This window comes from Pezoporus occidentalis, unplaced genomic scaffold (assembly GCF_034315485.1).
Source record: "Pezoporus occidentalis ecotype Australia unplaced genomic scaffold, CSIRO_AGI_Poc_V1 ctg119, whole genome shotgun sequence".
In the NCBI taxonomy this organism is placed as follows: Eukaryota; Metazoa; Chordata; class Aves; order Psittaciformes; family Psittacidae; genus Pezoporus; species Pezoporus occidentalis.
In genome coordinates this window covers 936,896-1,039,060 of record NW_026912983.1, presented here as the reverse complement: position 1 = coordinate 1,039,060, position 102,165 = coordinate 936,896, and the positions used below count along the sequence as shown (strand labels likewise).

Genomic DNA, 102,165 nt, shown 5'->3' with positions numbered 1-102,165 from the left:
TTGCCTCCTAAAGGACTGTGGCAGAGCTGACAGCAAAAAAAGGCTGCAGGGCACAGGAACCAGCAGAAACCAGCAGCGCAGTAAGAACAATTTCTGGAGGTTTGAGAATCTTCAGTTGTATTCAGTCTCAACAAAAGAAAGAGCCCATAGTGAGTAAGCATCTCTTCCCCACTGTTATTCATCAGTATCAGAGTGTTCCAAAGCTTAATTGTTAATAAAGAGCTTTTAAGAAGCTTTGTTAAAGCTGCAGAGTAGTTGGTTTAGGTGTAACAGGAGCACTGAAGTGCTGCTGCCTGGTGGGATATTTGCTGGGCACAGTCAGTTTTTAGCTCTCCTGACAGCAATCTTGTATACATGTAGCCTCAGCATCGACCTGTTCAACACTGGAATGAAACCGGACCTCTTGGTTACTCAGTGCTGCAGCCAGAGGTGTGTGTTGTAAGCAGGGCAAATCCTTCCCTGTTCACAGCATCAATGGCAAATACAATTGATTGTTTAATTTCTTTTAGGTGGAATGTTTCCATTTGTTTTATTTCACCTGCAGCCAAAGAGTAGCATTAAGAATCCTGTCAGTTGGGCCCAGATGAGTTATTTCAGTAGGCTTAGGCAATATGAATGGTCTTGCACAAAAATAGCTTTTAAAGGTGTTAAAATGTGTCAGATTTTACCATGATCAGCTTGCTCTAGTGCATCCTGCAGGTTTTGTATCTGCGACTTTGTCCTGGGTTTAGCTGCAGTAAATAGGTCACTGGATTACTGTGGTGCTTCCAGGTCTGCCTTAGACCTGCTGTGCAAATACATCAGGTCTATACAGACCCTTTGCACTACAGCTTCCCTTAAACCTCCTTGTTGCTGATACTTTTCACAGTTTGACAAATCTAGAAGTGCTGTGTAACAGGGAGGAGTATTGTTATTGTTATTACAAGGTAAGAGAGGAGCTTGGATCCATTCCTTTTCAGGCTGTAGAAAGTTCCCCTATAACAAACAGAAATCACCTACCGTCTTCTGCGCTCTGCTTTCATTTTCTCTGCAGCTGGTTTGCCCTAAGCAGAATTCCTGCAGTTTGTTATCAACAACCTGGCTAGTTTCCTTTGTAGCCTGAAGCACTTCAATTTGGGGGATTGTTTATTCTGGAAAACAGGGAAAAAAGAAATTATTTAAAGCTTTATAACCTGGCCCGCTTACAAGCTGCCTCGTGTATCAGCATGAAGTAGTTATGTGCACAGAGCTTTTTGCTGTCTTGATGTGTTCCAGGTTAACTCTCCTTGCTGCTAAATGCTGATCTGTGAGCAGAGGCCTGTAAAACTCAGAAAATAGACTTTCAGCCTTTGTTTAACAATCCCAATACCAACTCCAGCCCAGGTGTGGACTGAGGCATCTGTAGTTTTCTTTAGTTTTCAACTGAGATGATTACTGCTGCTCTTTTCTGATGCAGTTTCAATTCAGCAATCCCTACAGGGTCAGAACATGATCCTGTCTGTACCTGTGATGGGAGCAGGTGGAGACATGACACTCAATGCATGGCAAGAAGCTTTCTCCCTGTGTTGTGCTTGTCATGGCTACACATGAGCTCTTTGGACCCCCCCAAAGTAAAAGGCCTTTTACCCACTGTAAGTAAATGCAGCTGGCTAATAACTCATTTTTTACTTAAAGTAACCTTATCGCTTTTAAGTTGGTTGAGCTGAATCCTAAGGTCTCTGACAATATTTAGGGACCCATTTAGCTAGATTTATGTCTGAATAGGTATTCAGTAGTGTTCTTGGCTTAGCTGTGGGTTGTAGCCCCAAGCAAAGAGTTAATTCCGTGCATTTTACTTGCACTCAACACCACTTTTGTATAGCTAATTTCAAATTTGGAAGACAGGAATCATAATGAAGTTATGCAAGCATGCAGGGTTTGCTGCTGACGCTGTAGCCCACATGTTGTCACATAAAACGCATTCCCATTTTGCAGTGGGGTGAAAGTAATTTTACTGCTCTTCTTGGATTTGGCATAACTCAGTGCTCTCCTGATGCATGCAGAGTTCCAATTAATGGAAGAAACAAGGGTGATTGTTCTAAAAATATCTTTCCCCAAATGGGGGAAATTTTGTGACATGAATGTGGATAATGTAAGTTTACAGCAAGGCTTGATTTAGAAATACACCAGAACAAGAATGTGGCTCCAAAACCTTGCTCTCTAGCTGTCCTATGAGTTTTGTTTTAAACTGCACAAGTTGCTTTTTTCCTCTGCCCCTTAATCTGTTCCTTAGAGAAGCTAAACACATAATTGTAGTTCAGAACTGCAGAGCAGCTTGAGGCTGCAACTGGAACAGCTTAATCTTGTCCAGTTTGCCAACAGGAGCAAGGGAGGATGGCACTGGAACTTGTTGCCATCATTATAGTGTAGGGTAAGATGGTGATGGTCTCCTTACTTGGTTACTGGTGGTTTTTAACTGTGTGAAGGGATGGAGAGTTTCCATCATTTCAGAGGAAGGATGCTGCTTCAGGGGAGAGCAGCTTTGGATGTTATTTATTATTAACATACATTTGTCCCATGAAGTAGGAGAATGCAGGAGGTTACTTGATCGTGGAATGATGTAGAAGCCCGTGTTGCTGCTGAGGATGCACTGTAATCCTTTTTCAGCTTTACTTGTGACCTCCTAACCCGAGGGCACAGTGTAAATTGCATTGAATGTGATTGGAATGGACAGTGGTAGCCAAGTTTTTTCCTTCAGTCTTTTGTCATGTACTTCAAGTGCCAGGAGCAGACAGACATTAACTGTGTGTTGCCTGATCGATGTCTGCAGTTAATGCCTCAAGTGTGTGCCTGACACTGCTCACAGCTAGGCATGGAGTTCTCCTGTGCAGGTACAAACAGTCCGCAGCACAGTCTGTACTCTATTGTGTTGTTTAATTTCTTTAATGGATAGATGCTGCTGAATCTCTGGGGGGTGTGTGAGGAGGAAGATAGGGGCAGGTCAGGAAGGGATGAATTCCTGTAGGTGGAAGCAGAAGAGGCAGATTCGGCCTCACTGTTGTATTCTCATAAGCTTCTTTGAGCCTGGAGGAAGATGATAATTAAACTAGACAGAATCTTAAGCTTTTGACTTGCCTCGCCACCAGCACCAGACTTCAGAGCCTCCCTCTAAAAGGAACTGTGCTGCATGCTGGCTCTGTAGCATGCTTAGCTGCTCGTACCATATGGGCGTTCAGTAGAGCCTTTTGTTTTAGCCTGACCTTGACCTTCAGGTCACAGTCTTCTGAAACTAAATGGGCATTTGGATTGAAGTGTAGCTACATGATCATTTTGACTTGATTTTTTTTCTTCCTCTCTCTAAATGTAGCAAGGTCTGAATGTCAGAGGATTGGAGCAGGGAATTGGATGCAGTCTTTTCACTTTCAGTGCTGCTGACAAAAGGAGAAGGCAGAACTCTGGTAGCTGAGAAGTGTTCAGGTTAACTACATACCAGTAACAAACGGGAACAGGTTTCTAAGGGTTTTGCAGACACCAAAACCAGCAGAGCTTAGATAGGAACCTGCTCTAGTAAACAGTTGACTAGCATGGTACCAGTGCTACATGTGCAAAGATCTACAGCTCCTATCCTTCTACAGGGCCTTAGAGGTTTAAATAGAGAATTTGTCAGGAAAAGCACCATGTGAGATGGATCACAGAGAATTAGGTTTTCGACATAATAAGATCCTAGACCTGGCAGTAGCTTAAAGTCACCACCTTGAATGCAGCTCTGTCAGAAGGAACTGTGTCAGGTTGCCACAAAAGCCACAAAAATACCTCTGAAACACAAGTACTATGAGATATGACTTAGGGATCATCAGCATTGTTCAGTCTGCAGGACTGGGTACCGACTTATACTAGTTGAGCTTCAGCCAGAATTACATTAGTTCTGTAACTGCTGTTGCAGTCTTATGGATAGTGTGTTCTGCCACCTGGGTAGAAAGAAGAGGCCATGTGTGTTCTTTCTTCAGTCTCCTGTCTTGACAGAGTGAACAGAGTTGATTCCTGTCTGGACCTGAATAAATCTTTATGAAGGTTGTTAGCACCATTCTTGCTTAGAGCTGCTAAACAGAGAGGGGGAGCAGTAAGGGCGGAAAGAGAGAAATTAAAGGGGAAAACCCAGTAGGTTATAAATGCATTTTCCTCTGTGCTGGAGGTTAAATAATATTTTATGCATTTGACAGAGATACTGTGATTGAGGAGCTGTCAGGCAGAATGAGAGCTGGGCAGCAAAGGGAGCTGAGATGCTTGAGGGAAAAGGGTATAAAGGCATTCTAACGCCAAACTCTTTGTTGCATATCTAGTGTATGATGTGTGGCTTTGTATGCCTTTCACTGAAGAAAATGGCTATTCTACACATACTTAGGGTTTTTTTCCCCTTCACTGGTCAAATATCTTCTCTGTCTGAGATGTCACACTGGTTACCAGTGACATTACTTCAGAAAATGGTCAAAACCTCTAATCTGTGCTGTTACTTCAGGGGCTAGGGTTAGGACTGTAGAATGACATATAATAATCTTGTACATAAATCACGGCTTTAACAAATGGAGAAGGTGTCACGCTGTTCCATTTATCCTGTTTACTCTGTGGCAGCAAGTCCAGCTCCTGTGCATCTTGCTCAGTTTGAGGAGGACTCAGTCACTGCAGATCCTCTGGAATTTTAGCTGTCAGCATATACCTCCTATTCACCTTGGTGAAAACTGGGCCCTTGGATTCATTTTTAGATCAGGTGAATAAATACTTGACCTGTCACGGGCTGTATTTTAATGTAACATTACACAGACACCAGCATTCCCACAGGCTCTTCCTCGTGCTGCACGAAGCTGCCAGTGTAAGCTGGGCTTCAGACAGGATGATATGCCTGTCTCGTCTCATAATCTTTTTACTTACACTCGGTGGGCAATGTGTCGTTGAAGCAGCAGTAAACATGGAGAAATGGGTGCTGTTAGAATGCAGTGCAAGCACTGTGCTTAAGTCATTTAACACAACATGGGATTTAAAGCCCCCCCTGCTTCCTTTACAGAAGACACTGTGTCCTTCCACTTATTCAGCTTGTCCACTTTTGACACAGAAGAATAGTGGATAGACCAGAAGGAGGAAAGATAAGAAGTCTGACATCAGAAGTTCATTATAAACAAGGGAAAAGCTGAGATGTTAAAGGTACAGGTGGAGTGGAAATTCAAGGCTGCTGAATGGCGAGGTGCTAGGATGGTCCTTGAGATCATGTTGGGTCCAACAGAAGTTGATCTCATGGAAGAAGTGGGCACATAACCTCTAGAAAAAGAAATGCTTTATCTTCCTTCACCAAGTAGAGGAAAAGATGGAGTTAACAATCTAATAAATACATTGAAGCAGTACGTTTTGGGATGGGGTAATTATTCTAAATCACTCAGATTCACTTACATATACTGGGTTGGTTGGGCGTGAGGGGGACATCCTTTGTGCTCAGTACAAACTGAGGTGAGGTTGGTTCTGCTGAGTAGGTGAGCCTGAGCTCTGAGTGTGTATTTGTGTCCTGCTTTAAGACAATACAGCTCTTCACTAGCCCCCTTTTAAGGTTTCTATGTTCGTAATAACACCTATTCAGCCTGTACAAAAGCCTTTGAATAGGATTCTGCTGTTTTCCTACTGGTGGCAGGTCAGTGATAGAAACAAACTTCTCTTTATCTTCAGCTTGTCCCCAGAACAGAATTCCACTTCCTTAACACAACTATCCCACCCCAGGACAGCCTGCTCTCAGCATTTAACCTCCTTTCTATTGCAGAGTAGCAATGGAAGGCAGCATCTAGCTTTAAAAGCACAAGACAGACGTGTCCTTGTAGGGAGACTGTCTGCCTTGGAGCTCCCCACGGGGAGGCAACCGGCCCCTGCTGTTGGCAAGGAGCTCTCGCTCAGCAGCATTAATCAGGGCTGACTGTTCCTCTTAATCCTCTGATCCCTTCCATACGGAGGAGAACACAAGCGTCCTATTTGTGTGTTATGCTGCTCTTCACTGGAAACAGGGCCGGCTCTGTGGCTTGCAGTGATGAGATGGGTGGGTAGTCAAAACGTGATTAGCAGATCCGCAGTTAGAGTGAAGGGCAGGAGGGCAGGGGCTTGCCGCAAAGGAGGGTCACAAGCACTGTCTCTCACAATAGGAATAAATACTTGACATGACAAAGGCTTTCACTGCACTCTTGTCTGGTGAGACTAACTTCAATAGCCAAGGCAGTGCTGGGAAGAAGCTAGGAGCACTGGAATTCTAGAGAAAGGATAAACCAAACCAACCGACCCCAAATCCACAACCGAAATGTAAAAGGGAGGTTTCCTCCTGGACCAGGTAATTTTGAAAAGGGCTTTTTAAAGCACTACACATGGTTTCTGTAGCTAAAACACGGCCTCAGAACCTGGGACTCTAAATTTAGTCTCAGACCCTTTCTGTGACTGATGCACAGGAACTTCACCATTCTCTTCAGCAGGCAGTGAAGGTATTGACCGTGCATTGCAGAGGCTTGTGAAGCTTTTGACACATCCACATGTGAAATGCTTTGAGGATATGTGGGAAATACCTAGCAAAGCTGCAGACTGTTGCCAGATGTGATGAATTTGAGTAGGCCAGGAGTGGGGTTCATATCGAATATTACACATAGAGGAAGAACAGTAGTTTGCTTGAAGTCAATTGCAAGACAAACAAGGGCATGGATTTTTAGCTTATTTTTGTTGTCTTTAAAAAACCCGTTGTGATGTGGAAAACAAGGCAACTAGAACTCTGTCTTGGAGGAACTGTTTAGTAAAATTGATCCCATTTTTCCACATATAAATAGTAGTGTTCACATTAGCTTCAGAGACTGCACAGTTGGGCCCACTTACAGCACCAAGCAGCACAGTGCTTTCTCAGGAGTAGGAGGCACTTGGATGTAATGATATGAAATCTAATATTGCATGATGAAAATTCCAATTATACCCTCCAGATCCAAGGGGATAAGAGAAACTTATAATCCCTGGTCCAGATCCTGGAAATCAATTCACTGATACCAACTAATTTAACAGGCTGTGCAGACAGGGAGACTTGTTCCATGGACTCTGGCTGCAGCATTGGCACCTATTGTTCACTCTCACTGAGCATCCATTGAGCACACTGCACAATTATGGGAGAGAAGTTGTTTTCAGAGTCTAATCACAACCAGAAGGACTTCAATAGTTAAAGCATATACAAGCTGAGCAACCTATGAATTAACTGGGGTTAAACCACAACACTGGTAGTCTCATAGTTGTACATTAGAGAAGGATAAACAAGAAAGAATTTAGAACTGTTTCCAATGGGTTGGGAAATTGAACCTAGATCCTTATGCCTTTATATCAGTCCCTCTGCCTGGAACTCTGACTCAGCAAGCCAACCTCAGAGAGGCAGAACGTGATGCTTTTTACAGACCTACTGTATGGCATGCATTGCACAGCAGGATAATAGTGTCAATCTGGTTAATAGAATTGCATTGGCAATAAAGAGCCTTTACTCTAAAAGCCTTCTGTATAGACAGTTAATGAACATGGTGACATTTATTTAAGGCTGTTGTTGAAAGAGAGAGGTGGGCAAATGTTTAAAAGTGCCTTGTTTTAAAAAGGCTGAGGCCTAGAGTATATTGGGGAACGCGGGTGAAGAATATGAGTTCTGACCCTCTGTCTTTTGAGCCATTTGGCTCCGAGTCTCTCAGTTGCTGGAGGATAGTTCTATTTCATTAACCTATGAACAGCCTACAATTAACCCAAACAGGCTTCTCTCCCGTGTCTTTCATAATGTATCTTCTGTGCTGACCTTTCTTCCAGTGTCCTTCATGAGAATGTCAGTAGAATGAGTTTTGACAGTGGGAACACCAGTACTGGTGGTGTCGTGTCTGCCTGACTTAGGCATGATTAGATTCGGTCTGCTATTAGCACTCAAAGGAAAAGACTTCAGCTTCCTAGACTGGTTACAAGGACTGAAAGGAGTAGTACTGAAGAAGGAATCAGATATTGAATGATCTGCTTTTCTGGCATTCCACTGTTCAGAGTTCTTCATATCCTACATAGGTTCTCAAGGTACTCTAGCACAAGTCTGAAGGCTAAACATTCCATGCAGATGAGTGATTGCTCTGACAAGTGTTGCACACTTCCAGGAAAAAAAATAGGCAGGAAAGACAAGCTTCAGGCACAGCTTCAGGTTGGGCAGAGAAGAGATTCAGAGTAGCCCTGTGGAGAAGGACTTGGGGGTGTTGTTTGATAAGAAAATGAACATGAGCCGGCTTCAGTGTGCGCTTGCAGCCCAGAAAGCAACCGTATCCTGGGCTGCATCAAAAGGAGCATGACCAGCAGGTCGAAGGAGGTGATCCTGCCCCTCTACTCTGCTCTTGTGAGACCTCACCTGGAGCATTGTGTGCAGTTCTGGTGTCCTCAACATAAAAAGGACATGGAACTGTTGGAACAAGTCCAGAGGAGGCCACGAGGATGATCGGGGATGGAGCACCTCCCTTATGAAGACAGGCTGAGAAAGTTGGGGCTGTTCAGCCTGGAGAAGAGAAGGCTGCGTGGAGACCTCATAGCAGCCTTCCAGTATCTGAAGGGGGCCTATAGGGATGCTGGGGAGGGACTCTTCATTAGGGACTGTAGTGACAGGACAAGGCATGATGGGTTCAAACTGAAACAGGGGAAGTTTAGATTGGATCTAAGGAGGAAATTCTTTCCTGTGAGGGTGGTGAGGCACTGGAATGGGTTGCCCAGGGAGGTTGTGAATGCTCCATCCCTGGTGGTGTTCAAGACCAGGTTGGACGAGTCCTTGGGTGATATGGTTTAGCGTAAGGTGTCCCTGCCCATGGCAGGGGGGTTGGAACTGGATGATCTCAAGGTCCTTTCCAACTCTAACTATTCTATGATTCTATGACAATAGCAACTTTGCTGCATCTTTATAATGTTTATAATACAGTTTAATAATGAGGCCATAAATGCCAAGAAGTTCACCACAATAGCTTCCTTCTAGGCTGCAGTGTGAAGAGTTTACAATCTTCACTTAAAATGCGTTCTCTAGAAAATACAGACAAAATAGGATATTAACTGCAAGTCAAATAGGGATCATGATAATGTGTTTGTGCTCTTGCATAATACTCTTGGTTCTGAATATTTCTTACTGCATAGTGGATTTCAAATCGTATCAGACTTTCTGCTTCTTAAGATTTGTTTGGAAATTTGGGCCTGCCTGGTTATGATACAGATGATCATTTAACAACAGGGAATTTATAAACGCTGCCTTTTAATTGAAACTAATACTCTGCATTTCTAGAGAGGCTTTCATCCCAGGATCTTAAAGTACTTTAGAAACAGTTAATGAAATCTTACTACATCCTTGTGGAACAGGCAAGTTGCATTTAATTGAGAGGATAAATGAGGCATAGAGAGATTAAGGGACTTGTCTGTGAGTAGAATGTCAGTGGTGTCATCAGGAAGGGAACACAGCAGCCTTGTCCTGACTCAACATCTTACCTTTGCAAATACTTAGGGCAAGAGCTCTGGGCTCTCTCAACAGGGACAGTGCAATTGGGCTCCAGGATCTTTTTGGGGGGTCATTGTGGTTTTTGGACTCTATGGGAAAGAATAATGATGTAAGAAAAACCCAGTCTTCAGAGAGCCATTAGGTAATTTTAATCTACTAGTCAACCATTCAAAATTGTATTGTGCAGTACATCTATACCTGCTTAATTTTAGTCAGATCCATCCACCTTACTGTACTTGTTTTGTTCTGTCTTGCTGCTGAATACTGGCAAGTGTTCGTTTGAGGATGATCTGTGCAATTGCAAGCCATCTTGCTTGACCCTTTGTAACTTATTTGGGTTAAATGCCATTGAGTCTCACAGATGTCAGCAGGAGAGGAAAGATCTTGTTAACAGTGAGCCTCTGAACAGCAGCAATGACATTGCTGGAAGAGCTGTGTGCGGCAGTACTAGTATAGTCCTTATGGCCCTGCTGCTTCAGCCAGTGATTGTAATGCTGGATACACAACTGGAGCCTTGTAATTTGGTTTCCTGTTGGAAGTCTCTGAGATACGCTGCAGTCCAACAGGAGAGCATCTGCTTTTTTTATTGCTGAAGAGCACTGCTGGAATTTCTCTGTCGAAGCTTACTTAAAACCCCATTGCTTGGTTTTATTAATATGTAAAAATTTGGCTCCTTTTACCTCAGGAAAATGACTTATCTGAATAAAATGTAAGAATTTGTCTAACGAAAGGGGAAAATAAAGACTATAATTGTGTTAATTACCAGAATACCAGACATGTAATTAATATGCCACAGGAACAAAGAGCAAATGTACTAATAGCACATAATTGGACTTAAACTACACCCTTGGTAGAAGTCTCTGCAATGGAACTGTTGTGTGTGTGCTCCTTTTCAAATTAGCAATAAGGAATAAATTAACATCCATTTTCTTGCCCATACAAAGAGGGAATCATATTGTGGGGCAGGGTAATGAATTCAGAGAATGCCTTTACATTCCCATATGGCTCTTAGGGAGGGGAATACTCATGCATGTGATTCTTCTCTTCTCCCTTGTAGGAAGGCAGGCAGAGAGAAGAGGAAAACCTCATTGTATGACCAGATGTTCACTGGATATTTGAGTTGGTTTATCCATTCTTTTATACATGGTATGTTACGGTCTTATGCTGTTGGACAGGGAAATAGGTAGGGTAGGGGCTCGTCACTGACCCAAAGGAACGTCTGTGACAGAAGTGGAAAGAATAATCTATAATTCTTCACCTTTCTTTTTCTCCCCTTTCTCATCCCCAGCATAAATCACTAGTTCACTTTTCTGTATTGATTAGGGAGTTAAAGCAATTCTTAATGTGTGAGCATGGCCCACTATGCTGGCTCTTGAGAAAGTTAGTACAAAGCATGAAGAAACAAGGTAGAACCACTGGAGGTCTTGGTTTTGGGTTTTGTGGACACACATTGTAGAAAGGCCCATGCAGAGCACCTGACTGTAATTCCCATTTTATTGAGATTAGAGAAGGAACACCTGATGCTGTTTCACTTTCTGTACTCTCCCCCTCTTTGTCTTTAGTGGTCTCTTACCATGCTTTCCAAGTAATGTATTAAATGCTTTTCAGAGGCTCAGTGGTTTCAAGGAGACCTCAGTACTCCTTCAAATAAGGAAATAATTTTTTAAGGAACAGGTCCAGGTTCATTCACACTCCACTTCTATTTATAAAACACATCTTAAAAGAAGCCATTGTGGTATTAGATGCAAACACTTGCATTAATAAAGCCTAGCTTTTACTGAGGTCCTTAAGTCAAGTATTACTTGTTAACTAAGCACTTGAAAGCCTGTCTCTTGATGGCATTTCAAAGCATTACAGTATTTTTTAATTCAAGGTATTTCAAGGTATTGCAGTACTTGATTTTTCCAACCTTTTGTGCCCTGCTTTCCTAAACATGCAAATGAAAAGCCTAGAAATTCTGCCTTATTCAATTGTCGTGTACCTGTCATCACAGTATCGAGACACCTGCCTATCTCCTTTACAGAACTATTGTGAGGGTGCATTCATTAAAGCTTGTGACATTCTTGGAGATCCTCGGATGGAAGGTGCTAATGAGTTGTAAAATATTATAATGATGCTGCAGAATATTCAGGCTCTTTGTAAGGCAAACCTTGCATCTTTCCTTCTTTGCTTTCCTGTTTCTAGATGCGTATTTTGCAATAGAAGGTAAGTCTAAAAAGGGGGGGGGGGGAGTGATTAAACAAGGTAGATTCCTAATGCTGCTAGTTTTCTTCTGAGATACCTAGTTGTTTTTATGCACTACTTTGCTTATTTCTCTTTTCTTATTGTCTCTCCGATGAAGCCGTACTTCAATAGCTTGTTCAGAATTCTCTGAACACTCAGAAATGTCAAGGGAGAAGATTTTCTTCTCCAGATTGCCAAGGCCTTCATTTGCATCCCCTAAATCAATTCTCACACATGATCAAAGCAGTTCTGGAAATTTTCAAGTGTGGGGAAAACCAGGCCTCTAATTCCTTCTCCTCTTAATATATGCAGTCAGGTTCCAAAGCATTAAAAACAAAAATCTTCATCCACTGAATCTAAAAACACATGAATTTTATGCCTCCTTGCATTCAAAGGATTGCAACTGTGTATATTAAGGACAGCAAGGCTAGAAAAGATGTAACAGGTCATCTATGTATGTTTTCTCTTCAAGCTCTCGCGTTGCCGTAGCGTTTTGCTGTGGAGTTTTCTTTTGAATGACCCAAAAGATGCCAATTCTGCCTGTTGCCTTACAAGTAGACCTCATTGTGTAGGATTAACTTTTTATCTTCGCCTTGCATTATTAGTGTCATTATAGTTCATTCTTCCTGCTTGGCTTAGACAGATAAAGCCGTATCAGAAGCAAAAAATACTCCAAATTCCCCAAATACTTGGGGATTCTCCTATTGCTTTCTTGAGTGGGAAGGGGAGGAGGATCTGGAGTGGGACTGTAATACTGCTCCTGAGAAACTGCCCTGTTGTTGCATTCATCTAATATTTTGCTTGGCTGTGCATGCAGCTCTCTCATGAGTTTAATTACTGTGTAGTCTCTATGGCAATTGGTTTCCTTTCAGAAGTGGTTTCAGGGCAGCTGTGATAAACCAAATGCTCAGTGGAGGAGATAAAGCTAGGTTCTGAGTTCTCTCTTCCCACTAAAAGCAGTCATAATCTGGGAGCAAACTAGTATGCAGCCATTAATTGTACTGAGATGAAAATAAGCCCTCGACCAGTTCTAGCCTCTTTATTTAAAGACTGGGCCATTTTCTCAACCTAATTCTAGACTGAGTTCTAGACCCTTTCCCCATGCTTCCCCTTTTGAACAAGGGGAAACCAAAATCTAATATCTAGAAGGAACGGTGCATATTCCACATATATCCAGAATCTCTTATGATCCTGAGCTGTAATGATCAGGTCCAGATCTGCTGTGACTGAACTGAGCACGTCTTGCTTCTCTCTGCGTTTATGGTATGCACTGGCTTCCTTTAAGTAGCAAGCAAAGGCATTCATTTTTACCTATCACCTTATCTTTTAATTTCTGGCTGCTCAGCTCCATTCTGACAAGTGCAATAAATGTGTTCTCCTGGGTCCTTGCAAGCTGGGCATTAGTCACACTGTGCATTTCAAGGACATCAGTCCAATAGGTTTTCAGCTGTAACGGAAAACATGTTCTGCCAGGAGCCATTTGTTCCAGTTTTGTTGCTTACCAATAAACTACAAATCAATGGTGGGTTTTTTTTTTTTGTTGGGATTTTTTTGTGCTTGAGAAGCAGGTCAGAGAGTAGGAGGGAGATAAGTGGGAAAAATGAAGGTGCTGAAGTTGGTTCTCTGGGTTTCTCTGCAATAATGGCATGTGGCATTTCATATAAAGCGAGTATCTCTGTCAACCTGTGAAATACAGTTACCTTTGGCAAACAGGATAGCTGTTGTTTAACAGCAAACAGCACTGGTGCATAGCAGGTCTCACACTGGGCTGTTTAAATTAGATTTAGCTTTGTGAAACAAACGGTACATGAGAGAATGTTGTATTTGCCATACTTTTAGAGTAAATGCCAATGGAGCATCAGTGTGATACGGATCAGAACTGCATTTTGGTATCTCCACCACAGGTGGAGTACCCATAATATCTGTATCCTCAACTACGAAACTGCCCGTTCAAACCACTTAGTCATCTAACTAAACAAAATCATGCAACTGATCTTAAAATACAGGCTAATTCTTGGCTTTACTGAATCAGTGCCTTAGTCACAACTGAGTCGGAGGAGTTTTGCTTAGAAGGTGAAATGCAATCAGTGCTTTTTCCTTCCTTGGAAATTTCTCGGTTTCATCATGACTGATTCAGCTGATTAGTTCATCTGAGCTGGTAGTGTGGTTGTGCAATAAATAAGGTTTACCTGGACCTAGCACTTCTTCATTTAAGAATGTCTCTCCTTCCTAATTCTTCAGATTCAGACTCATTTAAAGGAGTTGTGATGGTATCACTGAAGACTCCTTCTTAATGAGTCGATGGTAGCGTGCTTTCCCCTGCTGCAATGCATGACACAGCCCAAGTGGACTGCAGAGCAGATTTTGCTCTTTAAACTGTCTTTTCAGCAACACTTCATGAACCCAGATTATTCTTCAGTTTAAAGGTAATAATTTATTTTGCAGATAGTGTTTTAGAGTATGCATGAATATATTCGCATGTGAGCTGGCCACTGACTTACAAGCCCTCTTCAGATACTTTTATATTACGTTCAAGCTCTGTACATAGTTATATTCGTAATCAAAATCCAGTATTTGGGCAAATAAATTTGTATTGCATCATGTATTCATCAATGGGCAATCTTATTTCAACTGATGATATATTGCCTTGCAAATCTTTATTAACGGGCTGGTTCTTACTCATGTATTAAGTTAGTTTGAGAGTCATCATGAGCTGGACAGCCCTACTACTCTCCATACAAAAGAAAAATACCTAATGTAGCATACTGTCAGCTGAAGCTAAGTTGGCAGAATGTAAAGACTCAGCTAGCTGGCAACAGATGGGCTACAGGCTTCTTCTGACATGATCTGCCATCCAGCATATGTTAGACAGCCTGAAAAATCAAGGGGGTTTAGGCTGAGGCTTTGTTTAAAAAAAGAAATACGTCTTAGCTTTTGATAGAGGTGGCCTACAGCACAGTCAGAGGAGTAAATGTGGAGTAACTTGGTTAGGGTTATCCACAGCACAGGATAACAACTGTGGTGTTGTTCATTGCGTTGGTTCTCTTCAAATTCCTTCTTTTATTTGCTCTGCAAACACTCATATTAACAAATGTGCTTAAGAAACAGCAAGTAAAGCTGGTTGGGCTTGAGGATGGGTGGGCAGAACAGCTTGCCTTTGGATATCCAAATGCCATAGACCAGTTTCTGCCAACTGAGACCTCAGTGCCTCATCAAGAGCAGTGAATGGACTGGTTTCTTGCCTTGGGTAGGGGCAAACAGGTAGTGAGCAGGCAAAGTCAGGTAACAGCACTGGGCTTGCCTTGGTCAGGAGGGAGGAGGAGGCTTTGCCAGAACAGATCCATCTTAGCATTTAAATTGCATAGTGTTTTAAAATAAAGAAATAACACAGCTCCGGGATCTTGAACATTCTGGACTTTATTTTTGTTTCCCTGTGGGAGGGGAATGGCTAATAGGTACAAAGCATGAGTAGTCATATCTAATTATAAAACCAGTTGGTTGCATTTTAGTTGTCAAAACTCCGATCATCTTCTATCGAAGCATTTTCTAATGGAAGTTTTTGACCAAAGAGCAAGTTAAGTTTTTGTTATAGGATAGGTTCTGTACAACTTAATTATTCATATGAAACTTATTGATTTAGGTTGGACTTGTGAGATTTTTCCAAGCAGAACTAATAGACTTTTGCCTTGATAAAAGTCAGTAAAACTACACTAAAAAAGGTTTCTCACTGCAGAGTATTTGCCTGAACTGTGAGCACTGCTATTCCTCCTTTTGGGCAGGGTTAATGCTGCATCCCAGGACTTCCTCTGCAGCAGGGAAACCCTTTGGGTCTACAGGCACCAGCTGGGAGAGCCATGAAGGCGCTCTAAGGTGCGTGCATCTTCGAAGCAGACACATCTGCAGAGCGTTACCGTTTTAGAGCTTTGAAAACACTGCAAGAAAGCACTGATGTGTTTCATAGTGTGCTGCACGCAGGTGTTGGCAGTTTGACCTGTCCTGGAGGGGGTCAGAGCCCAGCAGATGACCCGGGGCTGTGCACCCCACTATGGTGGACTTGGCATCAGTGTTGGATGGGGTTAAAACCAGCTTTTTGCCGAAGAGATCTGTGAATGTTGAGGTGAAAGCACTGAAATAGCTCTGTGAGATCTGAACTTTCTGAAACGTCGGGGGTTCAATCAACCTCTCATTAACCAGCTGGGTCCGGTTCCAGCGGGCAGCACCTCAGCCCTGCTTCCCAAGTGCCCGCAGCTGCAGCGGGAGGTTCAGCTGCTGCAAATAAACCCAGAAACCCATGAAATCACCCCAAAACCGCCGGCCGGAGGCGCCGGCGGCGGGGCCGGACCACGGCCGCCAGTAGGCGGCGCTCCCCGCCGCCCCTCCCCGCCGCGCACATGGGCTCTCCCGCATCCCCCGCGCGCGTTGGTTCGCTCCCTCCCCCGCCTGGGAACGGGCGCGGGGGGACCGGCCGCGCTCGCCGCCGCCATTTTAGGTGCCGCTGGCGGGGGAGGGAGGGAGGGGAGGACCGGTGAGCGGAGCGGGGCAGCGCTTCTCCTCCCTCCTCTTCCTCCTCCTCCTCCTCGGGGCCGAGCCGTGCCCTCCGCCCGGCGCAGAGCGGAGCGCGGACCAGCGGGGGCGCCACAGCCGCCCCGGCAGCCGGGGGTGCGCGCTGCCCTGCACCGCTCCGCGCTGCCATGCCGCCGCGCCGCCCGGGCATGCCGCGCTCGCTGCTGCCGGCCCCTGCCGCCTGCCTGCTGCTCGCCGGGCTGCTCTGCGGGGGAGCGGCGGCCGCTCGAGGTAAACAGCGCCGGGGGGCGGGTGTGGGAGGATGCTCGGTACCGGCAGGGGGGAATGGGGCGGGGGGGGTGGCAGGTCGGGTTCACCCTCGCCGCCTTGCGCCTCCGCTCCCCGGACGCCCTGTGGGGCTGTGCCGCAGGCGGACCCGGCGGGCGGGGGGCCGGTGCCCTTGGCTCTGTTCGCCCTTTGAGGCTGGGGGGGAGCGCGGAGGAGGACATCGCGGCGGTGCGGTCGGGAAGGAGGGCGCTGGCCGCACCTCCCCGGGGCTCGCTGGGGACCCGCGGCTGTTGCACCTGCGGCGCCGCGGGGAGGGCAGGTGGGATGCGGGCGGTGCTCACCTCCGCCCCCCCTCTCCCAAAGCCCCTTCCGACCGCGAAGGTCAGGCCTCGGCCGCGGGGCCCGGCCCGGCCGGGATGCGCGGCGGCGCTGGGTGCCGGCCGCCTGTTACATAACGGCTCCCTCAGGCGGGGTCCGCACTTGTTGAGGCCGGGGGGGGGGGGGGCTCCGCTGGGGAAGGGCACCGGGAGCCGCCGCTGCCCGGTACGGAGCGGCCCGGGCGCTGCAATCCGGGAGGCAGCGCTTGGAAAGGCGCCACAGCAGAGCCGTGACGGGCTTGGGCTTGGGGGAGAGCCGCGGTGGCCGGCGGGGTGGGAAAGGGGAATCAAACCCCCTCGGGGAGCCGAGCCTTGGGGCTGAGGTGCAGAGCACCCGGCTGCGGTGAGCGAGAGGAGGGAGCACGGAGCGGTACGGCGGTGCTAAACGTTGGCCTGGTGGCTATTGATTGATCTTGTGGAGTAAAAGTATACGCATTGCAGGTCTCCTCCTGAGCAGATTTCCATGAGAGGCTTGCAAACGTTTCCTTACCTGAAGGTTACCCCTCGAACTGAGAGCGCCGTTTCTGCAAGATTTACTTGATCGTACGGTGGGATTTGAGATCCTGTGTTTAATTTGAATGGAGATTGGAAGTGCGGCTGTAAAATGGCTTGCAGATACGTTGAAGGGATGCTGTTGAGCAGAAACAAGTCATTAAGGGCACATCTTGCTGCAGTTTCCCTACATAGGGCCAAGAAGCTGCTGCTGTAAGTCAGCAGCCTGCTGTTTAGATAGGAGCTGTGATTTACCTATGTGAGATCTCTTTAAGTTCAATCTATTCACTAGCATACTTGCAACCGTGACATTTAGTGCTCAACCCACCAATACAGCAGGATGGCTTTTCCATCATTCCAAGTCATGAATAAATCCAAGACCAAAACCCGTTTTCAAAGTAGCTAACGTGTACTTGGAAACAAATGGCAAATTTAGGCAGCTCTGTCGGCTCTTGTGCAGTTTGTGAAAGGCTGTGCTTGTCTCCGATCTAACCTGCAGAGCTGTTGGACTGCAGGTCCTGTTCTGTTAAACTTCATCACACATAACTGAGTTACAGATCTGATTTGGCTCAGTATGTGCATTGGTCCTCAAGGCGCTTTGGCTACTCCAGGTACGCCTGTTAATAGTGTTACATGAGGATGCATTTAACAAGTAAACTCTGGAGAGCACCTGGAAAGCTGCTCAGGTAACTCATTTCCCTGTTGTTAGGAGAAACAATTGTTTGGAGGCATTTATGGTAAACTTCCAGGTTTGGGCTGTGTTTTCAGTGCCGTTCTTCTTTCAAGTTCACCTGAGATATTTTTCACCTGTGACTTTGAGGCTGGTTGGGTTCAGGTTCTAAAGAGGTGAATTCCTGTTCAGCTGATGTACAGCTCTCAATTTCACTGGATTTATCGTGTGATTGGTCAAGTTGACCTCAATATTTCTAAGCTTGCTGGACTAACATTGCAGAGGAAAAGCAGTAGCTAGTGGTGCATTCACATAGAGCTTGTCAGAGTGAAGCAATTGGATGTTTATCGACAGAGCTGAATGGGGAGTGGAAGGGAATGACTTTTCTGACGAGAAGACAGTGCAGTTAATGGCTGCTGCTTCTGTGGTTAGTGACCAGGTAGAGGGATATACCTCTGTTGCCTTGAGTCCCTTCCAAATTATGGTCATTTAGGGAAGGGTATTGATTAAAATAATGCTATCTTGATGAAGCTTTGCTGATCTGTGATTATTTCAGGAAGTTATCTGGTGCTATGAATGTTTTAAATCTAAACCACAAACCACTTTCTCACTACCATGGTCTTACTGCAGATGTTTCTTTGACACAGGAGCAACCTTCATTATATGGGGCTGGTGGTTAGTTTCCATCTCCTTTCTAGAGGCAAGGCAATTTGAGACTATCTAAAAGATAATTTGGCTATTTCTGGTGGGTTTTTTCCCTTTAAGGATTTATAAAAGTAAGAGAGCACTGAGAAGAGACAGAATTAACCAGTGCTAGACCTTTCTATGATGCATAATGCATGGAAAAGCATAATATACAGCCATCTGTTTAGGGAAACTATTTTAATCTCTTTTCCTGTACATATTATATAAAATAATACACTGCTGAGGAAATGGAGGGCAAGCATGGTTTACTTTGTGTGTTTGGAATACTCGTGTGCCTGTTGACTTCTCTCATGTTATTAGACTGCAGGTTGAGCTGCCTGTGCCAAGTTATCAGGGAAATGTATCAACAGAAGCATTTCTAGACTTGCAGATAGATAACGTTTCTGCATATTTGAAATCACCAGTTTCAAATTGCAAAGACAATTGGGGTTTTTTTTTAGGAGCAAGCAGGACAGAAGCTGGGCTCATGGCTTTCTGTTTCTCATGGCTTGGAGTTAAACCCAGACCAAGCCATAGGACGGCATAATGTCAACACCTTATCTCAAACAGATTAAATTAGAATTCTGGTAAAGCAGCATTTTCTGCTGTGAAAATCTATGATAGCTTTGTGGCTATGAAACTGTTCTTCAGAGGAGAAAAAGCTTGTGTAGTCACTGATGTTCTCTGAACAAAAGCGCTTTACCATTTTCCTGAGCCATATCTCATTGTCTGTAGCAGCATTCAGAGAATGTCTCTCAAGTTTTGTGATATTAAGGGGAATAGCCATACCTCAAAACATAGGAGCATTCAGGAAGCCAGAAGCCTTGGTCTTAAATCTTATTTTGCCCTCTTTTTCATTTGGTTCGTACTGATTGACTCACGGTGGCTTCAGCAGGGACTAAACCTCCTTAGGAGCCTTTAGAAAGGATTATTAGAAACCCGAGCGCCTTTGAAGAACTGTCTGTCTGTCTTTTGTTTATAGTGTTAGGTCTCATCTCACTTGCTTTGTGTTCAGGCTGAAAACAAGTTGCTGCTGCAGCTCCCAGTTGGTTTCCTTGTTTTTAAATGGGATCAACAAATAGAGGCAGAAGTGCCGACTAGACTGAGATGATGGTTGCTGTATTCGTAAATAAGATTCCCTTTCAAGGAGTGAAGTTTATAAATATGAGAGCAGTTAGAAAGTGATTTCATTCTTGCACTACAGTTAGCCACATTTAAAAGGGAATTTATTAAATGTTCAGTTTTCTATTTCAGTGTTCTGGTTTAGCTTAAAATATGTTAAATTTCCCTTAAAAAAAAAATAGGGCTTTGATGGCCTAATCCTGCTTAGGCTGTTCTGTGCTGGAATATTTCTGGTTTGCTGTTTTTCCTGCCAGACTTTTATCCCAGTAGAAATTTGGTCAGTAGGTCCTCTATGTGTGGTCTGTGGTGCTCTGAGCATTTCTTCTGCTGCAGTGGTGGGTGCTAAAAGCTGTGACTAGTTTGTGCGTGGTTTGCATGTAGCTTAGTTTCAGGCTCATTGCAAAACTTCCATGTATCTCTGTAGAAATAAACTCAGATTTAGGCCACTGGTTCAGTGTACAACGTGAAGCTCTGTAAGTGGTGATAAACCAGAGAGTGTTCCTTAGGCAAACTATAATTTAATAAAACCCGTTAAATTTCTACAGCCATTAGTTTGAATATGGTGGATGGAGAACTACTATTAACTGTGCCGGCTGACCCTGACAATTTATAAGCATTACCTTGTGCTCCCAGTGTATGACAGTTGAACTTCCAGAGCAGACATTGCAAGTGCTCCTTACCTGTGTCAAAGAATCCAAGACAGAGATCTGAAATTGTGGGATGAATTTCAACCACCTGATTTTCCTTCAACTAGGAACTGTAGAGGTTAATGTGGATGCCTATGCCCTTACCTAATCCCTTTCCTCGTGCAGATTCATCTCTGTGTAATCTATTACTGCCTACCACTTTCGTGTCCCAGTAATGGGAATTACAGTTTGTCTTGGAAGGCCATACTGGAGAAAAGTGCCATGCTATCAAGAAACTCTGCCTTTGAGCAAAACTTGTGTTCAGTTTTAGCCCATGGTTTGTACCTGGTTGCAAGACAATGGGTTTTGGTAAAATTTGAGGTATGAGAAGAGCCCATTTAATAAACAAATACAATAGATCTTTTCAGAACCACTGAGATAGTTCAAGTTGGTTATATACAAAGTTAATCCTCACCCTTTTCTCACAAGAGGCACAGTTCTGCATTGCAGATTGGCTGAGCCTAGGGCAGGAACAGAACACACATTATAATCAGGCTGTGCTACACCCTTTCTTATTAAACTGTACTTTCAGGGTGGAGGAGGAGGCATTATTTTGTTGTGTAGAACTTTACACCTTGGCTGAGCTATATTTTTCTGTGGTTCTGTATTATACAAACTTGTTGCTTTAATGATATTGCATGGGATTTCATCAGAACAGAACTAAACTATGAATAGTCAGGGTAAGACATACTTTAGAGTTTTTATTGTCTCTCTGAAAGGCACGCTTGCCTCTTTTACATCAAGAGAAACACAATCAAAAGGATGTACAGTGATCAGTTATTGTCAGACCTTCAGGACAGGAGTAAAGAACTGCTCCACATAGTTTATTGAGCGCAGTTCATTTGGATTGACAGAGAATATAATCTTGGTATGCAATCTCTGGGTTTTTCGTGAAGTCTCAAAGGTGGATTTTACAAATGAGTGTCTTGTCACTGGGTTGAACACCTAGCTTTCAAACTCTAGTACTTGTTACATCATCTTCATCTGTTTCTAAAGATAGCGTGGCTAAACAATGCTGTACATTAAAGTAGTTACCCAGAAGAAGAAGTGTATTCCGTTACAGCCCTTTCTGGTTGAGGTGTGTCCAGATCTTCACTTATGTAGGTGCCAGATCCCATTTAAGTCAAATTAGTGTTCTGACCACTTGTAAGAAGACAAAGGAAGTCCTTGGAAAGGACTCTGATAAGTACATTTAACTTTTATATATTCACATTCAAATAATAGAACAGGATTAATTCTGATTTAAGATCATAGCTTTTGATTAACATTTCCATACTATCCCTAACCCCCCCCTGCTCTGCCTATATATTCATTTACATTCATTCATTGTTTTAAGCAGCAAGGGAAAGTTGCTGCTGGTTGATCTGATGTGTATTCTTGCATTACTTTTGGTGAAGCATCCTTTCCTTGAGGTACTTTCCTTTTTCTGCAGTTCCAGTCATTGTGAGTAAAAGCTGGTCTGTTCATTCATGGGAAACTGAACGCATTTACCTAAAGTAAAGAGTACTTTAAAAAGCTGTGTTCAAGGCGCACATCACATCAGGTACCAGTTTCCTTTCTTCCTATATAGTTTAGCAGCAGTTACCTTTAGATAACCCTGCTTAGGTGGCTTGTGCTCACCTTGCAGATGTGTTCAGCCATTGCTTGGCAGCAGTAAAGGCTCTAGCATGAGCTGTTACAATTCAGTTGGCAACCTGGAAAAAGAGGGCTGCTCAGCTGGCTTTAAAGTATTTTTTGGCCACTGAAAGCTAAGTAGAAGTCAGTTGGCTGTGTTGAGCCAGGGTAGCTTCCCTCACTTGACTAGATTAAATGCTAGTTGGGATTTACAACAGATGCCAGTTGAGGCGCTTACAAATAGTGTGAATATTGTGTTTCAAGGAAACCAGTGTAGTTTATCCCAGTTAAATGGCAAGAGATTAACAGCTCAGGGCACTTTGTTAGTGTCAAGCTTGGAATGGGCGGACTTTTGGTTTGAAATTAACAGTGTGAACAGTTTATTTGAACAACTTCCTCTAGATTTCAGGAGTTTTGGGACAATGAAAGGGGTAAAAAATGTGAAAAGATGGTTTTCAATCCAACGTTCAGCAATATTTAAGCCAACTGGTTCACTTTCGTGGTAGGTTCAGGGGCAGTGGTAATGTATCACTCATAAGCTGTGCCTCATATTTCAAATGCTAGCTGGAGAATTTCTTACAGTGTGTAGTTACGCTGGAGTCAGGAGATCCCAATATGGATAACGGGCCTTTCCTGGATATTCAGCAGTAAGTTTGGTGTTCTCAAATCCGGTGATGTTTAGCCTTCATAAACACAAAGGGATTTAAGCTTTATGTTTTAAAATCTGGTGATGTTTTAGCCTTCCTAAACACAAAGGGGTTTAAGCTTTATGATTTTATTGTCTGCAGCACAATAAAAGGACATGACTTTGCTTTTAACTGAGCCTGTTGTTTGAAGGTTCACTAGACTCTGCAGATGCTTAACATACTCATAATTCTGTTCATATGTGGTTGCAGTGCTTCAAGCTTTTATACAACTTCCTTACCCTTCAGTAGTGGGATTTACTGTGGGTTGCTAAATCAGGAGAAGGTTTCTCAATGCTTAAAACCAATTAATTTGTCATCTGCCTTGAGAAGCATTAGAATGGAGATGGGTTTGGCAGAGATCTTTTTTAGGATTTTATACTAGGTCCTTGCAAAGAAGATGAATGGGTGAAGGGGGTCTGAGCTGTTTGATTGAGGTGTAACCACCGCAGATGCACTGACAAAAAAGTACACAACTGTATCCTCCTTATGCTCCTAACAACTGTAGCTGTATTAGTGAAACGCTTGTGTTTAGACCAGATTTGAATTGAGAGATGTTGTTTCCATTAGCGACTCAAATGTTAACAGTTATCGGTGCCTTCCTTCCGAGGGAGGAACGCTGTGTTAGACCCTCTGAGCATGACAGAGTTCCTTTTAAAGCACCACGTTCCTTGGAGGGTGCTGCAGCCCTGTACTTCTCTGGGTAAATAGAACCATGTGGTTGACATTGAGCTGGCTGTTTGGTATGCTGAATATTGAAAGCATGCCCATGTGAGGCTATTGAGGCAATAAAGATAGTGTTGCCATACTGAGTAAAACCACACGGTGGTAATTAAGCACTATTTGCATTAAAATAGTTTGTTGTGAGTTCTCTCTTGCTGCATTATTATGTATGAAGATATTATATCCTGTCTAGCAGTTTGTTGCTAGTAACAAGTAAAAGATTGCAGATGAAAGCGTATTGGGGAATATTATGGTTTCCTGTGAGAGTTCTATGATTTTTTAATCATTTGCTTAAGTGTCCTTTTGTCACCGTTTAGTTTAACTCCCTGAAGAACAGTCCACCAGCTGCATCCCAGGTTTTCCTTGCTGGAGAGCAGTGAACAAGTCCTTGTGTTTCATGTTGGCCAGTCATTTTTCATCTGGTGCTGAGTATAGGTTTTCCTGGTGTTGCACTTGGCACTGATGGCTGTGGCTCCCCATCACTGTTAGAAGGTTTTTGAGTTGCATTTCAGGGACAACTTAAATCCCAGCATAGTTAAGGGACTAATTTAGAATCTCTGAGTTACTTTAGGGAAGCCTGCAGGACACTGAACTCTTCTGAACGTACTTGGCCAGGATTTTGTCTCAAAGTTTTTAATTTAGTAAGATGCAAATTCAGATTTAGAAAAATGAAAGAGGAAAATACTGAAATCAGCATTATAAAACATCTTCTAAAGAAGTTTTCGGACGTTTTGACTTTGTACTTTGTTTTCCTTTCAGTTAACAAGCATAAGCCATGGATTGAAACAACCTATCATGGTATAGTTACAGAAAATGACAACACAGTGCTCCTGGACCCCCCTTTGATAGCCCTGGACAAAGATGCACCTCTGCGTTTTGCAGGTAAAGAATTCATCTGCATTTCTTTCCTAAGAACTGGAAATGCTTTCTTGAGGACAAATGCTGTGTGTTACTTCTGTGTTTTCCCTAACAGCAGCATAATGCCTCAGAGCTTTTAAACCCTAGGAAATGTTTGTGCATGGACCAGAGTTTTGTTTCATATTTACAGCTGTAGCTAAATATCCAAACCAGAGAGCATTCTATATTGCAGGTGTTCCATGTTTCTTTCAATGTCATGTGCTTGTGTGACTTCTGCTTTTGGGGGAGTTACATTGTTTTGGGGTTTTGGTTTTCAGGGTTTTTTTGCATTAGTGTCTTTTCCTCCATCGCCTGGATTCCACATTTCACAGCATTCAGTCTAGGAGTTCTGAAACAATTCTTTTCTTACCATTCTGAAGAGAGTTTTTGCTTTTCTTAGTGGTTTTGATTTGTGTCTTAATAGATTGAAGACAATAATGAATAGAATTAAGGTTGCGTTTCTATGGTCAGTTGGCTTAGCAGTTTGGAGTACCTTTACATGTGGGACAGCCCCTTCTACTGAAGAAAAGGTTTTTTTTTTTCTCCTCTAGCAAAGAATATAGAGAATGATACATGAGAGATTTGCAAAATGTAGGGCGATTCTTGCGTTTCAACATATGACTGACAAATGAGAGTTTTCTTACAGACTTATGCAGTAGTTTTGTCTTGTGGAAATGCAGTCTTATGGAAGACACTCTTTTGGTTGACAAAGTATTAGAAAACTCTAAAGAATACCATTGGGCATCTGCAGGTATTAGCGGTACTGGACAACACAAGCCTAAGTTAGATACTTGCAGAAGCTTAGTTGTTAAGTAGAGTTTGAGAGTTGAGAATCCCAGTAAAATACTTAGAGGATGTGACAGTAGCTGTTTTGGGGAACATTGCTTAGCCTGGCTTCAAGGAGGAAGTGACAGAACAAGAGGATGATTGAACAGCCATTTAACATGTTCAGCATGCTGACTGCATGGTGTGCTACACTATTATGGCAGCTCAGTCACAAGTTGTTGAAGTGGTACTTAAAGTAACAGTTTTGAGGCTGTAATTATCTCCAAGGCTGCTTTGCAAATTCAGAAAGCTAATGGTAAAGCTCTGAAAATCAGACTTTCTCAGGTGTTGGGTACACATAGCAGAGGTTAAGTAATTCTAACTAGAAATAAAACTGCTCTCTAGGAAATGTGAAGTTTCAAAATGAAGACGCTTGTGCTGGGAAATGCGTTTGTAAAAAGAGGTCCAAGAAGGTTGACTTGCGTCCTTGGAGATTAGGGGAATGTGAATCATCGCTCACAGTTCCCAAGTGCTTTAAATGTAGGCACTGGGAATTTGGCAGCATGGATCAGATTTTGAAAATGGCTGGTTTATACCTCTTGGTGGATAGCAAAGACTTATTGAGTGCTGGATATTGTGAAGCTTTGAGGAAGTACTGGCAGACTATCCCCGAATATACTGAGGAAGTTGGGGCTGTTTAGCCTGGAGAAGAGAAGGCTGCGTGGAGACCTCATAGCAGCCTTCCAGTATCTGAAGGGGGCCTATAGGGATGCTGGGGAAGGACTCTTCATTAGGGACTGTAGTGATAGGACAAGGGGTAACGGGTTAAAACTTAAACAGGGGAAGTTTAGATTGGATATAAGGAGGAAATTCTTTGCTGTGAGGGCGCTGAGGCACTGGAATGGGTTGCCCAGGGAGGTTGTGAATGCTCCATCCCTGGTGGTGTTCAAGGCCAGGTTGGACAAGGCCTTGGGTGATATGGTTTAGTGTGAGGTGTCCCTGCCCATGGCAGGGGGGTTGGAACTGGATGATCTTAAGGTCCTTTCCAATCCTAACTATTCTATGATTCTATGATACTATCAAATTTGCAGAGGAAAATCCAATATCAAAACATCCCTTCAAATGAGAGATGCTTTTCCATCATGTTGATGTAAATTATATCAGCCTGCTTTATTTAATGATGGACACGTATTTAATGATGAACATAAAAATGAGCACTTTTACCAACTGGAAGTTGGTTTTGTTAAACGTTTGTATGAAGATTATGTGGTTTGGCTTTCAGAAAGTAACAATTCTGAGGCAGCAGCAGCAGAACAATGGCTTTAAAATAGTGAAGTTCTAAGTCCAGAACTGTGACTTTGTGAAGAAGTTTTCTCAATATGACTGTTGGATTTGAACTGCGTCAGTTTTGAATGACTGTGCTGTGGGAATCTATAAAAGTGTTTGTCTCCCATTAAATGGAACAATACTTGAATCTGTCTTTAAGGAGACCAGATGTGGGAGAAGTGTTGAATCAGCGTTATCAGTTCTGGCTGGTGGTGCTGTAGTCATGGCCTGGAGTGGAGAATAGCATTGTTCTTGTCCAGCAGCATCTATGTGGGTGTGGAAGTGTGAGAAGCCCATTAGATCAGTGACATGTTTTCACAGCAAAACAAAGCAGTTTGGAGATTAAGTGGCTGTTTCAGCCCTAACTGGTATATTCCTGCTTATAAATCAAATTTATTCAGGCTTCAAAAGGTTGGTATTTAATTAACTGTACCCCCCAGCTGAGCTGTGAAGCTTCTGAGCTGTCTGGAGGTTTCAGATACTTTAAATAGAGCTTTTTGCTTTATTTCAGTTTTGAGATGTTGAAACATCCTGAAACTAGTCCATTTAAATGCTTTGTAGTAGATGAACTGTGGGGCAAGCAAAAGTAGTATTTTATTGCTTTGCTCACTGTTCTGTGGGTAGGATCCTAAAATTCAGGCATACAAAAATAAGCAGGGTTATAAAGACATTTCTAGGGTAATACGGATGGGTTTAAATGTGGAATGACACTTCTGAAAAGGGAGTTTGAATATAGTCATGGCAGGATGCCTCACCATACTGCCCAACGTGTAGAGACCCTATGGAGCCAGTCTTTTGTACCATCAGTGTTACAGATCTGCTTGAGAAGACAATGACTGTTCTCATTCCTCAGTGAAACTTTTCTGCATTACAAATTGAGTCATGTTCGAATTTGATCCTAAATGGTTTTGCTGAAAACATAAAGGACAGCTACATTTCCTATTGTATATTAGAGTAGTTTATATCTAAAATCAGTTCGATGTCTGAAGCTCTCAGTATGGATTTCCCCTTTACTATGCAAAAAGGAACTGAATTTGTATTGCATTCTGGATGCCTTCACATAAAAGAATGTTACAAGAGCGTAACACAGGGTCTCACTAGCAAGGTGTTCGAAATGTTTCCCTGGTGGTTTGATGTGCCTGTAATAGGGTTTGAATTCCTCTTCCCTCAGCTCACCCCTAGAGAAAACCACTTCTCAGCCACAGTACTTCATTTTCCACTTACGAATCTGGGATGCAAGAAGTATTTTTGTGGGGGTTAGGAATTTTTTGACTTAGGGCATGAATATGCATAGAGCTTTGCAAGTGATCTTGCAGACTCTCTATTCATTCTTTAAAATGAACCCCCAAAATCCACCCAGAGGCATGTGGGGTTCACATGTGTAGTGGGCAAGCACTGATGCTGTGTCTCTGCTGTACCCCCAGCCCCTGTTTGCTCAGGGCAGGTACTGTGCTGATGTCCTGTCTGCAGTCAGCCTCTGTGTAACGCAGCGCTCAGCTGGGTGGTGGCTATGAAGAAATGATACGTAGAGAGATGAATGAGACCGTGTCATCAAACAGATACAGATTTTGATCTCATCCCATCCAGCGAGGGATCCAGTTGCGCAGCTGGTTGGCAAAGCTCAGAGGAAATTTGTTGCAATGGTATTTCAGCCGGTTTTGCACCAAATTGAAGGCATGCGTGAAGTGGCATTTTGTTCTGTAGCTCTCGTGGTACACAGACTGAAATGGAGTTACCCCTGACTGTTACCACTGAAATTGCTTTGCTTTTTAACAGTTTGGTATGGTACTAAGAAAAGTAGTTTTTTAGGAGACATTCTACACATAGTGCAATAGGAGGCTTTCCTGAAGGCTCTCCATGACCCTCATGCAGACTGCTGCTTGGTTAGGGCTGGCAGAATACCCTTCCTCTCCTTCTGTGGTGCGGAGATGCAGCGATGTAGCTGACTCCAGAGTTTAAAGAGTATCTAGTCAAACACTGTACATCCAGTTTAATAGCTTATGTACCTTCTTTATATAATACAATTCAGGATTTTACATCATTATATTGTAACAGCACAGAGAAAGATAAAACAGTAAAAGTGATTGAAACCTTAAAATTCTACCAAATCTTCACGGTCATTTGACTGTGCTACACTAGAAAGGAGAAATACCGAATATCTTTAGGACAGAGGATTACTGTATGTTTTCTGGCTAATGTAAGTTCCACAAACCTGTGTTACCTATAAAATGAAATGTGTTTTTCAACTGCAGTTACAGGTGAGCGAAGCACTGTGAAGTGCTCTCCTAGTCACAGTATATTCAGCTGAACGGTTCCCAATATATCAAGCATAAAATAATTTATAGATTGATCATTATCCTGCTCTAAGATCAGGACAGATAAAAATTTATTTCAGTAATATATCTCAAGTTCAGAATGAAATGAGGAAAAGCATTAAGCACATATGACGTAGCGTGAAACCTTAGGGAGCATGGTATGGGACTAAGCTTACTTAATGGCAGCAAAAGTTCAGTGCCAAGAATTCTGTAGTCACAGAAGAGCCTTACCTGTACTATATCAAAATCTGCATTTCATAAGAGAGATGAAAATGAATACCCATGTATGGGAATATTAGTCTGTAGATTGTCATCTTTGTCTTGAAGGAGCTCTCTAACAGTCTGTAATGTATTTTTGAGAAAGGAAGGGAGCTTTAATTCTGGAATTATTTTGTACTTCAGAGAATTATTCCTTTTTGCTTCTTTTCACTGCAGAGAAGCTTTGAAGAAGGGAGCTCAAAAAGCCTGTTAGTTTGGGAGCTCTGCATTTGCTTATTTAGAGCACTTGCAAGTAACACCAAAGTTTTCATGCATGCTAACTTTTCCAGTCACTAGAACCTTGTCAGTGTAGTCGTAAAAGGACTTTTTGTTAATCTTGCTTGTGTATGAAGTAGAAAATACGATTGTGTTGGGTCAGTTATTATTCTGAGAAACATCTGGCAGGAGTTGAGCTGTACAGTACAGGGCAAGCCAAAGCTTTACCCCTTATAAAGCATCTGGAGACAGATCCTTACCAGAGAGCTTTTTTATGTCTTATGCTTGGAAGCCAAAACTGTAATGCCTGAACTTCCTAGCAGCCACATTGGGGTTGATGCCAGAGTTAAAGGTCACTTCAGATGATAAAGAACTGACCAGTTTTTAACAGCCTTCCCTTCTTCAAAGAGGTAATTGCTGCATTCATCTACTTCTCCCTCTTCCCCCCATTATCAGGCTTTCTGCTTTAATGTTCCCTTACATTATTTTTCTTCTTGCAGTCTTCAAGTTCACACACAGTGCTTGACTCCCAGAGTTACTGGAAGGGAGCAGGGAGGTGGGTGTAGAGGAGTCAGAGATGTGCAGTATTTAAAAGCCTGCAGTTGGAATGTCAGTTCTGGCTGATCACTGGTGTCAGCCGTGAATTTAAACAGTGTAAAACTTACTTGGGTGATCCTGTTGCCAAAACACATTAAAATCTGGGATTATATTTATATCCTGTGTAAGAATAGACTGAAATAAATTATATGGTTGCCACAAGAGTGCATTAAAATCAAGGGCTGATTATAAATCTAGGGATTACCTGAAGGGACTTTCAGGGAGAACCTTCTGAGAGCTATTTAGACACTGGCTCCTTTTAAAATGAAGGCCATCGTGCATTGTAAGGTGACTTGCCTTAATTATGTTTCTGCTTCACTTTTAAGCTGTAAATCTGTCTAAGAAAAATGCTTCTCTGTGACTATAGTGCCTTGTCTCTTTCCTAAGGCCACTCTAGAATGGAGACTTGATTTAATTGTGTTACTGCAAGCTGAAAGGTGAAAGAATTACCAGGAGATCTGGGAGAAGAGATTTTAAGGGTACAGGTCTGCTCTCTTGTACTGGAATTCAGGTCAAAGATGTTGATGATACTTGATATGCTAAGTGATACATAAAAGGTGGTAGTTTGGGGGTTTAACATGATTTCCAGGGGAGTGAAGAGCAGGGACAACTGATCATTAAGTCTGTGAAACCATTCCAGGTGCCTGTCAGTCATCTAATACTGTTGTAAAACTCAGTTATATCTGAGATCTCCTCATAAGTGTGGAAGATCCAGGACGCTGCAAGGCTGTACTTTCCTGGAATGGCTGGAAGGGCAAAGCCAGACTACTTTGGGGCATCCTCAGTACTAATAGTTGCGTACCTGAATCTCTTCTGTCCTGCATTAAACAGTTTCAGCAGTAGACTAAAACTATAAAAGCTTGGGTTGCTTGTTTAACCTGGAAAAGTGATGTGCTGCTAGGAAAATATATAGCTTCCCCCTCTAACTCCCCGTTTCTTACATTAAAGCTTTTATGTTCAGCAGGCTGACAATTTAGTGTGTATATTTTTAAATCATGAATTATGTCAATACTGTCAAGTTTGGTGTTGAATTTACATTTGGCAAATGTGAAGCGTTATACAACCTAAACTGCTAAAAATGTATGTGGAAACACAAAAATCTCATGACTGCTTAATTTATTAGTGTTTTTCCTGGAGCTCAAAAGGGGGATATGAAGGTTTTATTTGTAGAAACGTGGTGGTTTCAGTAGAATAGATAAAAGCTTGTGTAAGTTATTTAGTGTGTCGTCTTTACGTAGAATAGTGTAATACATTCTGATAACTTCTGCTTTCTAGTTCTTCATCAACATGGAATTTGGAAAGCATCTTTAGCAGTTGGTATTTTTTAAAAAAGGGAAAAAGAAAAAAGCCTTTTGATAAACTTAAATCCTTCAAAATTGCACAAATGGCAACCTGGAGTTAAAAGATTGAATCTTGTTTAACAAAACTAAAACTCTAAAATTGTAACAGTTACAGCAAATCTCCACTGGAATTTGAAAGGACAATTTTTCCAAAGCTTTTCTGTGTAATGTGTGCATCTTTGCCTTTTCCTTATTTGCTCCCTTTCAACTTTTCCTGTGACTGACTTGGGTTTATCTTTTCTCCCTTTAGAGAGTTTTGAGGTGACAGTCACCAAAGAAGGTGATGAAGGGTTCTTTCTATGCCTTTTATGAATATTAACCTACTAACTTTGGTTATGAAATGGGGAATCAGCACTTAAACAGAAGATCCTGTCATGTTCTTTTGTCCCATTTATTCTCCCAGTTTTTTTCTATTTTCAAATATATTGATAAAATCTGTATGTAACCGAACCCTTGGTTAGAAATATCTGTAAATCAGACATCCATTTGAACCACTTGGGATTATTGAACACTATATGGACGCTGAAGAAGTTGTTTTGGGGCTAAATAGTGTTTTCTGATATTTCCACTGATAGCTTCTTTGGGACATCTTTTTTCATATGCTTTGGAAAGTAATATATAACTGCTGAAGCGTTGTAACACCTTCCCTGCAGTGTACTTCAGCAGCTTAAAATATGAAATCAAATACATTTTACTGAATACCTCTAGCCATGTTTGCAGCAGGAGTGCATCCTTGGTACTGAGATACCACTGCAACTAGAATAGCAAAATAGTGGTTTATGCTGGTGTAAGAAAATCACCTTCAAGACAGAAGTTACACAGGTGATCAAAATGTTTGTTGAGTGCCTTTTGTCAGCACAGCTAGGTGTGCTAAACTCGCTCCCCATAACGGGCTGACAGATGGACCTAGTGGTGCAAGCAAGAGGTTTTGTAGTATATTAGGTTTAGATAGGGTTTAAAATGATGTATTAGGGACTTCTCTTGCAAGTTTGTTAGGATGAAGAGTCTGAATAGAAGGGAAAGCCTACTAAATCATCCCATGTGAGCGCTTCCTTGACTAACAGATTTTGTCTGTGTTAGCAGATAGCTGTTGAAATGGATGCCTGAGAAGTTGGTATTTCTACCTTTCTCATTCAGTAGTTTATTTTGATTCCCTAATTTTAGCCAGGTACATTGCACAGGAAGACTTTGTTCCTTGATCTGTTGACAGAATTTCTGTAATTATGGTGCTGAACCTGTACTTGAAGCTTTTTCATCCCTTGACTTGTAACTGTGCATTTTAACCTTTTGCTCTGGTCAAAATGAACAAGCTGCCCAGCTATTCCCAGTAGCTTGGCATGGAAGATATTACCAGTGGCCTTGGCTGTATGCTCTCGTAAGATCTCTTACCCTAGAGCTATATCAAGTACTCCTGTGAAATGCCTGTCTACATTTCTCTTTTTCTCTTTTGTATTCCTGCATGAATGGATGCAAAGTAAACCAGTTGCTTGGAAGGCAGACGTATGCTTCTTTTTACTAAAGTTCCCAGATATCACCCATTTTAAAGCACAGTGCTCTTGCTTTGTCCACAGACCCTCACAAACCCTTGGCTGCAAAATATTTGGTCATTTATTTAAGAAACAAAATGAAAGTGTAATGGTTTTGACCAGTTGTAACCTCTCTTACTTTGAATCTGTAGGTGAGATTTGTGGATTTAAAATTCACGGGCAAAATGTTCCCTTTGAAGCAGTGGTAGTGGATAAATCCACTGGGGAGGGAATAATACGCTCTAAGGAAAAGCTTGACTGTGAGCTACAGAAGGACTACACGTTCACCATACAGGCCTATGACTGTGGCAAGGGACCAGATGGAGCAAATGCAAAGAAATCCCACAAGTAAGTAAATCTGTTGGTAGGCTGAGGGGAAGTTTGGTTTCAAGTGGTCTCCTGCTCATGGTGATTTATGGTCTGTGTATTTAGAGTAAATGTAAACCAAGTGTTACTACTGGAAGGCTTTAAGGGTAATACAAATAGCAGCAAAATGAGCATGAGCTGTTTTGACACCTCTTTAGCTGTGTTCTCAATGATCATACAGAATGGTTAGGGTTGGACCATAAAGCTCATTTGGCTCCTGGTAACTGCTTTATCCTTTGATGTCTCCGAATTTGCATTAGAAAGTAGTGTGGGGATAGAAGCAGGAAAACTCCTGATACAGTTAAAATCCATCTAGAGTTGATACAGAGAGTTTGCATGGGATTCCAAGCCATTCATTGTTCCAGAGTTCAGTTTGTAAAACAAAAGACTGGTTTGAGAGGTCAATCTCTATTAAACTTAACCAAAATGGAAATGAAAACATGTTGCTGTCATTTCCAGACAGCCTTGCTGAAAAAAGCCGGATCAATAGCATAAGTTTCTCTCTGCCTAGATTAAAGAACGAGAACAAAGCAATCTTCAGCTAGTCTTTATCTAAAGAAAAAACCACAATCTAAAATGCTCTTTAGAAAATCCCCTTGACAATAACAGTTTTAACACCCTGGTGTAAACATCTGCAGAGCATGTGGAAGATTACCATCTGTGTGAAGAAAAGGGCATAAATAAGATGAGGAATAGACAGCAGCAGTCATCTTGGTGACAAATATGACCTTGTTACTCTATAGCTGTATGCTTCAAATAGCAGAAAGTTATCTCCTTAAGAATTACACTTACAGAAAACTATGTGATATTCAATTTGACTTTTGAAGAAAGATTTCAAAGAGAAATAAAGCACCGTGTGTTTTGTTGGGTTGGCTGGAATTATATCCTTTGGTTTGAGAGTGTACAGTTCCTTCTCTGCACTGTAGAACTTAACCTGTATTTTTCTGCCTGTGCTGGTTGAGATGGTTATCCAAATTCATGGCTGCGTAATGAAGCAGTGCAGATCTGGCAGCATGCTCTGCAACTCTTCTTTACCCACAGCAGGAATGCTGGGTTTCTGAGACCTCCACCTACAAACCACTGTGGAAATTTCCCTTGCCCAGTGCTGTCTGTGTGGGCTTTTTGTGGCTTTTAACCATCTTGGGGTTCATAGGGTCACAGGCTGGTTGGAGTTGGAAGGGACCTTAAAGCTCATCCAGTTCCAAGCCTGGCCTTGAAAGTTCAGCTTGAATTTAGCTTTTAAGTCAGGAGTTTAAAGCTGTTTTGTACAGAAGGCTGTTTTTTTTTTTTTTTGTGACATTTATTGAGCACACAGGATAAAAGAAAACCTTAAAGACTTTTGCTTTAATGGAAGGGCTGTAGCAATCAAATTCTGTATTAGTTTACATTCCATCATTCACCTTTTCTTCTTGGGCATTGGCAGAAACTGCATTATTTTCCTGTTCTATATATACCAGCAATCAATGACAAGTGTGAAATGATGTAATTCAAGCTGCTATGTGTTTAGGATAATCTGGCTTGGCTATATGATGTGTTAAAGTGTTTCTTCCACTTACGTGATTCTTCCATTTAAATTTCATTCCTACATCCAAGAAATAAGCCAGTTTTCACTGTCTTAGCCAGCTCAGTGCTTCATTAGCCAAAGCAAGCTAATTAAATGCACTTGACTGAGCTCTGAGTCTAAGATCAGTCTTAACTGTCATTCTTGTTCACATGAAATAAGAACTGGGTGTTTATATCAAGTACTCTGACAGCAGGAAAGAACTAGAAAGATGTTTTAACAGAAGTAAGAGTCTGTTTTGTCACAGCTGGGGTTTGTTGTATTTCTGTAAGACTGTGACAACTTAATGGTTGCAATACAAAGATTTGGATTGTATCTGCAAATAAACAACAGTAAGCAATAACCTGGAACTACACTGAATTCTGTAGCAGCACACTAGGAAAACATCCACTGCTTTCCTAGTTGGAGTGGTGGAGACTGGTAGTTTTATTAGTCATTGGTCAGTTTGTTCTGGGAACTGAAATCGTGAAGGACAGCTTCATCTGTACAAGAGGGAGCTTGTGCAGGTTGTGAAGGTCTGTCAGATTCCTTGCATGAATAGGGGCTGATGCTATATAGGAACTGACCTTTCTGTTTTATTTCCAGAGCAACAGTACACATTCAGGTGAACGATGTTAATGAGTACGCCCCTGTGTTCAAGGAGAAGTCATACAAGGCAACGGTTATTGAAGGGAAGAGGTATGACAACATCCTCAGAGTGGAAGCAGTGGATGCAGACTGCTCCCCCCAGTTCAGCCAGATTTGCAGTTATGAAATTGTAACTCCGGATGTACCTTTTGCTATTGACAAAGACGGTAAGAAAATCGTGTGAAATGGAGTGGAAATTACTATAATTTGCCACTCTAAGAATAGGACTTCAGACAGTTTGGCTTAAAACTACAGCAGGCCTGGTTTAACCCTTTCCTACAACATAGTTAAATGGAGGTGTTCAGCAGTTTGATAATGAGAAATGAGATGTCTTTCAGTGCCAACACCCTGTGCTGCTGTGTGCTGCTGTCAGGAGCAGATGGTGTGTTGCATGTTTGTTGTTTCTTGGAAAATGCTTTTCAAAATAAAGGTAGCTGTATTATGTTTCAAACCAGCTCCTAATAGGCATTTTTTCCCCCCAGCCCTATAGTTTTCTATTCCATTTTAGTATAGCTTTTAAAAACAGGATTCCCTGTGTGTGCTTTTAACGTTTGAGATGCTCATGATGTGGCTCTGGAGATTACAGTTACTGGTTTTGAAGTGCAGTGATTTGTTTAGGTTGTTCCTTTCCACTGGTAATCTGTGGACCCTTCAAGATCTATAGAACTACTTCTAGGTGTTCAAGCAAGCTGATTAATCACAGCAAACCAGTTTTTAGTGGGCTTTAGTTTGAGGTTTTGGGGATCCAATGGATAATTTTGGGGAATGGCCAATGGGTAATTGTCACAGGTGTGCAGATTGGTAATTTATGTATCAGTTACCACCTCTGAACAGTTTCATTTTGGGTAATATGCTATTCAGAGTCTGATAAGTATCTACCTGCTGTTCTATGTATGTGTGCTTATCTCTGGATTTATGTAGTTTTTAAGGATCTGCACCTGATGTCAGGCATTGAAAACTCAAATAGTGAAGGGCTAATTCACTCCAGTTGTGTCTGTTAAAGTCTTGGGACCTGTGTGAAGTACAGAAGTGGTATCTGGGTGTATTTAATGTGGCAGTGACCTTGAGAAATGAATAGAAATTGATGTCTTGATTATTGCTCTTTTTTTTTCTTTTATCAGGTTATATAAAAAACACAGAAAAGTTAAACTATGGTAAAGAACATCAGTATAAACTGACAGTAACAGCATATGACTGTGGGAAGAAGAGAGCTGCTGAGGATGTGTTGGTTAAAATTAGCATTAAGCCTACATGCAAGCCTGGCTGGCAAGGTTAGTTTCATCTTCTCCCTGTCTGCTTTTAGCATTTGCTGGTACATTCAGTTAAACATGAGAGACTGTTAATATTGTTCTTTGTGTAAATATGCAGGCTGGAGCAAAAGAATAGAATACGAGCCTGGTACTGGTGCATTAGCTCTATTCCCTGGTATGCATTTGGAGACATGTGATGAGCCAGTAACCTCAATTCAAGCAACGGTTGAACTAGAAACCAACCATATTGGTAAAGGCTGTGACAGAGACACCTACTCTGAGAAATCCATTCACAGACTTTGTGGTAAGAATGCTTTTGTTCAGATCAAGTCACCTCTCTGTCTTAGTAGTTTTTCTTTGACTATTCAGTTTGACCACAAATCGGTTGAGTAGATATGGTCTTCATTGGCATGTAGTTTTCTAGCATGCAGTGAAAAGCATCAAATTGGCTGGAGGTGACAAAGTAATTCTCAAATGCAGTAAAGAATCACTTTCTTCTGCCTCTCCACTAGCTTATATAGACTACTAATTTCTTTCACTTGAGATTCATGTTCCAAGAGCTGAAATACTTGTAAGTATAAGGAAGGGTTTATCCATTAAAACCTCTCTGTTTTTCCTGGGGCATGATGATGGAATCTTACAAGGGTTTGAGTCAGAAGGGACCTTAAAGGTTATCTAGTTCCAGCCCCCCCTGGCCTGGGCAGGGACAATGATGGATGTGAAGGATGCAGTTAAAAAATACATGGTGAAAAAGCAGATGGAAAACCAGGGAAGTGTGCTTTGGAAAGAAGGGTTTACTTGCAGGTACATCCATACTGTGCTCATCCTGGGAATTAAGGGCACCTTGGTATCCACATACCCTGCAGTGTGGATCCTGTGAAAAGTTTATGAATTCTTTGTAGCCAATATGGAAGAATGAAGATAAGATGAATTGTCATTAATGATTTGCATCTTCAAATTCAGTTGAAGTTAGTTGAAGGTATGAATATGATCTAACCCTAGAGACCCAGGCTATTCCCTAATGATGTCACTGTGACATTAATGATTTAGGCTTGAAAAAACAGCAGTCTGAGTACCTGCTGGGTATCATTGCTCCTGCCTGTGATATTATTGGACAGTGATCTGGGATGGGATGCTTATACAGCCTTCTTCAACTGGATGGATACTAGTCTTGCCACTGGTGCACTGTTAAGAGAAAGGCATCATGTTCATGGGCCTGAGGGACAAGTGGTATTCATGTAATGGCTCTTGTGAGAGAGTCAAAATAAGGCTCTACAGCTGCAGAGATAGTAAGCAAAACAATTCTAATGAGATGAGTTGTCTACCCAGGAGTTAAATTTATAGAAGTCATTGTGATTATTACATGTTTCTTATAAATGCCACCTTATTTAAAGGGAGAATTGCCTGGTGGTAGTGCATAATCCTGACGGTGCTGAACAATTAGTGCTCAGCAAACCAGTTTGGTTTGAAAGTAGCAGTGACTACTTTAGTTTCTACCTTTTTTTCATTTGAGTGTTTTTGTTGTAGGTGCTGCTTCTGGCACAGCTGAGCTACTTCCACCTCCAAGTAGTGCTGCTAACTGGACGATAGGACTTCCTACAGATAATGGTCATGACAGTGACCAAGTCTTTGAATTCAATGGCACTCAAGCTGTGAAGATTCCAGATGGTGTTGTCACAATCAATCTAAAAGAGCCCTTCATGATTTCAGTATGGATGAGGCATGGGCCCGGAACCAAAGAGAAAGAAACAATTCTGTGCAATTCAGACAAGACAGGTTTGTCAATACTTCAACTGTAAATGATCTCACTGTTGGGTTTGCTTGGATTTATATGCTGGGGCAGCATCTGTGAGATCCTTTATTTTTTTTCTCTAGTTTAGATTTTTCTTGGAAGTGAAATGAATTGTGAAAGTCACTTTTTCTTGTGCTTACCTGTAGTCATGGCCTTAGATTGTCTAGCTTCAGATTAGGCAGACTTGTTTTTCTAGTTCTATTTCAGTTTACATCATGCATTTCTTTGCTGTGGTAGATGACTTATCCTTGCAGTGCAGTCTTGATTTGCATCTCCAAAAATAGCCTTTTTCTTGATACTGCCTAAAATCATTCAAATACATATTTCAGGTTTAGTGACAGCATTTGTTGCTGTATCTTTCTTTATAAGAGGAGATAATTTCTCTCCCTCCAGTGATGAAATTTTTCACCCAGTGCATAATCTCAGTCTCTGTGAATGCTGCAGACACAATCATTTTAGAGATGCTATTAGTAAGAAGCAAATCTGATAACCCTGTTTCCCTAATTGCTGTCTAATGGGGGTAAAAGAACTCTTGGTTTTGTTAGCTGGCACAGTGGATTTGTTCAGTGTATTAGAAAGATACTTCATTTAAAATGCTGCTGGGTTTTTCAAAGGAAACTACATTGAATAGATTTTAAGTTTTATTTGAAAATAAGAAAGATCTAACAGTATTTGTAATATCCTAAAAGCATTTCTTTGAACAGGAGAAAAGTGACTGTCATGCAGAAGTAGGTACAGATATTCTCCTCTTCTGCCTGCCTTCACCTATTCTTGTTAACCAAAACCCATACTTTTGAATTCATGGAAGTGAATGAACGGGAGAAAAAAGGCAAATGTAAATACAGCTTTTCCTGTTTCAAAGTACACAGGAAGCAGACCTTCAAAACAAGTTTTCCTTTCCTATTCCTTGGTTTGCCCTTACCATATAATTTTGGTCACAGGTAGTTTCTGGTAGGACAGATATTTGCCTTCGTTTCAATGGTATATGATGCCATATTGAAAGACTAGAACTAGGCTTGTTACAGGGAGGCAATTTTGACTAAATTGCACTGAACAGCACAGCCAGATTTAATGCGGTCAGGGTGAAAGATTGACATGATTTTGGTGGTTTTTTTCATTCCCTCCTGTTTTGACTCCCCCATGCCATGGAATGGATGGTGTAGCCAAAATGTTTCTTTTCCTTTTTCTTACCTGTTTCTCTAGCATTTCACCTTTGTATTCATTTGAAATGATCAGTCCTTCCCAGCTACAACTACAGTTTTCTCTTAGGAAAGCACGTCTACCTGCCATCATGTGTACATGTTTCAAAACAGTAACTAGATATGATAGAAGCTACTCACTTGGAACAAAAAAGCTCTTCTGTTTGCAAACAGAGCTGTTTCTCTTTTCCTCCTGCTGACAGGCTCATCTGTGACGCGTCTGTTTGTTGTACAGTGGATTACTCATAGGCTCTTTAAAGGTGCTCACCCTAACTACCGTTACAGATGTTTTGTGTTCCTTTTAAAAGGTCTGATTTACTTCCACGTTTGTTTCTTCCAATCAGCTACATGGGAATTTACGTATGAACTTGCAGAACAGGTGAATTTTGTGGGGTCCTGAAGCTTTACAGAAAATAATGATGTTTACTTGAACCCCTCATGCAGATATGAACCGGCACCATTACACGCTCTATGTGCACAACTGCCGACTTGTTTTCCTTTTCCGCCAAGATCCTTCAGAGGAAAAAACATACAAACCTGCCGAGTTTCACTGGAAACTGAACCAAGTAAGTTTGGAAGAAGACTTGGTAGGGTGTTAGAATGCAGTGAAAGCCATTGGAGACCAAACTGACAGTACAATTATTAATAAGTGCTTTTAGCAGCTCCAGACTCCTGGTGTCATGTTTTATAGGACACAACAATACTTATTTTATTGGTGATCGGGTGTCAGAGATTCAGCTTCACCTTTTCATCTTGAACATAAAACGCTACTGTAGTGGTTTTGCTAAACCCAGTGAAACTCATGAATCAAAGTACAAGTCATTGTCTTGAAAGGTAGGGAAATGTGGGTTTATATGTGAAAATACAATGTTAGTCTCTTAGCTGTGATGGCAGTTATCTTCGCCAAATACACCATAAGGTAGTGTGCATGAGAAGGCAGGAAGTATTCCAGTTTATAGCATTAAAATAGGATAACAGAAGAACTTCTTAATCCCTTTACACACTGAAATAAAATTTGTGACTCTTTACACATTGTGAGCAGTAGCTACAAATCAGGCTTCTTAATTAGGTTTTACTCCACAAAGAGTTAATAGGCCTCTAGGGATGCAGGTACTTTCTGCTTCCTGTTTACAAAGAGGTTGTCTGTTTTCTTTCAGTCATATATATACTTAATCATTTTAGATGAGAGCATGAAGGGTTTAATAACTAATCTTCACTTTGGTCCTGTTAAATGCTGCAGAACTTAGTTTTATGAACTCATTATGTTTATGATCATGAAGAGTGAGACAGAAGGAGCTGTGTGCTTTTCTAGTCCTCTGGATCTGAGTGATAAAATAACACTGTATATCTGTAAATTGATAAAGGCTCTTGTAATTGCTGTAGGTTACTGTTACAGGTCCGTTTTGCAAGTTACCTAAGTGATGAGTTACTTTCTAATGTCTAAGGCTCTTCTATTTTCTGTGCAGGGCAATGTTTCCTGTTTCAGTGGTAAAATGCCCATATATGCCCTTATGGGAAGATTGTTACTTTCCAAAACTAGTCGGCTCTCACTGTAATTCTATTATGGAAGGCTTTTTTTCAATTCAAAACAGTCACATTTTTCTCTCAACAGTCCCTCATAGCCAACACAGATCCTTTATCAAATAAAGTTGTATTATAACTATTTCAGAAGGTTCTTGCTTGTAGATACATATTTTTACATTGAAATATGCTGTTATTAAAGGAACAGAACTACACACAGCTTCCAACATTGGCAATAGAAGAAAAGAAATAATTTGTAGATACTTGACGGCTGGTTTGCTTGTCAGATGCATGCCATGTGTGTGAGACAATGTGTGTCTGTACAGGCTTAGAGGTCATTGGTGCGTATGCAAAATGAGTACCAGATCAGTTCCTCAGGTGTGATTAAAACCCCAAATTAAAGTAGAATGTTTAAAATTGTCTTCACTCAGGTGTGTGACAAGGAGTGGCATCATTATGTTGTCAGCGTGGAATTCCCAGTGGTAACTCTCTACGTGGATGGGGTTTCCTATGATCCTTTCCCAGTGACTGAGGATTACCCACTTCATCCCTCAAAGATAGAGACGCAGCTAGTAGTTGGAGCGTGTTGGCAAGGTAACTCTTTACAACAGTTAATACTTTTAGCTTTGTGAACATGCAGGCTTTGTGGTCAGCCTGGGAGTACTTGTTTCATCTTCTGCAGATTATTTTTCTGACTAGTTATTGTGACATATTTCCTCTTTTAGTCATTTTTTTCCTTGAGTGGGTTCTTGCTCGTTGGCCACAGGTGCATGTGAAATAGGAAGCTATTCACCAAGCACATCCCATCAAAGTGATTTTTGTGGTAACCATGGGAATAGAGATGGCTTATTTTTAATAACAGTTGTAAAAGTATATCACAATACTTCAGATTACTAAGCAGAACACTTGATTTCAAGTAGGTTGAAAAACATACGGTGGAAAGTGTTCTTGTAAATGGAGGCATGACCTGCAGACAATTCAGCCAAGCAGCACAGTGATGCTGTCTCTTGGATATTTTGCCATTTCTGCTTATAAAAACAAACATAGAAAGCATCTGCTTTATTGTATGCAGACTATAGCTTAAAACACAATATTCTGCAGACTGTAGAATGCCGATTCATGTGCCCTGATCCTTGTGAAACCTACTCTTCAAAGCTTGAAAAAAAGGAGGAGAATGCATCTGAACTTGGATGCTGATTATCAGAGATCTTTGTAACAAAGGTCTTGTGTCACAGTCCTGAAGTGAAGTGTTTGCTTACTGATTAAATTACACCCTAGCTGGTATAAAGCTGATCTTTTTGGTCAGAGATAAAGCAGTGTTAAATCATTCATGATTTACTGTAGTTCAGAATACAGGCTGTAGTTGCAGTCTGCAGTAATTCATAGAAGTAGCTTGTGAATGAATGAGAAATGGAAAGCTTTTGAGATACTTTAATTAAGTCTTCAGTATTATGTCTGTTTTCTCTTTTAAGACTTTTAAGCCTTTCAAGAGTGAATGAAGGTTAAATTACCAAAATAAGCTCTCCATCAAATTTACTGTTTTGTGACGAGTTCACTGTCTTCCAGTATTAATGTTATCTTGGTGCTAAACTCGTTCTGTTGTCCCTTCCTCTGAGTCAGTTATTTTCCCCATCATTCATCTCATTCTGTTTGTGACTTTCCAACTCTCTCTTCTAACTCAAAGGGAAGCTATAGTGGCTGGTTTTCAAGAAACTGGAGCTTGGAATCTCTGTTCCAGCTAAGTGTGTGGATTGTGTAATGGCTTCCATGTATGTTCTGCGCCCTAACAAAGGCATATACATTTACTTTAAACCCTGTGCTTTCATATTGGCACAATTGTATGATTCTTTAATTTCTGCTGACATGAATTTTCTCTTTAATGACAGCAGACTGAAGTAGGAGCATTAAAATTCTGGAATACAAGAACTTGAGGTGCTATCTTTTAAAAATTCCACTAAAAACCTGATTTTTAGGGGTTAGAACGCAAAGGGGTAGGGAAAAGAAGGCCAAAGGAGTGAAGTTACTGCTTAAGGCCATTGTCTTTGTCTTACCAAGATCTGAAAATAGCTCGGGCTGCTCTAAGTTACAAACACAGCTCACCTCTAAGGAGAGAGATTTTATGCTTTTGAAAAAGTTCTTTTGACATTTCTTTTAAAAGATTAAAAGCTGTTTTCCACTTTGTGTTTCTCCCCTGAGACGCTTCCATCTGACAAATTGACTGCTTAATACCGGTAGTACTATTATTATGATAAAAATTCTGTGTTGGTAATGGCTGGTTTTGATCAGCATTTAATACCTTGTGGTGATTTGCTGATTACAGGCAGGATTTCACCTTACATTCCCCTTTAGTAGCTGGGAGAGAAGGAAATCAATTGAGCCAGTTGATCGGCCTCTGTCTCATCACTGATAGTGGCTTGTGTGAGATTGGGCATCTGTGGGTAAAGTGTTCTCCAATGGGACTGCTTCCCTGCAGCTTGTGTATGGGGCTCTTCAGGTTGTCTTGTCATGAATGTTATGGTCTTGTAACGACATAGCTGCAACGCAGGGAAGATGCATTACTATTCGTGTTGCAAACAGCTTGTAATCCTTGAGAAGCTGGGTCAAGTATGAGCAGGCTTTGGGGAGGGAAGTGCTGCTTTGTATTTGTGTGATAAGAGAGTTTGCCGAATTGTAACTACTTGGACTTTTCCCTGTTGTCCTATTCTTTGTCTTGCTTTTCTACAGAATATACAGGAAATGAAAATGACAATGAAACTGTGCCTGAGACCTCTGCAGGTTGCTGGAGTTTTTTCCCTACTGTTTTGTTTCATTTTTAAGCTTCATCTCGCACACAGCATGAAATGCAGGCATTGCATTTGGGCCATTGACCTTCACATAATCCTCTCCTAGGCTTGTTTCTTCATCGTGCTTCTATTTCCAGAGCTTCATCAGCTGATTTTATTTTTTTTTTGCTTTCTTTTTATTGTTTTGGTTGTTTTTTTGGTTGCACCCAAATGCACATCCATGTACAAATCTGCGACCACTGTGATTGCAGTGAAGTGGTGTAAAAAGAAGTCAGTGATGTAAAATAGCAGCTATAATGTCTTTCAGGCAGTTCTGTTAAAACATATCTGCACCTCATCCTGTTATAGATATAGATACAGATACGTGTAGGTATGTGTGATCATAGAATTATTCAGTAGGTTGGGAAAACCCTGTGGAAGTCAGGTAACTGCTCCCCACTTAGAGCAATACCAATTTCATATTTAGATCAGGTTGCTCTTGTATAACTCAAAGACCTAGAATTTAAAGTGGATACTCATTTGATAATAAATTGATACAAAGTTCTAATGACAGTGAATGGGCATAAAAGCTTTGGCTCCCAGGTGTTTCAGGTTGGCTGCAGAACTGTGTTTTCTTGGAAGGTTTTACTGATAGCTCAGTGGATTTTGTGCCTTGTGTTCAGACACTTAAAATGAGTGTGTGTTTCTCAAAGTGTATTTGAAATCCTACTTGTTCTGTGAAGTTGAATGGTCCAGATGTAGCTGAGAACAGGTTTCTGGCTGTGCATCACGTTTTAATTTGACAAGGAGGCAACAGAAGCTGGAGCTCTGTAAATCTAAACTGGAAAAAACATCATTTGTAACAGCACAGTTCACTGCTGAAAATTGTATTGAATTGTGCCAGGGATCTTCTATCACTTAGAATCTTAAAAGGAGCTCAGACATCTTTCTGAAACTCTGGTAGCTTAGCAAGTGATGACCTTGAAATCCAGTTCCTGGGTGGTGTTCCGTGGCCCCCGTTGTTTAGCAGGATGGACTCAGTGGCCATTGGGATGTCATCCTCAAAAAGTCTAAGCAGTGAGGAGCTTATTGAGTTGTAGCTCATTTAGACTTAAATACCTAAAAATGAGTTGCCTGAGCTTAGACTGCTTGCTTTAGTCCATAGAGAGAAGGTGGCACCTTTACTGGGGAGCAGTGAACTCTTAGACACCTTTTTGAGAATGAGCTGAATCACTTTGTGAAGTGTATTTCTATCCTTCGAGTCTAAAGAGTCTGTGTTGGTCAGTTTAGATGTAGATAACATCTAGAGGAAGGATGCTCTTGTTTTTTATCCCGATGGGATTGCCCTTCTTGTAGAGAACCAAGTAGCAGGAAGCATTACCTCAACGTGAAGATCCAGGTTTCGTGGTCCATCTCATTGGTTGTCTGTCCTTTCTGAAGAACACCACCTCGCTGTACGGGCGATGTCGTTTGAAGTGTTTGTTACAGAAATACGAGCCTGAGTTTCACAGTTCGAGATGGCCCCACGTGTTTTGAAGGCCATATGCATGGGGAACTGTTGAATTCTTTCTTTATGCTTGAACATAATCACAAGGTTAACACCCAGTATGGATAAAAACTAACCTGCATGTGTATAATGCTTCTGTGGTGCCAGAAGGCGTTTTTGTTGTATTGCAAAAGAAGAAACTGAAAGAATCAAACCATGTAAGGATTTTTCCTCCCTTCCTCCCTCTCTGAAGGTGGTGAACTCCGCATGGCTCAGTTTTTCCGAGGCAACCTGGCAGGTCTGATGATCCGTTCTGGTAAACTGGAGAACAAGAAGGTGATTGATTGCCTGTACACGTGCAAGGAGGGACTGGATTTGCAGATGGCTGATGGTGTTGGCAAAGGCGTGAAGGTAAAATTGCATGTGAATAAGGGAGTGTGTGTGTTGCTTTGCTGGTAATAGTTAGGAGTTTTGCTGGCAGAGCTGGTAGGGGTGTCCCAAAGAAAACAAGTTAATCCATTGTGACATTCTGCAGTAAAATCACATGAAAACTAGGAAATCTTTCTTGTATAGACATGGTCTTAGTGGAGTTTAAAGACGGAAGTTACTGTGTTCTCTTCAAATCTTGGAGAGAAAATCCATATTTGTAAGCCTCTCTGTTTCAGCAGCTATACCAGTTTGACTAATAAAAGATATTCTACTAAGCTGCTTGTTAAGAATGAGACTTACCTTGCATGCCTTTTTTGGTAGCAAGGATGTGCGAACAGAGCTGAATTTCTCCTTTATATTAGCTGTCTCTCTACATATTACTATAATCTCCACGTCAGAACTCTGCTAAGTGTCTAGATATTAAAGAATGAAGCACTAAATATATTCCACTGAAATAAGGAAGTGAATAGGGAGGTTAAACTCTAGTGCAGGGCCAGTAAGTAATGGCCTTACTGCTTTGAATATAGGTGTAATTATCCTAGTGTTTGCCAGGCTAAGCAGTGCTGAACTTTCCACTTTTAATTGTTAGATTGTGCTGCTGTTGGGGCATTCTCTTTGATGCTTTCTCTGTTACTTCAGATCCACATGAACCCGAGTCAGTCAACGCTGACTGTGGAAGGGGAAGACATTGACAGAGTTGACAAGGCCATGCAGCACATTTCCTACCTGAATTCCCGACAGTTCCCAACACCTGGGATTCGGAGGCTTAAAATCACCAGTGTTGTCAAGTATGTCCTAGTGCTGAAATAACGTGTCACTGTACAGTGATAACTGAAGCCTGAACGATGGTGGTGTATCTCCGTTGAGATAAGTAAGGGAGTCTTGTGTGTAACTATCACACATTTGGATACAACAAATGTTTTCTGCACCAGCACCCTTGTTTTCTTCCTGAGAATGTAGTAAGGAGTGTGTAAGAGAAGGAGGAACTTAAGCAATGGTATGCTGTGAGTATGCCTCCAGTATCAGAGTCTTCATCAAAGGTATTATCTGTGGCTCTTAGTCACAGCATTAGAAAATGGGCCAAACATTAACTGTAAGTAAAAGGTAATTGAAAGATTGCTCCCTTGGTGGGGAATTCCTGCTTTCCAACACAGTTGATGAATTTATCTCAGACTCTTGGGTCTGAGACAGAGCTCTTCAAAAATTCATAAAGCAATTACCCTGCATAATTGTGCCTCCCTCTGAAATAGCCTCCTTAACTGTGCGAAACTGCTGCTCTGTCTCATAGATGTTTCAATGAAGATGCCTGTGTCTCCATTCCTTCTGTGGAGGGATATGTAATGGTCTTGCAACCAGAGGAACCGAAAATCAGCCTTAGTGGCATCAACCATTTTGCCCGCTCTGCTTCAGAGTTTGAGAGCTCCGAAGGTGTTGCCCTCTTTCCTGAGCTTCGCATAATAAGCACCATTACACGGGAGGTGGAGCCAGAGGGAGATGGAGATGAAGATCCTACAGGTAACATCCTTTTCTGCTTAGGACTGTTGCCTGCTCTCACTCCATTCAGTGATCATGTTGGGGGATCTTCCACTTGCAAAGAGGCATGGGTTTCTCTTTTAATACAGAGTCTAGTAGGGGAAAAGAAGCTCTAGGTCTCTTGTGAGAAGGTTTAGGTGCTCTGCTCTGGGCTGACAAAAGTCTTCCTGGAAATAGTAGTAAGCCCAGGCCACTATCTTCATGTAAATATCTTGTATTTATATATGTATCTTTGTATTTGGTATCATTTTTTAAATCACTATTTAATAAATACGTGCTCTCCTAACTTGAGGCTCAGATCTTAATATTTGTTCTGGAAGGAGGATTGAGTTTTGATAGCCCCTGGGCTCTTCTCTACTTCACCTTTTGTTTCTCTTACCTCTGTCCTTTTCTCTGCTTTTCAGTACAAGAGTCGTTGGTATCTGAAGAGATCATGCATAACCTGGATACGTGTGAGGTGACAGTGCTAGGAGAAGAGCTGAATCAGGAACAGGAAAGCCTGGAGATTGATATGACACGGTTACAGCAGAAGGGCATCGAGATGAGTAGTTCCAACCTGGGCATGATAATCACAGGTAAGGGTTACTGCTTCTGGTCTGTTTCTCTGAAGGGTCTGAAGACAGTGATAATGGGAACAATGTGCTAGAGATGATTTATAACACCTTACTCAAAATACTTTGGTTTTGACCACTTTCAAGCTCAGATGTGTTATAACTATTTTGTGGAAAGCTAGATTCTAGAAAATATGTAATTCTAGACCCTCCATTGTGTTCTTCTCTCATGTCCCAAACTGCAGGTTATCTCTGGACTGTAGAAATGATGTGCATTTGGCCCCAGAAAATGCCTTTTCCTTGCACAAATAGTCCAGTGCTTAGGAGCATGCATTATTCCTTTCTATTTTATATTCAGAATATGCTGATGTACTCAAAAGAAAGGCTCCCAAAATCCCTTCGAAGTCTAAGTAGGTCTAGGATTTTATCCCAGAATCAATCCATAGGATTCCAGTGGAGCTGACATACATGCCAGCCAAGAAAACTTACTTAAAGAAAGGGAGTAATGTTTGTGGAGTGTATGATGTTGTGCTCGTCCTTTGCAAAGTAACTTGTACTTGTTCATGTCTCTCCACAGGGGTTGATACTATGGCTAGTTATGAAGAAGTTTTGCACTTGATACACTACAGGAACTGGCACACTGCTTCCCTCTTCGACAGAAAGTTCAAGTTAGTGTGTTCTGAGCTTAATGGTCGCTACGTCAGCAACGAGTTTAAAGTGGAGGTACGTGAGCTAAGTGATCACTGAGAAGTTGTAGAGTGTGGATGGCTACGAGGGAAGTTGCTGCCTCAACTGGTGGATAATTGATCAGTCATTGACTTGGATTATTGCCCTGTAAATAAATATTAACCAATGATTGCATTTCAGGCTGCATCTTAAATATAACCATGTTCTTAATCCTACATTTCAGCCTTAAATAAGGCTGCCTAAACAGGGGTTTGGCTGGTATGGCTAATGGAAGTGTGAAGGTGAAAAGGAAACACAGGGTATTAATTTAGCAAAGAACTAGCAAGCAGAGTAAGAGTGGTGCTATCAGAGACTTGTGTGGCCTTCATGTGTAACTTCTGGGATTCTGCAAATGGAATTGCTAGGCCCTTCACTGTTTAGCCTGTGGGATGCTTAAATTACTGATAGTAAGGGTTTATGTAAGGACACAGGCTAATATTGCATTTCCTGTGCGGTAAAGTACAGGCTAATTGTTACTTAATATGCTTATATGAAATGTATTGAAGTCCAGCGGAAGATAACATAAAGGGCACCAAAATGTCAGGTGCTGGAACATAAAGTTACTTATATGGAGAGGAACTGTCACAGATCTCTGCATCTTTCAGCTCTGACCTTGAATTTCTACACCTTAAGGCTGACCGAAGGGATGGCAGTGAAGCTAATAGTATTTACTGCTGGCTGGGTGGTTGTGGTGTGCTGGGGAGCCTCCTGTGCTGCAGAATGGAAATCTTTGTGTTAAGTAACGTGGGTCTGTTTCCTGAGGAAATTCTGCAAGCTCAAGTTGGGATCTTAGCAAACTGTTGAGCTGCAAATGCTTTCCTTGTCCTGTAGTAAATGCTCTCTTCCTGTTGTGCAGCTGGTCAGGTACCCGGTATCACAGCGTTCCACTGCAGGAGGGTATATTTAGCTCTGCTTGTTTGGAAAGGAAATGTGAAATGTGTGGTGCATAGGATGAGCTTGCAGTTGTTCCTAAAAGCCAGTGTGGGTTAAACTGGAAAGAATGGTTTTATTCTTCTCAACCCTTTGACTCTAGTAAGGGTATTTTCTTTGATGTTAGTGGAAGATACACAGCAAATAAGATGGGAGTGAAGAAAATGTAATCAGCATGTTACAGATCTTTCTAGATGCTCGTAGTTCAGGATAAAAATGGCTGGCTATCAAGTTTGATTATAAAATGGCTTTATGTGTTTTATGCTGAAGTACTGGTGTCTGTGCATAAAACAGATTTGAGAGCTGTGAAACTGGAGGGGTTTGTGACAAGGAATTGTAACATGAGGAGCTGCTGCTAGGGATGGTTGTCCCCTGAGACAAGGCGTTGTTGTGTTGAAGGAGAATTGGATGCCTGCTCTGGGAAAGAGATATTTATTTATATTAAATATATTCTATATATTTGTTCTCTCTTCAGAAGTAACTGCTGCATTTCTGGAGCTTGATGTTTTCTTCCTGTTCCTAGGTGAACGTCATCCACACCGCTAACCCGGTTGAGCACGCCAATCACATAGCTGCACAGCCGCAGTTCGTGCACCCGGTGCACCACACGTTTGTTGATCTCTCTGGTCACAACCTGGCTAATCCTCACCCATTTTCAGGTAAGAATTCTCAGTCTCTGCAGTTCAGCTGTGGTTTTCTGGTGTTAAAATGGTACAGAGGCTTCTGGCTGCAGAGAGGTGTTTACCCAGAGTTTAACCCACTGTGCTGCAGTAATAGTCTAAGCAGCTACTCAGTCGTGTTCTGCCCTTGCCCAGGTAGGGAAGGGATTAGTAGAGGTCTGTGAAATACAGTCTCTTCCTTGGCAGATGGGAGGTGTACCAGTCTCGAGGGCACTGTAAGACCTGCAGCAGTATTTGTTCTGCATAGCATGAGCAAAGACATGCAGTGCTATTCCCTTGATGGTATCTGTCCTTTCTGGCTTAATTATGTTAATTTGGCATGGGTATGGGATATGAGAGGAAGAAAACCAGGCACTTTAGAGAGGAGTCTGTGTGTGTGTGGTGGCATCTGCTTTCCATGTGTTGTCAGTCCTTCAGATTGATGTCATTATACTTAAGGAACTAGGTTTTAGTTCTTAAGGCTCCAGCTGCCTTTTTAAGAGGCCTCAGCCAAACTGCCTCTGTGCAGCTACATCTGTCTGTATAATGCCATTTCCCTCTTGCAGGAGCAGAGGACTAGTTACTAGCATTGTGTAAGAGTTACTTATCGACATCAGCTAAGAAACTCCTTTTATTTTCTTGTTGCAGTCGTTCCAAGCACAGCCACTGTTGTGATTGTAGTTTGTGTCAGCTTCCTGGTTTTCATGATTATTCTGGGAGTGTTCCGAATCCGAGCTGCACATCAGAGAACGATGCGTGACCAGGACACTGGAAAGGAGAACGAGATGGACTGGGATGACTCTGCTTTGACCATCACTGTGAACCCCATGGAGGTAACACTGGTGCCTCAGCCCCTAACAAAAAAATGGTCTTTTGCAGCTGTATTGGGTGTGATGGACACAGTGGAGCGAAACCAAGCGCTGAACCCAGAGTAGAGACACGAGCTGTGAGTTTTTAATGAAGTGATAAATGCCAGGAGCAGTGTTTGGGATCTTGCAGGGGTTACAGCTTCATGATGCCTAAATTGGGTTTACAGGCCAGTGTCCAACTCTGGTGTTCATTGTGCTGCATTAACCACACTCTGCTTTTCTTCAGCTGCAAGGCTTTATTGTTGAAACATCCGTGTTTATGATGTTTTGGTGTGGTTGGTATCTGAATTGAGACGATCAGGAACAAGATGTGCAGCCTCTGCTCAGTGTGTGACCCTACTGGAAGATCTTTTCCATTAGCGTTTGAACGACTGGCTTGCACTTCAGAATTAGTTTGTTCAGTGTGACAGGGTTGATAGCAGTGTTACAAAGCTGTTGTAAAGAGCTCTACTTCCTTTTTCTTTCCTGATTGCCTCTAATTGCTGCTGAACTCTAAACCCAGTAATGAATCTGTAGCAGCTCTTTTCTAATATGGTGCCTTGTGCCTGAGTTCAGAAGAATAAAAAGAATTCTAGCCATGAAATCAACAAGTAATTTCTGTCTTAACAGACTTATGAGGATCAACACAGCAGTGAAGAGGAGGAGGAGGAAGAGGAAGAAGAAAGTGAAGATGGAGAAGAAGATGACATCACTAGTGCAGAGTCTGAAAGCAGCGAGGAGGAAGAGGGAGAGCAGGAGGAGGACCAACAGAATGTTAATAGACAGCAACAGCTGGAATGGGATGACTCTACCCTCAGTTACTGATTCTAGCTGTTCCCTTTGTCTTTATGTTTCTGCTCTAGAAGACTCCACTGTAACACACTCCATTGTTACCAAGGATTCATGGTGTTTAAACAAAACAGAATTCATTCTGGCCAGTAGATTCGAGCCCCACACATCCCCGTGTTTGTGTTCTGTCAGCTAGTTCCTGATGCTGTTCCTAGAGCTGTAGTTAGCCCCTCTCCTCCTTCAGCCATGCCTCAGTGACTGGATTTGTTTTTCCGCTATGTGAGGAACCACCTTGCACTTTTCTCTTCATGTCATCTCAGCTGGCTGACTCGACAGGTCTGTAGCCATTGCACATGAATTTCTGAACTGTTTTTTTTGCTCAGTGAAACGAACTTGGCTTTGTTTCCTTATTTTCTCTTTCTGAACGATGCAAAGATTGCTTGTCGACAAAGGGTAAAGCTGCTCCGTTCAGCCTGTTGATTTGTTTTCTTTCCCCCCAAATTAGTGCATGTGTAAAGTGGCAGAATGAGGATAATATGAAGAAGATTAACAGACTTTTTAATATTTTGTAAATATCTTGGAATTATGTAATTATGTCATTTGTGGTAGTGAAAACAGGGATTTGGGGTTTCAAACATGCTCAAGTAAAGCAATCATGCAGCATGAAATATTACAAGTCTTGTACTACTGCAGCAGGAGCACGGGCACCGTGACCTAGTGTAGATGTTTCAGTAACACAGTGTCATTGGCCTTGACTGCCATGTTCGCTCATGCCCCGCTCTGGTCTTTCTTTAGTTCTTCTTTCCTTTTCTTTAATCTCCTTTATTTTTGCAGAGGGAACAGAAGCTGGTGAGGAACTGTAAAGGCTTCGGCATCCTCTGCAGAGGTTCAGCTGCCCTGTGCAATACACTTTGGTTTTTCTTTTCTTCTCCAGTTAACTCTTGGCACGAGGGTGTTTAAGTTATTGGGGTAAAAACACTACTTGGATGGTGGGCAAAGCAGCGTGTGGTTGCTGTGGTTACAGTGAGGCTGCCTGCAGTACCGAGATGGTCTGCTTGTACTGTGGGCAGGGAGGTTAGTTGTTTAGTTGTGGATATGTTGGCACCTGAAGGTGGGAAGCGTGAGACCTGTGCACCGTGGCTGTGTCTGCACAGCTCGGCGTGCTGGCTGGCTGCCTGCTCAGCTGCCTGCTTTGGGGCATAGCTGATACCAGTTGATGAAACACACTCCTGCTCATTCCCTGTAGGCCCTTGTACAGTAACTGGGACTGTTGGTGTGTTAAGCCTTTGTTTACACTTAGTAATTGTGTTTTCCTGCTGGTGAAAAACTATAGCATAAATTATCCAACCAGAAAACCTTGGGAATCATGGTAATACTATTCCAAGTGCAGATGATTTTGGTTATTTCCGATCAAAGTTCGAACTTGGAATTGCAAAGGACTTTTCTGAATAGCTGAAAGGTACGAAAAGGAGGTTGTGGCCCCATGGTGGAGAGTGCTGGTGGTTTTTGCAAGGCAGGGCTTGTTTCTTTAACTTGATTAGGTCTTACGCAGAGCCTTGAATAACAAATATCTGCTTATGTGAGTTTTACATTTGGAGGTGGATTAAAAAGAGTAACTTGTTTTGCTTGTGACAGGGGACTAGGACTCCACTCGCTCCTCAGCACGGTAAGCAACATTCCAGTTCTTGCTCTTGTCTGTAGTCTGCCTTTGTCCGTGGTGCACAGCCCGTGTGTGTCTCAGCAGGCCAGGCAGGGCCTTTCATTGTGCTGGAGGAGCAGCAAGAAGCCAAGGGGTGGGGTACAGAGGGTTGTAATAACGGATCCAGATCCACAGTTTGGATGTTCAGAGCAGACCTACTCTCACCTGGCGCTGTGCGATGGGATCTGCCGGCAGGTTTTAGCTGGGGTAACGCTTGACTGCGGAGTGCCTTTTCCGATAGTAGGTGGACCTGGAAGCAGGGAGGATGAACCCACACCAGGAGCTTACTGGGTTTAGGGGTTGGTTTTGTTTTGTTTGGGTTTTTTTAATGTAAAATTTTAGATTTCTAAAATGGGGAAACGGTTTTGACTCCTTCCGTGGTAAATAACTGCTAGTTTGAAGTAACCTGGGAAACTTTTAACTTATGTCTGACAGTTGTCCTGTGTTAATGTGTAGAAGACTTATCCTTCCATATACTGTTGCTGTAGCTGCTGTATTTTAGACCAAAACTGATCACGACTTAATGGTAATGCTGAAAGGTTGTAAACGTCCTGATGCAGTTTGTAGCCACTGTGGGTATAACTTTTCAGATGTGTATATTGGTAACAGGTCAGTTTGGAAAGTCTATAAGCTACAATAAATTTCTGGTTCTGAAGGTTGTTTGCAGTTATTTCTCGTTGAATGGCACAAAGCTGTATCAAGTCACATCAAATGTGTGGTAATTTGCTTCCCTGGTGGCAGTAAAAGAGTTTCGTGTTGAGCTCTCAAGCATAGAAAGACTTTGGCCACGTGTGTACAATTTATCAATCATCTCTTTTATTTCTTGTCTTACAAAACATGTACCTAAAGCAACTGAAGGCTGAACGTGTAAACTTTCTCTTTGACAGAACCACAGGTTGGCTTAAAAAAATACTTCTTTTTGTCAAAGGCAACAGAATGAGCACAATCATTTCTTACAGAGTTAACAAAAATAACACGGAACCATCTCTAAATAAATAGAACTGGAAAGGGGGTCCTCGGGAGCAGGTTTATAAAACCAGAAGCTACTTATTTATAGTGAAATGTCCCAGTTTGGAAAGTGAGTGAAGTTTTTAATCCTCAGTACAATTCAACTATCAGGGGAGCTGCTGCTTTGTACCTTTGGAGTCAGAGGCTCTCTGCTGACCCAGCGTAGCCATCAGCGCGTCGGGCAGGAGCTGCTCCAGTGGAGGATGAGGAAGGGCCTCCTGACAGCTCACCCTGTGGTCACTTCTTGCAGGTAAGTCCCTTTTCTAGACTGAGTACCCTCTGTAAAACTGTGCTGGATTGAGAAACACCTTTGGAATTGCTCAGGTTTTGCCATTTACACTGCTAGAACGTTGGTTTATTGCACTTCTAAACTGGAAGGACGGATGCCAAGAGCCACTGCTGCTTTGTACCGCTGTAGAACTATGCAAGGGCCTGAGGTGGCTGGAAACAGGACCAAAACAGCAGCTGTACCAAGCATAACCAAGGAGCCTGCTGGCTGGGACTGCCTTGCTGCACTGCCACAGGCAGGAGCCTTGTACTCATTCGTAGAAGCAATTCTCTTAGGTTGCTACATTCATGCAATTGTGTCTTCCCTTCCACAAGCATCTACCAACCACGGATGAGGTGGTTGTGGTTTCAGTGCATCCCAGCTTGCATGCTACTTGCTCTGTAAATCAGGTTAGTAAGGAAGGAAATGGCAATACTTACTTACATATTCTCTAAGACGGAGCAAAGTTGTGTGGTGACAGAAGTCTGCAAGCAGAGAGTCTGGGCACACCCCCCCACGGGGGAACACGAGGAGGTCACCTCCCTGCTGAGGCAGCAGTGATTCAGGCAGGTGCTGTGCTGTTCTCTCGCTGCTCAGGATGGCAACAGCTCTAAACACTGCAGTATTTTCTAGTATCCAAACCCCTGTTAGGGCTGAGTGTTTGGGCTTGTTTTTTCCTTTTTCCATTTCCTATTTAGTATTTCAGGAGGGTCCCACAAACCTGCCTTTATTCCATAATTGTGGCAAATTGTAATTTTCTATCTATTCCGTTAAGTTTGGGTCTCCACAAACCTGGCTTTTAAAAAGCCCAGTGTGCACAACAGCACCAGCCTCTGTTGGATGGATGGAAACTTCTGCATTTGATAATGGATTGTCTTTAAGAGGTAGAAGCATCTTCCTACTCCTAATTCAATTTCTATCACCTAGCACCCTCTGAGCCTGTATAATCTGGCACAGGTAAAGAAAATGATACTACTTGAAAACAGCTACAAACAAATAGTAGATCTGATAGTTTCCTCTCACAATTTGTTGCCAGTTCAGTTTCGTACTATGTACTTGTATGTAAATGCTGTGTTTCCTGCCAGACAGTTGGTACACATTTACCCACTGCTGTTTCCCTAGTGTTAGGCTCAAATGTATAGTCACAGGGCGATGTGAAGCTACCTCAGTTCTAGCTAACAAAGTGGGGTCTGAAACACAAGTGCAGCAAACCCAATTACTTACTGCAGCCATACCTCAGTACTTACTGTTAAACAGTATGCTAAGAACTGTTACAGAATGTGGCTGTAAGTAACTTGGATCACTTGGAAGGGTTTGTGATGTCCTGGCCACATCCCTGTGACAAATGGCATCATTTGAAAGGTGTAGAAAAACAGGAGCTCCAAGGGTTAGAGAGTTAAAATGAGCTGTGTGTAAGGGGTGCTTTGAGGTGCAGCCTGGTTTATACTACTATATACAAACCAGTACAGAATGCACTGCGTAGCAGTAGTTTGTTATGGAAAGAAACTGTAAGCAATTGAAATCAGGATTTAAATAGCACTGTGGGAATCTGCTGGTACCTGTACATAAAGGTAATGAGGGCAGGGTTTGTTAAAGGTGTTTCATATTCCATTCACTGACCAAATCTAGCATTACTACTATTTGTTTCTACTTAAGGTAGAAGTTACTTTAAGGCAGTGTTCACTTGCTCTTCATCAGCTGCACAGCTCAGGTACTTGACCTTGTATTTTACAGTACAGGGGTACCTAATTTGAAGTATTATAAAGAGCTGAAAGTCAGGAATGAGATACAGCTGTGTGCTGGATGCAGAAACACCATCAAATCAGATTTCTTCCAGAGCAGGGAACAGACCTGTTCAGTCTCTGTCCTAAACCTGCTGGTATTATGGGACTTTTAAGCCAGACATGAAGCTAGATTTACAGGAGGGAGTAGTCAGTCCATCATTAGACAGTACGTGCACCTCTTGGCACTTGAGAAACAGGCTCTGAGGTGCCTGGTGGTTTTTTTCCCTATATAAGAGTTAAACAGTTGTGTGAGTAATAGGAAATTGCTCAGCCTGGTTAAGGGAGTACAAATACAACAGAGGCTTCAGCTTTCCCTGAAAATGAGACTGTTCCTTAAAAGAGAGCAATGGAGCACCTCCATTGGAACCTGATGTTGGGGAAATTGGGGAAGGGAAGGAAGGAAGCCCCCCAGGTGCTGCTGAAGGAAGCAGGTACTAACCAGCTACTCCACCTGTCTTCCACCATGACCTGTAGGCTGCAGACTGCTTGATGCCCCTTGCTGTACCCATGTGAGGCAGCAGTGGCTCCTTTCATCTGTCCCTGCGTGACACCAGCGCTCAGAACTGCTCAGGTGAGGACAGTAGCTGGAGACAAACATGACACACGAGTAGAAATGCATGATTGATTACAGCACCTTGTGGGAGATGGGACAGACTGCTTGGGAAGGAGGCAGAGGCAGTGGTGAGAACAGGAGGAGGCTGGTGTAGGTGGCCTGTCCTGATTTAGGTACCAGCACAGGATGGTCTCTGGATGAACCCAGAGCCAGTCTAATAAAAGGAGTTGTGAACTGTGGTTGAAAGGAGGAAGAGTGTGGAAAGAATAGGGAATACATTTGTGAGAAGATGAGAACATTTGTTGCAATGGAACTTTCTGTAAGTGTTCAGTGTTAAACCCACTCATCTGGCACCCTCTGTCCTGACACACGAGGGCAGACTGGCCAAGTAACTTGGGAAGAGAGTGGTAGCATCTGGTCCAGCTGACACTGGAATGACAGCATTACATCCCAGGGATCCTAGAGGTGTAGGTCAGTGCCTGCATGCCTGTATTACTGGGAAACCAGATGGCAAACTGGCTCTAGCGTACCCCAACAGGAGGTGCATGTGGCAACCAATACTGCATTCCAATTTGATAATTCAATCTTAACCAGAATCAGTGCAGAAACCCTGGAACTGAGGCTCAACATAGGAAAGCAAACAAAAATACCTAACCCCTGGGCCAGCACAAGCCTATGCTGGTGGCATCAGCTTTTTGACAGCAATAGGTGAGTTCCAGTTCAGTTTCAGAACACTTTGGCCTCTGTAGCAGAGAGAAGGTAATACAACAAGGTGGACATTTTTACGCTGTCACAGCTCAGAATAAATCAATTGCTCCCAGTCAGCATTAGAGATGAGTTAAGCTGACCTACCTTGGTGTACACTGAAAGTTAATGCCTCTGAGAAGAGGGGCTATAGAATAAGAGCCACAGGGATAGTAGATTCTCAGTGCTTGGCTAATTTTTTTAGGAAACAAATATACACATTAACACAGTGGAAGGATGTTACAAGTGCCTGAACTCTCCATTAGAAGATGTATTTGAAGCTTAATGAGTTCTGAAGTGTACAGTACCTCTACCTACCTTTCACTGTATGCAGTGATTTTATTGCCTCATGTTTCTCCCTTCTCCCCAAAGACCTACAGCAGACACGATGATGTGGCTGGTGAAAGTCCAACACGTTTTCAGTCATGCAGCAATGGCTGATGTTGGGGAGCACAGGTCTGGGATCTTCAACATCCATCAGTCTTTAAGAAACCTGCCTGCAGTTGCTGGCCTCAGTGCAGGGATTACATTCTCTTGGAGCAGGGGTGCAGGCTGACACTGCTGCTCTACTGTCTGTTGTTTTTGGACACGTTGTGTGCCAGCCAGTTCACTTTGGTTTTCCAGCTCTCCCGTAGGGCTTCGTTAAACTTTAGTCTGAAGTGCTTCAGTGCCTCCTCGTCTGTTTTCCCAAGAGCTAGGGAATCCTGAAGGGAAGAGGCAGAAATCAGCGTGGCCTCGCTGGAAGCGCAGCTGAACAGTTAACTACTAAAACGCTTACTCACTAAGAAATTACTCCATTGAAAGGAGCACTGTGTAGGAAATGAGTAGCTGTTAATTGTTTTTAATAGTTGCTGTAGTAACATGGTAAATAAATACATGCATCCTACACTTAGCACATTGTACAGAGCTCCTGTCTCAGCTGGCCAGAGCTAGGATGTTATCATTTTAAGAGGCAAGCTGGGAACAGAAAATGGTACACAACCAACCAAAGAGCTCTGCCTCCTTCCCTGCAAGCTGGTTCTACAAGGTACCCGCTGCCTTTGTGCTGTAGGATCTGAGGTTATGTCCTCAGCGCCAGTATCTGGCATTTCTGATGTGCTGCACAGGGATGGTGGATGTCTACTCACCATTTTTGGAGCTCATTTGCTTCTCAGAGTGTTTCCTTTCACACTGAGCTCCTCACTGAGCTACAGCATCAGGTATTCAGTTTTAACTGAACCGGGGCTCTGCTTCTCTTACCTTTAGATACTGAATGTCTTTAGAGCAGCTGAGTTCTGGCAGGCCAGCAGCTTTCATCAGTGCAAACAAGTGCAGGAAGAGAAGCCCATGGCGCCTCAGAATCATGTAGGCTTTTTCACAATAACCCCTGAACCTGTTCAGAAAGGAAGGTGAGGGAAAGGGATGAACACTGCAAGCTCTCCATTTCATAAAGCAAAGACTGTGTTAGAATGAGCCCTGCTGTCTGCACTGATGGCTGCCAAGCCCTTCCACCCTCTCTAATGGGTAAATAATTTATGTCCTTTCATGTGTACAGACAGCTATGGGGTACACAGAATGGGTGGAAGTAAATTCCTGAAAACTGAGGGCTTTAAAAGCTGAAGTTTAACTGCTACCACTTACCTCTCAAACTTCTCATTGTTGTTAGTTTTGCCTTGCTGGATGACATGCACGAAGTCGTAGGTTAAGATGAAAGGAACTCGTTCTCTGTTAATACCAAATTTAGTCTTGAAGTTCCCCAAAAAGTGACCAAAATCAATGTGGAACAGCTATAAGTAGGGAAGAAAAGAACTGGTTTCAGAATAGCGTCTGGTTTAGCTGATCAGTGTTGAGATCTCTTCAGTTACTGTATTCAAGAGATACCATGGGATTTGAGGAGGCAGAAAAACGACCTCTCCCATGGCACTCCTTTGGGAAAAGACGCAGTATTTACTTGCCAAGCTGTTTTCTAGTGTAATTAGATGTTGGCTAGGACAGGAAAGCTACTCATTTCTTCAATACTTTGGTATATGTGAAGAGATGGCTGGGTTTTCTAAAGCCTTAGCATGGCACGAGTAGAAGCAAAATAAGAACTGAAATGGGCAGCACAGCATGCTGGGAAAGATGTCTAGTTTCAAACTTACTACAGAATAGCACTTGCTCACCTAAGGCTTCTTCCCCTCTTTTCATCCTTTAAATACTAAGCACAGTGAAGCCATTGCAGCACCAGTGCAGTGATGGGAAGGAGGATCCTCTGCAGAACGCTGCACATTAAGGCAATTTGGGGGAGCAGCTGTATGCTCCAGGTAACAAAACCCAAAGCTGAGCACTGCAGGGCATCAGCTCCCCCAAGTGGATAATAAGTGAGTCTGAACTGCCCTGCCGAGCACGTTTGAATGGGGAGAAGAGGCAGTCCTTTAGGCTTTGTGTAATTCCCAGTTAAGCAAGAAAGATGGCTTACACTTCCCCCTTTACCAAGCTCTCAGTGATGCAGTTTAGTACATGTCCCTTTAACAATAGGCGTTCTCCTTTTCTTTTTCCTGGTTTTGCCCTTTGTCTTCCAAACTACAAGAAGATCCAAGCTGGTGGCTCTTCTTGTGGAACAGAGAAGGACTCAGTGCAGGGGTCAGTGGGAAATTGAAACCATGCTGATCACTTGCATTCATTTAAAAAACAAAGTAGTATTTTCCTAGGAGGAAGACTACTATATCAGCTCAGGTAAGTAACTGAGGATCTTACCTAGCAGCTACAAGCAATTTGTGACTCAGCTGAAGCCGAGTCTTCAGACTGGAAAGTGCAGTGCTTGAGGCTGCATCTGCACACAGGTCTCAGTGTAGTTTCAGAGTGGGTGTTCACAGCAGCAGGTGATGGCAGCAGTGCTTACAGAACTGGAATCCAAACTATAAAGCTGTATTTACCCTCTACTGGGAACATTTGTCCAGTCTGCCTCTCGGCTGGGAGGTGAGGTATTCCCTTAGCATTAGGATTGCACTGGGATCTATCTGTCCATTACTAAGTAGCATCCCTGCCCCTCTTCCAGTACTTCCACAGCAGCATCCAGCCCCCATACCTGTCCCGTCTCCCGGATCATGATGTTGTCGCTGTGCCGATCACCGATCCCCAGCACGTAGGTTGCCACGCAGTACCCAGCGCAGGACAGAGTGAACTCCTCTATGGCTTGTTCCAGTGCATCGCTAAAGAGGACAGAAAGGCTGAATAGGAGCTGTACTTTGAACCCCAGTGCTTCAGCCCTGGGAACGCTGTTTTTACAGCTTCCCCCATGCAAACCTGCCCTGGGAATCATGTTTGAATTTCCAGAGGGCTCTCAGAGGCGGAGCTCCCATCCCTGCTTTACAAAAGCTGCAGTAGCAATGTCTAATTGGAGGGGTCCAGATAAGGTTGTATCCAAATCCTCAACAGAAAATGGTTTTGTTTCAACCCAGTTAACTCACTTCTAGATCTCTACAGATCCAAAAGACAAAGTGGGCTCCCAGAATGATTCCTGTTGGTGCCTTCTTACCTGGGAATAGCACTGAGGTATTGCTACTGCCTACTTCTGTGTGTAGTAAACCCCCAAGCTACACAGCTCTTGTGCTGCTTGTTTTTTTCACCTCCCAGTTTTGGCATTATTCCTGCCCCTTTTCCAGCTGCCACCACATTGATCCTGTGACTTTATCCAGAAATAGTCAATGCCATGCTCAACATTTGGATTTGGATCAGCCTCTGGACAGTTCTACCTTAAGTTAGCAAAGACCAAAACAGCTTGCAAACAGTAACCCAATTGCCTCCATATCTGCTCATACATAATGCCTTCTGATGTGCCAGGCAGTGCAGCAGCTGGATAGTGTAGGGCAGCTTGGAAATATGCATAACTGAAGGAGAAAACTGAGCAAAGCAGGAAGTGTCTCAAGCTGGAAGGAAGCAGTGCAAGGTAAGCCCACCTACCCCGGGTTCTTGGATTTCAGCCAGTTCAGCAGTGCATCCTTGTTGAAGGCTGCCGTGGCCACCATATTGCTCTTGTTCAGCTGGATGTTGGCGATGGTGTCTGACTGCATGACTACTTCTATCAGCCCAGTCTTGTCTCCTGTGGAGAGGCAGCCATAAGGGGTCATCCTGCAGAGATGAAAGAAACCCTTCCACTGAAATCTTGCCCAGAAGGGGGTTGTGCTGTCTTGTATAAGCTTTCCCTTGTCTGCCCTACACCTCTACCCCTCACACAAAACCTGACTAGCTACTCCCAGAACACTAAACGGGCTCATCAGGGACAAAAGAGTTTGCAGACCAAATGGCCTTACCACTATGACATATAATTGCAGTAGGACAACTGCGTGCACATCACTCACCTCAGATCCAGGCCCTCCTGCTTCCACAGGATGTCCATCAACTGGATCATCTGCAGAGTCAGCATGTCCTGTCGAAGATCTGTGCAGCATTACAAGGGATAAAAGGGTCATGAGCACCTCCTGTTATCCCCTCCTCTTGTGCTCTTGCAAGGGGCACTTGTTCTGCCCCTGAAGCAGGCTGCTGGAGGTGTGATTGCTGCATGTGCCACTTGCTAGGTCTGGCTATGAAAGAACAGCAGCAGCCAGCAATGTCTACTACTGCAGTAATAGCATAAAGGCACCATTCTAGATGTCGTAACTCAGACATGATTCTACTAATGCAGATAAACACTACTTCACTTTGCCAAAGCTCTTCCCATAGTCAGCGTACCACTTCAGAAAACATCTGTCTGGACACAACAGTGAGCAGCAGATGCTCCAGCCCTACGCAGCTTGCAATGCAGCAGCTCTTTCAGGTCCCACATCAGGTTTCCTTTTACTGTGCAAAGGTATCCAGCTACAGCTGGGCTAAAATCTCCAAGAGAAGGGCAGCAAATGAACTGTACGGGGGAGTTTTTATCTCCCCAGCTTACTGCCGACATTCAACCACGTTGGTGGTCCTCATTTACACAACATCGGAATGGCCCACAGCTAGGCCCACTCACCCCAATAAATAGTTGGGACTATGAGGAACACAGACTCACCATCTCCATTTTTGAAAATAATTCCCACTCCACCTCCACCTGTCTCTTCATTATTAAACACAATCCATAAAGGCTTCATTTTGGAGTCCATAAAGGTGCACTGATCCACACTAGAGCAAACAGAAACATCGCCACTGGAGCTGCCGTCTATTAAACAAGCAGCCATCTAAGCTGCAAATGCAACAGCAAATGCTCACAGACTGGGGCCTTCCATGACAGAAGGGGACCTTGGGGTGACAAGAAGCCCAGCCCTGGTACTGAACAAAGCCTGCAGCGCAAGCGGAGGGATGCAGTAACTTCCTTACCACACTTCAGCGAGGATAATGTTGGGGTTCAGGGGGGACTGGAGGTGGGAAAGTGCTTCAAGGTAAGTTTCCTGCTTCATGCACACGTGCATCATCTCCTTGGTTTGAGGCTTGGTGGCCTTCAGAGAACTCGCTTTAACAAAGTCATTCAGAGCTTTCATCTTGTTGAGGGCTTCTCCCTGAAACAGGGGAGGGAAGGAACAGGGGTAACAAAGAGCTTAAAACCTATTGAAGTCTATTGTGAAATCCAAGCCTTGGGTCTATCTCTTGCCTCCTCTTCAACTTGGGGCAATTTCACACATTGCAACAAAACAGATTTAGTAGTATCTGCTTGATAGTCCATAATCAATAATGGATTGATTAGTACTCTGCTGGGCATAAATGCATTGCAAGGCAATGACTGCACCAGGGAAAACGGACATTATCAAGCACCAAAGGACTAGCACTGGCTAGAAAAGGGAGGATGAGTCCCTGCCCTTCAGTGCTTTGGGGTAGTTCCGGTTATGCAAAAGTGCCTTTTCAAACCATTCTAGACACATAGTGTAGCTTGGGACACATGCAGCCAAGAGCTGAGTAAAGTTACATGTGATGGGGAGCACCAGGCTCTTAATAGGATGTGGCCAACCCAATATAGCAGGTGTAAGGCTTTCTTTGTATTGCTGATACCATTAAACTGGAAAAGGGAAGTCAGCCTCGTGGCTAAAAGCAGGTTTTACCTGTTTCATCAGGATTTTCATGTGGTGGGTGCTGCCTCTGCAGTATGCTTCCAGGATCAGGCCAAACCTCAAGGCAACTGCAGGAACGTGCATTTCTGACCTAGAGAAAGAAAGGAGAGTAGAGCAGTTCTGACTCACTGCAGTGAGTGACTAATTCTTCCATTCATGTCAGCACAAAGAGCAGGGGGAGAGAAGGGTGCAGAGCATTGGCTGCTGTTTAGATTCTGTGTACTGCGGAGAGAAAATAATGCACCCACCCCAGTAGAAAAACCATTGCCCGAAGTGATGAGACATCGTTCTGGATGGCTCCATTGCTAACCCCTCCTTTGAGGGCATTACTCAAGGACAGTTCAGAGCATATGGCTCAGAACTGGCAGGTGGCCACAGATGTCCACAGTAGATTTCCCCACACAGGTGCCTGTATGCACATATATATGTATGTGTGTATATATATATACACACACACATAAATACATATACACACACATATATACATACATATTTTGGTAATGACAGTAAGGAGCTCCCACTAATGCTTTGGTGAAAGACCACAGCTGAAGGATAGCCAACAGCCTTTAAACAATTATGTTTTCATCTATACATCCAGCCCTGCTTGCTGTCCCGCTTCCCAGAGCCATGAGCAAACCAGTAAATGCTGGTTTCACTTGATTGATTCCCGAGGAAAAGCCTTTACCTCAGATGCCAGAAGAGGAAGTGGCCGATCTTGCGGTTGGATAACGCCCTGTCCAGCAGGAACTTGGTTAATTCACAGTCTAGGTAGGATTCATACTTGAGCACCTGGACAAGCTGTAGCAGGTATTGGAACACGTCGTGATCTCTGGGGAGAGAAAGGAAAAAGAGAACCTTATCAACACGTGTACTGCAGGAACTGTAAAGACAAGGCTGTCAGCCTTGTTCACAGTCCCCCTCAGCAGCCCTGCACAGAAATAGAAAGGGCTCTGCATATCCCTTGTGGATAACGCTTACGTCAGCTTCTTTAATGAGTTGACAGCAAAGGAGCCAACATAACGGTCAGGAAAGCTGAAATCCAGCAGCTCCAAGGCATTCAGGACAGGCAGCTCTGGCCAGGTCTGAAGCAGGGATATCATCTGCAAGGGGAAAAACAGCGAAAAAGGATCAAGGGTTTTATGGCAATAGACAGAAATCTAGAATTCTACTGCTGAAGAGCAGCGCCTTTGCAGGGTTGGGCACTATTTATAGATGCCTCAGAGCAAGTTTGCAGACATCAGGTCAAAACCCTCCAAACTTCCTAGCAAGGCAGACAGGAAGAGCCATCAAAGTCCACAGCAGGGTTACATTTGCTGTAGCAGTTGGTGGAATAAGCTCTTTGGGAAAAGGCACTGCTCTGCAGCCTAATAATGTAGACTAGAAAGGGATCTTTAGACGGCCCTGTGAAAGCAAGGAGGGATGAGCAGCAGACACCATCCCCAGCTGATGTCTGATGTTCTCAGTGGTAGAGTTTCACAGACCCCCTGAGGTAGCCAGTGCTGATCTCTCATGATCAGTTAAGAATGTCTCATCCAGATCCAATTTCTGCTCTGAATTAAGCAGATCTTTTCTTGCCTCCAGTTTCTAGAGGGGATGGCACAGAGCCAAGCAGAGCCAACCCTCAACTCAGCCGGGTACCACAGCATGCGTTCACAGTGGTTGAGAACAGAAAATCTTCCTCATCCTCAGTGATGCCAAACCTACCCGCACAGGGCACTGCAAAACATCCCCTGCTAAGGTGGCCTCCCAAACACAACAGAGCACTGCAGACACTGAAAGATGGACCAAAAAGGCTGCCAAGCCCAGCATCCTCACCTGGGCAACATCTTCATGCTTGTTCCACTTGGTGATGATGAGCAGCTTTGCCAAAGCTTGGGGGTACTGGTCGCGGATATCGTACCTCATCTTCCACACCAGGTCTTTCTCATGCTCATATAGCTCAGTGTGGCTTCTCCGCTCCAGGATCTCCTTCAGCTGCAGCTTCTGTTCATGAGAATCATAGGAAAGAGCTTACATGAGGCTCAGTCTCAACCCAGAGGGCTTGCTCAGCCTAGAGACCCCTATAGGGCTGGGGCATGACCCAGTTTGGTGAAAAAAGCCCTGGTTGGGGGTAAGGTGGAAAGGTATAACTTGATCTGTGAAACCAGACTTGCACATAACCTGCACATGGCTGAAAAACTGGTGCCAGAAGACTCACCTCCTCGGGATCTTCTGCTGCAGCACCACGGGGTTGTTCTCCATTCTTCCCCAACTCCAGCAGCTGGGACACAAACAAAGAGTCTGAGAAAGGCTCCTCATTTCCTCTGTACTTTTAGCTCACCATCACGTCAAGCATTTATGGTGTATTAGAGGTCAGCCACTTGCCACCTCTGGAGAAGGGGATTGCACCTCACAGCCCAAGTGCAGGTGATGTACTCAGCAGGACCCCGCTGCTCTGATGTGTAACCTAGCTGCCCACAGACCCCCCTTCCCTGGTAGTAAGGAGGAGGAAGGGATGAGTCCTCTTCCCAAAGGGGACAGACCTGCACACCCATAGAGTTTGTGCACAGGGGCTCTGGGTCACTGAGCTCCTAGCTAACAGGAGTTGTTCCACATTCCTAGAACAGGCATGTGTTTGCCAAGCAGCCAGCACAGCCCAAGCCACCCTGCACATGGGCACAATCTATTAAAGCATCTGAGCCAGAACTTGCATCACAGGGGAGCATCAACGTCCTTGGCACAGCAAATCTCCTTCCTTTCCTGTAACAAGCAAATTTCTTCTTCCACTTTAAGTGTCTGGCCAGAGGCAGTGACAGATGGAAAATCCCCATAGCCAAACAGCATGTTATCACCCTGTGCTGAAAGGGAGGGAGCTCTCTACTTTCACTCATTTTCCCTTTATTCCTCTTCCTTCCTGCAGAGCCTAGTGCTGTCTGCAGTGTAAAGGCAGCTCAGTTGAGGGCATTTTATGAAGAAATCCTCATCTGTGATGAGGAATTCACAGCAAAGCTGGTGAATTTCTGTGCCTCCCAAAAAACCATGTCCCTTACCTGCTCAAACGATGGGTAATACACAGGATGCGACGCAACGCTGGGGAAGCAGATGACCAAGGCTGCTGCGCTTTCCGTGTTGGGGTTGCATTGTACCGTGCCCATGGGGTTTAGAAGTTCTCCTTTCTCATCTGAAAAGCAAAGTGTATAAACACATGAACCCAAATCTTCTGAAGCTCTGGTGCAGAAAGTAGAGCACAGACTGCTCCTCCCAGCTCTGTCATGGGCACTGCCCGGCCCTGAGCAGCTCACTTGACCTCTCACAAGTGAGGTGTATGCGACATCTTTAGGACAGGAGCAACCTCTTATACATGCAATACCAGGCAAACAAGGCCTTCAACTTGGTGGGGTTCTAGATGTCATCACAATATAGAGCAGCAATTGTACTGGGTCTGGTAGTGCAAACTGTTACGGGCCCTCCTACAACTGGACAGCAATACAGGATACAGGGCATCTGATCTTGTGATGGAGGCTAAAGGCATAAAACAACAGTAGCTCTAGCTCTTGACATACCTGGAAAAGAGGACCACATGTGCAAGCAGCACTCCCCTGTTTTCAGCTGGTCCTTATAGTCAAAGAGCATGACATTCACCCAGGCGATAGGGCAGTCCTGCACAGCAAAGAAAGCAGCTCATTTGGGTGCTGTAGTTGCAAAAGCTGCATGAAGGGAATAGTTTTTAACAACAAAGTGATATATCCCCATGTAAAGCAAAGCCAGGGATAAGAAGTTATATATTCTTGATCTTTTCCAAGTCTGCAGGCTGCTACACAGAATGCTACAAGCAGGTAACTTCCCACTCTAAAGGTACCCCTTCACAAAAGACCTCCTGCAACAAATAGACCACCCCAGGTAGCCATGCCTGTCTGCTTTCCTTTTAAGTTCTCCTAAAATCAGAGTACGAGAGGTCATCAGATTCAGATATTTGTCTTTTGTGTAGTGCTAAATGGCACCAAACACTCCTCTCAAATATGTCTAAAACGTCTTCATTTTCCAAGGCTGAAGAGTATCTAAGCTGCCTGTAAGGCATTGCAGCTCTACACTCCATATTCGAAGGAGCTATGGCATATACTTCATATATTTCACAGTCTGAAAGGAGAACAACCTTAACTTTGAAGCAGGGAACACAGTGTTAGCATGACTTCAGAACACTAGGCAAGGAACACCAGATACATCTGATAATGGGAAGAACAGCCTTGGCTACTCTGTACAGTAATAAACACCATCTATACAACCCAAAGACTCCAGCAAGTGACTAGGACATGGCTGAGAAGAGCCTGTCTCCCTGCCATCAGGGAAGACAGATGTGTTCCACAAATGACCTAAGGTTTCCTGCAGCCAGGCTCCCCAAATGGAACAGTTTACTTCATATAAGGGTTTACTTCAAGGAGGTTTCAACAACACCAGCAATTCACTCAGTTGCTCAGAAAACACCAAGGCTTAAGCAGACCTCAGCACAGAAACTGGCTTGCAAAGAGCTTGTGAGGCAAAACAGTAGCGAGAGGCACCCCCAAAGAGGGGAATATTTGACAGGACCCCCAGTGACACATCCTTTTGTTCCACTGAGACATTCCACATCGTGCTCGCCCCAAGGGACGTGGTGGAGGTAGCAAAGTCAGCATTTCCCTCTAATGCAACAGAATTAATCCCTTTCCCAGCAGCCTCTCACAAACCTCTGAGCTGATGCGATAGTGAAATCCCATTTGACATATCAGCCTCTAGATCATAGGGAAAAGCCAAACAAAACACCACCAGCAATAACCTTTTCTCACAGAGCAAGTGACATCAAACCACAGCACAGAGCCTGCCAAAACACAAGGCAAGATTTCTGGTGGATAAAGTCCAGCAAAGCAACGCTTCAGCACTGTAAGGACAGAAATATCTCCTGCATGACTTACAGAAACACTGAGCCAACCCTCTGGGTGACATTAACCCTCTGACTCATCCCAGTCAGCCGGCAAGAGGGCCTGTTGTTGTGGTAGTGAATGATTTAATCCCACCTATCTGCTCCACACACACACACACAAACAACGGGCACATAACGAACCCTGGGTTCTGTAAGCAAAGCAAGCAAACAGATTATTCATCAAACACAAAAATCAGGGTGTGCTCCGGCTGCAACCTCCTCTCACCACCCATTTCAAAGGGGATCTGGCACCTCACTCATTGCTGCAGCTGCCCATGTGGAAAAATCACAGCAAACACTGTGAGTTTATATGAAGAGCTCACCAGAATTCATCCATCTCTCCCCAGTACCAGACCCCACGTGAACAAAACCCTCGTCACAACCCCGCTAACCAGGCTGTGTTTTGTCAATCAGAACAGCAAGATTTCCTTCTGGCTGCTTCAAGCCTGGAAATGGTTCCAGTGTGACCACAGAAATGCAGGCTCTGGATGAATCAGATATTCTGCTCAACAAAAGCCGCCAGCAGGAGCCGGGGCTCTGCTATTCTGAAGGGAGAAAACAACAGTAAAAGGGTTGATCCTGGTGCTGGCCTCAGAATGTTTCCCAGTCTGAAGTCTCCAACCCAGCAATCGGTTCACTCAAGCAGGACCCGTGGGTTGCCTGTTGCTCCCCAGACATTAATGCACCGTAACCCTGAGAACCCTATTGATGTGAGCACAACAAAGCTCAGTGAACCCTTCAGCAGAGAAAAGGAGCTAGCAGAACTGAGACTTGAAAAGCTGTGTTTGCATTTGTCAGCGCCTCCTTTCTCTGCGCTCTAGTAAGGATGGCATGACTAACCCCCTCTTTAAAGCATGGAAACAGCGGTTTTGTGGCTGCAAAACCAATAATATTCAGAGGGACAAATGGATTTATTGCTCTTGGAGAAAACTCTTCAAGGCATCATGCTTAACACTGGGAAACCAGTGATTCAGTTACAGGCTATGCTTAGATCTACTTTTTGTTACTGAATTATTAATGAACTACAAGTTTTGGAAGAGAGATGAGGAAAGTGAGAAATATCGCTACATCTCTGATTCAGAAGCTCAAAACAAGAGCTTCCAAAGAGATTTAACACTTTCTGGCCTCAGTTTGCAGCATCTTGCTGCTGTAACCTTGAAAATTCAAGGTTAGATGCACTTCCACTCTACCTCTCCTAAAAGCTGTGCTGTAACCAGTTTCTACATTCCTCATTTTCTTCCCCTTTCTTAACTGTTAACTTACCCCATGGGGGATGTGGATGAAAGACCTTCCTAGAAAGAAGATGCAACACAGATGATGGTTTAAGCTAGCTACAAAACAAGGAAGTTGCGGAACAGCAACAGAGACGCTGACACAAACGATTCCTCTTTATGTGCATTCAGATGCTGGGTATGTTTCTTAATGGTCTTTCTGGACAAGAAACTACATTTAAACAACCCTTCCTACAAGCAGCCACTCCTCAGTTTCCTGCTCCTGTTGAAGAAGTTACTCTCAATCACTGCATAAGGCCTTTTATTAATGAAGTCTTATTCTGAAAGCAGAAGGCATCTGGTTCAGAATGGTGCCCTCCAGCACCGGCAAACCTGGCTCAGCCCCACGCTGGCTTCTACTTACAGCTTTCTTGGACTTCTTCTTGGTGGAACGTGCCTTCTTTGCCTTCTCAATGACAGCATAGAGTGCAAAGCAGAGCCGCGCCATGCGGGGAAGGTCACAGATGTTGATGTCAAAATCCAGCCTCTGCTGCCACACGGGCTCCGAGCACACGTTCACTTCCGAGCTTGACACCGTCTTGCACAGCATCTCATTGCCATGAAAGAGCCCTGCTTGCACCACCAGCTGAGGGAAGGAGAAAGAGGAGAACGCCATGAACCCGCAGGGACTTGATTTGTTTGCTGAAGATACATGATCAGAAGAGCTGCAAAACGATGGGGCACCGGGCAGAAGAGGTGACTGTTTGATTGCCTGTTTCGTTATAAAGCCTTGCCCTGCATGTGAGATATTCTTGCCCCGTTTCCTTCCTTTCCCTATGGGCAGCCATTCCCTTCCCCTTCTCCTCATTCACCTGCTTCCTCTTCATGGCAGACATCCTGCAAATCCCAGGGCTTTACTGCCTCTTGCCTTCTGCCTTAATGTCCCCTGTCAGAACCTCTCCCATCACTCTCTCAGAGCTCAACTTCCCCTCCCCTGCTCTTTGCAGACCTCCCTGCCCCTCCATGCCACTGTCAAGCAACGCTCCCACAGGGCAGCAGCTCTGTTTGCTACTCCCCTTTTGGCAGGGGAGTGTTCCTAAGAACACACTGCTGGGCTGCTGGCTCCCAACTTCCCTTCCCCTTCCTGTTGTGCTGCAGTTCAGAAACTGCCCAAAGGCTGAAGGAAGCATAAGGGAGGATCACATGAGACCAAGCTGTGGGCCCCTGCTTTCCTCACCACACAAACAAGGGATGCGGCTGGGAAAGCCAGGACACAAAACCAAAACTCCAAGGTGAGCAGGTACCTACCTTCATCCCCTCATCTGCATTGACCTTGCTGCCTTGCACCAGCTGGATGTAGAACGACTGCTCCAAGGACCACAGAGAACCATAGTTTGGCTGGGAAGAGAGAAGGGTTCCTCCAATCAGGAATAAGTGCAATAAAGGCTTCTCAAGCCAGCACCAGACCTCATCTCCCATCCCATGCTCTTTGCTCCGACAGAAAAGAGCACTGCATTGCAGGCTGGCAGCATGAGGTCTGTGGCACCCAGGGAAGCTGCAGAGGGAGGTGGAAGGGTGATTGGGAATCACTGGCTCTTAGGCCCTAGTCAGGAACCTGTCCTGAGGAGGGCAGGGAGAACCAGCTGCTGTTCCCACACAAGATCAGCATCTCCATCAGGGGATGAGTTGAGGATGCCCCCTGTTACCTTCTTCTTGGGGAGCGGGGGGGGCTTGGCAGCAGTCTTGGGGGGGCTGGTGATACAGTTGGTTTGCTCATCTCTCATGGCAATGATAGTGGAGGAGTGTACCATGGTCAGATGGGGTGTCAGGCCTCGGTGCAGGCAGCTGCGAATGTACTGCAAAGAGAGGACAGAGTCAGCAGGGATGAAACGGAGCCAGGCGAGAGCAGGCAGCAAATCAGAACTGGCTGGAGCACAAAGCAGGTGGAAGGAGCAAGGAAAGGACACAGCAATAACCAAAAATCAGTTTTAATTTATCCCCTCTTGGCTTCATAAACCTGCAACTCACTGGACTCATGTTGCCAGAACTGAGAATATGAAGTGCCTTTTATAGCTGGCATTTCATCAACTGACTCAAATGGCTGCATTAAGGGAAAACACTGAGGAGGATCCAGCACTCCCAACAGCAGTTTGCCTTGCCAGGGGAACACAGCATACAGCATTACTTGCCCAGCTTTCAGAAAGAGAACCCCAGCCCACCAAGCAAGCAAGCAGACATTTCTAGAACCACAGTCTGTAAATGCATTTACACAGCACTTGGTACCCAGGGACAGGATTAGATCATTAGCCCCCAAAAGCATAAGGGTCTGTTAGGCTGTTAGAAGCATCCCTTGCCTTAAGTAGCATCCAAGTCCTGCCATTGTTGTGCTGCATTCCTGTAAACAGCACTGCCTCCTTGGGTTGGAGGATACCCTCCCAGCAATAGGAACAGGCTCCTTGACAAAGCAAGACACGAGGCTCACCTGGAACTGGTACAGGGGGTAGTTCCCATAGAGGTATTCACATTTCCCATTCACCTGCAGGGTGTAGTCCTCTGGCTTCTCCACTGTCTCATGGCGGAAGACAGTAGCCTGCTTCTTGATAGCATAGCTCATTAACGTGATGGGGAACTCATTTGGGGAGATCTGGAAAGTGAAGCTCTCCTGCAATACCAACAGCACAGCACACACTGTCAAACACCAGCAAAGGGCTGAAACCAGCTCAAGGAGCAGCAGTAGCTCGGCAGGTAGGTAACAACATTCCTGTTACCGACAATAAAGAGAAGGGTAGGAAGGCAGAACCACACACACACAATCTGCAAACAAGTAGGGATATTTGTCTAACTGGGCAGGAGCATCTTTCAGCAGCACAACCACAAGACTGGAAATCAGGAGCTTTGAGTCCAGTTTAAGCAGCATCACTGGTTCATGTGGTTGCCAGTCATAAAAATCATCCCACTGCCACTCCACCAGCAAAGGCAGAGGGTGGCTGAGGTCACCATGCTCAAACACACTGCTCTGGAAAGCCCTTCTCCCATAGGGGTGACTCCTGCTTCACACCCAGGCACAACATGCAGGAACAACGCTAACCCAAGGGTAGCAGGCAAGAACAGAGACTGATGCCTGCAAGCAGTATATGCTGATCATGAGCTGAGCAGACTCTTGGGTTCAAAAGGAAAGGCATCTATTGGGTTCTATGCTCCCTTCCTACCCTAAAAGCTTTCCACCACATGGACATGCAGCAACCTCAGCTACCAGCTCACCAGTACACCCAATGAAGGGGAACAGCTGTTTCATCTGTAGGCTCAGAGTCTCCCTCCCAGCCATCTCCACAGGAGAATGAAGATGAACACTGACCACATGGAAGCAATGTCCATGCACACATTATTCTACCTCCAAATGCTCAAAAGGAAGGCACAACCCAGTTAAACATGGCCATGGAAAAGACCGTGCTTTACCCCTCCAGACTGGAACTTGACATTGACAAAAATGTTCTTGGTGGGGATATGGAGAGGGCCAGTGCCAGGGCCTTTGGCCATGGGCTCCAGCTGCAAGGGGAAGTTGTACTCCATCCAAGCTGCCCAGCTGAGCTGCTGCCGCTTCGCTGCTCTCTCCTCGCAGAACTGGCACATTTTGGCACGGAAATCATTCACCTCTGGATCCTGCACCGAGTCAAACTCATGCAAACCTACGTGGAGAGTAGAGAGAAAGGCAAAATAAGCATCTGCACCCAACGGTGATCAAGTGTCTGTGACAGTCTTCCTGAGCACATGCTCAAAGTCTGGCCAAAAGAAGTCAGCCAAGCTATGAGCAATTGCTTATTTACTGTGTGCAAATGTACCCAATTGCTATAGCCCTCTGCCAGCAGGACACACCACAGAATCACTATGGCTGGAAGGGACCTCTGGAGATCATCCAGGCCAACCCCCTGCCAAGGCAGGATCACCCAGAGCAGGTTACACAGGAACGTGTCCAGGTGGGTTTGGGATGTCTCCAGAGAGGGAGACTACAGCCTCCCTGGGCAGCCTGTGCCAGGGCTCTGCACACACACACTGTTCTCCTCCATCAGTATTCCACACGTAGCAAGGGTGTCTGGGGTAGAACCGTGTTCCAACACCCCCGCCATGCTCCTGGTGATGGGGAACTGACCTTTCCCAATGAGCAGGCTGATCTGGGAGTTAATAACCTTCTTGACTCTGTCTCCTTCCCGAGCCACGAGCCGCAGCACCGGCAGGAAGGGTTGGATGTCACAAAGCCGCCGCTGCTCGTCCTCCAGCTCCTGCTGCTCTGCTGTCTGGTTGATGCACGTGAAGACATAGGCCTCAGGATCACTGAGCATATGGTACAGCGGCTCATACTGAGCATGCTTCCACACCACCTGGGCCAGAGCAACAGCAGGGTGAAACTACCGCTGCACTGCCAGGACATCACCCTCCTCCTCCTCATCCTAAGGGTCTTTTCCAACCTCAATGACTCTGATCGCTCCACAACCTCATTCCCTTGAGGTACACCCTTTGGTGAAGGCAATGAACAGCCAAACCTTCCCACAGCATTCCTGGAGCTGCAATCACAGGCTGCTTTTCAGCCAAGTCTGGTGGCTTCAACTCATGCTGAAGTGCTGGGTAGATTTATCTGCAAGTGCCTTTAACTGACTTCTTTTCATGCTTGCCATTTGTTTCAGGCAAAGTAAATCCTTCAACCCCAGGATTTCAGTATCCCCCACCTGAATATCTCACTGTAAGTACTGGCTGACTGCTGGCCTTGTGAACTAGAAGTACTGCTCCCACTGGAAGCAAAACTCAGTTAAATAACTTGCCCCCAGTAACATGAAATCAATGACAAGACCCAAGAACCCTTCACCCTTCACTCCCAGGGGATGGCACTTCTACACCACACACACTCTTTCTTCACTCTCATCCTAAATGCTTGCCATAGGAGACAGAACTCCTGAGTAGACGGCCTCTGTTCTGGCCCAGTGCCTATTCTGGCTGTGGAACACAGACCCGTAACTTAACAGCTGGAACCAGTCAGCTCCAGTTATGGGGTTTTAGGCTGGTTTGGGTTTGTTGTTTTTTTTTTTTACCTGAAAACTGCAGCACAAGAAAACCTGGAATAATCTGGCACTGTGCTTCTGTCCCTTGTGATCTGTGACTCATCCAGGCCAGCCTGCTGCTGCTGCTGCAGAGAAAACCTTTCCCACTGTTTCCCTTCACTCTCCCCTAACACAGCCCATGGAAACAAGGAGGCAGCTACGTTTCATTTACACATGCTTTCACTACGGCTTTTTATTCCTCAAAGAACACTAAGTAAAATCCCCCCTATGATTCCCATTCCCAATTTTCAGTATTCATTTTCTGTGAGCTGGCATCCTGAATACTTTGAGTCAGTCCAGCATCTGTATTTGACTACTTGGAGACTACCGCAGATAAGACTGTGAAACAAGGCTGTTACCTGCTTGATGGTGCCCAAGCTGGCATTGCAGGACACAGAGAGGTTTAAATATATGCCTGTGGGCAGCAGAAAATCCACCTGGATGTTTTGGTTCTCCCCCTTGGACCAGAATTCCATAGGGCAGTAAATGCCTGGGGGCATCCTGCTCACTTCTTAGCTACCACCTGCAAGAAAAGGGAACAAGGTCTGTAGCTGTTGACTACATAATAACTCTGGGATTAACACCTACATCTGACAGAGAAATTAAAGAAGTATTTTCAGTTGAGAACAAAGCACTTGTCCCAATAAACTCATCTACAACCCATCAGCCAACACAAACAGTAAGTCCCTACCCCTGGCTTGGTAGGGCAGTCCTCAGGCCACATGCTCCAAGCTCCACTTTGTTTTTCCAGAGCTCAGTTCCAGTCTGCAAGAGGGAGAAAGAGAGGTTGCTGGTTCTGAGTGTGCATTTTTATACACACAAATAATATTCCACTGTACATCCTCCCTTCTACAAGTACAGGAAAAATACGTGAGGCTGAGGCAATCAAAATAGGTTTGTTAATTCCTTTTGCACCCTTTCACTTGCCAGAGCTCTACAATTTAACCTTAGACCATCCAAAGAACTCACAGAAGAGAAAAAGAACCTGAATGCTATCAGGTATAGACTTGGTTTCAAAGACAGGATAAGTGCAATGTGTGCACAGCTGAAACAAAAGGCACTGAACAGAAACCCATCGTACATTTGCTTTCTTAAAGACATGTAGCACCACAGTCAAAGAAACCCTCACGCTTCATCCATCTGCCCACTACAGCTGTATAAAACTCCTCTAACTGATAACAAGCAGCACTGTGGTGTCCCCATACGCAGGAAGAGCTTGGACCTGTTAGCATTAGCCCCTAGCAAGAGACAGGTAAATGCTGTAACTAATCCCCTTCAACCACCCCAGCGGAGGAGGCAGCTCACCCAAATTCCCTCTCACTTACCGGCTTTTCCCCCAGGGCAGCAGAGAAACACAGCCTGGAGGGTTCTCACAGAGCCATGGTGGTAGCTGCTGTGGAAAGCAAGGCTTCAGCCTCCTGCCAGCCTGACTCTGCTGGGTCTAAATGCAGCCCTGCACGTGCCCCGAGCAATTCCGTGTCACTGCTCCTCACCCTGTGAAACCAGGACCGAATTTGCCCATTCCCAATTCAAAACACGGCTTTGCAGCTGCCCGTGTACAAACAGACAGCAATAAAGCAAGATGCTGCTGAAGGTTTGGGTCTCCCAAATCATGAAGCCCTGCTGGCAGCCCCTTGTGAGCCAGCCCCGATGCTTCGGTACGACAAGAAGCCCAGCATCTTATCTGCTAGCCCCTGGGAGCACAGCACTTCCCCATCAGCACTGAGGTGAGGATTCCCAGAACTCTGAGCTGGGTTTTATCTGTCCCTCTTCCTCAGCGCACACGCTGTATCACACAGAGACCGGATACAGGGACCACAAAACCACCCATGTGCCTTAAGAAGGAGGGAAGTAAAAGGGGGAGGAGACAGGGTTTACAAGTTTGAATAAAGCAAAACAAGCTGCTTCTGCTCAATAACAAACCCAGCAAGTTTCTAGAGATAGAATCATAGAATTATAGAATAGTTAGGGGTGGAAAGGACCTTAAGATCATCCAGGGCAGGGACACCTCACACTAAACCATCTCACCCAAGACTCTGTCCAACCTGGCCTTGAGCACTGCCAGGGATGGAGCATTCACAACCTCCCTGGGCAACCCATTCCAGTGCCTCACCACCCTCACAGGAGAGAATTTCCTCCTTAGATCCAACCTAAACTTCCCCTGTTTCAGTTTGAACCCATCATGCCTTGTCCTGTCACTACAGTCCCTAATGAAGAGTCCCTCCCCAGCATCCCTATAGCCCCCCTTCAGATACTGGAAGGCTGCTCTGAGGTCTCCACACAGCTTCTCTTCTCCAGGCTGAAGAGCCCCAACTTTCTCAGCCTGTCTTCATACAGGAGGTGCTCCAGCCCCTGATCATCTGCTCCCTCTGCCTTGCCCAATAGCATAAAAGCAGCAAACTACCATGACTCTGCTGAGCAGCAGAGATGGACACATGACAGTGACTGAACTGCTTCCTTCTGCTGAGGATTTCTACCTGGTGTCACACCCCATCAGATATAAAGTACCTATCTAAGCTATTAGCACTACAATGTTGAGGTCAGGTTGTCCAATACCTTATTTTTCCAAACTCATTGATTATCTCTTGAGGGATTTTTCCAACAGAACCTGGAGGGAATATGCCACAGGAAGGACAACTCGGCACTTTTATGCTTTGTTTACCATGCTTTCCCCCTTCCCATTACTAAATTCAGGATGCTGCCAATTTTTAAAGGCCCCAGCATCCTCTCAGCCTTTCATCCTGGTGAGTAGATAGATTAACACTGAAAGTCCCACATTGTGGTAGGTACCTGTAGGGCTGGCAGCCTGAGGTCCAAGTTAATCAATCCCAAATTAACAGAAATCAGTTTACTGCACAACCTGCAGATCCCTCAGAGCAAGGGAGAGACAGAAGCTTTGGTTTCAGCGGGATGCAAACCCACAGAGCCAGCCTCAAGCAGGTACACAGGCTACCAAAGGCCCCTGCTTATCAACACCAGGCCACCCATTCTCTACAAGCCCCCCCCAGTCCTCACTCATCTGCAATATACTACAAAGTATTCTTGCTGGAATACTTCCACATCCCCCCACCTATGACTTCCTATAATACTTCTTCCTCGCCCACAAGCCTCAGCTACTCATTCCCAGTGCTAGGCAGGAATACTGCTGAGGTCCAGTTCCAAGGACACCAGGCAGGGTAGCAGGGGCTGAGCATCAGAACAAACAACGAGAACACACAAAGTTCTTGCTCTACAGCACATCCATACACTCCATACAAGAGAGATGGACCTCAAGACTGGGTGGCCCAAGTCATAACAATGAATACAGCCAAGCTAAAGACCTGGCCCTTGTGAAGGCCAAGTATGTTGTGAACTTCATTTAGCCCTAAACTGGAGGCATGCACAGCACATTTGGGGAAACCACAGGGCCTCAAACAGCTTCTTATTCATCTCATGCAGCAGTTTTCCTCTGCGTCTGCTTGTATACAAGCCTGACCCCAAAACTGCCCCGTGGTACATGCTTGCTTGGGCAGGACACTCAAGATCATGTGCTGTAAGGGCTGTCTACAAGGCATGCAATCGTGCTGACTCCAGGACAGGGAATTAGCAGGCAGGAGTTGCAGGGGCAGTGTCTTGTGGGCAGTGCTGCTGCCATAGCTGAGCACTTGAACACAAGGTGCAGATTCCTCTATCTCTCTGGATAGGCAGGGCCCCAGCTGCCCTAAAGAGAGAACCCACTCTTCCCATCCCAGAGGGAGGCAGTAATGGAAGCTCTGTTCCCAAAAGCAGCGAGCACACGTGATGGGAACCTCAGATCCTGCTAAGGAAATGTGAGGAGTGACCAGCCCCAACCCAGTGGGAGAGCCCAGCAGCGGGACAAGCAGCGTGTGGACTGGCTGATGCACAGCATGGGCTGTGACTGAGGTCCGTGTGGGGCCACTACAGCTGCTGCTTTCAGCCTGCAGATAAACAAGCCCTCCAACTGCAGAGCACAGTGTTGCTTTGGACTTCTCTAAGCACATGAGGAAGAGAAATCATGCTGTCACATCACACAGGTCCCAAAGCACCAAGCACGCACCCAACAACAGATTTCCATGGGTCCAGACACAAAGCTGTTCCCCACAATTCCCAGAGAATCCAAGCGTACTCTCCTTTCCACATGTATTTCTGTTCTGTGGGGTGTTTTTGGGAGGGGAAAGTAAAAATCTGGGTACTACAGACTTTCTCAGGGAACTAGGAATAAAATGCACACGGACCCATTCCACACTGACCCTGCCTCTGCTACAGCAGCAGAACCTCATGGTAGCGGGTGACTGTTCCCTCAGTAATTTTGGGATATGGAGTCATATCCTAGAGGGACCATCAGGAAGGACGAGTCTGTTGGTACTAATCACTTCCTTACTGAGAGCTGTATGGACAATGAACCCACCTTACAATGCCCAGACCTGTTCATCACAGGGCAGCAAAAGAGGTGGAAGAAAATGACCATGAGGCAAAATTCCAGCTTTCAGATGAAGGCAAATCATCAACTTCCTCTCCCTCCTTTGCCTCAATACATTATTCTGCAGGAAAGCTACAGACTGCTTTGCTCTCCCCTAAGGTTTCCCCTGGCATTAATTAATGTGAAGTTATTAAATGTGCATCTTTAGTAAAGGGAAGAGATGGCCAAGGCAGAGTTGATATACACATGGGACTAGTCCCTGCACCAGCCTGCCAGGAGAGCACGCAAACTGTTCCTGGATGCCATATAACAAATACAGGCACACCACCAGTAATAGGATGTACCATATGCTTTGAGTTCACACACCCCGAGGAATAAATAATTGCACAGAAAGGCAAATTTATGCAGAGTGTAAGAGACACGTTTGAAATTACCCAGTCAGTATTTATCAAGCCAGCAGTTGACATAAACCACACTAACACAATTCTCCCCTTACAGAGTTATCAACCACAGCTCTGGTGTTTACAACACGCAACTTCTTGAGGGGAACAAGGACAGAGCTAAGCAGCAAGGTAGCACGATCACACACGGAGCTCTGCGAGGCTGCAGCATCAGGCAGACACGGAAGCTCCAACACCCACAAGCACATTACACAATTACTAAACCCAGCACTACAAAAACACCTTTCAAGCCGATAAGAAAGGAGTGATGTGTGCTGTGTGGGAGACAGCAGGAAGTCACCTTCATTCCAGGCATCAACTTAGCTGGAGGAGGAGACCACAGGAATTCTGCTGCACACGTGCCTGACTTGTCTGAAGCATACAGCTGATACACATTTAGATCCGGATCAACCCTCAGCTTTTGTAGGTGCAGTCCTACCTCAGTGAGTGTTCTAAAAGGGTTTTAAACTTGCTCACAGCACAAAAGAGGTCCGCTGTATGCTAGGGCATTGGAGCACTCACAGGCTGTAAAACTGACCTCCAAGAACAGACTGGAAAGCCTTCTGTAAAATACAGACCAGTGTCTCAGGTGTGCTGCTGGGCCATCACTGTTGTCGTCCAGTTCCTGTGACAGCGCTGCACCTCCAGCATAGGCCGAGTTGCAGCAGAGCTCTGATTGTCTCTGGTTCCTCCTTCAACGCATACACGACAAGCATAAGAGTTGGTAGGAAAAGAGGAAGACCTCTTGAAAAGGTGTGGAGAAGCACTCAAGTACTGAACAACCCCCAAAATCAATATGTTGGGTGACATGGTTTAGTGTGAGGTGTCCCTGCCCATGGCAGGGGGGTTGGAACAGGATGAACTTAAGGTCCCTTCCAAACCAAACCATTCTATGATTCTATAGCTTGTATCTTCAGGCTTCATTTCCTCAAGCCCTAGTTTAGAATACCCTAATCTCCTTTGCTTGGTTTAGCATAATAAGACTTCTACCAAATACAACAACCAAATAAAGGCTTTTGCATATTAACAGCTTCTATTCTGTATGTTGATCTCTCATATCCTGCTGCACTGCTTCATTCAGTCACTCACAGCAGTTTGATGTTTATCCAACTCTACATAATAGACACAGTCACATTGCTTTGATAATACCTTTTAGTAGAGATTTCTAAGCCCTCCATTAGTCACCTTTACTCCCTACTTTGCTTACACAAACCATTAGACTGAAGTAGACGTATAATGGAATGTGCCCAGGATAACTGGGCAAGGGATGAAAACACACACAGCCAACTGCAGGCCTCTAAAGCACTAGAGAGCATCCTCTGCCCTACCAGAGGCGCTGATACAAACCAGCATTTACACACCAAAATGAGCATCTTCCCTGCATCAAGATATCAGTGGGGAACCATGGATTTTTCCACCTCCTAAGGAATTGCTCTAGCTATATGGAGACTACAAGGATCAGGCTTTGAAGAACCACTGGATCCAAATAATCCCTTGGCTTGTGCTTTTCCCTTTATGAAATAAAGGTTCCTTTACTTTCAGCATTTATGCTGCTCAATGCCTGCCTTACACATGCAGGCCCCATAAAACAGGCTCACAGAAAAGTAATGGGAAGCAGAAGTACGCTAATGTAATCTGAACTGGAGCTAACCTTGTTTGTGTGCAGTGCTGATGATGAAAGGGGTTGTCAGCAAGGGAAGAGATAGGAAAGCAGGACATAGACATTGTGATAAAACCAGGCTGTGGGGCTCCTGGCTCCAGAACGACTAGAGAAAGAGCATCAGAGTGATACAACATCATCCAAGCTCAGCAGGAACCACAAGTAACAGCCAGAGAGAGGGAAAGAGGAGCTCAGGCAAAAGCAGCTCAAGAGAAATGGAAATGCAAAGCCATACCTCATTCTGGAAGCACAACAGTATCACTAGAGAGGGGCGGAGGAACCTCAGGGAGTAACAAAAGCATCCGACGGGAGGGAGGCATAAAGAACCTTGCTTGGTGGAAACTTTCAAGCAGGCTTTTAGGCGAGTTTAACAATCAATCAACTGCTTTCAGTATTGGCTGAGGAAGCATCTAGTGGAAAACAGCGTACTTAGTGGTTAAAGCAAGAGCTTGAAACTGACAACTTGCAAGGTTCCATTGCTAACACTGACAACTGTTGGATGCACGACTTCAAGCAACAACTGCGGTTCTGTTTTCTCATATGCACAAGTATATTTCACAAAGGATGCTGCAAGGCTTCAGTTCTGGCAAGGTGACTTGGGATCTCTGCGCTTTTGCTGTTACTGCTAGGACAGGCAGGGGCTGGGAGTTGGAGGGAGTTGTGATAAATGAAAGCTTCTAGCTGAAGAGGTCACTGAAATTTGTCTCTTTCAACTGCTCCAATGTGCGGACAAGACCAGAAACCCAAGTGCATCTTGCTGAGGAAAACAGAAAATAAACTGTTTCTAACGACCTTCCACTGCCACATTCAACTTCACTTCCAGGTTCCCGCCTCAAGCACATACAACACACCACACTTAGAGACTCTCTTTGGAGAAGTCTTCCTCAGGCCCTGCCAAAACAGACAATCCAAACCTAACCCACAGCAGTTACACGCACCTCTGTTAGCGACCGACCCAGGCAGCACAACTGCAATGTCAGTGCAGGTACGATGATGGCCAGATGTGGCCAGGCAAGCCAAACCCCTCATTGCAGTACCAAGGTGGCAAGCGCCAAACCCTTCAGGTAAACACCAGGCAGGAAGCCCAGCAGGACACGATCCCCCCTCCAGCAGCCCATGGGGCCGGTCAGCAGGATGACACGAGTGGCTACCATCCAATTCCTGACCAAACCCAGACACATCACCGCCATCCACCCACCTTGGAAACGGAGAGGAGCGCTGCTGCAAGCATCTGTTCCTGCGGGGAGGGGGGTGCACGGCTTCAAGGACTGACCCGCAAGGCAGCTAAAACCTCCCCCCCGCCCCGAGCCTCCAAGCGCGCCGCACTCACACAGCAGCGCTGCTCCCCCCGAGGCACGCAGTTTGTTAAAGGAGCCGGGGCACTCACCGGGGCAAACAGCACAGACACACACGTAGCGGGGGGACCGGGAGCACAGCGCGAACCGCGGGGACCCCGCCGGGGCCGCGGCAATGGGTGCGATGCGCCCCGGCCCGGTGTGGGGACCGGCGGCCGCTCCTGCCGGGCCCCGCTCCTCCTCCTCCTCCTCCTCCTCCCCGCCGCTGAGAGCTCCCCCCCGCCCCGGCCCCAGCTTCCCCCCCCCCCCGCCCCGGCGCTCACCTCCCTGCTCGCGTCTCCCCCTCTCCGGCCCGGCCCCGCTGCCGCTGGTGCGGGCGGCACCGCCCCGGCATCGCCTGCAATGGGCCGCGGGAGCGCGCACCACCGCCCGGCCCCCCGGTACCCGCGCCCCGGGTACCCCGCGCCGCGCACATGGAGCCCCGCACTGCGCACCGCTGAGCCCGCAGCAGCCCCGCACTGCGCGCATGGAGCCCCCGCACCGACCGCGCACCACTGACCCCGCGCTGCCTCTGCTGGCCCCGCACCGGTCCTTTCTGTCCCGGGCCCCAGTAACCGAACAGTAACACACAGTAACCGCGCAGCAGGGACGCGGCACCGTGCTCCAGCACTGCAGCACCGCAGAGCAGGGACCCTCTGTCATCGTCACGCACAGGTCACCCCAGCTATGCGCTGCACACCAGCGACCTGGGCAGCACTGGTTTAAGCAGCCCAGGGCAATGCAACAGCCCCAGGAGAATTTGCCTGGCAGGAAAGCACAGAAAATGGCCAAAGCTGCCACCATCCTGATGCAGCTGACATGGTGGATGTACCAGGGACACTGCTGGCAACACCAGACAACGGCTCCATTATTACCACAGTTGCAGGTCTAGCTATAGGACACAGTGCTGAAGACAGGCCCTAAATACATACATATGTATAAACCTAAACACAGAGGGGATTTAAAAGGGTTTGGGATTCACTCCATCCCTGGAAAGGGCTCCTTTGACAACCTCGACCATGCACTTGTTTTTAATTCATCTGGGAAGTTTTGTGGAATAAATACCCTCTTTAACCTGCCAGAGGGGAGACTGAGATGAGCTCTTAGGCAGAAGCTCTTCCCTGTGAGGGTGCTGAGGCGCTGGCACAGGGTGCCCAGAGAAGCTGTGGCTGCCCCATCCCTGCCAGTGTTCAAGGCCAGGTTGGACACAGGGGCTTGGAGCAAGCTGCTCTAGTGGAAGGGGTCCCTGCCCATGGCAGGGGGCTGGGAATGGGTAAGCTTTAAAGTCCCTTCTTTCCAAACCATTCTATAACAGGGAAGATCCCAAGTCAAGGAGAGTCAAGTGATCTGGGGACAAGGAGAAACACCTCTAAGACAGGCGAGGTGCCCGCAGGGCCCAAGGTAGAAGCACTAGGTTGTAACACTCCTGGTGTTCTCACTAGCACTATAGGAGAGGGGAACCCAGCACAGCTTCATCTGCTGGCAGACGCACAGGCAATTGAACCTTACCTTTTTCTCCAACCTGATGTACAGGCTCCTTGGCTGCAGGGAACCCCCAAACCCAGCACCCATGGCAGAGGGGTCCATCCCACCAGTGCCCCAAGGGTCGGCGACTTCTCAGTGCGTCACCCTTCTGCACAGAGCATCCCTCTGACTCGTCACGGGCAATCAGCGGCGATTCCCCAAAGCAGCAGCAGATGGGGATAAGAAACGTTTCCAGGGCTCAAAGACAGCCTCTCCTCCGTCTCATTAAATTTGCAGCAGCAATTAGGTACCCAAAGAGCATCTGAAAGCTCACTTGAAAAGATCTCTCTTTTCACACATCTCCTCTTGCACTTGAGAAGTGCCCGCTGTACTTTGGGTCTCAAATAATTAGAGACTGTGAACCTGGGTTTGTGCTTTTAAGTATTTCACTTCTTCACATGGAAACAACCGACCTCGGTACAGGACACAGCTAATGTTAGCACATTGCCCCCACTGGTCCCCCCCAAATCATCATTTTCCCTAAAGTTTCTCCTGCTGAAGGCAAGTGATTAAGGTATAAACTCCATTTTTTTCCACATTAGAATCCAAATAAAAACTCATTATTCTTGCAATCTGACTCACTTTTATGTCCCTGAACATTACTACTTGGCAACACAGACATCTTGCCTTCAGTACAAAGTGTGACTATTGAAACGTTCATTCTTCATCTCCATTTGATTCTACTACCATGTCTTAATGTGACCTTTTAAAGCTCAAACTGTCTATTTTAAACCATCAGCCCTGACATGTGCTGATGATATTTTTAAACAGACTGTTTACAGGAATTCTGGTTTCTGTTCTGCTAGGGTTTTTTTTCCTCCTTTTCAACAGCTTTTCTACTCATCTCCACGTTCCACATACAGGGCTGTACCGAACCCTGACAGGACATTTGCCCACCCGGCCTCTGAGAAGCTGGACAGCAGAAACCATAAGGAAGGGAAAAAGGAACTAGAAGTCAGGAAAAATAGTTGCCACCTGCTAGGTTAAAGATCCGAGACCTCCAGGAGGAACAGAAGGAGAGCTCAGTCAGTTGCTTTTCCTCTCTTATTGACAACAGAACAGTGCCAATACGTTTGAAGAAAACACTGCTAAGGCGGCCAGTGTCATCCATGTGGTGTTTTAACAAGTGCATCCAATATGAGGCTGGGCATGCCAGTTCAAAGAGACCACCACCGCACCATGCCAATCAGGTATACATTTACCCACAGTTGTTCATAAAACACTCTGTAAGGTTAATTTTGCACTCTCAGCTCAAGTTCTCCTACCACGCCGTGGGCATGGGCTCCATGTCACTTGTCCCAGGGAATTTGCCAGAAATGCTGATCCGTGCTCCTGCTGAGCCAGGGATCAGGCTTGTCCTGCTAGGCAAATGATGCAGAGCCCAGTGTAGCGCTCCCAACTGCTGTGCCATGATCCGAGTTTTACAGAACTCGGTTATTAGGACATTGCAAAGGAGCAAAGAATGGCCGCTGTTTGCATAATTGATGGGCAATAGGGACTGCCTCTAAGCTCTGCCACAGGGACATGGCAGCTCTGTCCCCAGTTCAGAGCCCTCCAATAACAAAAGATAAGGCAAAGTGCAACAACGACAGCTTGACTCCAAGTAAGCACCAGGCAAAGACAACTGAGTACCTAAAACAGATATGGACGTAGCTGCTGGATAACACAAATTGCCTTTCATTTAAAAAGTTAGCATTTGCCATGCATAAATGAATGCACTTGGAAGCAAGAAGGGATGTTCTCTCAGACTGCGCTACTACCCTGTGTAGTGCATTACTGCGCTGTGGACTGCCCAGGGTTAACATGAAGCTGCAGAGAGCACAAAGACAAACGGATAGGAGGAAAGGGAGGATGAGTTTTCAAACATCCTGCATCACACAACTCCCTGCTCAGGGTATGAGTCTTTGCAGGATAAGGAGTGCCCAGAGCTCACAGGAAAGAGGGAGAAATCCCTGTGGATGGGGATACATACCCTGCAGGGCTTGGCTGGGGCTAAGGGCTGCTGTCCATTATATATTTCTTAAAGCCAAATCTAAAGTGCAATTTTCTTCCTATCTTATGGCTGCGCCCAGTTTCAATGACTACTCACATTAAACCTTCTTTTTATACCCTTTTTCTTCAACAAAAGCCACTTTTGAGCCCTTTCTCTTAATTACGAGTCTTTCATAGCTCCACCCCTTGGCATTTATCCTCACCTCTTTTTTCATGTTGTTTCCTCTCTTCACTGCTCCAGGTACACCGTTCTGGTACACCCGCTCACCACCTCAGCATCTGTGTGTGCAGTGGGCACGGCTGGAAACACTGGCAGTACAGCTCCTAACCGTCTCCCTTCCAAAGCCCTCCTCTACACCAGTTTGCTGCATGAGAAACACAGCTAACGTTCATAGCCTAGATGAGGCATCTGGCCAGCTTTTGGAGGAGAAAGGAACAGGGGGAGAAAGAGGAGGATGACAACAAGCAAGCGTAACCACAGTATTTACAGGACTGCCCAGCAAGAACGTTTTCAACTGCCAGTGGAGCACCTGGAGAGCAAACCACCATACCTCAGGACCACTGGGTCCTAAGCCACAAAGATGTTGGCAACCTTAGTAAACAGTAACGCTTATGAAGCTGTATCCATCGCTTCTACAGACAAGGCTAGAAGCAGCCTCTCTTACCCTGCACTTACAGGGGTATGGGGTAAACAAACAAACAAAAACCCCACCAAACTCACCGCATCGAATTGCACCACAAAACAAACAGGAAGCCAGAGCAGTTTTAGGAGAGCTGAAACTATTTGCTCCATGTGGTTAACACCCCCCAACAGGTGGGAAACCACGTTTCTGCTTCAGCTATGCAGTTACAGCTGGTAACTTGCTCTTATTTTAAAGTCAAAAGAGGGTTTTTTTTTGGCAACAAGCTCTGAAATAGCTGCATGAAGTGTACAACACTGATCTGCACTGGCTACCACAGAGGTGAGCAGCAGAGCTCACCCATGCAAGCGCAGCCACAGGATACATCCCTTGACGAGAAATGCCTGTGGCCAAAACAAACACTGCTTCAAGATTTGAAGATCAGTCGCTTTTTGCATCTTACACAAAGGGTCTTTGTGCTACAGCATAATGCTGCACTGCTACGGGCTTTTCATTCTCTGTTGGGGTTGCTTTAAACACGCACACACACACATATATATACACACACTTGGGGAACCTAAGCTCTCTTGCAAAGCAAGTGTGCACACCGAAGGGAAGTTAGGATGTCAGGATAAACTGTATGAAGTGTTTTAACTGCACCTTACAGCCTCCAACTGCTGCCCACGTTCATTTTCCTGTTTTGAACTTTCTAATTCTCCATCTTCAAATAGGCAGAGCTACCGCAGCCTTATCAATTACAATGAACTTCATAAACAGGTGAATACTGCTCTATTTTATAGATGCTTATTCAAGTAGGACACAACATAAAAGATGAGGGGAAGAGCTTCATCACTTTGAAGATCAGTGCTAGTGCTCTAAGGAAAGTACTGATTAACCTAAACCAGCTGCAGATCCAAAACCTCCTAAATTTTCCTGGGGAAATTCAGATATGAATTCCAGTTTTAATGTCAAGCCCCATATGATTATTCACACTATGTCAGCAGTGTGGTAGGATGTTAGAGAACACATAAACTTCTCAACTAGCCAGACTTACATAGTGTATGAGCTGTATAGGAGGTGATGGTGAATTATTAGGGGGTGGGATTCAAGGATCCAAGCAGCCTGTTTGTTCAGATTAATTGGCCAAAAGTTGAATGGGGGAATAATGGAAAAATCCGGTTAAATCTCTGGTGTCTTTGTTAAAGGAGTTGTTTTATTAGGATAATATGAATTTACTTGTTGAACATCTAAACATTTAGTGAGGAGAAGGAGAAAGAAGAAAAGCGGAGGAAATAGGGACTTAAAAAAGAAATTAGGTTCACAAGAACTGGAGCAGTTTGAGAGGTGACTGAGCAAAGGCCATCAAGTACAGTGGGACCCATGTCTGGTGGAAATGTAAAGAGATGATGGACAATGACCATACAGGGAAGAGCTGCAAGGAAGCTGATCCCACAGTTCCTATGGTAACGCTGCCTCCTGCCAGGGTTGAGGAAGGGAATCCCATCTCCGTGCACTGCTAGCTTGTCACATCCTGAAGCACACATCTGCAACCAACTCTGAAACAGATGTTGGTTTTCTCCTGTTTTCACCTGTGCTCAAGCAACCTTCCCAGGGGAAGGATCTTTCTCCATAGAAAAATGCAGCAGTAATTCCATAGCTTGGACCTGGGGACAGCTGAATGCTCAGTGCTGAGAACGTAATGGTTTTTCTGTCAAGAACAAGGCCACAGTTTGCTTGGCGACACTGCCACAAGAGAGATTCCAGAGAAGAAAACCATGATAAAACCCCAGCATGTTTTCTCTTTCTTTGATGGACACGCATTCAAACAAAAGACTCCCCAAGTGAAACCCCATGAACTGTACAGGAGGTGATGGTGAATTATTCATCACCTGATGATTCAGGTGGGGTTCAAGGACCCGAGCAGCCTGTTTGTTCAAAGAGCTTCTGAAATAGTTTCAAGCCTGGGCACCCTGAATGACAGAGAGAAGGAAAAATGATGACAAAGGTACTCTGCTCTCTTGCTGAAGGCCAGAATGGCACCATTTGGTGTCCTTGCCCAGACAAAAATACCTGTTTATTTGCGCGAGTACATATTTGAAGGAAGAATATTGCAGACTTGAGAACAAAGAATTCATCTATGACTTCCCCATCAGTGTTTGCAGAGGGAAAACAAGCAACAAGAACTGACCTGAGTTAGCTGGAGCAAGCAGCTCAGATTCCTGTCTTCATCAGCAGCAATACCAAGGGATTTCTGAAGGAGAAGAATCCCTGGAGGCAGCTCTCTTTCGGAGGTTATCAAAATGAACAAGGAGCCTTCGTTTGATACCTCCTTGGCTGTTTCTCCATTGGAATCTCAATGTTACAACCTCTGCCTGTGCCGAAGTATTGTGTTACGGAAAAAGCAAGTTCTCTTACTTGGTGGTGTTGCATGCAGCACCACATCCCAGAGAACAGAGTCAAATGCTTGATAGGAGGAGATGCTACTGACCCAGTTCTGTGAGATACGTGAGCCCACAGCTATATCAGGGATACAGCTTGAGTTACTGACTGCAAAAATGCAAGGTAAAATGGTTTGGGGAAAACCACACAAAACCAAACCAACACCAACAAAAATCCCCACCAAAATTACACATCCTGCTTTGAAAACCAGATGCTTTCAAGGACGGGACCTGGAGTAAGGTACTCATGTTAAACTGCTCATACTGGCACTGATGCCACAGCTTTTAGTAAGCTGTTTCACCTGCTTTTCTCTGTGTTCTACAGGGCATTTTGTGAAGTCTTTGGTGGTGCTACACGGGTTCAAAGCATCCATGTCTCAACACAGGATACCATTGACTTATCACTCTAAAACATAATTGCACACATACGCACAGCATTTTTACACACACACAAGGAACGCCTCTCAGAACCTCACTTCTGTTGGGGATGGGTTTTGGATGCAAAACCAAAGAATGTCAAACACAAATGGACACAAGCTGCATCCCTTTCCTATTGGTCCTTCAGAGGGACAAACAACTTTCCTCTGTTGTGTCACAAAACCGTTTCTTGGGAGTCCTTTCTGCAGAAACTGAGTGATCTATAAACCCACAGACTCCCATTATGAGCTGTAACTGCCTGTTCAACCAAAACACCCTGTTTCAGCTTGAAATTACTATTAGGGGATTCTGGACCCTTTCCTTTGCTACCAGAAGAAGAGCAGCACCAGTTTTCCCACACCGAGAAGCACTGTTCAAGTTCATGAGTGTTGGGTTCCCAAGAAATATAACCCCAGAGCTCAAAGTCAGAGCAGTACAACAAAGCCCTGCATCCAAGCTGGGAATTCTGGGGGTCCCTATTGACTGTTTCCAGTAAGCCCGGATCTCACCAACTGCAGCGTGGGTGGCTGTCTGCACCCTGAAGACACAGCCAGATGCAGGTGCCTTCCTCCACTAAGTATTTAGCTCAGCCTCATGGGTTTGTTGTATTTGGGTGGGTTTTGTTTGTTTTGCTGTGTTTGATGTTTAAAGTGGATATTCCAATCTAAACAACATTGGGAACCCAAACAAATACACATACACATCCCCCTCCCCGAATGTGTCACGTTACAAAATGAGGCAGATGCCAGTGACAAATGCCTGAAGAATTTTTTAGCAGCCACCTGAAAAATCACTTAAGAGTCAGAAATAAGCAGCGAAGGCCCTGGCCTGAGTCATCAGTGACAACAAGGAGAAAAGGAATGTGAAGAGTTTGTTTCTTCTGTGCTCAAATGAGAGAGGGCTTTGGGCTGAAAATGATTTGGTTTATTGTTAGCAGAGTAAAATTTCCATCTGTGACCAGGGGAATTTCCACCTGAGGCAGAGCAATGAAGATTCATTTACATAGCAGGAGGTAAAGCTACAGCTTCTACCCTGGGAACAGCGCTGAAGGAAAAACAAACTCTTTTTGGTAGCAGCAAAGTGCAAAGTTTTTGTCCTCAAATTTGGGGCCAGAAATAGATAATGTTTGTTTTCATTGAGCCTTGGACAGTTCTTACAAAGAAGAGCAAGATGTATTTCACAGAAGCAAACAGTCCAGCCAGCCTAAACAGAACTAGGACTGGGAAACTGTACCAGACAAGTATGAACTCTGCTAAGCACTTACACTACATGCTGCAAGGGTGAGTGTGCCTCTCAAAATAAAACAAAAGGCTTCACTGTTTATTATTGCAGTATCATCGTTTCAAATGTGGCACCAGCCAGGATTCGAGCAAGGTCAGGTCTCCCCTCACATCAGCAGGATGCACTTAAGCAGGTCTCCCCCTGCCCCTTTCCATGCTACAAACTCACTGCCTTAGATTCCCTTTCAGGACACTGGAACAGTAATGTTTAGTATTGGGTCACTTCAGAGAAGAGTTTTGTTCCTCCCTGTCTTCATTGCTGTTTTTTCTCCTATCGGAAAGGGGAAAACCAGAGTACCACAAACTAGTAAAGTCTTCAAAGTCAGTCACCTAAAACCAGAGATATAGGGGACTCTGGTGGGGAAGAGCCTTCAGGAAAGTTCTCCACCAGCCCAAAACAATCCCAGTATAGATATTGGCAGTAAATCACAGCCCGAGGGATAATTTCAAGGCAGTCCTTGGGATAGGTCCCCTAGCACATGGTTTGGTTGGGAAGAGCTGCTCAGAGCCAGGCTGGGGTCCAGTACCCAGGTAGGTTTTACAAGGGCAGGAATGGACATCTCCAGCAAAGCACAGGAGTTCTGCAAACCCAGCTGAGTGTGGATACACCCCTAGGAATAAACCTTCTTCCTATTAGGATGCTTAGCAGTGGCATCACCCTCCACATCCACTGTGTTACTTGGGTAAACGGGACACTTCCTATGGTAGTCAGCCATCAGCCTGACACTGTCGCACACGGTGGAGAGGAGCTGCCTATGAGCACACACAATGCCTTACATGCACATACAAAACAAGAGGTGAACTACATGCAAAACAGCAAAGCAAGACACACAGGAGGCACATTAAAGATATTATATGTCTATATATATAATATGTATAACATATACATATAAAGATATAAATATGATATTCTAATGAGCTATTGACAGAAACCCCAGCTCACTCCCATGTGTGTATCTTGTACCATGTCCTTTTGGGTCATCTGGAATCTTTATCCATAGTTGCAGAGTTTGCTGCTTTCCTTCTGCACAGGTTGGACGTCATGATTGCAGCCTGGAGTCTGCACATACAGGACATGCCGCTTTTCGCTGAGCAGACAGTCTTCATCCCAGTGGCTGCCTTCCAAAGCCAAAGCACAGTGTTCCTGGTAACTCACTTTCCCTCAACACCCATGGAAAAGTGAAACATCTTTTTTCCTTCAAGTTTCCAGGAACACCACTCTGCTCATTTCTCAGGCTTATTTCAAGGAAAACACTTAAAAGCTTGAAAATTAAGGGGGGAAAAGGGGTCCCACTCTGGTGGTTTACCTGAGTCTAGCACCTGTTGCTGCACAGATAAAACTGTCCATACTGGTAAACACCACTGAATATCAATTCAATTATCAGATCAAATGACAGCAGTTTCCATGTGCAGACTCCGAGTTGCTTACCAGAAGAGCCTGCACTCTATCTTCACATTTGTACATTTTACAGCCCTGAGTGATGAGGCTTCACCTAAGTGATTTTTCCATTTTAACAGAAGGAGAGCGACAGGACATGAATTACCCCTCACACACCTCTGCGTGTACAACTGCTCAGTCACTCGCATGGAGAACTGTGAGGATTTTAGCCTGAATTTGATGCAACTTTATTTCCACTTGGTCCTCAATAGCCAGCTTCTGTATTAACGAAAAGCACACAGCAACTCACACCCCTCTCTCTTCTACATCAGAAACGTTTCACTCTTCCCCAAACTGCCTGGAGCCCCTTTTCTAAATGCTATAGGCCTGTTCTGCACCATCACAAAGACCTTAAGTCCAGCCTTAACCTGGCACTAACAGGAATAAACCATCAAAAGCAGCCCTAAGGCGCCTGCTGCCTGTGGTGCTGCTGGGGGCTCAGCAAGATAACTTTGCATTGAATTTCCTATTTTATCTCCATGCTACCTGCAACAGGAAAAAACTCAACCACTCATTTCCTTCCTCCTACCCACTTTCTGTTTAGTGTTTTGAGTGACTTGATCTAAATTAGCTACAGTCGGGAGCCAGATTTTCAACCTGGTCTTCCAAAGGCCATGGGCAGAAAGACACAGAGCAAAGACAAAATGACAGGGGTGAGGAGAGGACAGTAACAGACACACAGAGCTAGCAGAGCTCGCCGGCAGCAAGAAGCATGATTCTTGGATGCCTACAGGAAGAAACCAAGTACACACTGCTGTCAGAAGGAGACTGACTGTGCCACACAGCTCATGCACAACTTCGGCAAGGTGATGCTTTCAGAATGAGGCTTGGAAATGTAATGGAAAAACTGAGTGAAATCTGTGCAGCCTCCTTCCATAAGCACCAGCTTCACTGGACGTGCTGTGATGTACAGTAATATTGCCAAAGCACGTTGCCAAGCCATGCTGCTTTGCACAAGTTAGAGAACAAAATGATCTGGAGTTCCCACTGGAGATACCAGAAAACACAGAAACCAGTTGAAAACATAAACTGAATACAGCCATTTGCTAAAGCACCACATGAGGGCATGTAGCTTGTTTCCAATGACCTGATCATAAACCCCTGCTTCTAGAAAGAGAAGGTTTGAAAGAAATGGCAACAAGAAACAAGGGACAAGAAAAGGGAACTATTCCATTAGTGTCAGCACTCTTTACCACCCCATTTCAAATCGGGAGCCACAGAGCCGCTCTCCCATGACAGAGAGCAGCAGGAACCATTGCTTGCTTTGCTCTGAGAGCTCAGAGATGCCAAGTCTTGTGGTAGATGTTTTGCTGGGAAGCACTGACTTCAACACTGTCCAAATAGCTTACAGCACAGAGCTGTCTGCAGCTGGGCAATCCCAGCACTGTCACCGGGGTGCAGATGCACACAACTGCAGACTGCATCAGCAACTGTTCTGAGCTGTGCAGGCTGGAGAAACGGGGAGCAAAAGCACAACAGGACTGACAGTGCCTTTGTTGTGGTTATCTGCTTGCTAGATGTGTGGCTCACTAGCGAGGTGCCCAACAGGTTCACCCCAGTGAGCATTTCCTGCCTGCTTCTATGGCCACCACACACCACCCACCTGCTCGTGTCAGGCTCCTTTGGGACCCTCTGGGGAGCAGAGATGCTCACTCAACTCTCTGAAGGAAAGGGGCCTCTAAAGACATTTCCTCCCCAATCCTAACAGCCCCCAACAAAAACATACCTATCTACTGCATGTGTGATCCCTTCAGTGGCAAAAGCAATTCACAAGCCCTTTGGCACTAAAAATATATCCTTCTTCCTCAGACTTCTCCTTTAACAGAAGCATTTCTCTTTCTGTGCCATTTCCCAGCCTGTCACACTGGTCTCTTTTACTAACTCACACGCTGGAACCAGACGAATGCCCTCTCACAACACAGAGCTCCTGATGATGCCATATGGGCTTTTAATGTCATGCCATTACAACCCCAGCCGCAGCACCCACTTACAGGCCATTCAGTGCTAGCAGGTCATGCCCTGACTATTCCTCCATGCACATTATTTATTTACCATTCTTCTCTTCCTTCAATGCTTTATTGATTGCTGCTGCTTACTCTCTTGAACCCTGCTTGCGCATTCCCTGTGTCGGGAGGTCAGATGCAGCAGCAGGGGAATGGAGGTTACCAACTGCTTCCTGAAACACCAGAGTCTTTTCCCTGTGGCCACATAAAGACCCACACAGCAAGCTTGAGGATTGGAGTTGCTCCCTCATTAGCAAACGATAAAGACCCAAACCAATCACCCCCTCATCTTTCTTCACCAGCAAGAGCCCACGGAGATTTGAAAGGTATTTTGCCAAGGGAGATGCACAAGTACATACATCTGATCTCATTCCCAAAATGAGGAGCTCCTGTCCCCTATGGCTCTTACCTCTACTGAACCTTTATCTCTGATAAGGACCCCACAGCATGCTTGGTGATAACAGTTCACCTGGCTCACAGAACAAAGTCATCCCCTCCAGGAACTTCACATAGCAAATGACCAGCCACAGCACAATCGAGCCTTGATTAATTTTGTATCACCTTCTTATGACCAGCGTTCCCACCTCATGGCCAGATGGTTGTGCCTGCTACTTGGCTGTACTTCAGAGACCTTGTAGCTACAAGCTGGCATGTTCTGGACTGAACAAGCCCAGTGAACAGTGCTCCCACCATCTAGGTCCAGGGGAAAGTCATCTTCCTCCATGCTGGCAGCACCGAGTGTGAATTGCCCAGCGGTACTCCCCACTTGCTCCCTCGGGATCAGGCTTGTGGCAGAAAATTGAAACCAGTGGCACTGCTTCTCTTATGTTGCGAAAAACAGAGGAAGAGGCCATAAAAAGAAGCAGCAATAAGTGATGCTGAAAACAGTGTTTTCCTTTGCTCTGAATGAGGAGTCAGCAGCCCTGATTGCATGCGTGCAAATTCCCCCAAAGTTTCCCTGAAACTTTCCACTACACGGAGGCGACTGAGCTCTAGTAAAGACACCCATTAAAGTCTTATGCTGATACTTGTTTATTTACTTCAATTCAGATCTGTTGGATCTTATCACGGGTGACTGAATCACCCTCTACTACACATGTGTAGCTGACTCTCCCTGAAGGAAAGGAGCACATCAGCAGTTCTGCAGCTTGCAAGTGCTCAGAAGTCATCCGGCTCCTCCCTGCAGTGCTTTCCTCCCCTTTTCAGCTGGCTGCCTAAAGTGAGGAGAGAGCATCTGCTATATTGTAGACAGAGGAGCCTGCAGACTTGTCATGGGAAACAAACCCAGGAGAATAATGACCCTAGGAATTAATCCAGAAGACGGGAACAGGCATCGCTGTGAAATCACCAATGACAAAGTTGCACTGGGCACGCAGCAGAGCCTCACTGTTCAATCTTATTCACTACATCCTTGTGTGGCAGCAGACAGCTCTGCCCACAGATCAGAGACCACAGCATTACAGTGCAAAAATCATTCATGTGCTTGCTGGTGGCTCTGGATGGGAACTGTAAAATGAAGGAGAAAATTGAATCCTAATGGAACCCTGTTCCTGCCATTTGGGAACCTGGACCGAGCAGCATTCCAGCCAGTTCCTTTACAGCCCTGGTACCAATTCATATACTGGAAAAAAAAAACCAGGCAATCCTTCTCCATAAACATTTGCACAGGCTGCTCTTGCCTCCTCTTGTACCACTGGTCATACCCGGTACCACTGGGAACATCTGTGGAAAAGCCACAAAAATGGCATTTAAACTATAGGAGCCTTTGGTGGGAGCCAAGAGTGGGCAGCTTCAATGAGGAGATGTCCCCTCCCTCCTTGCCCTAATGTGCATATGCAAAGCTCATACATCAATTTTTCATTTCTGTCCCCAGCTACTGAATAAAGGGGTGCTTTACCCAATTCCCCTTCCTTTCCTGTCTACTGAAGCCCTATCCCTCCATGCCTTGGCAGCTGTTTTTCTTCTCCTCCCTGCCCATTTGCCTGCTGTTGTCTTGCTAATTATTTTTACAAGGCTTAATAATTGATGCAATCTTGCCCATTTTTCATCTCCTTCCTACAGCACTGTCTGGCAAGAAGGAGCTCCAGGAGCAGCTGTGCTCAGTTGGCTGCCCATCCGCCTCCTGCGGAGCGGGATCATTGCCAGAACAAGACTTTGCAACCTAATCCTCTATCTACCTTCCTCTGGACCCTGCAACTGTTATCCAGAGGAGCAGCTTTTGAAGTTATTCAGCAAACCAAGGTGCTGATGTCACCAATAAAAACAGCATCTCAGAAACACCCATTTGTCTCGTGCCTTGAACCAGAGTTATCTGCATCCACCCAGCTCCATTCCTCAAATATTTGCTTGGAGAGAACGTATCTTACTGGCAGAGAAGGCAGCAAGAGTGATTTCCGATTAAAAATCATCTCCCATTCTGCAGCAGTCATGCTGACTGGAGCACGGGACTTCTGCCTCTTTCTAAAGCACATGTTGTTGAACAAGAACACAGATCAGACACTAAAGCGAACACGATACTGGTCCTATATGGCAGGACAGCTTCCTCAACCCTGCAAGTTATTGATCTACCAAAGGGGAGTTACAGATTTAACCTGTGTAGACTCACTCATGGTAAGTCTGTGGGAGACTGGAAAAATGTCTTCGAACAGCAGCATTAACAAGTCCTGCTCAGGAGAGGGCTCTGCTACAGGCGTGACTCAAGCAGGACGCCTCATGGTGCAGTTTCCTCATCCCAGTGATATCCCAGACATCACTTTCTTCACATTTTGCCTTTTACCGATGAGCAAACAGACCATTTCCCCCTCTCAAAACAGAAAGGAGAAAACCAGCAGTAAACACAGGAATTACACTGACAGCAGAGTTCCTAATGCAGTTTCTTTGTTTTGTATGACTGCCGTCAGGCATCTGAAAAAGAGAAGTTGCATCTCAAGATTCCTCAGTTCTTTGCAAGCTGTTAGCTCTTGGCTGAGACTCTGGGAATCACATCCCTGAGCAGTTCAGCCTTCTGCAGCAGTCAGCACTGGTGCTTCATCCTTGAGCATCATCCTGGCGCTGACTACATCTGACTGATTATCACAAGATGTCTAAGGATAGGAGAAACTCTTGTGCGCGTTCAAGAGCAGCTGGGGGAGACAACTGCCAAACAGGAAAACTGAAGGACAGCCCTGCTGCAATCCTGCAGCAAGGAGCACATGCACACCACAGCACCGCCTCCTCAGAGCCACTTCTGTAGTACACAAAGGCAGGATCACAAGGCAGGAATAGACAAGCATCTTTCCCAGAGCCTGCACCCGGCCCCGTAGCAAGTGTTGGCAGAGGCTTCTTCCAGCCCACTACCCTCTGCCCGCTGCCCTCCTTGCTGCTTGCAGCGTGCTGTTTCAAAGAGCAGCGGGCTATAAAAACAGGAAGCCATGCAGAGGAGAGAGAGAATACAGATTGAGGCACGGAGCTGCAGCACCAGCAGCTCCCCCAGCACGCACCCCACGCTCCCGTCCCTTCCCACCCCCTTACCACAGGCCACCTTCTCGGTGAGAAACGCTCTGAGTGCTCTGATGGGAAACCGCTTACGGCCAGAGAGCCACCGAGGGAGGGGAAACCCAGCAGCATGAAGGGAAATGCATCTCACTCGACTCCGCTGGGCTTGGAGGCGGAGGGGGAAGAGGTGGGAGCGCGGTTGATGTTACGAGAGCCAGACTGAACCCACAGGTATTAGCGGTTCCTGGAGTGTCTGCTATACTCTGCTACCAGCACAGGTCCTAGCACACGCTGCCTGCTTGCGCGGGGTGGAAAAGGCAGGACTGACCGTGAAGAGCTCCCATTATTGCCATCTCTGCTTTAGGAGGCTGGGCTAGTGGGGACCACGCAGTGGCAAAGGGCCTGCTCCAGATCTGTGTGGGGTCTGCAGCCTCCCTGCCGCGCTCACAAAGATGCCAAACTGCAGCCAGCATCTGCCTTCCAATGCAGAGAATGACAACCAAGGGACGTCAGGGAGGGGAAAACACACTGGAAAGGGTGCAGCGCACATCTGGGGCAGTGGGACCTGTTCCTTACCTCCCTCCAGACAATGCCTGAAGCATCATTTCCCATACATTCCCCTCGTAGAGCCTTGCTCCTCTTCTGAGGACTGGGATTACTCCCTGCCTCCCCTTCTCCAGAGTTACTAACCCTTTGCTGGCCCTTCCACCACCACCACTGTTAGCCACCACACTGAGTTCAGATTTGCAGCTTCAAATACCTACTGAGGACCATTATACAAACCATCTGAGCTTCATCTGTGACCTCCTGCATCAAAACAGCTCTTAGCATCATTTTTACACCCATATATAACCCGGTTAAGGAATAAGGATTCTGAGTCACATCTCTATTGAAGAGCTTGCCTACAGCTCTCAACATTCACAGCTCTCCCAATTCACAGTCTGTTGGCAACTTCTGACAGAAAGGTTTCTATTTTACAGGAGTCTTCACTGCTCTCACCCTTATCTTTGCAGTCTTCTACATTAGGCTGAGACATTAAAAGGCTGGAGATAAGGAAACAACAGTTAAGGGCAAAAACACTAGCAGGGGACAGAAAGTCCCAGCAAACCACTGACAAACAAGAAAAGACCCTGGCTTCCATCTCATATAAAGTAATTCCAACTTTGTATCTGCAGGTAACCACATCCGTGTTTATGTCAATCAAGTAACTGGATAAAACAAAAGGAAAAGAGGCAATGTCACAGGAATCCTGGTGATGCTGAAAACAAGGGGAAAAGCCCAACACAAAACACAGCCTGGTTAGTGCTTCTGGAGACCAGTGCTCAAGGTTTAAAGTGAATGCAGGTGGGATAAGCATGCATAGCCTGAGCCATAGTGGGTAACTATTCACTACATGAAGCTGCAAAATGACCTAGCACATCCCATTGTAACAGCTCAGGATCAATTATAGGCCATCTCCCTATGCTGTTCTTAGCTTAGATGTAAAGGACTTTTGACAAAATCCAACTCCACACCATGCACAGGCAAACTGGCCTTTTCTACTGTTAACAACACATAAACCCATTATTTTACTTGCTAAAACCAAAGGGGGAAGGAGTGAAGACAGATGCGAGGCAACAGCGGAAAAGAATTAAACAGTCTGATATCTACTGGTGGGAAAGGGGAATTCAGTATTTTCTTAGGCATTTTCAAAGCCTCTGCCCTGCTTGCAGAGGGATATGCTGCGCTGAGGTTTATTTATAAATCCTATAAGAATGTTGACCTAGGGCTATAACTTGAAGAAAAATAAGCAGAGGTCAAGTTTGCCGAATGCAGTCACAAACCCAAAAGAGGCTTACAGTAAACCCCTCTGCTGAGAGAGGGATGCAAAACACAGGAGAGGTCCCAGTGCTTCCAAGCTGCTAAAAAAGCCACACAGACCATGAGCAATCCCCCTGGTTTAAATGGAGCCAACATTGTAGTTTTCTATTCCAGCCACAGAAGATGGAGAGCAGGGGACGTGTGTGAGGGTGCATGGATGAGACTGAGAGGTATTCACAGCACCTCCCTTTGCTGGCAGAGCTGGCCAGTGAGGCTTCCCAGGCTTTTAGGTTATTTGGTTTGTCTTTTTAAACACCTGATGAAGATAAATGCTCCTACAAGCAATGATTCAGAGCAGGACCTTCATCTAAATGCTCTGAATCATTCTTTGGAAGAGACAATTGTAAGAGCCTCTGGAGAAGGCAGACAGCTAGAAGAGATGATTAACTTCTGTGGCGTTCCCATCAAGATACCCATGTCAGAGACATTAACTGTTTGCTATTGGCACTGTGGTTCATTAGCCTAACCTGCTCAGGAAAAGGACAGAGCAGTTGCAATAAGGAGCATAAGAGGAAGAACAAGACCCCTTACAACGCGGTCTTGCAATCCAATCACTTCAACTACAGATAATCCAACCATTCAGCCATGTGCATCCTCTTACTGTTCTTACAAGGACTACAGTAAATTCCACCTGTGTTTTACTGGACCTGCCTATAGGTCCCCATCACCTTACGAAGAATTAACCAAGCCCAGGACAATGCTGGGAAGGGGCACGCAGGAGAAATCCCAGCAGCTGAAAAGGCAACTGAACTCATATTCCCAACTCCCAGTGCTGAGGCGCTGGCACAGGGTGCCCAGAGAAGCTGTGGCTGCCCCATCCCTGGCAGTGTTCAAGGCCAGGTTGGACACAGGGGCTTGGAGCAAGCTGCTCTAGTGGAAGGGGTCCCTGCCCGTGGCAGGGGTTGGAGCTGGATGAGCCTTAAGGTCCCTTCCAACACAAAGCACTCTGTGAATCTATGATCTCTATTTCCAGACCTTTAGAATTCCCCTTTGACATTGCTCTAGCACGTATTAATTGTTTCATTTTCCCAGGAGAGGAAGATGCCAAGGTCTTTCACTCGGGATCCATTTCAGCCTCGTTAATAACGGTCCCTACCGCTGGTACAAACACACCATCTAGTGGCAATCACAAAGGGAAAAGCTGTGGAACCAAAAAAGTGCTGGCAAATAAATCCCTCATACCAATTTCAATAGGCTGCTAACATAACACATGAACCCACAGGAGAGAAGACAAAGCTCTTGACTCTTTCATGTGTCCTCAAAAGCTTGATGCACCTGTACATTTAAGAGATGAACAAAAAGCAAGAGCTGAACCAACATAAAACTCCTGCATCTATAGTTACCTTGTGTAATTTAACATTATTAGTATTTTTTGATGCACAGAACTCCTGGGCCCATTAATTCACAATGCTCCTCTTAAAATAGGATTTAACTGGAAACTTGAGACTCCTTCCTTATGCCTTGCCATAAACACTGCATTGTTTCACAGTCTCAACTGCCTACAAGACATTCACCATTCATGCATCACACAGAGCTTGCTATCCATTGCACAAAGGCACTAGCACACTACTGAGTTTAGTTCTGCCTGCCTTATCCCTTATCCCACAGCACAACTACTCTACCACCAGAGTAGCTTTACCCTTATGAAAGGGATAGTTTAATTGACTCTATTTGTTTCTCTGTGAAGTTGCAGGAGCAACTTGTATGTATAAGCAGCCACATATACATTTCCCTGCTACTTGGGTAAACACACACGAGGCTTTGGACCAGGATAGCCTTTTCTTTAGCACTGCTGCTATCCCTTCACACCTTTGCTGCTTAATCCCAAGAAACCTCTTTTCAACAAGAAACCATGCTCAAAGCTGAGGAAAGCAAATTAACGTTAGGACTTGGAATTCCAGCTTCTAATACACAGTGCTGTTCTTCAGGATTTTGCTCCATCCACATCCCATTCTTCAGCAACCTGACACATAAACAGAGCTCACGCCATGTATTTGCAATTCCATAAAGCTTGAAACGCAATCCCTAGAGCCTGTAGTGCAGTTGTTGAATAAAGCAAAGGTCTAGACCACAATCTCCTTTCCTAAGCAGTAAAGGTTGCTTGGGATGGGAATGC

General features: G+C 44.8%; 2 protein-coding genes across 10 annotated transcripts; one reads left to right on the top strand and one right to left on the bottom strand.

The window, feature by feature from the left end:
* Positions 1-16,181: 16,181 nt before the first annotated feature.
* Positions 16,182-54,181, top strand: CLSTN1 (calsyntenin 1). Of its 4 annotated transcripts, XM_062604392.1 has the most exons (19): positions 16,182-16,510; positions 24,318-24,440; positions 31,523-31,552; positions 32,951-33,146; positions 35,311-35,519; positions 36,474-36,623; positions 36,721-36,906; positions 38,130-38,378; positions 40,038-40,159; positions 41,546-41,708; positions 43,839-43,889; positions 45,616-45,773; positions 46,431-46,579; positions 47,080-47,306; positions 47,729-47,899; positions 48,453-48,598; positions 50,055-50,190; positions 50,839-51,023; positions 51,669-54,181. In XM_062604392.1, exons 1-19 carry the CDS (start codon positions 16,408-16,410, stop codon positions 51,861-51,863), a joined length of 2,949 nt encoding a protein of 982 aa, XP_062460376.1. In that variant the 5' UTR covers positions 16,182-16,407; the 3' UTR covers positions 51,864-54,181. The 4 variants fall into 4 exon arrangements, with proteins under 4 accessions (XP_062460376.1, XP_062460386.1, XP_062460380.1 ...); XM_062604402.1 differs by lacking the exon at positions 43,839-43,889; XM_062604396.1 differs by lacking the exon at positions 31,523-31,552 and having other exon boundaries at positions 16,183-16,510.
* A 3,942-nt stretch (positions 54,182-58,123) lies between these two features.
* PIK3CD (phosphatidylinositol-4,5-bisphosphate 3-kinase catalytic subunit delta) lies at positions 58,124-98,247 on the bottom strand. Of its 6 annotated transcripts, none has more exons than XM_062604350.1 (24): positions 98,226-98,247; positions 75,841-75,914; positions 75,509-75,672; positions 74,207-74,435; positions 73,516-73,745; positions 72,542-72,721; positions 71,766-71,915; positions 71,368-71,457; positions 70,484-70,705; positions 67,458-67,554; positions 66,945-67,075; positions 66,113-66,175; positions 65,731-65,898; positions 64,894-65,015; positions 64,601-64,744; positions 63,907-64,006; positions 63,191-63,369; positions 62,886-62,995; positions 62,203-62,281; positions 61,805-61,972; positions 60,930-61,053; positions 59,504-59,649; positions 59,123-59,255; positions 58,124-58,587 (listed from the first exon to the last, which is right to left on the bottom strand). In XM_062604350.1, exons 3-24 carry the CDS (start codon positions 75,647-75,649, stop codon positions 58,450-58,452), a joined length of 3,144 nt encoding a protein of 1,047 aa, XP_062460334.1. In that variant the 5' UTR covers positions 75,650-75,672; positions 75,841-75,914; positions 98,226-98,247; the 3' UTR covers positions 58,124-58,449. The 6 variants fall into 6 exon arrangements, with proteins under 6 accessions (XP_062460334.1, XP_062460325.1, XP_062460354.1 ...); XM_062604341.1 differs by lacking the exon at positions 98,226-98,247 and adding an exon at positions 82,868-82,959; XM_062604370.1 differs by lacking the exon at positions 98,226-98,247 and adding an exon at positions 76,475-76,662 and having other exon boundaries at positions 74,207-74,351.
* Between the last annotated feature and the right edge of the window lie 3,918 nt (positions 98,248-102,165).

Coding starts and splice junctions, on each gene's coding strand:
- CLSTN1 (XM_062604392.1), top strand. CDS start 16,408: ATGCCGCCGCGCCGCCCGGGCATGCCGCGCTCGCTGCTGCCGGCCCCT. Junction 33,147..35,310: donor AATGCAAAGAAATCCCACAA/GTAAGTAAATCT, acceptor TTTTATTTCCAG/AGCAACAGTACACATTCAGG. Junction 48,599..50,054: donor GCAACGAGTTTAAAGTGGAG/GTACGTGAGCTA, acceptor TCCTGTTCCTAG/GTGAACGTCATCCACACCGC.
- PIK3CD (XM_062604350.1), bottom strand. CDS start 75,649: ATGCCCCCAGGCATTTACTGCCCTATGGAATTCTGGTCCAAGGGGGAG. Junction 72,722..73,515: donor TCAAGTTCCAGTCTGGAGGG/GTAAAGCACGGT, acceptor TTGGTATTGCAG/GAGAGCTTCACTTTCCAGAT. Junction 67,555..70,483: donor AGAAGAAGTCCAAGAAAGCT/GTAAGTAGAAGC, acceptor TTTGCTGTGCAG/GACTGCCCTATCGCCTGGGT.